Raw genomic sequence first — 121,407 nt, forward strand, 5'->3', positions numbered from 1 at the left:
GGATTTTGGGTAGGAGAGATTAAGCTAATTCAGCACAGTGGTTCTGTCATTTGTGCTTATGTTTATGTACAAAGTTAATTCTCAGTTTAACTTTTTTGCATAAATTCTGGCTTCTTTTTCTGCATATTAATTCAGAACATTAATTGGTTGTCATTTAAACAAATTCTGGGTTTTGAGATTTAGATGCCTTAGAGCATCTCCAAGCGAGATGTCAAATACCAAACATCAAATTTAAATTTGATGGTGATGTGCAATTTTACATCTTACACAACTTTACACTCCACTCGATATGTCAAATTAAATTATTATTTTATTACATTTTAGTGTTGATCCATTTTTAATTAAAAAAAGAAAAGAAAAAATAGTAATAAAAATATTCATTTGCTTCAAAAATAACATCTCATCTTCATTCCACACATATATCGATTGGAGTGATGTGAGATGTTGTTTAACTGTTAAATGTCTATGTGCATGTTTGACACATCGGTTAGAGATGCTCTTAGACTAACAATGGGAAAATATAATGGCATTGCCTCCATCCATGAGGTCTAAATATCCTAACATGGCTGGCCGAGAAAGATCTCCTGCATAAAGATTGAAGCTTTTCACCTGTTACAACTTCCAACTGGGAAAAGCTGTTTTCTTGTTCTTTTGTGTTTTTGCCCAATATATATCATCAACAAATCTAGTGGCATTAAGTTTAATTTAAGCAAACCGCTAGCAGTAAACCCTGCTGACCAATGATGCAATTATGCAGGAGTATTAGAACAAAGTATTGAGGACATAGATGAGGCAAAAGCCTAATTAACCTTCTCGTCATGTTCTTAGTAGATCACTAATCAGATCCAAAAAGTTGAAAAGCAATGGCAAGTTGCGGAGCTGCGTGATTTACCTCCATGGAAGATGGGCTTATAGTCCTATCTGGGCTGAAAGTTCTTGTTTGTGTTCTTCGGCAAATTGGCAAGTGTGGAGAGAGATGGCTCCTGCTGTGCGTTTTGAAGAGGTGTGCAATTGCTATTCAAGAAAAATAAAATAAAATGGTTTTGGGTTTGTTGGAACGTGACGTCAATTCCGATTTTATTCATATTTATGTATAAATTCTATGCACCTTCAGATTTTATTGACAAAAATTATATCATGTTGGTCGATAAACATTTGAACTTAAATTTAGTGTTATTAGCATTATTCTATGGGACGTGGATCCTCTACTTGGTTTTTCTAAATAGAACACATGAGCTTTTCAATTGTCTCAATCTTGAGTCATAAATTAGGCTAAAATAAAATAAAATAAATCATATCATATGATAGTATTTAGGGTGAGGTGGCAGCAAAATTATCTTCTTCTGAAACATTTTATAGCTGCCACTGCCAGGCCCTCTTATCTCTTTCCCTCCAACTTCCCAACTTCTGAACCTCAGCTAGAGTGGAGATGCAAGCCTCAGTCTGCATACAAACTTCACCATCCTCTCTTTCCAGTTTGAGACCTACCCACAACGCTCTTCTGGGTCACTCTCTGTCTTCAAGACCATGCTTGTCTCTCAAAAAAAGAGCGTCTTTGACCACCAGAGCACTTCTATCAACTACCAAGGAATCAGTCTTGAAGGACTTTCATGAACGCAGAGCTCTCAAGGTAAAGCAAATCCCAGTTATCATTATGTAACCTTTAGCATCACCTTGTGCTTTGTTTGGTTGTTTGATAAAACCATTGCTTCAATTTTACTTTAATGTTTTGTCATGTCTGTCCTAAAGCCTTACTCAACCAAACAGATGATTATGTTTAATGGTCTTTCTGCAATTTAATATCTGTGCCCTGAATCCTCATATCCAAGAATTTCTAATGTAGCTTTCCCTTACAGATTATTTCAGGTTTGCAGAATTTTGACAAAGAAAATGTTGCATCAGTCATTACTGCGGCAGAGCAGGTTTGATGAACTAATAATGAACTCTGCCATTAAAATATTTTGTTGTTGAGCCAAGTGATCAAAATTTGTTAGACCTGTTAGCATATCACTTTCCCTATTGCAAACTATCTTCTTTTATATGCTTTCTGGTGTTAAATTTCATTGAAGTTTCCAGCTAATGTTGAACTTTTTGGTCATTATGTCATGTGTCCTTGCACCGGTAGGGAGGAGCAACTCATGTGGATATAGCTTGCGACCCAGAGTTGGTGAAGCTTGCCATAGGTTTAACTTCTCTTCCAGTTTGCGTTTCTTCTGTCGATCCAGCGGCATTTCCAGCTGCTGTTGAAGCAGGAGCACTGATGGTTCGACCGTAAACTAATCCCTTTCAGGCCAATAATTTTATTGTGTAACCTGATTCTCTTTCAAGGGAATGCTACATATTTAGTTTGACAAAGTCACAATGTCCTTTTTCAGGTTGAGATTGGAAACTATGACTCATTTTATGAGAAGGGTGTGATTTTCACTCCAGAGCAGGTAAAACATTTGAGGGTTCACCTTGCAAATTGTGAAAAGTATAGTGAGCAAGAATTCTTATCAGCTGTCTTTAACTGTTAAAGAAGTTTGTAAATAACTCTCTTTTCTAATTCTATCAAGTGCCTTTTCAGATATTAAATCTAACAAAGGAGACAAAGAGGATTCTTCCATCTGTGACCTTATCAGTCACCGTACCTCATACACTAAGCCTCCCAGATCAGGTCACAAACAACATTGCCAAAAGTGAAAATATCCATATGCATGTAGGCACCATTTATTTAGTTTAACCAAGCTAGTTGAAACTTTGATCAACAGGTCAAGCTTGCAGAGATGCTGGAGCAGGAAGGTGTAGACATCATTCAAACAGAGGGAGGAAAATGTTCGAGTCCCTCAACATCAGGCGTTCTTGGGTTAGTCGAGAAGGTAACACAGAGTGAAACCCATAAAAATCTGTACATTGAGAAAACAGAATAAAAGGGTAACTTGCAATTAAAGGTTTTCACATTATAGCACAAGCAACTTTGACGATTTGGAAAGTTCACCTTGATAAAACTTAAGAAAGAATAAAAGCCTAGGTTCCATTCTGCATTAAGTTGATTATCATATTTCATATTCCAGGCAACGCCAACATTAGCAGCAGCATATTCGATATCACGGGCTGTCAAGATCCCCGTCATGTGTTCATCGGGACTGAGTGCAGTTACAGCACCAATGGCCATAGCAGCAGGAGCCGCCGGAGTGGTATGTACACAGTGAACCGGTTTCTGTTTCTCTAAGGAGCTCAACTTATACTAGGCATATTTCATCAATGACTGGTGTGCCTTGTTGTGCTAGTTTTTATTGTCAACATATTGAATTTTTGTATTATTCTTGAACACAGGGTGTGGGCTCTGCAGTGAACAAGCTCAATGATGTGGTTGCAATGATTGCAGAAGTCAGGAGTATCTCCAACTCATTGGGAGCACCAGCTGATAGGCGTGCTACTTCTGAAGGAAAAGTTTTGAAAATGTAATCCATAAGTATATTTTCATAGGATAGGTGACCAAAAAATAGCGAGGTCTTTAGTGCTGTATACAGAGACATTGTTGGGATTGTTTCCAAAGAAATAAGAGCAGTAGTTACCTTTCCTTATATACTTGGTCTTTCATGATCAAAATTTGTTTCGACTTCTTCTGTTTTTTAGTAGTCAGAAGAGTAGTGCTAGCATCAGTTGTGAGGCGTGATGGTGAATAAGCGCTTTCAGTTTTTGGACAAGTATTTCCCCCTTTGAGTGGGAAGTGTGTAAAATTTATAGCCAAATAATTAACCAAACCATAAAAAAGAAAGAAGAAGAAGAGAGAGAGAGATGAAAACAAAATAGTGTTCTAACCACAGCAACCTTTTTTGGGCTAGGCAGACGACCAAAGATTGTTACTAATCAAGCACATATCTAGACAATAATTGTATCCAATGCTTGCCTGGGGCCAATTAAAACTAGAAGTTCCTAATAAGTACCAATTTGACTTGTCATCTTTCACTCATTTTAAGTACATACCAACTGTTAAAATCTGCACTCACTACTAAATCCAATTGTGAACGAATATAGACAAGAATGATACATGGATTGACAGCGACCTATAAATTGTATACACTTGTTTACTTCCACCATAGGGAACGTGATTTCTTAGGGAGACCAATCTTCCTCTTCCTCATCCTCAGTTTCTTCATCCTCACCACTTTCCTGCAAATGTTTAAAATCTGCTTAGTAAATTGCAATTGACCAACAATGAGCATTGCTTGTAAGATAAGGTTCAGCTTATTAATCACAAAGATCATGCAAGTATACCTTTCTCTCTGTATATTCTGCCATGGCCTTGTCAAACTCTGCTCGTTTCTCTGTCGCTATGTCATAATATTGAACCTTTTCCTAATATAAGAAGAAGAAGAAAAACAATTAATAAAGAAATGATATCAGCTATTTCTGGCCTAAATTACCATTGTTAGGGAAACTAGTAAACAGTAAAAAAAAAAAAAAAAAAAAATCCTTTTAAATCTTCATGACATTGGATGAGTAACAAGTAAGATAAGTTCAAAACCATGGGCATTTAGGAAAGAACAGTTCCATGGTTCAGCCAGTATCACTTGGATGTAAATCTAAAGAACCTAAGGTGGATCAGTATTTAAGTCAGTTGTGACCCACTATAATAAATGGCTTGAGTGAAAAGGAAAATTACACATACATCAAACAAGTCTACATTGGTGAATGGGTCATAGTTAACCAAAACTACACGTCAGAACATTATGTTAAATCGACCCCAAGGTTTCAAGAGAGTCATATTTCATCAAGCAAGGAGTACAAAGGTACTTTAACATGCAACGCAACAATGTGCGGAGTGACACATATTTGATCAATCATCAAACATTTTTGGCAATATGCACTACAATATTGGGGTTTCTTAAACATAGATAACTGAATTGTTATTGGTAAATAACCTTTGCCAAGACAAAACCACCTATTATTGGTATTGACTTCACAGTCAATGATGAAATCAAGTCATCAATACAGAAATTTAGAGAGGGCAAAAACTAAACTAAACTATAAACTTAAATGTCAACTGAAGTATACAAAGACCACAAACCTCATATGCCATTGTTTTCCACTTTTCTCCACATGCCTTTCCAATCTGAAGATGAAATGGAATGAGCAACAGATAAGAAACAAGCAAAAAGTAAAACAGATTACTGCATGAGCTACATCTTAACTTACATCGCGCATTGACTTGACACCTGGATTTTGTTCTTGAAATTCCTTACGAAAATCCTCCCTTAAACATAAGAAAACCCAATTTAAGAAACTAAAATCTCCAGAGATTTATGGCTCTTCATATATGAGAAGGCTGCTCAGACTGAGCTTCACAAATATTGTTTTCATTGAGGCATTATAAAGTATAATAAAAAACCGACATTGTATTTGGAAATCTCCCCCTCTAAAAAATAAAGGTCTAACTGAAATTTTCTTAACTAAACACATGCATTTATAACTTGGACTTCCAAAAAGTGCATTGAATTTATCATCTATGATAACAATTCCATTAACATGGCCTCCCTGCATTCACCCACAATAACACATTGGAACATGCCCATGAATTGCATATGGTGTACTAAAGAAACTCCAGCATAGAAATGAAGACCCACTTTATTGAAACATCTGTTAACTTCCATACAAATAAACTATTAACAAATATGGTGCTGGTGCTTTCAATGGTGTCGAATACCCTACAAAACTACTGAGTTCAATTCTATATATAACATCCAAGTAGGCACCCACAATCTAAAGTCTAAAGCCCAGAACCATAATCACACCAAATGATGAATTCATATATACCCAACCAGAAACTAACACAAGCACACAATAAACATCATCATGTTGGTAATTTAAGTACCACAGACACGCATTTTGCATGGTGAAACATGTCTAATAACTATAGATGACACATGAAAAGGAACGAAAGAAGGAACATACAAGAAATAGAAGAACGCAGTTGGTGGTTTCTTGGGAATCTTGGCATCAAGTTTTGCACTTTTTTTCTTCTGCTTGGTTTTGGACTTCTGTACCGAAATGGCTCTCTTCCCCTCATTGCTGCTTAACCTTGCTGACCTCCTTGTCCCTTCACTTTGTTTGACCTTCAACACCATCTGCCTAAATTTTTCAAGAACTTCTTTCAATTATCATCGACCTCTTAGGGAGAAAATGAAGCAAAACAGCATATTCAGCCCTCAATATCACACCATGAAAACACACTAGACTCAAAAACCCTTCATGGAGTTTAGCCTCACGTGAGGACTAAACATTTAGAACAACATAAATCATAACCCTAACAAATTTATTCCCCTCCTAGTCACCTCTGTTTCTTCTTTCTTTTACATAACCCAAATTTCTCAGCAAGCAGCCAGAGAGGTACATAATAACCTAATGAAACTAAAATAAACTGAAAAAAACGGAACTCTCAATGTTCAATTTCTCACTTTTAAACTGACAAAACAAACCCCCACTACCCAACTGAGCTCAACACAACTTCTTGGCTAAGCAGAAGTGAGTTCTCCTCATTATTGAATGCACAACACAAAACCCATTGAACAAAATAACCACACACAAAATCCTATTTCTTGCTTTAGTTTTCCTTTTCCATTTATTGAGCTACCATAAAACGCATTAAACTGTGATGAACATGTGGTGAGGAAAAAGGAAATACAGATGAAGTAGAAGGAAGAAGAAGATATTACCCAGTTGACGCTTCTGTGGGTGCGCTCGGGGAGGAAGACGAGCGAGATTGCTGAGACTTTTTAGTTTCCTTTGCCATACTCGCTCCTGTGTGGTGCTGTTCTTCTTCGCGTTGGACCTCTGGTGTCGGTTGTTGCTCACTCGGGTCTGGGTAAGTGGGTTCGAATGGGCAACTGGGCACGGTGCCACGGTCTCTGCGTTTTGTCGTCTGGAAGTTTAAACCGTGCAAAGAGGTCACACCATTTGGGCCGCGAGCCCACATGCTGATGGGACCCGTCCAGCCCAACGAGGACTCGATCCTGCCTTAATCTATTCATATAGTTAAATATGTTTGATAAGGCCTTGGGTTCGAATCTTAAGATTTGTGTAGTGCGTGTGAGTATAGTATATTATCGTCTCGCTTAATAGAAATGTCTTAAAAAAATTATATTACCAAACTTTAGGTGTAACATTTGATTAATTTAAACTTAATATCTATGAGTAAATGCGGAAATACAAGAAGTTTAAGGTGGACTCTTCCTGTATGAGCGGCATCAAGACCTTTTTTTTGGCTTTTTTGGCTTTTTTGTCAACAGATCATTTAAAAGGAGAGAAGAAAGAAAAAGAAAAAAGGAATTTTGTATTTAAAATTGTGCAAATCAAGGGTCAAATATCTTTGTTGAAGACTTGAAGCTGCAGCAGCTCTTCATTTCCCACCCACAGTGACGTGGCCCCGAGGCAGCTGAAACCAAAACGCCCACTTCACACACACCGCACTTCACCCCCAAACTCTCCTCATTCCTACAAATAAAAATCAATCCAACAACACAACGCACAGCACGCAAGCCCGATATCACTCTCTCTCTCTCTCTCACTAACATCGTTGGCGTCGTCACCTCTCTCTCTCCTCCCATTATCTCAGTCAATTAGTCGAGCACCATGCAGGCCCTCCAATCCTCTTCCCTCAGACCCGCTCCGCTGGACCCGATTCGGAAACGGACCCCCCATTTCCCCATTGTCAGTCCCAGACCCACCAGCTCCAGGCGCGTCTCATTCATCTCCGCCTCCTCGGGCCCGGCCGTGTCCGCCCCGAAGCGCGAGAAGGACCCCAAGAAGCGGGTAGTCATCACCGGCATGGGCCTCGTGTCCGTCTTCGGCAACGACGTCAATGCTTACTACGACAAGCTACTCGCCGGAGAGAGTGGCGTGGGTCCCATCGACCGGTTCGATGCGTCTAAGTTCCCGACCCGGTTCGGGGGCCAGATCCATGGGTTCTCGTCAGAGGGGTACATTGATGGCAAGAACGATCGACGACTGGACGATTGCCTTCGGTACTCCATTGTTGCTGGGAAGAAAGCTCTAGAGGATGCTGATCTTGGTGGCGATAAGCGCTCAAAGGTCATTGCTTTCTTTGATTTGCATGCGTTTAATTGTTTATGTATGCTTATGAGCTTGATGGGTTTTTGGTGGAATGTACTAAATGGGTTATCTTTGAGATTGATTTGATTTTAATTTCGTGTATATAAGTAATAGGTTCTGTTAGAAACTGTGGATCTGGGGTCCTAGTGCTTTGCTAATTGTGAGTCATGCATAGAGGAATTGTTGGCATCTTTAAAGTGTTGATTTTGTTATCTGAACTCTGTACATGACTTTCTAAAATGGTTGGTTTTGCTTTGCTTACAGCTTGATAAATCACGGGCTGGGGTGCTTGTTGGATCAGGAATGGGTGGTCTTACTGTCTTTTCTGATGGTGTCCATGCACTGATAGAGAAAGGTCACAGAAAAATAACCCCATTTTTCATTCCTTATGCTATTACAAACATGGGGTCTGCGTTGCTTGGTATTGATCTGGGTTTTATGGGACCAAATTATTCGATTTCGACTGCTTGTGCTACTTCAAATTACTGTTTCTACGCTGCTGCGAATCACATTCGTCGAGGTGAGGCTGATTTGATGATTGCTGGCGGAACCGAAGCTGCCTTAATTCCTGTTGGTCTTGGAGGTTTTGTTGCGTGCAGGGCCTTATCTCAGAGAAATGATGATCCAAAAACTGCTTCAAGGCCATGGGACAAAGATAGAGATGGATTTGTTATGGGTGAAGGTGCCGGAGTATTGGTAAGCCTGGTTTCATTGTTTTAACGTAGAAGCAAAATGATTATATGATCCCCTGTAAATACTGTGTCTCTAAACAATCGTTATGCCATTGAAGTGTCCTATCAAAACAATGATGACACTTAATTTGAGCTCTTTTTCTTTGTTTAAATGATTTCAAACATAACATCTGAGATTTGATTTTTGTTGACAGGTAATGGAGAGCTTGGAACATGCAACAAAACGAGGTGCACAAATTATTGCTGAGTACTTGGGAGGGGCTATAAACTGTGATGCTTATCATATGACTGATCCAAGAGCTGATGGGCTTGGTGTATCTACATGCATAGAGAGAAGCCTTGAAGATGCTGGTGTGTCACCGGAGGAGGTGCTTTCTGCATCCTTAAACCTCTTATGTTAGTGCTTGTTTCTTGGCATTGTTTGTTGAATTACTCCCTCACCTTATCAGGTTAACTACATCAATGCGCATGCCACTTCCACTCTTGCCGGTGACTTGGCCGAGATAAATGCTATAAAGAAGGTGTTCAAGAACACTAGAGATATTAAAATCAATGCAACTAAGGCAATCTCTCTCTCTCTCTCTCTCTCTCTCTCTCTCTCTCTCTCTCATTTGTATGATGTGGCCCTCCTAACTATGTTTTTCTTGTCTGTACATTGTTTCAGTCTATGATAGGGCACTGTCTTGGTGCTTCTGGGGGCTTGGAAGCTATTGCTACAGTTAAAGCCATAACAACGGGATGGCTGCATCCTTCCATAAATCAATTTGTACGTGATACTTTTAATTTCTATGTTCAATCGTTTTTGTTTCTGAGGGTTTTGAAGAAATTGCCACAGCACGGGATTAGTTTAACTTCTCCATTTAAAACATTTTACATATAGTAATATGGTTTCTGACTGTGGCATGTTCTTTTCTAAACAGAATCCAGAGCCTTCAGTGGAGTTTGACACTGTTGCCAATGTAAAGAAGCAGCATGAAGTAAATGTTGGTATGAAGCCCACACCTTCAAACTCCCTTTTCATTTATAATTTTCAATTGCCTAATACCAATATACTTACTAAACTTTTATACTGTTTACAGCCATATCAAACTCATTTGGATTTGGTGGACATAACTCTGTCGTCGCCTTTTCTGCATTCAAGCCCTGATCATCCCAGCTTGTGTTCAAGTTTTGTACTACATCAAATGTTGCTTAGAGGAGATCTTAAATTGTTTCTGAGGCAGAGCTTCATCCTTTTACTTTTGAGGCCAATTGTAGTTTTGTAATAATTCAAAGTTACTCTCTATTTTAAAGACGCAAGTCAGTTTTAGTTACAAGGTTCCGTGAGTCTAGTAGGATAATGTTTTTTTCGTTTCACTTTTGAATGATGTGGTGGTTAGTGTGAAATTGTTGTATGTAATGGAAGGCTATTTTGATACATTCTTTGAATACTGAGTCTGGCAAGCCATTTGGCAAAACCATCATGGTAAGTAATTCATCAATTTCAAATGGTGTAGCTGTTCAAGAGGTACCTGTTATAAAGTGTGACCAAACATGTATAGAGAAAATCAGTTAAAAATACGTTAATAAAGGAGGATCAGGGTTCATCTAGTCAGATCAGGCCTCATCTAGTCGATTTCGACGGCACCTGAAACCATGCTGCATGATTCATCTCTTTGGAAATCAAATACATAACTCAAATGGTTCTGTGTAGTGTTGGTCCTCTTTTTGCAGCTTGTGTTTGAACAAAAAAAAACTCTGGTTCCTCCGGAAGAAAAATGTTCAGGGAAAGTAGGTGGTGAAAGATACTCAAATTCAATATATGACTCGCAATTTGAAATGGTTAATATAAAATAAAATAATTAAAAAATGTATTTAATTGGATTGAAAATTTTGAAGGGAACAAAAAAATAAATAAATGAAGGTTACATTATATGTCGTTTAAGTAACAGCGTGGCACGAAAAAAATTATTGGCGCCAAAGAAAGGGCAAACTTCCCCCATTTTCCCGCCAAAATAAAATACCCTAAGTCTGGAAAAAAGCAATGCGATAGCATTAGCACTAACTAAGCACTTGCTCTCTCGAATCTCCATCTCGTCCCCGGTCTTCTCTTTACTTCGTTTTTCCCGCAAAATTCAAGATTGAAGAAAAATGGACATCAGCGATGAAGTTAGGGCTGCTCACAGGCGAGAGCTACTGGCCTTCTTGGAAGATGGCGTATGTCCTCCTTCCCAATCTCAAATCCTCTCTGTCTCTCTCTTTCTCACACTCACAATTTCTCTCTCTCTCTCTCTCTCTCTCCTTGTTACTAATTTGGTAGAGAAATGAACAGATATACTTGGACGAAATCAGGGCCATCATCAACCACAACCGCCGCCGACTCATCGTGGACATCTCTCATCTCCACTCCTACGGCGACGACATTGGTGCCAGGTTTATTCACTTTTCTGAGCAACCAAACACGGAATAATCCTAACTTTGCTCAAGTTACTATAGCCCCATAAGAATTTCAGAAGAATCCTAGTTTTATTTTGCTTTACTTCTATGTCCCTTTTTCAGGATTCTGAGAAATCCAAGTGATTATCTGCATTCGTTTAACGATGCGGCTACGGAAATCGCTAACAGGATCGACCCGAGGTACCTGAAGCAAGGGGAGCAACTTCTGGTGGGGTTTCAAGGCCCTTTTGTCTCGCGCCGTGTTACGCCTAGAGATTTGCTCTCCGAGTACATTGGATCCATGGTTTGTGTCCACGGCATTGTCACCAAATGTACTATCTTCTTCCTCTGCCTTCTACTTTACTTTAATTTCATTCTCAATTCAAGTGTCAAATATGAGCATTCTTGATTAGAAAGAAAAGGGGGGGGACATTTTGTGGGTAATTCGAGGTCTGGGTGGTGTTGATTTGGGCCAGAAAACCATAAACCTCAAGCTGTTTCTTTTGCCTAATTTTCAGTACAGCTAATGAACTATGAAGCGATATTTTTGTCGGCAATATTAGGAATGTGCGAGTCTAACCTGGTAACTAACTCATTTGTAGGTTCTCTTGTGAGGCCAAAAGTTGTTAAAAGTGTTCACTTCTGCCCTACAACTGGAAACTTCACCACTCGTGAATACCGAGACATTACATCCAATATGGGTTTGCCTACAGGATCCGTTTATCCAACAAGGGTAATCTCAATTGTTTCTGCTTTAATGATATCTATTTCTGTCATCAGAGAAGGGCCTCTTATAAAAAACTATTGACACAGGATGAAAATGGTAACTTATTGGTGACTGAGTATGGATTATGCAAATACAAAGATCATCAAACTTTATCAATGCAAGAAGTTCCTGAGAATTCCGCGCCTGGTCAGCTTCCGCGAACGGTAGATGTCATAGTTGAGGACGACCTGGTTGATGCATGCAAACCTGGAGACCGTGTGGCAATTGTAGGGATATACAAAGCTCTTCCTGGTAAAAGCAAGGGAAGTGTGAATGGAGTATTCAGGTAGCTTCAACCACGACGACTTCTTAAACTATCATCTTGGTTTCTCTTATCAATAGTGTTTTCTAGTTTTAAACTTGACTTGTTGGCCTTGTTGTGTAGGACTGTTCTCATAGCGAACAATGTTTCACTGCTCAACAAAGAAGCAAATGCACCAATTTACAGCCCTGATGACATAAGTAACATAAAAAAGATAGCAGACAGAGGTGATACATTTGACCTGCTTGGTAATTCACTGGCACCTTCTATTTATGGACATTCATGGATAAAGAAAGCAGTGATATTATTAATGCTTGGTGGGATGGAAAAGAACTTAACGAATGGCACTCACCTACGAGGGTAAGTTATGATTCAACTTGACGTGTTGGATGGATATTTTACTGTCTTAATTATGCTCAACTATCTGATCCGTCCCTTTTTCTCTTTTCTATATTCTTTTCTTTTGCCTTTTGCTCTAAGGCCATGCCTAAGTGCTTCTCTAGCATAAAAATGAATCTTGATAAGGCAATGTTGTTTTTCTTTTAGAGACATTAACATGATGATGGTTGGTGATCCTTCTGTTGCCAAGTCTCAACTTCTAAGAGCAATCCTGAATATCGCTCCCTTGGCAATATCTACTACGGGCCGGGGTTCTTCTGGTGTTGGGTTGACAGCTGCTGTCACTTCAGATCAAGAGACAGGTATTGTAACATATTCATCTCCTGCAGTTGCACTTCAGCATTAAAAGATGTTATTAGCAGACATATAGTATACTAATCTCTCTGTTATCAGGAGAGAGAAGGCTAGAAGCTGGTGCAATGGTTCTTGCTGATCGTGGTGTTGTCTGTATTGATGAATTTGACAAAATGAATGATCAAGATCGTGTTGCCATACATGAAGTTATGGAGCAGCAGACTGTAACTATCGCCAAAGCTGGTATCCATGCATCCCTCAATGCACGATGCAGTGTGGTGGCTGCTGCAAATCCCATATATGGTTCTGTAAGTGGCGAAACTAATGGTCATCAACAACCATTTAAATACATATTTGCAAATTTTTTTCTTTCTTTCTGAATCTTGTGTTTTTATTTATTTATTTAGTTTTTTTTTTTCTAATGCTGGTTGTTGTATGAGTGCGCAGTATGACCGTTCATTGACACCAACAAAGAATATTGGGCTTCCAGACTCTTTGCTTTCTCGTTTTGATTTACTGTTTATTGTATTGGATCAAATGGATCCTGATATTGACCGCCAAGTCTCAGAGCATGTGTTGCGCATGCATCGGTATCGTTCTGCAACTGGAGGTAGTAAAGCAGTAATCTCTTGCTTAAGTTTTATGATTTTTAAGAAGTATAAAATAAATTTTACTTATAAGTGCAGGTGATGCAATGCTTGACGGGAGCTCAGTATATGGAAGAGAAGAAGAAAATGAAAATGACACATCTGTATTTGTTAAGTATAACCGTATGCTACATGGGAAAAAAACAGAAAGGGGTCGGAAGCGTGATACCCTCACAATCAAGTTTCTTAAAAAGTACATTCATTATGCCAAGCATAGGATTCAGCCTGATCTGACTGATGAGGTGCTAATGCTTTACTTGTATGAGATGTCTATGTTTTCCCTTTGTCTCATCATTTGGGTTGCTTATTTTCAGATCCTGTTATTGCAATCTGCCATACCAAATAATCTCTTCTTGCAGGGAGCCTTTTCAGTTAGTTATGAACTTGTCTTCCCAACCAATCATTGCATTATGAGGCTATCTGACAACTAATAGCAGCTTTTTTTTCCCAATAGGCATCTGAACAAATTGCAACAGCATATGCAGAACTCAGAAATGCCGGCTCAAATGCAAAGGTCAGCATTTGTCATCACTGTACGTATGAGACATGATCAATGCAATGTCTGTTTCTGATTATCACCTGATATTATCTCTGCTATTCAGACTGGAGGAACACTTCCAATTACTGCCAGAACTTTAGAAACTATCATTCGTCTCTCAACAGCTCATGCAAAATTGAAGTTGAGCAGAAAGGTGACTTGTCAATTTTAATTATTTTATAAGTATCTAATAGGATTAGTTCATTTGCTCTTTCATTTATCACAGAAATCAGAATTATGGTTTCTTCAGTGTTCAAAGTCAAGGTAAAGGGTAAATCTGCCTTCACAGGTTTCAAAGTCTGATGTTGATGCTGCTCTTCAAGTTTTAAATTTTGCAATATATCACAAAGAGTTGACTGACATGGAGGACCGGGAGCAAGAAAGAGAGAGAGAATTGGAGAGGAATGGCAGAGCTGCCCATCGCGCAAGTGGAAATGGTACTGCTAATGAAGAACAGTAAGTTTTTACCTTTCAGAAATGTTCTATTTGTATAAAATGATATAATCTCTGTTGTGTAACTAGACCACCGAAAATCTATAAGTTCTTTCTTCCTTTTTCCCTTAAATAACATTGCTATTGCTGTTGAATTCACAACCTTCAGCTGACCTCTTGGTTCTTGCAGAGCTGACAATTCCGCAGGTCAGAATGATGGGTCTGGCAATGGTACTGCTAATAATGAAGGGTAAGTGTTTTCGTTTTCTTCAGAAATTGCCTGTTTGTATTAACTGATGTAATCTCTGTTGTATAACTGTGTCCCCATGGTATCTGTAAGTCCTTTCTTCACTTTTCCTTATTACGCCATTAGTAGTGCTGTCAAATTCACAACATTCAGTTGACTTTTTTCCTCTTGGTTTTCCCTGTGTTAGTTCAACTGATGCCATGGAAGTCGATGACCCTCCTGCCGAATCTGCTATTGATATTTCTCCTGAAAGGTCTGCCTGGCAGCTCAAAGTTGCTCTTCTGTTTTCTTGTTAATTCCATATCTGAGTTATCTGTTTCTAATTCCAATTCACTTTCCTTTATTCCCTCTCTGCCCGCAGAATCAAAGCATTTAATGATTCTGTAAATCAACTAATGAAACAAAAGTTACAAAGTATATCCATTGAAGACTTAGAGAACGTTGTCAATTCCGGAGCAGATTTCCGTTACTCTAGGGCGGAAATAACATTGCTGTTACAGGTAAAGTTTTCAATCATTGAGTTCAGTCTTTAGGTTTATAACAACATGATTGACTTTTTTATTCTTCATTTCGTAATTTTTTGAGCTAGTATCTTGTGTATGATGATGCCTATGTCCAGTTTGCTTTAATATGAATCGTGAGTTGCCTGCTAAAGAAAAGGAAAAATAATAACAGCAACTTCAAAATTTTCAGGAACTTCAAGCCAATAACATAGTGATGGTAAGCGATGGAACAGTGTTTATGATACTATCATGAGTTCCTAAAGGATCACCTGCAACATGTGAGGCAAGGTATGTATCCAGTGGATTATTACTTCAATCGAATGTACTTCCCCCAAAATAGGATACTTTATTTGATTTTAATAAAGTAATTAAATTTCAGGGGGAGCAGAATTTCACAACACAGCAGAAACGTCACACTTTTGGAGGGGAACATATATCTTTTGTACTTCTGTTGTTGGCCGCGATGTATCTGCTTTGCCCGTGGTTCTTGAACGTGAAATTTAGAATTAGATTTTTAGTGATGTAATCCTTGGATCATCTATTTTGCCCTGTTAATCCATTTGCTCTCTCGCCCTTTGAGTTGTAACTTAAAGAACATTTCTCCATATTCGCTTTATAACATGTGCACAAATTTGTGACCTTAAAAATGTTCATCAGAACGCTTTATTGAAGGTGGAAAAAAATGAAGTAATGCTGCACTGCCGTATGGCCCATGCCATATGCATCTTTGCTTTTAAGAAATTTAAAACCAATTAGTTTGCAAAATTCCTTGAGGTGTTATTTTAGATATGAAATTTATTCATCTCCTTCATTTTTATGTAAGTGAAGACTTTTTAACTCAGAAAAACTAAAACAAAAACCGAGGATTTAGTATTGAGGTGTGGGCTTAGGACCGAACAGAAAACATGGGCTTTGGACAAGAAAGAAAACATGCTGAAAATATGTCAAGTTAGGAATTAGGGTTAATTCAATTTGATGGATTTGAAAATAATGATTATTGCCGTTCAATTAAAAGAACATATAAACCTCCAAAAATAAAAGAAAGTAGTTGCTCAATGTAGCGCAGAACTGGAACGTGATGAAGCGAAGGCAAGAGGGAAGCCATTGCAAGGAGAATGAAGTTACAGAGCCACAGCCACAGCGCAATGGCATGCAATGACAGCAGGCTGTTTAGACTTGGAGGGCAAGAAATAAGTAGGAACCCTCCTCTGCCTCTCACTCTCAGGAAACCTCCTCGCCGTCTCTGCACTGTTCACTGTTCCCACAGCAACCATAGCCTTCCCTACCCTCCTTCTCTTTCCATAATCAAATCCACAAGCAAACTCTTCTCTGCAATCTCCAACTCTCTCCCCAATATCATGTCTTTTCTCACCTCTGATTCCACCAAGGTACCTCTCTCTCTCTCTGCTGAACTCTTTTGTTTCCTTCTCTTTTCTTTAATTTGTACTAAAACTGAAGAATGCCATCAATGCCGGTGTTAGCTTATTGTGTTTATCTCCTTTTTCAGATGGAAGGGAGTGACTTTACAGAGGAAGTTACTGAAACAACTGAAATCTATATCAACACCATTGGAAAAAAGAAGATTTTTGTGGCCGGTGCCACTGGAAGTACCGGCAAAAGAATTGTTGAGCGGCTACTGGCTAAAGGTTTTCGAGTTAAAGCTGGAGTTCGAGACTTGGACAAAGCCAAAACTAGCTTTCCCCAAGACAACCCAGCTCTTCAAATTGTGAGTTTCTTGAGAATTTCAAGTGGAGACATGAATTCATGCTGGAAACTCAATTGGGTCTTTTTGGGAATGTTTAATGTATTTGATCTTGGATGACATAACGCATGTATTTGTTTGTAGGTGAAAGCTGATGTGACAGAGGGTTCTGCCAAGCTAGCAGATGCAATAAGTGACGATTCAGAAGCAGTAATTTGTGCCACCGGATGTCGCTCTGGATGGGATTTGTATGCTCCATGGAAGGTCAGTTTGATTCTGTATTTGTGCAATTAACATCTATTCCCATTTCACACATGGAGCGAAATCATTATATACTGTATCATTGATTTTGACTGATGTATGAATGCATGTTTCTAATGGATATCTTAAGATTTTCACTTTAAACATTTGTGGTATATATTAACATTCATGGAAACCTAAGGTTGCACGACCTTTTACTTGAGGTAAGCTGATAACTGCAAACATGTCTCTGCTACACAATCTTATAGCCACTTTTCAATTGATTACACCTCCCAACAATACGCGTCGACTGATGCTTAAAATTTATGTTGGTGAAACTCAAAGCCTTAGCCTTTGGCTAGCCACTTTTTCTTTGCTTCAGTGCAGTTTAACATGAGAATATCAGTAAGATTTTTTATAGTCCTAGAATTGCAAGTCTGCATTTTTCCTTTGGTGCACTTGTTCATATTGATGTTAATGTTATGCAGTCTGAAAAAAGGTTATTTCACTACAGGTTGATAATTTGGGCACCGTCAACCTTGTAGATGCGTGCCGGAAACTTGGTGTGAAAAGGTTTATCCTTGTGAGTTCCCTTTTAGTTAATGGAGCAGCAATGGGGCAGATACTCAACCCAGCTTACATCTTTCTTAATGTTTTTGGACTGACCTTAATTGCAAAGCTTCGGGCAGAGGATTATATTAGGGAGTCTGGTATGAACTATACGATTATAAGGCCTGGTGGGTTGAGAAATGAGCCTCCAACAGGAAATCTTGTGATGGAGCCAGAGGTAATCTATACAAATTTTAGGCAGACTTTATGAATTTTCCCATTTAATCTTGTGAAGTACTAAAAACTGAGTTGTTTCGATTTAATGCTCTCTCTGATCTTTCTTTGTAGGACACTCTCTACGAAGGCACAATCTCAAGAGATCAGGTTGCAGAAGTAGCTATTGAAGCATTAGTTCGTCCCCAAGCATCTTACAAGGTTGTAGAGATAGTGGCACGTGCCGATGCCCCCAAGCGTTCATATGGGGATCTTTTTAGTTCTATCACGCAACGGTGACCTCTGAGTTTGATTCCAAAACATTATGTTGGCACAGTAGTATCCCATTTTTCAGAAGCCTTTCTGATGATGGAAGATATCCCAGCAACATCCCCAAGAGCAACGGTCACTTTTGAAAGAAGCGAAATTCACACGCACAATGATGTAGAAGGTGAAAGCCATGGCCATTCTGCAACCCTGCATATCTGATTACTAGTTCTTTATGAACTTGAACTTTAGAAGTGGGTTTTGCTTTTGTTTGACGAAAATGAGAACGCAGAGAGTGAGTTTTATAGGGAGGGTCTGTGGAGTTGGCTACTGAGAAGAATCTGCCAAGCTGCTACATTATGTTGTTTTATTTAACCACAAACAAAATCATTTGAGGCTGGTGTGGCCTTTCACATAGTTTCATAGGATCATCTGCTTGTATTTTGGCTTTATCAGCTGCTACATGATGCTGCCTCCATAAAAAACGAGGTTCCTTTGGGTTTTAAGATTAAGGATTTCTGAATTTATAAAATTTTATATTTTCTATTAATTAAATGGGTTAAAGTTTAGTATTTATCATATAGCGGCAGACAAAATAGACAAAAATAAAAATAAAAAGAAGCAATGGAAAAACACTGATGTGGAAGTTTGCAGACCCACAGTTTCACACCGCAAAATGTCATGCAAAGACAGGGACCGTTTTGGTTGGAAGTTGGACTTGGGCTTGGACTTGGAGGACAAGAAAGATAAGTGAGTGTTTAAGACTAAGATAAAGCAAATGGCAGCTCCTCTGCCTCTCATTTTCAGGCACCCTCCTCTCCGTCTCTGCACTCACCATCTTCTCTACCCTCCTCTTTCCATAGCCAAAACCTCAACCAAACCCTTCTCTCTAATTTCCTACTCTCCCACCAACACCAGGTCCTTTCCCATCGTTAATTCCACTCAGGTATCTCTCTCTCTCTCTCTCTCTCTCTCTCTCTCTCTCTCTCCTGTACCCTTTTGTATTGGTCCTATAACTGAGTGTTGAAGAATGCCCTTAATGTTAGTATTACTATGTTGATCTCTGTTTTAGATGGAAGGGGATGAAATTATAGAGGAAATTACTGAGACAACTCGAACAAATGTAGTTGGGAAGAAGAAAATTTTTGTAGCTGGTGCCACTGGAAATACTGGTAAAAGAATTGTTGAGCAGCTACTGGCTAAGGGGTTTGCAGTTAAAGCTGGAGTTCGAAACGTGGAGAAAGCCAAAGCTAGCCTTCCCCAAGACAACCCAGCTCTTCAAATTGTGAGCTTCTTCAAAATTGGAAATTCTGGTATTAATTCATGCTGGAAACTTAATTGGGTCTCTTCTGTTTTGGGGAATGATTACTTTATTGGGTTTTGGATGAAATGATTTCTTGTGTTTGTTTGTATAGGTGAAAGCAGATGTGACAGAGGGTTCTGCCAAGCTAGCAGAAGCAATAAGTGATGATTCAGAAGCAGTAATTTGTGCCACAGGATTTAGCTATGGATGGGATTTGTTTGCTCCATGGAAGGTCACTTTGATTGTTTATCTGTGCAATTAGCATCTATTTCCTTCACTTTGTGGTGCAACTTTTATCTTTATGAAGTCCTTTAATTTTCGATTGAGGTAATTATGCAAAGGGGTTATTTGTTTAAGTTCAATCTTAACCAAATGTCGTGAGTCGGTAGATTTTGTTAGGAGTTAAATGCATATTGGTGTGTAATCTTATCCGAGAGCAGGTCAATAGCTAAAGTAGGTTGATTTTCATGATGTATTATTCTAGTTGTCTAATCATTATCCGAGAAAGTAACATCTAGTGGAAAACTTTTAATGAATGAGGCCTCTCTTGATGATTAACAAGGTTCATAGACTGTGCCATCAGACACTGGTTCTGGTCAGGAAAGAATTTGATTAACAGCTTCTTCATTAGAAGAGTCACCGTTCTGGGGTTTTAAGTTATTATGTGTTTGTTTTTTTAATCGGTATGTATCATAAGATTTTCACTTTAGACATTTACGGGTAGTTAAACATCAAGTTTTGCACAACCTTCTACTTGAGGCTGAGTTTATACCCGCAGAAGAAAACAGATTTGGTATACAGTCTTATAGCAATGTTGCAGTTCATTGCACCTCCCTAGGATACATTTGTTTGCATTACTTTTACGTTAGCAATTGAGTGATGCTTGAAATATATGTCTGTGGAATCCGGAGTTTAGCCTCTGGCTAGTAATTGAAGGAACATTCCTTGCTCAAACATCTGGTGGAAAACAAGCTCACACTTTGCCTTTACTTCAATACAGATTTCTATTGAAAAATGATCTGGTATGAACTATACAATAATAAGGCCTGGGGGTTGAAAAATGATCCTCCCACAGGAAACCTTGTGATGGAGCCAGAGGTAACACAATCTGTGATAATTTTTCCCCATTTTGTTTTGTTACTAAAAGCTGAATTACTTTAACTTGATGTTCTTTCTGATCTCTCTTGGTAGGACACTCTTTCTGATGGCAGTATCTCCGGAGATCTGGTTGCAGAAGTAGCTATAGAGGCATTAGTAAATCCTGAAGCATCTTACAAGGTTGTGGAGATCTGGTTGCAGAAGTAGCTATAGAGGCATTAGTAAATCCTGGGCAATTTGCTACATTCAAAGTCATTAATCTATACAGAGTCATTCCGTTTTTGCGTCATGGTACGTGCAATTGCATAGTCTTTTTACAATTATCCAATTATTATGAGTAATTACATGTAAGTTCACATTATGTCTTGAAATTTTATATGCAATTATTTACAATGGATGTGCAATTGCACAACAATTCTAGGACATGCATTAACAACTGAAACATCGACAAAGGCGTTGTCTCTTTGAAATTCCTTCCACTATTTGGAAATTGCATAGTTGTCAATACAAATGCTAACGACACAAATTACGTTCAATTACACATTACTCATATTAATGTGTAATTTGGAGAAAATATTAATTATAAAATTTAAAATATAGCATTGGATTTTAAAATTTTGTAATAAAATAAAATAAAAGAATACAACCGGTCTGGTTTGGTGTTGTGTAAAATTGAAACCTAAATCGGTTGGAACCGGTTCGGTCTGATTTGTTGACTTTTTTGGTCAACTGATTTTTTTCTTGATTTTTTTTTCATCGGTCTGGTTCGGTGTTCCGGTTTTTCGATCCCAATGCCCACCCCTAATACTATCGTTCTAATAGAGGTACGAGAACTCAATCTCTATTAGAGAGATTGTACACAAGTTGGCATCCTAGGATAGCATGACCCTTTAAATTCCTTCATGGAAACCATCACCCTCCACATGGTATTGTTTAACAAAAAACAAATTTTACAGGGCTAAAAAGTTATTTACGTTAGCCTTAGTCTTAGCCCAGCAGTTATAGGGGCGCCAGTTGGCGTGATATAGTCAAAAATAATTATTGCAGCTACGGTTTAGACTAAAAGTTGGGTCCCACGAGCCAGCTCAATTTTCAAGTTCATAATGTGATACTTCACGGAAACCCATCATTACGATTCACATGGTCCTGTTGAGGAAAAAATCAAATTTTATCCATGATCATCATCTATGGGAATGCCATCAATGTTAAAAATACTCCATGGTATGGTATGTTGGGATGAAACCCACCATATATATTTTACTTTCTCGATTTTGTGTTGATGAAAAAGCTTCATTCGCATTGGCAGTGACTGTGATTTAGCCCCAAATTAACAAAATAATTACCTTGGAATGAATTAACAGAGTCATTCAGTGAAGAGAATGGTTTCGTCATTTGCTTTTTTCAAAGGAAATTATACAATGAAGGACTCAACTCAAGTGGATGCTGGGGGTTTGAACATTCATCTTTTGGTTATTAAAAATTCATGCCATCCATGATCCATCATCTATGCCAATGTCATCATGGTAAAAATACTCCATGGTATAGTAAGTTGGTAAATTGGTAACCCACCACATGGGGTTTAACCTAGGGGTGGGCATAGGAACCGAAAAATCAGAAAATCAAATCGGACGGGACGTAAAAAAAAAGAGAAAAAAACCGAGTTGACTAAAAAGTCAACAAAATTGGACCGAATTGGGCTGGACAGGTTCAAATCGGTTCCGATTCTAGTTTTACACAAGACAGCATAGGATCGGACTGAACCGGACCGGTCCAGTATTTAATATATATTTTTAATATATTATATATAATATACAATATAAAAATATTATTTTATTAGGCCAGTTCTATTTTTTTAGAATAGAACTGGCCATATCTGATTACAACGAAACAGCCCCTTTTAGTTTACGCAAATTAGGTTTTCCTTCAGTCTCCTCTTCTCCTTCCCTCTCTCTCTTTGCTTCTCTTCTCTCAGACGCAGCAGACCACGCCGCTGCTCCTTGCTGCCGACAATGACAATCACGCAGCGCACACCTCAAGTAAGTCATGATCTTCCGCTTCTCTCTCTGTTTGCTTGCTATTTTGGTTGTGTTCGTAATTTTTTGGGATTTGGAAATCTTGTTGTCTGAGCACAAATTTGGGGGACTATTTTCCTGTGATTATGATTAGGAATATTGATCTCCAGTGCCTTGTGCGTAGCTTCTAAGGGTACGAACGATTCTTTGCTTCAAACCCCAAGTTTGCTGCTTTCACATGCAACAGACAGTCTATGGCTCTTTTGTTAGCAGCATTTTTAGATTTGCGTTATTGCTCCTTGCCTAGCTAATTACAAGCTTAATTGGTCATTAAAATATTTAATTAATCCACATTAAGTACAATGAGCTTACAGATGTTTGCTTTGTTTTGTGCAGATTTCAAATTTCAATCAAAGATGCACAAGAATGTCGAGTCAGCTTTAGCAAAGTTTTGACCAGGAGGTAGTGATGATTAATTAATATTTGAATGTGGTGGATGATTAATTAGCACTCATGACTCATGTTAAGAATTGAAGGGAAACCAAATTGAATTGTTGAATTTGTTATGCATTGAAATTTCAGGAACATATATTGTGATTGAGAGGAAGCAATGAGCAAAGGGCCTTCCTCGCATATTGACATTGAAAAAAGGCAGTGCTCGCCACATGAGAACCCGGTAGACTAAGCAAAATGTTGGTACGTACGCACTTGTGGTTAGTCTTAACCGTGTTTGATTTTCTCCGCAGTTGAGTTAGAGCGACCCGAGTTGCCGAGCAGGAGCAAGTCCACAAGGTGCTTTCCTTGCCAATTGCCGAGAGAGCAGCCGACATACTTCTTGCTAGCGAAGGTTTGTTCAGCTCAGCAGCTGTGTAATCACGGATCTGTGGTGTGGTTTGGAGTATTTTGACCTTGACGTCTTGATTTTGCCTTGGTTGTGCAGTAATGAGGCCTGACCGAAATGATCCAAACTGGCGAGCTCGTCTGATGAATCTGGCCAAGAAAGGCTCGTCAGGTGGCTCGGCCGGTCCTTCTGCATCGGCTCGGGCTGGTGGTTCTCCGCAAATGTCGGTGTCCCGGAGTCAAGCTGAAAGTGCCTCCTCGGCTGCTGCCCGTGGGAGGGAAAAGAGACGTGCCGAGGAGCAGTTACTCCGCGATACCGGGAAGAGGCGCGCTGAAGAGGAGCCGAGGAGGGATATGGGCAAGAGGCCAGCGAGTTCGTTTGCGCCAGAGGCGGGCCGAAGGACTAGTGTGGGTCCTCAGAGTGGTCCCCTGAAGCCCTGGGTGGATGCGGAATTGGTGCTCAGCTCGTATCACGAGTTAACCAAGCGACTTCTGAAGGTGGAGGTCGTAGAAGGGTTGTTTACCGAGGAGATGGGATATAGCGGCATGACCCTGTCTGCATTGGAGGACCAGATGAAGGTAGCCCATTCCGACCCTATTTTGCCCTTTGGCCTTGGCGACTTTTTTTTGTTTTTGGTTTCTTACTGAACTTCAATGCAGGCCACTGTGAAGCTGTTCATTGCTGCCCGGAACGTGGCTGCTCATCGCGAGTTTGACCGAGGAAAAAGGGATGAGCATGCCGTGACTGTGGCCGAGCTAAATCGAACCATTGGCGAGAAACCGAAGTCTGAGGACGAGCTGGAGCTCGCGGTGGTTCGGCTGGAAGCAGAGAGTAAGAAGTATGCCGAGCTGATGTCTTCGGTGAGCAAGCTTCCCGAGGAGAAGCGAAACTTGAGAGCAGATCTGTCGCATTCGCAAAAGGAATTGGCTGAGGCCAAGCAGAAGATCGAAACTCTCTCCTCTGAGCAGCGCTCGTGTTATGATGATGCTGTGAAAGACTTCGTCGAATCGGTTGAGTATGAGGAGAGGCTTGCTGGTCAGAGGGTTCAGGGATACTTTGATCTCATTGAGAAGGTAGGGGAGAAGTATCCTTCCCTGGACTGGAGCTTTCTAGACGGTGGAGCCGAGGAGGTTCCAGCAGAGCAAGGTGAGGGTGGGGACTCGACTGGCCCGTGTACCGAACCTATTGTTTCAGTTGGCGATCCTGCTAGTATATGTACCGAGCCTGTTTCTCAAGGCGCCGAGCCCATCGATCCAAGTGTTGACCAAGTTGCGTCACATGAGAACCCTTCTGCTGTGGTTATTTCCGATGAGGCTGGGGGCCACAACTCCTGAGCTAAAGACCTGCATTTATTTTTTGTAGTTTTGGACATGTATGAACAATTTGCTGACCCTTTGGTCGGCTCGGTGTAATTTGTGCTTAATACTCGTGGTTTTACTTTTGCCCATGTTTGAACATCTTTTGATTGGGTGAATGCAAAACCATTGTTGTCGTGTTGCACACTTTTCATTTTGGTGTCATTCCAAACATGCAAGACAAATCAAAGATTGGGTGAATGTCTCCTAGTGAGAGAATCTATGACATCATATGTTGAATTCATGCTGGAAACTCAATTGGGTCTCTTCTGTTTTTGGGAATGTTCAATGTATTACTATTTGGTCTTGGATGACAGAAGGCATGTATTTGTTTGTAGGTGAAAGCTGATGTGACAGGGGGTTCTGCCAAGCTAGCAGATGCAATAAGTGACGATTCAGAAGCGGTAATTTGTGCCACGGGATGTCGCTCTGGATGGGATTTGTATGCTCCATGGAAGGTCAGTTTGATTCTGTATTTGTGCAATTAACATCTATTCCCATTTCACATATGGAGCAAAATCATTATATAGTGTCATTGGTTTTGACTGATGTATGAATGCATGTTTAAGATTAACAATCATGGAAACCCAAGGCAAACAAGTCTCTGCTACACAATCTTATAGCCACTTTTCAATTGATTACACCTCCCTACAATACATGCGTCGACTGATGCTTAAAATTGGTGAAACTCAAAGTCTTAGCCTTTGGCTAGCCACTTTTTCTTTGCTTCAATGCAGTTTGACATTCGAATATCAGTAAGATTTTTTATAGTCCTAGAATTGCAAGTCTGCATTTTTCCTTTGGTGCACTTGTTGATATTGATGTTAATGTTATGCAGTCTGAAAAAAGGTTATTTCACTACAGGTTGATAATTTGGGCACCGTCAACCTTGTAGATGCATGCGTGCCCGAAACTTGGTGTGAAAAGGTTTATCCTTGTGAGTTCCCTTTTAGTCAATGGAGCAGCAATGGGGCAGATACTCAACCCAGCTTACATCTTTCTTAATGTTTTTGGACTGATCTTAATTGCAAAGCTTCGGGCAGAGGATTATATTAGGGAGTCTGGTATGAACTATACGATTATAAGGCCTGGTGGGTTGAGAAATGACCCTCCAACAGGAAATCTTGTGATGGAGCCAGAGGTAATCTATACATATTTTAGGCAGACTTTATGAATTTTCCCATTTAATCTTGTGAAGTACTAAAAACTGAGTTGTTTCGATTTAATGCTCTCTCTGATCTTTCTTTGTAGGACACTCTCTACGAAGGCACAATCTCCAGAGATCAGGTTGCAGAAGTAGCTATTGAAGCATTAGTTCGTCCCCAAGCATCTTACAGGGTTGTAGAGATAGTTGCACGTGCCGATGCCCCCAAGCGTTCATATGGGGATCTTTTTAGTTCTATCACGCAACGGTGACCGCTGAGTTTGATTCCAAAACATTATGTTGGCACAGTAGTATCCCATTTTTCAGAAGCCTTTCTGATGATGGAAGATATCCCAGCAACATCTCCAAGAGCAGCGGTCACTTTTGAAAGAAGCGAAATTCACACGCACAATGATGTAGATGGTGAAAGCCATGGCCATTCTGCAACCCTGCATATCTGATTACTAGTTCTTTATGAACTTGAACTTTAGAAGTGGGTTTTGCTTTTGTTTGACGAAAATGAGAACGCAGAGAGTGAGTTTTATAGGGAGGGTCTGTGGAGTTGGCTACTGAGAAGAATCTGCCAAGCTGCTACATTATGTTGTTTTATTTAACCACAAACAAAATCATTTGAGGCTGGTGTGGCCTTTCACATAGTTTCATAGGATCATCTGCTTGTATTTTGGCTTTATCAGCTGCTACATGATGCTGCCTCCATAAAAAACGAGGTTCCTTTGGGTTTTAAGATTAAGGATTTCTGAATTTATAAAATTTTATATTTTCTATTAATTAAATGGGTTAAAGTTTAGTATTTATCATATAGCGGCAGACAAAATAGACAAAAATAAAAATAAAAAGAAGCAATGGAAAAACACTGATGTGGAAGTTTGCAGACCCACAGTTTCACACCGCAAAATGTCATGCAAAGACAGGGACCGTTTTGGTTGGAAGTTGGACTTGGGCTTGGACTTGGAGGACAAGAAAGATAAGTGAGTGTTTAAGACTAAGATAAAGCAAATGGCAGCTCCTCTGCCTCTCATTTTCAGGCACCCTCCTCTCCGTCTCTGCACTCACCATCTTCTCTACCCTCCTCTTTCCATAGCCAAAACCTCAACCAAACCCTTCTCTCTAATTTCCTACTCTCCCACCAACACCAGGTCCTTTCCCATCGTTAATTCCACTCAGGTATCTCTCTCTCTCTCTCTCTCTCCTGTACCCTTTTGTATTGGTCCTATAACTGAGTGTTGAAGAATGCCCTTAATGTTAGTATTACTATGTTGATCTCTGTTTTAGATGGAAGGGGATGAAATTATAGAGGAAATTACTGAGACAACTCAAACAAATGTAGTTGGGAAGAAGAAAATTTTTGTAGCTGGTGCCACTGGAAATACTGGTAAAAGAATTGTTGAGCAGCTACTGGCTAAGGGGTTTGCAGTTAAAGCTGGAGTTCGAAACGTGGAGAAAGCCAAAGCTAGCCTTCCCCAAGACAACCCAGCTCTTCAAATTGTGAGTTTCTTCAAAATTGGAAATTCTGGTATTAATTCATGCTGGAAACTAAATTGGGTCTCTTCTGTTTTTGGGAATGATTACTTTATTGGGTTTTGGATGAAATTTCTTCTTGTGTTTGTTTGTATAGGTGAAAGCAGATGTGACAGAGGGTTCTGCCAAGCTAGCAGAAGCAATAAGTGATGATTCGGAAGCAGTAATTTGTGCCACAGGATTTAGCTATGGATGGGATTTGTTTGCTCCATGGAAGGTCACTTTGATTGTTTATCTGTGCAATTAGCATCTATTTCCTTCACTTTGCGGTGCAAATTTTATCTTTATGAAGTCCTTTAATTTTCGATTGAGGTAATTATGCAAAGGGGTTATTTGTTTAAGTCAGTCTTAACCAAATGTCATGAGTTGGTAGATTTTGTTAGGAGTTAAATGCATATTGGTGTGTAATCTTTATCCGAGAGCAGGTCAATAGCTAAAGTAAGTTGATTTTAATGATGTATTATTCTAGTTGTCTAATCATTATCCGAGAAGGTAACATCTAGTGGAAAACTTTTAATGAATGAGGCCTCTCTTGATGATTAACAAGGTTCATAGACTGTGCCATCAGACACTGGTTCTGGTCAGGAAAGAATTTGATTAACAGCTTCTTCATTAGAAGAGTCACCGTTCTGGGGTTTTAAGTTATTATGTGTTTGTTTTTTAATCGGTATGTATCGTAAGATTTTCACTTTAGACATTTACGGGTAGTTAAACATATAGTTTGCACAACCTTCTACTTGAGGCTGAGCAACCTGCAGAAGAAAACAGATTTGTTATACAATCTTATAGCAATGTTGCAGTTCATTGCACCTCCCTATACATTTGTTGCATTACTTTTATGTTAGCAATTGAGTGTTGCTTGAAATATATGTCTGTGGAATCCGGAGTATTAGCCTCTGGCTAGTAATTGAAGGAACATTCCTTGCTCAAACATCTAGTGGAAAACGAGCGCACACTTCACCTTTACTTCAATACAGATTTCTATTCTTATGCCACTAATATTTAATGGTTCTATATGTGCACAACTCAGATATTTGATAGTCCTAGAATTGCACATCTGCATTTGTTTTTTCTCTGGTGTACTTTGTGCTATTTGATAATATGTTGATGTCTGAAAAAGGTTATTTCAATACAGGTTGATAATTTTGGCACAGTCAACCTTGTTGAAGCGTGCCGTAAACTTGGTGTGAACAGATTTATTCTTGTCAGTTCCATCTTAGTCAACGGAGCAGCAATGGGGCAGATTCTCAATCCAGCTTACATATTCCTTAATGTTTTTGGACTGACCTTAATAGCAAAGCTTCAGGCAGAGCAATATATCAGGAAATCTGGTATAAACTATACAATAATAAGGCCTGGGGGGTTGAAAAATGATCCTCCCACAGGAGACCTTGTGATGGAGCCAGAGGTAACACAATCTGCGACAATTTTTCCCCATTTAGTTTTGTTACTAAAAGCTGAATTGCTTTAACTTAATGTTCTTTCTGATCTCTCTTGGTAGGACACTCTTTCTGATGGCAGTATCTCCAGAGATCTGGTTGCAGAAGTAGCTATAGAGGCATTAGTAAATCCTGAAGCATCTTACAAGGTTGTGGAGATTGTTTCGCGTCCTGATGCCCCGAAGCGTTCATATGAGGATCTTTTCGGCTCCATCAAGCAACGGTGAGCTTTGACTCACTGAGATTGCTTCTAGATTATTATGTTGGCATATAAGTATCCCAAATTCTAGTAGCCTTCTCATGGAAGATATATATGTGCTTGCCTATAGTGTTCCTTTTGTATTATCATTTCTTTTAGTTACTTTGGTATATATGAATCTGGCAACGCATTATTGTTCCATTGTCCTCCTTTATTAACATAGATGAAAGAATTGACATTAAATCTAACAATAATTGGCAAAAGTAGTAACATTGTGGACCTGATTTCTTGAATCAAATTTAGTTCATCATATTGAACGGCACTTCAAAAAGAAATGGACAAGCAAATAATGGAATCAAATGAACAAGTTTAAAAGAACCAAGCCAGCAGAGAAGCCATGGCACCTAGTGCAGCAGGAACACCCAGAGCTGCTGCTGTGCTTTCCATTGGTGATGGCGCAGCAGCATCTTCAGCAGCAACCGTGGCCCCGAAAGAAGCGAAGCTCACAAGAACAATCATGTAGATGGTGAAAACCATGGCCAATTTGCAACCCTCCATTTTTTTCTGATCACTAATTCTCAATTAGCAACTAGAAGTAACGAGGCAGTGCTAATGATCTGTAATAAGCAGAAGTGTAGAAGTGGGTTATGGTTTTGGTTTGATGAAAATGAGAATACTTAATTGGGTTTTATAGGGAGGGTTTTATGGAGTTAAGCCAATAAGAATCTGCCAGCTGCCACATTATGTTGCTTTAACCACAAACAAAATGATTTGAGGGTGGTGTTGTGCCCTTTCATTTAAATCCTGTACCAGCCTGTCTTCCAAATTGCAAGATTAGCGGAATCACTCTTTCCAGACAATTGCTTCGAATATTTGAATAATTTTCAGTGCCATGCATGTGACATTTTGAGCTCTGTGCTGTACACACATTATTAGGGCCTTTTGGGCCACAAATTAAAGCCCACATAGTAGCAAATGGGCCCATCCAAATTAAAGCCCATTTTCGGGAGCTTCTATGAGTTTATGTTGAGCGGCTGTGTTGGGGGCCCAATAATAACTTTGTAATTGGTCGACTGTTATTAAGGACTCCCTTTCTCATTACAATTTGTTTGTTTTGGGATACTGGAATTTGGGCCCATCATTAAAGCTTATTTACTATATTTATTTTTATACAAATTATAATTTACTTTAATTTAATTTAAAGAGGATTGGAAGGAACTCAGGTTGAGAGTAAGAATACATCTTGACTAAGCAAGTATTTACAAAGCCATTTACTATCCACAAACATGACATCTATTTGAGTGAGCTCAAACTCTACTTTCTTTTGACCGAAAAAACAACTCTCGACTTTCTCTCTCTAGAGACTAAGAAATGAGTCACTGTCAGCCGAAATATCGGCGAGTCGTGCCGGCGTCGACAACAAAGCTCCGAGAAATAGAAGTGCTGATAATCTCGGCGCAAGACCTGAAGGACGTGAAGCACGTGACGCAGGTGAGAGCCTACGCGGTGGTGTACGTGGAGAAGGAATACCACGCGGCGAGGACGGGCGTGGACGAGCAGGGCGGGACCAACCCCACGTGGAATGAGGTCGTCAAGGTGAAGTTCCGGGAGGACCTGCTGGAGAACGACGTGCTAGCGGCGCTGAACGTGGACATCTACGCGCACGGACACGTGAGGGAGAAGCCGGTGGGCAGCGCCCGGGTGCTGCTGTGCGACGTTTTGAAGGGCGGGGACGAGCGGGAGCCGGCGGATAATCCGGTGCAGTGCATGACGGTGCAAGTGTGGAGGCCGTCTGGTAGGCCCCAAGGGTTGCTGAACCTGTGGGTCCCGCCAACAGGGAGGTTCTTGGTGAGGAGGGAGTCTTTGTCGTTTAGTGTAAGGGAAGCGGTGGATGGTGAAGAGGTGGAGGTGGAAGAGGAGGCTGTGGTGAAAGGTGGCGAGGAGGCATAGGTTTTGATGTTGCGGTGGATGTGTCAGTAACGTGCATGCAGGACACGTAGAGCTATTCAGTTTCTCATGCATGCATTGCTAGTGCTTTGTTTAATTATGTTATATTATGTTTTTTTCTTGGTGGGGTTTGTTTAATTAAGTTGAATTTTGACCATTTTACTCCCTTTTTTTTTCTTCTTTTATTTATCTGCCTCATGAAAAACAAAAATGTATTAAGAAGAATAATTTTAATTCAAGGTAATTACAACTATATTAGTTCATTTAAAGATTCGATTTTTTTAAGGGTTGTGAACTAACTGGCCTTTATTCTACCTTCCTATAAATACGATTACAAAGCTAGAATACCAACAAGCGACTCTGTGGCCCAATGGATAAGGCGCTGGTCTACGGAACCAGAGATTCTGGGTTCGATCCCCAGCAGAGTCGTCGGGATTTTTGTTTTTAAATTTTTTTACTTTAATCTCTTAATACCATTGTAGTTACTTAAGTTATTTATTTTGAAGCATTATAACCATCTGTCAGGATGGCCGAGTGGTCTAAGGCGCCAGACTCAAGTTCTGGTCTTCGAAAGAGGGCGTGGGTTCAAATCCCACTTCTGACATCAAATTTTTTTTTTATCACCTCATTTATTCAACATTCAATGCTAACCCTCTGTCATGTTTCCCTCAAATTTGTTACATTTTTATATCTTTAATTTCTTTTGCTACCAAACAAATTATGTGTAACAATACTGTCCAAATCTTCTTGAGTAACTATTGTCCCAAAATTCAGAAGACACATAGGTTAAACTGATAAACTGATTGTGAATTAGCAATCTCGCTTCAGACTTGATGGTAATTTTCTTGTAATGTTAATAACTGTACAGAAGTACAAACATGAAGAAACTACAAACAGAGCCACTTTGTGGGATTAAATTGATTGATGATTTTTTCTTCCTATTAAATAGTAACCCTGAAGTGAACAACAGGACTCAGAAACTGTCATATGATTATGCTCGTTGTGAGTTCAAGATGACTGCTAGAATAATGTTGTGGAAATCGCCTCCTGCTGCCTATTATGTCTGTTCCTTGTTGGACGCCGCTTTTAGTTTCTCCAATTGTTTCCTTATATATGCCTGTTTTAACTTCTCACGACGAGCCGCTGCTTGCTCTTCCCTGCGCTGTTTGAGCTCAGATGCCTTCTCTCTCGCTACATTTGCTTCTTCGTGTACTTCCCTGAAGAAAAGGAACACAAGAGTGAAAATCATGAGATGACTGTTGCCAGGAACATAGAGATTTCAATCAAGCAATCAGCATCCGTCGCAAGGACTATAAAGGATTAGAATCAAGCAATAAGAAACATACTACATAAATGGAGAAACTCATTAATAAACAGACAAACAGTAAAATGGGAGAAAAAACCCTAAGCCAAATCATACTTTCATTTATTGATCAACCAGATTCCTAGCTTTTGTCTCTAAAGCTTAGGTCTAAAGCTATATTGTTTTATCCTTTAGCAGGATTTGTCTCAAACCCAGGTTTATTCAGCTCATTTCCTGCAGGGCATCTTTCTATCTATGGCCTGGCACTCAAGACATTGTACAGGAATAAGAGAGGTGCAAAGTATTCAGCTTAAGAAACTCATCAATATCAGTGAGATTCTAGTTCTACTACCCAAGGCTTAGATGAGTAACAGTAGCAACAACCAAATTACAGTGGCTAAATGTTAGTCTCCAGATTATTATAGAAAGTGGCATCACTGAAGAATAACAATAGCAAAAATACACTGAAGTGATGAAATCCTTTAATTATTTGATTACTTTTGGTTAACTAAACTTTCATACAGCATAGATAAGTTATACTGGAATAATTTGAAATTGTTACCTCACAAAACTCTTGTAAACATCATTGTCCATTGTTGCAGCTGCTCGCCCAAGCCCCAACGGTTTCATGCTAAACAGCATGGAAGCATCACTATCACCATCTTGATTCTCCGAAGATACTACAGCAGGCGAATCATGATGCTGAGTTTGCTGCGGTTCGTCCTGGTCAACTCTCTTGCAAAAAAAATCCACACAATACTTCTCCTTATCTTCCTCATCTGATAGCTCCCCCTTTACTAGCTTATCATACAATGCGGCCTTCCTCTCCAATGCTGCATAGCTAGCTGATCCATCATTAACTGCTTTGAGCTCAAGCTTGTCTCTGAATATAAACCAACCAAAACACAAAATTGATCTTAGCAGGAAGCCAAATTAAAGACTAGGGATACTATCATTAAAGTTCTTCATATTGTAAGAAGCACAAGAAACTGTTGGCAGCGGACGATAAAATTTAAACCTTCCAAAACAGAGAGCTCAAAAATTTCATCTTATATCTAAGCAGCACCCAAAAGACTCATAATTTATACTCAGACAACAGTAAGAACCCTAGATACCAAAATGAACCCTAACCCAGAATTACACCAATACTAGCAAATTACGCATAATTAAGGAAATGGAAATTAAACCCAGAAACAAAAATTGCGTAAAAAGAAAGAAAAATACGTACTTGTGGGCCCGGGCATCGACGCCGGAGTTCTTGGCGGACAAGGGATCGTGTGAGGTGATCTTCTTCTTGGCGCGGTGGAACTCGACTTCTGAGCCGGAGAGTTCCTTGGACTTCTTGGAGTCTTCTTGCGACTTATAGAGTTGGGCCTTGAGCTCCATTATCGAGGAGGCACCGACGCCGGCGATGGCGCGGTGCTTCTTGGGCATTATTGAAGATTCCGTTAGCCATCCCAAGGATTCCACCACCACACTTCTCTTCTTCGTCTCCTCCTCCGCCATTTCTGCAATTTCAGGATTGAGATCGTTGGCAGTGACTTAGCTTTCTTCTTCTTCTGTTTGAATTTGATTGATTGGAATATCTGAATTCGTTTCGGTTTGCGAGGGCGGGTGCTGGTGGATTCGTAATGGACTCCACCGCCACATAATGTGGGCCGGCCCATTTGGGTTCATAGTTGTTTATTATTTCTTCTTTTTTTTCCTACAGTTTGTCGGTTTTATCATTTTAATCATCATAATTTTAATTTTATCAATTTTATCCTTATAATTGGAGTAATTCAAGAACACGTTTCAACTTCTGTTAAATTCCTCCAAATTCTGTTAAGTTTTGACCAAGTGACCTTCATGTGGAGAGGTATTTCTGCATTCGAGGCATCTATCTAACCGTAAAACACAAGATGCTACTATTAGGTCCAAAATTTGCAGAAGGTTCTTGGCAAGTCCCAATGCAATTTCAAAACAGCCCTCTCCCCCTCACTAGGAGGATTAGAATTTTCGTGGTGGGTGGTGGACCGCTCCATCTGTCTTACCTTAGTGAGCAAGTTCCATCTTTCCAAAAAGTAGTCTAGCCTAGTACTGCTTTTAGAAAGGAAGTAATCTGATTCCTCCTCCCAGTCAAGAGTAAAACGGTATAAAACCAATTTGATTAATAAACTCTTAACAACAAAATCCCAAGTATTCTAAAAACAAATAATGTTACAATAGCTATTCTCACACTCTCCTTCATTCTGTCCATTTGCACTTGTCCCCTTGTTTTTATATTTTGATTTTTCTTTTGCTTACTCAATTACCAAAGTATAAAAGTAAAAGGAAATGAGTGCGAATGGATACAATGAGAACGTGAAAAATCACTATCCTTTTTTGATACCTCGTCACGTAATCTTCACATTAGGAGGAACATTTACAATGTTATTACCGCAAAGTAAGGAATCATGACATTCGTTGCTCTATATTCGTTGCAAGACACATGGAATAACTGCCATGACTAGTTTTTTTTTTTTTTTTTTTTCCCTTCTGCTAGAATTACCATGACAAGTTATTTACTCTGTGTGAGATGGACTGAAAGGCTAAGAATCTCTCACACCTCTGTCCTCTTCTCTTTTCTACATATAGTGGCTTCATGGGCCTAATCAATTTTCTTCTCACATAGCTAGCAGTTGGTGGTATCTGAGTGCTTACATTTCAAATTCAGGGTGCGACTCGTTCTCTCATTTGCATTAGCTTCTTTTTTATTCTTTTTTCTTCTTTTTTTCCTTTTAGATTTTACTTTCACTTTAGTTCTTCACAGCTATTAATTTCAATTGTTTTTCTCAGATACACAAGTTGCCATCAATTAGTCAATATGGTTAAGACAGTTGAGTTGTATGGATTTTGCTCTGTTCAGTCCCCAGAAGCAGTGACAGAGTTTGTGGAGAAACATACTGGAAAAGGCACTGTTTATGCTGTGAAGGTCTTCCACAAAGATGGAAAAACAAGAGCATCTGCCATGGTTCAATTCACACATGCAGAGTTTGCTGAAATGATACTGAAATTAGCCGGAGATCATCTTCGACAAAATGTGCCGTATGGGAAATCAAATGTGAAAGCTACAGAAATGAAGTTTGACATGGTACCTGAATCAAAAACCTTGCAACCTAGCATGGAACTTGTAAAGCTACACTTTGGATGCCAGATTTCTAAGGAACGGTTTTCTGTGCTTTGGACACTATCCGATGTTTCAGTGAAATTTGGGATGATAATTAAACATTTCTACTTCTTTTTCTCTTATGATTCTGTTGAATATAAGCTAGAAATATCCTATGACAATGTTAACCAGATTGAGCTACAGAGTCCATGTGGTCAACTTGCAAAGTTTCTTCTCATCAAGGTTTGGTTCCCCTGTTCTAGTATATATTAATCTGCCATGCATCCTTTCTATACTTGCTTTGAATGCTGTTGAAACAGGCTTTGATCTTCCTTAAACATAAAACAATTACTATATTATGCGTGGCTCTTTTTTTGGGGGGGGAAGATTTTTAACATTTTTCTCTTCCTTTCCTTCTTCCTCCTGCTAGTTACGTGGTGCGCCTCGGATTTATAAGAAAGGTGTCCCTGTTAAGAACAAGAAAAAGGAAGCTTCTGACAATTACTGGGTTCGAGAAGTTGATTTCACTCCAGCTTGCTGCATTGGGCAATCTTCTGCTGTATGTTTGGAGCTTCCACTTAGGTGGATGCTTCCAAATCTAGGCAGCACTTTTGTTCATTATAAAGAATATGAAGGACGGTTCGTTCTGGAGAGAGGCAACGGTTTCTCCAGTAGCTCAGATCTTGTTCCTATGGTGAGTCCACCCCTAAGCATTAAGTTGCCATATAAAGTCCTGTTCAAGATAAATTCCTTGGTGCAGTATGGATGTGTTCCTGGGCAAGCACTTGATGTCAAATTTTATAAGCTAGTTGATCCTAGTAGAATAACAATTGAATATATAGAGTGTGCCCTGGAGATACTATTTCACTTAAAAGTGTGCTGCTATAAACCCGTGAGTTGGCTTAGAAACCAGTACAAAAAGCACCAGGCAAGCAAGCGAATTGCCAAAACACCTGCTATTTCTTTGGATGATGGGCTGGTGTATGTACACAGGGTTCAAATAACACCATCTAAAGTATATTTCTGTGGTCCAGAGATAAATCATTCGAATCGCCTTTTCCGAAAGTATCCTGAAGATGTTGATAACTTTCTTCGTGTATCTTTCGTTGATGAGGACTTGAGCAAGATGCATTCAGAAGATTTATGTATGCGTTCAACAAAACAAGAAAGGCCAACAAGAGTCCATGAAAGGATACTTTCTATCCTAAAAAATGGCATAGTTATTGGTGAGAAGAAGTTTGAGTTTCTTGCCTTTTCATCAAGTCAATTACGAGGTCATTCTGTGTGGATGTTTGCTTCAAGAAGTGAGCTCACAGCACAAGACATCAGAAACTGGATGGGTGATTTTAAGGAGATTAGAAATGTGGCAAAACATGCTGCCAGGCTTGGTCAGTCTTTCAGCTCTTCCAAGGAGGCTTTTAGTGTTGGTGAGGATGAAGTTGAACTCATTCCGGATGTAGAAATTGAAAGGGATGGAGTTAAGTATTGCTTTTCTGATGGAATTGGGAAAATATCTGCTGACTGTGCTGCAAGGGTGGCAAGAAAGTTCGAGTTAAGTCGTACTCCATCTGTCTTCCAAATTCGATATGGTGGCTATAAAGGTGTTCTGGCAGTTGATCCAACATTGTCAAAGAACTTGTCATTGAGAAAGAGCATGTGCAAGTACCAATCCAACAACACAACACTAGATGTTCTGAAATGGAGCAAGTACCAGCCTTACTTCCTTAATCGAGAAGTGATTACCCTTCTGTCCACCCTCGGAGTTCCAGATGACGTTTTTATGGAAAAGCAAAAACAGGTTTTGAATCAATTGGATGGCGTTTTAGCTGATCCATTGAGAGAACAGAAAACGATGGAATTATTGTTTCAGGGAGAGGTCATCAACATTTTAAAGGAAATGGTTTTGTGTGGTTACACACCAGATGCAGAACCATTTCTGGCCATGATGCTACATGCATACTCCGCAGAAAAGCTCCAGAAACTGCGAAGCAAAACAAGGATATTTGTCCCAAACGGAAGATCTATGATGGGATGTCTTGATGAAACCGGCACATTGGAATATGGTCAGGTATTTGTGCAATGCTCTCACCGTGGCAGCCGACAATTCTATGATGCTTCCTCCCATATCATCAGCGGCAGCAGTTCAAGCGAAGACAGTTTTATTGTCAAGGGAAAAGTAGTAGTGGCTAAAAACCCGTGTTTACACCCGGGGGACATGCGTGTTCTTATGGCTGTCAATGTGCCTGCATTGCACCACCTGGTGGATTGTGTTGTTTTCCCGCAGAAAGGAAAGAGGTAACTTTGCATTTGATGAAATTATAAACCTGTTTCAGATTGCTTGAACTATTTACTGACTATATTTGCTTTGCCATCAAATTAGACCACATCCTAATGAATGCTCAGGAGGTGATTTGGATGGAGATTTGTACGTAGTGAGTTGGGACCCTGATCTAATTCCTCCTCGCCAAATTGAACCCATGAATTATTCCCCGGCACAAACTGTGCAATTGGATCATGATGTTACACTGGAGGTATATTATATGACTCTGAGTTTATCAAGTAAAATTATATCATGCATATATTCTAACATATTTCCTTTTACACTTGATGTTATACTGTGTTTGTTACAGGAAGTTGAGGAGTCTTTTACAAACTACATAGTCAACGACAACTTGGGGATCATTTCAACTGCTCATACTGTCTTTGCAGACACAGAGCCAGACAAGGCTATGAGTGCTCCGTGTAAAGATCTCGCCAAGCTCAACTCCATCGCTGTTGACTCTCCGAAAACTGGTCAGCTAGTCAAAATGCCGGGTCGTCTGCGTGCCAAGGAATACCCAGATTTCATGGAAAAGCTTGACAAACCCACCTACGAGTCCAAAGGAGTGATCGGGAAGCTATTCCGACAGGTGAAGGAGCATGTTGAGCTTGTATCTCATTCATGTTCAAGCTCTAATATTAAGTCCTTCACTGCGGAAGTGGCTAAGAAGTGTTATGACCCTGACATGGAGGTAGATGGATTTAAGCTCTACATCAATGAGGCCATCCGTTACAGACGTGAGTATGACTGCAAGCTGCAAAACCTGATGGAATATTACGGCATCAAAAGTGAAGCCGAAATACTAAGTGGGACTTTCGCTCAAACATCCAAATGTTTCGATACAAGAAAGGACTTGAAAGCAAATATTGGTCTCGCGGTAAGGTCATTGAAGAAGGAAGCTAGGGGATGGTTTTATGAGAAGCAGGGAAGCGAATTTCGGTTGAATGTCAGCACCGATGGCGATGATGCATGTGCAGCAAAAGCATCAGCGTGGTACTACGTTACTTATCATCCTCGTTACTTTGTTGGTTGCTACAAGGAGGGAACGGGAAGGGAGCGTTTCGTAAGCTTTCCATGGTGTGTCTTTGACAAGCTCCTCCAGATCAAGAGGGATAAAAGAAGCATCAGAAATTCTATACATATCGACTTGACAGAGTTGGCATGATGGCATCATCAGGTGTTTGAAAATTTGAAAGACGTTCTTAGCTGCTGTGTTTTTCCTTGAAAACTTATGTACGAATATGTGTTCCGTCATGTTTTTCTGTAAGCAATTATAATAAGTAAATAATTAAGTATGGTTGTGGTCGCTACTTTAGAATGCTGTGCAACTTTCTGCAGATAATTTGGAATGTGTTTCCCTCATTAACCTAAGGCATAACCGAGGGAGAAGCAAGTTGCTATGCAGCAAGTTTTTCTTGCTCCCAAGTAAATTAAAGAACACACATTAGCATGTTAAGTTTTTATTTTTATTTTTATTACAAGCGATATTAGGGAAGGGACTCGGGACTCAAGGCTCGAGAGCAGGGTAACTACTCTTAATCATTTTAAGTTTTGTAACGATCTTCTTGGCGCCGAACAATTCAATTTCAATTAGGGCTTGGTTAAGCATTTTAATGAAAACAACCTGTATTTGCTCCCACTGGACTGGACTTTGTGAGAATTAAGTATGTTTCCATGACGGGCCACTCCAAAAAGAAGTAGATATTTCTAGCAAACAACTCCAAAAAGTCCACTCCCCACTGTCCATGATGGTACTTTATCGTTTTTATGCATTTAGAATTATAGTTTACTTATCATTTTTTTGTCATGAAATTACTTTTATGTTTTTACTTTTGCGCATTTTTCATGAACATGCAAACAGAAGTCCTTATTTGGATGCACATTTGAACAAATTAGATGCCCTTTTTTTAAAATTTTCTTTGGATGTATTGATTCGGAAGTTCAATAGCTCAAATGTTTTTGTAAATGTACTTTTATCTTTTAAAAATCTAGAAAACCGATAAACAGCCCCAAAAAAAAAAAGAAAAAAAAGAAAATATATATTTTAGAACTCTAAACAACTCTTTTAAAATCTATGATAAAACTCTAACAAGCAGCATCAAAATCAATCTAGAAATTCAATCAAACTCTACGTGGAGTTGATAGAAATCAATTGAACTACATTGAACTCTACAAACTTTATAACTTCATTTATCTCTTTTAAAATCTTAATTGAATACACCCCTAAGCTTGGGAGAAGGTTTCAATGCAAGACCATACAAATTAGAAATTACAATACAAACAACATCTCCGACTCGCAGTCAGATATTGCCTCCAAACTATAAACTGAGAAGTGCAAACAGTTTTAGTTCCTCTCAAGAATTGCCATTGGAAGACTTTGTTGTAACAAGGAAAGCATGGGGTCGATTGCAAAGAAAGGGTTGCAGCAGTACTTGCTTCAGTATCAGCATCATCGTCTCAGAACTAAGGTCAAATCCCATGTCTCTGTTAATATCACTTGGATTGTTTGGTTCAGTCCAATTTTTGTCACTTGGGTTTACTTTGATTTAGACTGTTTTCCGTTTAAACTCCTGCTTAGTTTCCCAGAAAGTTGAAGGAAGCCAAAAAAAATAGAATTTCTGAAAGTTTAGGTTGTTTTCTCATTTGAGTTTTCAAAGATATTGTCTTTTAAACTCAATTATGACGGGTGCTTGTGATAATTCAGTTTCTCTGAGGTCCTAGCCATCAAATGCTGTTAATTGGGAATTTTTGGTGATACCTTCTTTTCTTATTTTCTTATTCCAACTGGCAATTACAGTGGGGTTTTGTCAGCGATCAGTGACATAGTGTCTCGGAAGCTCACCGGGGTTCAGAAACATCAGTTAAGACGTCTGTTTCTCAAAGTGGTAAGCTCCCCATTTTATTTTTTGGTTTCTTGGTTTTCCAATTACACAGAATATTCTGTATATTTGATTTGTGTATCTGTGTGCGCTCGCAACTGTGTTTTCCTTTCTTCTATTCTGTATAATTGGGTACTAAGCAGTTAAGCTAAATGAATGGGAAAATCCCAATTTCCAACTGTAGCTTACTGATGCTCTTTCTGTTAGATCATTGTCACACACACACGCACACATTTCATTTGCCTAAACTCATAGCCATTGTTCGACCTTAATTAGAATACGTTTTCAGCTAGATTTGGTCTGAATGACCAACATAACACATATGAACATGATTACACTGCAGTGCATTTCAATTAGGTGGATGCCTATAACCTCACCCTGCAAATCACACCCCTGACCTGGGTTTTGGATTAAGGCATGCAGTAAAAGAAGATAGTATCACTAACCCCTTTTACAAACTAGTGTAGCAAACATAAAATATGCCAGTAACGTGACAAAATGCAAAATATACAGCATTGTTGTCAGGCATGATGACTAAAACTCATTATGCATCATAATTACAATCATTATTGGGTGATATATACGTTTTTGTTTTTCTTAGTAGATTCTGTATCTCTAAGAAGTTTGGGCGGATCTTCAGGACTCTATTAGCTTGGCCCTGAAGTATTAATGTGCAGAAAGAAAGAAGAGACTATAATGTTTGCTATGAGCATAATTGTCTATTGCTAATATGTCAATTTTGATGTGTACAGGTAATATTACATGTGTTTTCCATTGTAACCTTGCATTTCTGCATGCAGCTTGTTGGAGCTGTTTATCTTGGACCATTTGGGCATTTCCTGCATTTACTACTTGATAATATTTTCAAGGGGAAGAAGGATTCAAAAACAGTAGCCAAGAAGGTAAGGCTACTCTACTTGCCATCACGCTCTGGTTTTTGGTTGAGAAATCCATCCTACACTTCATATTAATTACAGCCATCGTTATTTAAGTGCCATAACTTCTGATCTCTTCCTCTTCTTAAACCAAGAGGGTTGTGCTCATAAAGAAGAATTCATTGGTCGTTCTAAAATTCCTAATCAAATTACTATGGCTTGGTTGTGGAGAGTAATTATATAATGGAGAGTGCTAGCAACCTTCTCTCTAACCTTCTCTTTTGGATATTCTCTCTTTTTCTTATGACAAGTGTCAATTTCCTTAACACTTACAATGTCATTAATACATCATACAAACTAGTTTTTCTTTTCCAAGTTTACCCTTATTAAATGTATTAATTTTTTTTTAATAACAAGCTAATTTTTTTTTTTTACAACTTTCTTACCACCTTGTTAAAAAAATTAAATAAGAAAATAAAAACTAAAGTTTTTTTCCCCCTAAAGAGAACGTCTGTTTTTGTTAAAAACAAAATAAAGATGATAACATCATCTTGAAACAAACTTTATTTTTAAAGAAAAAAAAATGATGTTTTTCCTTTTTTTATTTATTATTATTTAATTTTTAATATACAAATTTATAAATAAATCCAATCTTAGACATGTATTTATAAAAAAACCCAAACACTATTTAAACATAGAAACACACCCAAAATCAACAATTGTATATTTTTTGGGTGTGTTTATAAATGGGTTTTGAGTGTGTGTAATGATGGGTTTTGAGTGTGTTTATAAAGTGTTTTAGGTGTTAGATTTTTTACAAATTTATAAATAAACCCAATTCTAGACATGTATTTATAAAAAAACCCAAGCACTATTTAAACATAGAAACACACCCAAAATCAACCCTAAAGTCAACTTTTTGGGTGTGTTTATAAATGAGTTTTGAGTGTGTAATAATGGATTTTGGGTATGTTTATAAAGTATTTTGGGTGTTGGATTTTTTTATAATTTCAACCTCCATTTTGGGTGTTTTAGTGAAACTCCCTAGATTTTTTTATAATTTCAGCCCCCATTTTGGATGTTTTAGTGAAACTCCCTTTTTAATAATGTGCTAAAGAAGTTGTAACAAAATTTGAATAAATTGAAGGAAATATAAAAGCCAATACATTTTAAGAGGGTAAACTTGAAAAACAAAAACTAACTTGTGTTATGCATTATGACATTGTTTTAAGTGTAAAGAAAATGACATTTGTCATGGGGAGCAATGAGAAGATCCAAAAGAGAATGTTAGAGAGAAGGTTGCTAGTATTCCTCTTATAATATCATAACTTGTGATCATCAATTGTTTATGTTTGACATGTTGGCATGTGAGAAATACAGTAGTTCCTATCAGCCCTTAAATTTGATTAAGATCTAAGCGTTGTATGACTTATATATCAAATTGTAATATAATTAGTCAAAACTCTGAAAGTTTCAAAGATAGTCAGCCTGCAAGAGGCATGTTAGCATGTGGACTATGCTGCTTATTGTGTGAAATGCAGGAAGACCCTGGATGCATGCGAAGAATAAAATTAAGGACTAGCTGTCAGTGCACTACACATTGTGGACGGTATGATTCTATCTCCATTGTGATTTTATTTTTTTACTAAGACAACATCAGGAAACATTACACATTTTAAACCTTGACGGATGAAAATGCAGCTCTGGACTGCTCTGGTTGGATAAATCACCAGTATGTGCCACTCCATCTACGTGTCGTCTTCCACAGCTTGGTCGCTTATGGTACAAGCTATAAGCTTACTCTCCTTTTTTCTCTATAATATACATGTTATTTTTCGGTTCCTGATATCTTATCTCGATTCATTAACAAAATGGCTGGCCTTTTCAGGGGAATTTTCCAAACTTACAAGCAATATATGTGGCATTACCAAAGGCTAAGCGACAGAAATTATTCGATTGGACTCAGATAATTTGTGCTCCCTCCAAGTTACTTCTAGTTACATAATAGTAGATATAATAAGTCCTGGATCCCTAATCTTGTGAACATAATGTAATGAAAGATTTTGAAATTATAGTAAAGCAGGATGTTCAAAGATTAAACACTAATAAGAAGGATAATTTATGAACTCGTTAAGTTGTGTAAGTTTGACTTGTTTAGAGATAATGTGGGAAGAGTTGTATACTGCAAATAAAGCAGAAGCCACCACTAATGTGGAACCAATAATACGTACTGTAACAATCCACAAAGTGCTACACGTCTCATAATAATTTCACCAAATTACGTGTTGGTTCACCAAACACAATAGGAGAATCAAACTCACTCATTAGAATCCATGGGAGCTCTCAAAGCAAGATGCAGGTCAATCATAAGTGTGTCGCGGTTTTGGTCTTGAATTCATTTCATAATCTCTAACCCAATATGCATTCAACTCTTTCAATTGCTCATATTTTGCATGAACTTGGCAAGAAAAATGCAGAGTCGCACAACAAATTTCCTATTTATCCCCAGGACAACACTTTTATGATAATCTTCAAGAAAGCCGAACAATACTCTATTCACTTTCTCATTATGCTCATAAGTGTATTCATGGTCACAATTGCACAAGAGAGAGACCAATGTATGTGGAAGATATTTAGTCATAGCATCGTAATGATCAAAAAACACTTCTAAAACCCGGTGGGAATAAATCTTAGAAAAGCCAAATGGTCTCACCTCAGTCACGCAGATAAGACCACCACTCATTGGATCAACAATTGTTGCATATAGTAAAACATGTTTCAGAAGTTCTAACAATTCTTCTCTACTCGCCTTTCGTGAGACAGATAATATTCAAAGCGAAATGTCCACCTATTCTATTTTGATGTGCTGCGAAGACATAATCTTTGTTGGTGTGGATTTGAGGTTACACTTATGGCACTAATGCATTTATCTTGTGAAAAAGCGAAAAAATTATTCAAAATCGATTACAACATAGTTGCAACAATTGCAGAGATTCGGTCAATGTAAAGCATCGATAACTTATGTGAAAGAGAATGGAAAATGCAATGGACATAAATGGGAGTAGTGGAGACATCCATCGTGCAGCAACATTAGCCCAAGAATATATCCGAACATGGAAATTAGTGTTTAGAAAGTCATTTTACATTCTTATAATTAGATGAGAAAACAATAATGAGAGCTTTCGTCCTTATATTTACCTCGTTAATATACCTCAATGTATAATAACGAGGTAATTATAAACGAAAACTCTTATTATTCTCACATCCAATTATAAGAAAGAAATGGCTTTCTAAACACGATTTCCATGTTTGGATATATTCTTGGGCTAATGTTTGCATGATGGATGTCCCAACTACTCTCATTTATGTCCATTGCATTTTCCATTATGTCTTTCACATAAATTATCGTGCTTACATTGAACTAATCTTCAATTGTTGCAACTATGTTGTCGATTTTGAATAATTTTTCGCTTTTTCGATCAAGATAAATGCATTAATGTCATAATGTACTCGAATCCACACCAACAAAGATTGTGTCTTCGCAACACACGAGAATGGAACAAGTAGACATTTCACTTTTGAATATTATCTATCTCAGGAAAGCGGCGAAAGAAGAATTGTTAGAACTTCAAACAGCTTTACTATATGCAGCAATTGTTGATCCAATGAGTGGTGGTCTTATCACGTGACTGAGGTGAGACCATTTGGTTGTACTAAGATTTATTCCCATCAGGTTCTAAAAGTGTTTTTTGATCATTACGATGTTATGGCTAAATATCTTCCACATACGTTGGTCTCTCTCTGGTACAATTGTGACCATGAATACACTTACTGAGCATAATGAGAAAGTGAATAAGTATTATTCAACTTTCTTGGAGATTATCATAAAAGTGTTGTCTAGGGATAAATAAGAAATTTGTTGCACGACTCTGCATTTTTCTTGCCCAATTCATGCAAAATATGAGCAACTGAAAGAGTTGAATGCATATTGGGTTCGAGATCATGAAATGAATTCAAGACCAAACCGCATGACACACTTATGACTGTGCCTCTTGCAGTTCGAGAGCTACCATGGATTCTAATGAGTGGGTTTGATTCTCCTATTGTATTTGGTGAACCAACACGTAATTTGGTGAAATTATTACGAGACGTGTAGCACCTGGTTTGTGAATTGTTACAATACGTATTTAAATTATGTATGTGTGTGTATATATATATACATATGTTCTTTCGAATGAAAAAGGTTTGTTTAAATTATATATTTGTTCATTATTCCTTGGATGCTATTAGATGGTTATTGGGTGCTTTATATACATATATATTAATAACATGGATTAGGAGTTTAGACGTGGCATTCTTACATTGTTTTCTTGGAGAGATATTGTTCTCTTATCTTAATTTGGAGATATATTTAAATTAGTATGTTGGAGGTGGCTTTTTCCATTAAATTAGTTGATGCATTACCATGCATTTGGACAGCTCATGCTTACAATTTGGTGACTAGGCTTTATCTTAGCTTGAGGAGGAGTTTATAAGTTCAAACCGCAAACCAACCGACTATTTGTGGTATGGTGATTTTTTTATCGATTAACAGTAAAAACCGATTCGAATGTTTGGGGAATTAGAGGCATTAGGTGTGTTAGAGTGGCTAGACTCTATCTATAACACAACACAACACAAAAGCAACAACATAAAAGCATATTAATAACATATTAAACTCAACCAAATTACAACACAACAAATTAAAGCTCAAAACAGATTACCAATTAACAGATTCCAAATTTAATTTAATAGATTCAAATTTCATTCCAAGTGCCAGATTCAAGCTCAAAACATTAACATACAAAACAGAGTTTAATTCAAGCTCAAAACATTAACATACTAAAAACAGAATTTAATTCAAGCTATGCACAGATTTACGGCTTACCTCTGCAAAACCAAATGCTCCAACCTCCAAAACGTTAATTCACTTCAGCAACAATCCCTGCAAAAATCAAATTTGACATTAGAAATTCCCAAGTACCAGATTCCAAAACAGATTACCAAGTGCCAGATTCCAAGTGCTAGGTTTAATTCAACAGATTCGAAATTAAATTCAACAGATTCGAAAATACCAATTAACAGATTCGAAATTACCAATTATCAACAAACAACAAAGAAATCCAAGGGAAATGCACCAAGCATAAATAAAATGGGAAAAAAAACAAACAAACAAAGCCTGCCCAGATGCATATTATCAACTCAAAATCAAAATTATTCATCTCCAAGAAGAAAAACCAAACCTCATATCCAAAAATAAGGCAAAATGAGTTCCTTATTTAGAATCATCTTCAGCGAAATTAGATATCCGGAAATACAGTAAATAATTCAAGTACATAATTCCAATTTTGACAAAATCCTGAGTGCCATTGCTTGACATTTAGATGAAATTGGAAGTTTGCTTTAAAAAAATTCCAAAGACGGTATGATAGATTTGTTATAGTCCATGAATATGCACTGCAAGCTCCACCTGTGATCAAATGTTTAGGAATGGACTCTTAAATATCAATGACTGAAAAATGCACAGCTCAAAATGAAATCAAGGGGAAAAAGATACCCAGATGAAGAACATAAAAATAAAAATAATAGAACAAAGATCAATCCAACACAAACAAAAATACGAATACCAGATCCACGAAGGTCAAAAAACCACAAAATCAAAGAAACCCAAAAACCCATTACAAACATAAACATTTACACGCAGATAGAGCAGAGTAAAATGAAGGGAACAAAAGAAGAGAAGGTTTAGAAATTACAACCTTTAACATGAACAGGGTCAAAAGCAATGAAAGAGAAGAGACAGAACTGAGATCGAGAGAGAGAGGAGATGAGTTCGAGTCTGTGAGAGAGAAGCCGTGTTTGAGAGTTGAGAGAGAGAGAGAGAGAGAGAGAAGCCGTATTTGAGAGAGTGAGGCCGCGTAAGGAGAGAGGAGAGTAGTTAGGTTAGGTCTGAATCTGATCGCACAAGGAGAGAGGAGAGACTTAAATAAAATGCAAATTTAATATAAAAAAATAGTCGCGGTTTGCGGTAACCACTATTTTCCAAAATCAAATACCACAACCGCAATCGTAATTGCAGTTTGGTTATTAAAACCGTAATTTTTTATCGGTTTTCAGTTATTGCAGTTCCAATGTGGTACAATGTCAATTGGTTTTTGCGGCTTTTCGGTCTAAAATGCCACTCCTAGTTTCCATGAAGGAATCTTAAAGGGTCATGCTATCCTAGGATGCCAACTTATATACAATCTCTCTAATAGAGAGATAGTACATAAATTGATCTCTAAAAATGATCTTCCTAACATATTTAAATGAAAATTGTAGCACTAAACAATAATAATAATGAGAAAGGTTACTGCTTATTAATACTGTTGAAATGATAACAATTTCTTTAATATACAAGGGGGCGTTTGGTATCCTATTCAAATATGGAACTCAAAAACTTTGATTTTTTAATAACCAAAAGATAAATGTTCAAACCCCCAGTATGATTTCCTTTGAAAAAAGTAAATGACGAAACCATTCTCTTCACTTACTGACTCTGTTAATTCATTCCAAGGTAATTATTTTGTTGATTTTGGGCTAAATCACAATCACTGCCAATGCGAACGAAGCTTCTTCATCAACACAAAATCAAGAGAGTAAAATATATGTGGTTTGCATTCCAACATACCATACCATGGAGTATTTTTAACATGGATGACATTCGCATAGATGATGATCATGGATTTTTTTTTTTAAAAAATTTCTCAACAGGACCATGTGAATCATGATGATGGGTTTCCATGAGGTATCACATTATGAACCTGAAAATTGAGCTGGATCGTAGGACCCAGCTTTCAGACCAAACCGTAGCTGCAATAATTATTTTTGACCGTATCACGCTAACTGGATAAGGCTAACGTAAATAACTTTTTAGCCCTGTACAATTTCTCATAGATGTGGAGTCCTCGCACCTCTATTAGAGAAATAGTACATAAATTAATCTCTAAAAATGATCTTCCTAACATATTTAAATGAAAATTGTAGCACTAAACAATAATAATAATGAGAAAGGTTACTGCTTATTAATACTATTGAAAGGATAATAATTTCTTTAATATATAAGTTTCGCTTGCAACTAACTAAATACTGATCATCAGGCGGGCCCTACAAAAATAAAAAATTGCACCTAGTCAAAGACCTTTTCTCTTTGACTGTCTCACGCCAATGGCGCTCTACTGCAATTGCTGGGCTAAGGTTAACTGCGCCTCATAACTTTTTCGCCACAAACTGCCATTTGGTTTGAAATTCTGTTGCAGACATTTCCGATTTTCCACGCCTTATATAATTAACAATTAATTTACGCCTTCTTTCCAAGCAATTCATTTTCAAAGCGGGAAATATTTTTGCTAATTATTTTAACTTAAGGTAAGGTATACTGTTATTACCATTCTTAACATTTAATACGTATCCATTAGCATAATAATAATTAACTATTTGTGGAATCATGTATGCAACATTCAAAATTCAAATGATGTTCATAAAGATGTGTTAGGTTATAAGTGCGTGTGACGTGTCGGCGAAAGGGGAATAGCCAGCAATTTATTTTATTTTCAGATACTTTATTTATTTATTTCTTTTTTGGTCTGATTATTCCATAGAAACTAGAATCTGTTCAAGAAGGTGGAGCAAGGCGATTCTATTCTTGAATTTCGTACATTATTGGTGGCCCCTTATTCGGATAAAAAAGAATATTGATCATACAAGATTAAAGGTTAAACGAGATAATTATATATATTAGGTTCATGACTTGAGTTGTATTAATTAGGCATACTAGACATTCTCTAGATAACGGTTTTAACCGTTATTTTGTTCTCACCTAACAAAGGCCTAAGGTAAAATTATAATGAATTTCAATTAATCCTTAATTAAAACATGCATATGAGTCATATGACCCTTAAACACCCTTTTTAATTTCATGTGGCTCTTTAATTACTCAAGACTTGGAGAGCAAATTCTTCTAGACCTCCTCAACCACATTGGCAATGGCAATAATGGCAGGTTAAACTTAAGCAAATGGGGTGAGAACAACTCAGCTTGGAAAACTGAAAAAGCTTGGAAGTGTGAAGCAACTTTTTTAAGGATGCATAGGATGGGGTGCTTAATAAGTAAAGAGCAACTTTTTTAAGGATGCATAGAATGTGTTTCTAAAGTCCATTTCATATGAGGTATTTTTATAATTTGGGCCCCTATCCCCCTTTAAAATATTAGTTTATTACTTTCATGTTACTAAATTGTGATATTTTAGAGGTGATAAAAATTTGTGATATTTTAGAATTAGTTCAATAAGGGTTTTTTCTTTTTTTGGATTTTGAATGTTGAACCTAACTTCCATTCAAAATCCCACAAATCGCTTCCTTAGTTAATCAAAATAATAAAAGAGAAGACACTTCATGAAATAAGAATAAAAATATATTAAAATTGAAATTGAAATAAATAAATAAAGAAAAGATAAATAGAGTTGATAGAACTAATGGAATTTGTTTTTTTTTTTTTTTGGGTTAATGCAAGAGATAGTTTAAATTATGCTAATTTAGAGAAGAATGGATCAAACTTGGGTGTAAGAGGGCGGACACATTGCCTCACATCAGCTAGAATTAACATTTATTTATTGGACAAACAATGCGAACCAAATTGAATTTTGAGGAGAAAAATGTGACATAGTCAAGTATACATGCTCTATGGTCCAAACCAAACCTTGCTCAGCAATCAAGGTTATGATTGGTCCAAAACTTCCAGGAGGTTCTTGGCAAATTTTGTGCTCACAGCCTTTGCAGTCACAGTCACAATAACAGATTGCCAATGCAATTTCAAGGATATAGGATGGTACCTTGGTGACGAAGTTCCATCTTTCCAAATAATATTCTAACCTAGTACTGCTTTTAGAAGGGAAATCATTCTGATTCCTCCTCACTCAGTCAAGTATGCTCTCTGGTCTAAATCTTCCTCACCAAGGGCTAAAATTCCCCACCATGAGAAGTATAGCTGCCCCACTGGGCCACAGCCCAGTATTTCCCATGTGAACTTCTAGAAGCTTCTTGGCCAAAACTTCTCCTAAGTATAAGGCCTTTTAATTGGTCCAAAACTTCCAAAGGCTGTTGGCCAGAATGTCCAATTTCAACTAAACTTAGCTCCTTGATTCACCACCCCTAGCCAAATTGAGAGTACAACGGTGTAACACCAATTTGACTTATGAACTTTGAAAAACAAAGTTAGAAGCGTTCTAAAAACAGATAATGTCATGTACACATTTATTAACAACATTGTCAACTATGTATCTCAAGTTCAACATCTACCTATCTTACTAAGTTGTGAAAAATATTGTCAGTAATCTGGTAGTGATTTTCACTCTTATTATGTTGGTTTGCACTCCTTCCCTTGTTTTTATACTTCAATTTTTCTTTTGTTTACTCAATTACCAAAGTACAAAAGTAAGAGGAAGGAGTGCAAATGGATACAATGAGTGTGAAAATCGCTACCCTTCTTCGACACCTCCTTTTTTCTCGAAATAAAAGAGGCTCATTGCCATCACATTAGGAAAAACTGTTATAATGCTATTGCTGCGAGGCAGGGAATCATGACAGTCGTTACTCCACATATGCGCCAGACACAAAAAGTGACAGAGAAAAGCCTATATGGAATAACTGCCATGACAAGTTTTTTTTTTTTTTTCCTTGATAGAACTGCAATGACAAGTTTTTTTCCCTTGCTAAAACTGCAATGACAAGTTATTTACTTGTGAAAAGGACTGAAAGATTGAGACCATGTGCACCAATCTCTCACCTCTGTGCTCTTCTTTCTCCTATATATAGTGGCTTCATGAGCTTAATAAATTCGCATCTTACATTGACAAGCTAGCTAGCAGTTGGTATTTTGAGCTTACATTTCAAATTCAGGGTGAGACTCATTTTTCTCATTTGCATTGTTTTTTTTGTTCTTTTTTAGATGTTACTTTCACTTAGTTCTTCACAGATATATTAATATCAATTATTATTTTCTGAAACAGAAGTTGTGATCAATTAGTCACCATGGTTAAGACAGTTGAGTTGTATGGATTTTGCTCTGTTCAGTCTCCAGAAGCAGTGACAGAGTTTATGGAGAAATATACTGGAAAAGGAACTGTTTATGCTGTGAAGGTCTTCCACAAAGATGGAAAAGCAAGAGCTTCTGCCATAGTTCAATTCACACATGCCGAATTTGCTGACATGATACTGACAGTTGCCGGAGATCATCTTGAAAAATGTGTGCGGTACGGGAATTCTTTTCTGAAAGCTAAAAGATTGAAGCATGACATGTTCTCCAAATCAGTAACCTTTCAACCTAGCATGGAACTTGTAAAGCTGCACTTTGGATGCCAGATTTCCAACGAACAGTTTTCAGTGCTTTGGACACTATCCGATGTTTCAGTGAAATTTGGGATGATACTTAAACATTTCTACTTCTTTTTCTCTTATGATTCTATTGAATACAGGCTAGAAATCTCCTACGACAATGTTAGCCAGATTGAGCTGCATCGTCCACATGGTCAACTTGCAAAGTTCCTTCTCATCCAGGTTTGGTTCCCCTGTTCTAGTATATATTAATCTGCCATGCATCCTCTCTATACTTACTTTGAATGCTGTTGAAACAGGCTTTTATCTTCCTTAAACATAGCATAATCACTATATTATGTGTGGCACTTTGGGGTGAAAATAGTTGACATTTTTCTCTTCCTTTGTTTACTCTTGCTAGTTACGTGGTGCCCCTCGGATTTGCAAGGAAGATGTACCTGATATGAACAATATCGAGGAAGCTTCTGCTACTTACTGGGTTCGAGAAGTAGATTTCACTCCATCATGCAGAATTGGGCAATCTTCTGCTGTATGTTTGGAGCTTCCACTTAGGTGGATTCTTCCAAATCTAGGCAGCAGTTTTGTTCATTATAAAGCAGATGAAGGACGGTTCGTTTTGGAGAGAGGTAGCATTTTCTCCTGTGACTCAGATCTTGTTCCTATTGTGCGTCCACCCCTAGGCATTAAGTTGCCATATAAAGTCCTGTTCAAGATAAATTCCTTGGTTCAGCATGGATGTGTTCCTGGACAAGCCCTTGATGCCAATTTTTATGAGCTGGTTGATCCTACTAGAATAAGAATTGAACATATAGAGTGTGCCCTGGACAAACTATTTCACTTAAAAGAGTGCTGCTATGAACCTGTGAGTTGGCTCAGAGAGCAGTACAGAAAGTACCAGACATGCAAGCAAATTCCCGAAACGCCTGCTATTTCTTTGGATGATGGGCTGGTGTATGTACACAGGGTACAAATAACACCATCTAAAGTATATTTCTGCGGTCCAGAGGTAAATCATTCGAATCACCTTTTCCGAAAGTATCCTGAAGATGTTGATAACTTTCTTCGAGTTTCTTTCGTTGATGAGGACTTGGGGAAGATGCGCTCGGCAGATTTATGTCCACGTGCTGCAGAACAGCAAAGGCGAACTAGAGTCTATGAAAGGATACTTTCTACTCTACGAAATGGCATAGTTATTGGTGAGAAGAAATTTGAGTTTCTTGCCTTTTCATCAAGTCAATTACGAGGTCATTCTGTGTGGATGTTTGCTTCAAGAAGTGAGCTCACAGCACAAGACATCAGAAACTGGATTGGTGATTTTAAGGAGATTAGAAATGTGGCAAAACATGCTGCCAGGCTTGGTCAGTCTTTCAGCTCTTCCAAGGAGACTTTTAGTGTTGGTGAGGATGAAGTTGAAGAAATTCCGGATGTAGAAATTGAAAGGGATGGAGTTGAGTATTGTTTTTCTGATGGAATTGGGAAAATATCTGCTGAATTTGCTGCAAGGGTGGCAAGAAAGTTCAAGTTAAGTTGTACTCCATCCGCCTTCCAAATTCGATATGGTGGCTATAAAGGTGTTCTGGCAGTTGATCCAACATTGTCAAAGAACTTGTCGTTGAGAAAGAGCATGTGCAAGTACCAATCCAACAACACAACACTAGATGTTCTGAAATGGAGCAAGTACCAGCCTTACTTCCTTAATCGAGAAGTGATTACCCTTCTGTCCACCCTCGGAGTTCCAGATGACGTTTTTATGGAAAAGCAAAAACAGGTTTTGAATCAATTGGATGGTGTTTTAGCTGATCCATTAAGGGCACAGGAAGCACTGGACTGGATGTTTCAAGGAGAGACCACCAACATTTTAAAGGAAATGGTTTTGTGTGGTTACACACCAGATGCAGAACCATTTCTGGCAATGATGCTACAAGCATACTGTGCATCAAAGCTTCTGGAACTGCAGAGCAAGACAAGGATATTTGTCCCCGATGGAAGATCTATGATGGGATGTCTAGATGAAACTGGAACATTGGAATACGGTCAGGTATTTGTGCAATGTTCTCCCCATGGCAGCCAGCAACTCCATGATACTTCCTCCCATATCTTCAGTGGCAGCAGTTCAAGTGACAGCAGTTTTATCGTTGAGGGAAAAGTAGTGGTTGCTAAAAACCCATGTTTACACCCCGGAGACGTGCGTGTTCTTATGGCTGTCAATGTGCCGGCATTGCACCACATGGTGGATTGTGTTGTTTTCCCGCAAAAAGGAGAGAGGTAAGTTTGCATTTGATGAAATTAGAAATATTTTCAGATAGTGTTTCTTTGCTTGAACTATTTACTGACTATATTTGCTTTTTGATCAAATCAGACCACATCCTCACGAATGCTCAGGAGGTGATTTAGATGGCGATTTTTACTGGGTCAGTTGGGACCCTGATCAAATTCCTCCTTGCCAAGTTCAACCCATGAATTATACCCCAGAACCAACTATGAATTTGGATCATGATGTTACAATGGAGGTATATATTTCCTTTTGCTCATTGTTGCCTCTGTCGTATGAGTTCAGTTCAAGACTTGATGTGCTATTGTGTTTGTTACAGGAAATTGAGGAATCTTTTGTAAACTACATAGTCCATGACAACTTGGGGATCATTTCAAGTGCTCATACTGTCTTTGCAGACAGAGAGCGAGACAAGGCTATGAGTGCTCCATGTAAAGAGCTCGCCAAGCTCAACTCCCGCGCTGTAGACTCTCCGAAAACTGGCGTGCTAGTCAAATTGCCATATCATCTACGTGCCATAGAGTACCCAGAATTCATGGAAAAGCTTGACAGACCCACCTATAAGTCGAAAGGTGTGATCGGGAAGCTTTTCCAACAGGTGAACGATCATGTTGAGCTTGTATCTCATTTATATTCAAGCTCTCTTAAATCCTTCACCATGGAAGTGGCTTGGAAGTGTTATGACCCTGACATGGAGGTAGATGGGTTTGAGGTCTACATCAATGAGGCCATCAATTACAAAAGGGAGTACGACTACAAGCTGGGAAACCTGATGGAATATTACGGCATCAAAAGTGAAGCAGAAATACTAAGTGGGAATATCACTCAAACATCCAAATACTTCGATAGAAGAAAGGACTTTAAAGAAAATATTGGTCACGCTGTAAGGTCATTGAAGACAGAAGCTAGGGGCTGGTTTCATGAGAAGCAGGGAAGTGATATTCAGTCGAATGTCAGCAGCAACAGCAATGATGCATATGCAGCAAAAGCATCAGCTTGGTACCATGTTACATATCATCCTCATTACTTCGGTTGCTACAATGAGGGAATGGCAAGGGAGCATTTCCTCAGCTTTCCATGGTGTGTCTTTGACAAGCTCATCCAGATCAAGAGGGATAAAAGAAGTCTCTAAACTTCTTTACATATGTTATCACTGACGCGCCATTCAACTTGAGAAAGTAAGCATCAGGTGTTTGTTTGGAAATTTGAAAGATACTCTTAGCTGTTGTGTTTTCCCTCATAAACTTAAGTGTGTTATGAATGTGGTTATGTTTTCTGTAAGCAACTATAGTACGTAAATAATAAATATGGGTGTGATTACTTTTTTAGAGTGATGTGTAACTGCTGCAGATCATTTAGAATGTGTTTCTCTCATTCATTCAAGGCATAAGGCATTCCTCTGCCATCCCAGAGGGATAAGCAAGCTGCCATGCATTTTGTTTTTCTTGCTTCCAAGTAAATTAAAGAACACACATTAGAATTTTAAGTTTTATAACAATCTTTTTGGTGCTGGAACAATTTAAGTTTCAATGAAGGTTTGGTTAAGTTTTTTAATGAAAACAACCTGTATTTGCTCCCACTAGACTTTGTGAGAATTAAGTACATTTCCATGACAGGCCACTCTTAGCAACAATCAAAGAAAAAGAAGTAGGCATTTCTTGCAAACAACTCCAAAGAGGAACAAATAAATAACATGTGTATATCAGCACAAACGTGTGATTAAAGAGACTGTTGATACCTAGTTTAGTCATGGCATTTTCAGCTGCTAGTGCATAGACACAGCTTCTCAGTTTTCCTCCGCTAAAACTACGTCATTGTTAGTTGAGAGTGTACTGCCACATGTATACGATAATATGAGCTCCTGTCAGGCAGGCATATAGTCATACAGTATAGCTTCAAGTCAATGGTGAAATTTATTTTGCTCAATAAAGTCAAGGTTTTAAGGCATACAACCGATACACATGGTAGCAAGGGAGCATTTCTTGTTCCATTTATAACTGGACTGAAGCATGAATGCCAAAAAGTTCCAACAGTGAGACACTAAACAGTGGAATCTAGTGTCAAACATCTACACACGTTGAGGAAAAAAGACACGACACTGAATTGAAGTCACATTTATTCCTAAATGTAGAGAGACAAAGATTTGAAACAAGATACTGAAACCAAATTCAGCACAAATGGATCAGTGGCGCTTCTTCCCTGTTGCTAGTTCCCAAGCCTGTAATATGTGGTTCACGATTTCCTCTACTCCATGACCATGCTTCACCTGCACAGGGTAGTTCACTAGCATATAACTCATGAACGTGAAAATTTCAAGAACAGACCTACAAAGACAAATCATGAAGAATTGCCTTTCTGGTACAGTTTGAAACTCAACATTCCTAACATGATGGATTGGGGAGTAGGGACAGGGTCACAGTGTCTCATTTGTGACAAGAAATGAGCAAATACAGCTTGTATCACATTTCACGTTGAGCAAATTTTACGTTAACACAATAATTTACTGTAATAGTACTACTCCAAATATGAAAGTACAAATATCAAGTTCCCATCATGTTCACAATGTTTCAACCAAAATCATGTTCACAATGTAAAAATGCTAGTGATTGAATTAATGGTATAACCAACCAACCTGAGCAAAGACAAATGGCCCTCCGTCTCGCATTCGAAGTGCATCACGTTCCATTACGGCCAAATCAGCTCCAACTGCTGGTGCAAGGTCGGTCTTGTTGATCACCTACAATCAAATGTTAAAGGCGTCATTCACATACAAATCCCTGAAATTGGTACACATGACAGATATGGTATCCACAATAGCTGTAGCAATGAATATCAGAAAGCACATACTAGTAGGTCAGCTTGGGTGATTCCAGGACCACCTTTTCGTGGAATTTTATCACCACCAGATACATCTATTATGTAAATGATATAGTCAGCCAGTTCCCGACTGAAGTTCGCAGCTAAATTATCTGCACCAGCACAAACTCAATTGGATAGTATTTCAAAAGAATAATAAGAACATGCATAAGAAAGCTCAATTCAGCCAATGGCTGATTGTTGACATACAAAACATTCCCATTCATGCAACTGTACAATAAGCATTTCTGCCCCAACTTAATCTTTTCAAAGCTTTGCATTCATCAAACGGCATTTTTCTTTCATACCTAATTCCAGATAACTCCATAAAGCCATTTTTTTCAAGTTTATTAATGCAGTTCCATTGCAACCCTCATCACCATTAGTCATTTGTAATAATCCAACTTAAATGATCAGGTCAGATCAGCTGAACATAAGCTATGACCAGTCATCTAATTGCTTCTGAAAAATACCTCCGCCTGATTCACAAAGCAGTATGTCTGTCTTGTACAAGTTAGAAAGCTCCTCGAGAGGGCCTAGATTAATGCTGATGTCTTCACGAATTGCAGCGTGCGGGCATCCCCCAGTTTCAACAGCACGTATTCTTTCTTCAGGAAGTGCCCCGTGTTTCACCAAGAACTCACCATCCTCTTTTGTGAATATATCATTTGTCACCTGCAATTGTTACACATATTATCTTTCGTCATGCAAGGTTTTACATCCTACATCAAGCTTATCTTTAGCCTTGCCTCAATCAACTTGAAACATGGGCTTTCAGGTCTTTGCATACATTAGAAAATACTATGCAAGGCTACAATATGATGTTAAAAAGATATAGCCAATTAAACCTTTGAAATTATATAAAATAGTAAATAATAAAAGTTACTCACAGCAGCAAGACTGTACTTGTCACGCAAAAGCGTACACAGAGCCAGCATCAAAGCGGTTTTCCTGTATGGCATGAAGCAGCATTCATCAACTCTCACTAAATAGTTTGATTCACACTAGCAATGCGATCTTCACGACTAAGAAAAGTAATCCAGGCACGAATTTTGAATCAGGAAATACTCAAAGCCATTCAAAATGAATCAAACTAAGATATCAATAGCTTATGCTATACAATAAGGATGTTTATATTACTTGTACACTATCCAAACAACTGAACAATTTCCAGGGGAAATCTGGGGAAAATAATAGAACCCCAATTGATGAAATTGAGAAAAGATATGCACAAAACAGATGAGTCAAAAAAAAGTGAGGAGATTGTAACAGGCACACTACTCAATCAACAAAGAGAAAATCTGAGCTACCCACTAAATAGTAGATACCTAATAACACAAAAGCTGAATTATGATAAAAGTAAAGTGTCAACATTTAAATCATTCATTTCTTACTCTTTTTAAGCTAATGATACAAATTTATGATTGTGATATTATTCTCAATAATGCAAAATAGAATACAAATTAATTAAAGGGAGACAGAGGAGATAGATACCCACTTACCCAGTACCAACTGGTCCACCAATGCCAATAGTAAAAGCCCTTTCACTGAAATTCCTGGTGAGAAGAGGTGGAGCTCTTCTGCTGAAGTAGCCAGGGGAGTATATGGGTTCGTGCGAGTGTGGCGCCAGCCCATCATGGCTATGGTACACCTTCCCATCTGGGCCTACCCATGAATTTGTTCCTGAACTCCCATGGCTATGATCATGCTCATGATCATGATGGTGGTGATGTTCATGGCCTTGGTTGTGGTGGTCATGATCATGATGGTGATCAGCCATTGACCCTACAGTCTGCAGAAGTTCTACTCTGGTTCAAGAAGAGCGCAGGAAGAAAGAGGTATCTGGTTGGGTTGATTGGCCATATGCATTATACATTATAAGATAACTGGCAATTAATTTACCAAAACGCCCTTAGTTAATAATTTAAAGGTAAATTCACTATTATATCCAATATAGGGGCTCAAATTATAAAAATACCTCATATGAAATGGATTTTAGAAACACACCCAAAACTCATTTACAACATAACAAATAGACTTTTAACTTCTTATAAATTACAAAATTGCCATCAATTTCTTAAAACAAGCCTAACCCCAAAATCTCATAAAAATACCCAAAACACTCAATAGGGCATCAAAGTAATTTAATAATCAATATTAAATTCAATAAAGTCAGTTGTCATTTTTTGGATTTTTTATTATTTATTTATAGAAATTCAATAGTGTAGGTGTTTATCTATACTATTAGTGCTAAAAATAGGGATATCACTAAATATCTATAATTTAAATTGTTAAAGAGCACTAACAACATTGTGTTCTTGCCAAAATTTGATCCTTGTTACCTTCACATTGAAAACTCTCTTCTCTCAATATCGCTTGCATCAATAATTTGATCGTTATTATAGTCACATTGAAAAATTATTTGAAGATTACTATAATTAGAACTAGCCCTTGGCACATGCTCACGCATGTGCCAATTGGTTTTATTTTTTTTATTTTTTATTTTATTTTTAGAATTAAAAAAGATAATGGGTAGTTGTGTTCCATAAAAATATAATCAATTATCTGATTTTTCTTTTAATTTTAATTTTTTTTAATATGAAAAAGTGTGAATTTACCATATTATCCTTATTTAATTAATAATTTCAATTCTTAATGTTTACATTAACCAATGATATTTTCTGATATTTTGAATGTTTCATCATTCTCTGTCTTTTGCTTTATATATATATATATATATATATATATTTATATATATATATATATCCAAAACACTTTATATATATTACTTAAATTAAACACACCCAAAAAGTCTTTGGGGTTGATTTTGGGTGTGTTTCAGTTTAAATACTTGGGTTTTTTTATAAATACACGGTTGAAACAATTCTGATAATTTATTTCGTATTGTAATATGTTTACAGAGTCTATATATTTGATATTCTCATACAAGCACTATAGATTTATATTATCTGCATAACTTCTCCATTGTCCCATCTAATATTAATGGTCCAAATGTTCACACCATAAAAATAAAAGTTTAATAAGGAGTGCCCTGTCCATCATCCACTTTTTATGCATGCACTCCATCACTGTGTCTTCTGTATAAAAAACCACCCAGTTGCATAGAGGGCATGCATAAAAAAATAAATAAATAGATAAAACAAAATGAGCACTCACAAACAAAGGGAAAGAAAGATGGACAGACAGACAGACAGACTAAAGGGTGATTTTTTTTTAAAAAGAGAGAAAAAAGAAGCCCATGTTAGTCAAACAAGTTCTTGAGTGCATTGTGTTTGCCACATGGCTGCTGAGGCAGCAGATCCTTTTGGTTTTGCCTTTGAACATTTTCTTGATCTTGAGTGATTGGTTCAAGATTGCCTAAAATCACTGCTTGCTTTTGTATGTACTCTCTTTTGTCTTGGATTAGATAATAGATAGCAATGAAAGACACTTCAGCTGTGAAAAGGAGAGTCCAAAGCCCTGAGCTTCTCTGTGTTCTCTTATGGTAGGCATTTAAACCAGTGTATATGTTGATGATCCCAACCAATGATATTAGGGTTCCAAGCATCCAATGCACCATGTACCAAAAACTTCTCTCTTTCTTTCCCCTACATATAAAAATAAAATTAAACTTTGTTTTAGTCAACCCTTCAATTGTATATTGCTAGCTAGTTGATGAACTATTTGTACCTGTGAGGCCTGAAAAATCCTATCAAGGCTTGCACCCAGATGGCACCATAAAGTGCTAGACCTAATCTTTGGTGGTTGTTGTTGAATGAGTTCTCAAAGTTTCTGAGGGACATGACAGCTCCAGCTGTGGCAAGAAGCACTGAGAGCATCTGTTTATAGATGAAAAATCAGAAGCCATCATCATATACAATAACTGATGGATTAACATGCCTAAATTATTGTGACAGTACTGTAATTATGGGGTATGTATGGTGTAGCAGAGACAAACTGTTATATAAAATAGAAATGATGGCAAGTTTAACTTGCAAACTTAATCAAGGGGGAAGTACATGAAAAAACTGATTAGTGTTGAGTTGTAGGAGATCAATTCATGAGTTTAAGTACAAAGAGAAACACTTACTATTCTTCATGTTCAAGTAATCATACATGATTATTGGCAAATATGGTTGCATTTGTTTTTCAACTTTAAAATATAATTAAAAGGGTAAGATATAAGTTAATAAAGAAAACAGACAGTGGACAGCATCATTAAAGTTAAAGTGGGCTATGATGATGATTGAGAACAAAGATTAAACCTGAAAGAGTATTGATCATGTAACTCAGAATTATGGTATTAATTCAGTGGTAATGGAAAATTAGTGTTCTTAGATAATATCCGAAACCGGTCTTAGAATAAAGAAAGAAATAAAGAAGAGATTGCCTGTAAAATAACATGGAGATAGAAGAGAACTCTGGCCCTTGTCGTCCCACGTTCTTCTCTAACAGACATTCTGATGATAAGAATTCCAACAGGCATTAAGAACCCCATTCGAAAACCATGAGAGGAGCCCATGAACTGTGACATTGGATGTCATCTGAGGACTCAACTGCAAAAGGACAACCCGAGTAGCAGAAGAAGAAATTAAGAAGAAGGTGGCCAAAAGAACAAGAAAATATTCATCCAAAAAAGGCTGAAGAGAAACAAAACTAATTTACCTTGTGAGAGTGTTCTTCTGTGCTCTTATTGTTGGGTTGGTTGCCCTCTTCATGATATGAACAGCCAACTAAGGGTAGAAGAAGAACATAACATGTAGAAATAGCCAAAGATGATAGCTTGAGAGAAGTTTGCATTCTTGTGTTTGTGAAGGTGAAACAAGGCCAAGAGAAGAAGAGAACCAAAGCCTTACTTCGATTTACTCTCTCTACACTGCTAGCTTTCAGTTTCTCATCATTATTTTGTGGCTTTTGGATGGCTTTTGGAATAATTTGGAGAGGGAAAAGGTTACATATATGTGTAGCTTTTCAAGGATTTGCTTTGTAGGAGACAATGTGGTATGATTAATTAGTGACTGCAAAAAAAGAGATTTACCATTGATGCTGTAATAGACATAAGATTGGTGGCATGGGGCACTTACATGGATGGTTGTTAGTGTGAGAGAGAAGATATAGATAAAGAATTAGAAAGAGAGAGAGAGAGAGGAAAAACAAAAACAAAAACAAAAGGTGGTCTTGGAGGGTATGATTTGAACGTTAGGTGGATAAAAGTTTCAAAAACTTTCATCAAAGTGAAAGTAGGGTTGACATCGCTGGACTTTCTGGTTTTATTTACAAATTACAAAGAAAAGGGCCAAACTTTCAATCGGTGGAGAGCTTGAAGTACTTCATGGATGCATAATAGGGAAAAGAAATGCAGCTGTTTTATGTGGCAATGTAGCTAACTCAGTTGTAGCTGTTTAGCTTCATATGTATTGTCTGATTTTGCCTCGCTTTTCCTTTGTGACATTTGGGTTTCGCGTTTAAATGTGTCTCTTAAATTTCTATACACATCCATGGGGGTTGGCTTTGGACAAAGAAAAAAACCAGTGGCAGACGAAAAGGTGATGGTGACAAAAATCACTCGCTAAGTTTCAGATATAAAATCTCACGTTCATACCAATGAAAATGATTACTTCTCGTAAAAGATGGATTTTTGGTTAATAATTCCATGGAGGAGGATAAACAAGTGACAGTTCATAATCATACCATTGCTATTGCTTTTGGGTCGTTTATAAAGAGAACAATAAGGATGGTCAATGTTTGGTAAGCAGTCATGATCAACTTTAAACAATCTGGCTATCGACTTAATCGATTTCGTTATGGTTAAACCTAAGACGCATTTGTTATCGTTAAACCTAAAACGTATGCATCTCTTATGCCTTCAAGATGCCACAAATCTCATTCAAGGATGAGTAAATTGTTATGAGGTATAATGAATTCAGCTTTGAGTGGATTGATCCTCTACTTAAATTCCTAATCCAGTTAACAAAATTACATTCTTTCAGAATACAAACGTCAACAAAGTAACCCATTGAACATTAAAATCAGGCCTAAATCGATGTATAAGCATTCAGCACCAAACAATACTCGAGAAAAAGAAACATAAAATTGAGGGTACCATTCAACGTTGAGTGCAGAAAAAGAGCAACAACCATAATTGATAGCGATTTTTGAAGTAAAAAGGGATCGTCAGAACCCCAATAGGTACTCCAACTGTTTGTTGTTCTAAGATAGTCGAATAAAATAAATATCCAAAAAACAGCAAGATTCAGAAACAGATCCAACTCTAACCCCTCCTTTAAGCTTTTTGATCAAATGACCAAGTTACACAAACAAGTTGGGCCTCGATGCCTTGTATGTAGTCTTCAACTTCCTGGAAGGTGGCCTCACTTTCCTGAACACCAATGGGAACTTGATCTTGGAGTTATGAAATTGCTTGGTGCTTTCCCTCTTGCAAAGTTTAGCCGGGATGGTAGCAGTCTTGATGATCTGGATACAAGGAAACCTGACCCTGTGGCGAGAAGCCATTTCAATGTACATCTGCTCCACAGCTCCGTTGAGGGTTGTGTCCGGTACTCCTTGTACATGTTGTGATAACCTGTCCTGCTTTGATACCGCAGCCAAATACCATAGTTCTTGATAGTAGTTGGGTTCTTCTCAAATATCTGCAAGCAATTTCAAACAAATTGTTTATCACCAAAACCCCAAAAAACAACAATCACCAAATTCTAGCATATGAAACATCATGTCAAAAATGGAACACACTACAAAAGGTGGATAATTGAATAAATAAACCAATGGGCAGGCAAAATGGCCTTGCAAAGAGCCAGGGGCGGCCCTTCTCACATTCAAATGCTAGACCATACAAAATAACAAATGAATTGAAAAGGTAATACACCAAATAACAATCAAAACGTCTGTAACCCTAAATACATGTACAAACTGCTGCACTAAACATAATGTAGACGCAGGCCGGACAATACCTAAATGAGCAAACAGCATTAACAACAACGAAAAATAGCGAAATAAACTCTCAAGCTCCTTGAATAATAATGCCCAGGACATATAATACATGAAATTGGATTTTACAAAAACAAAAGAAAGAAAATAAACACAGACATTATAACAACACAGCGAGAAAGTATATAACATATATAGTGAGCCCACATTTCACCACCGCAAAACAACATTTGCTATAGAAGAGACTGACAAATAATCAAAATAAGCACAAAATTTATTAATTACATTAAATAAAGCATAAATAGCAAAGAGAACAAACCTCATTAATGGCAAGCACTTGGCCATTGCTCTTCTTGACCTTCTTCAGCTTCCTCAGGAAATACCTAATCCAAAAAAATCAACCAACAAAATTAAGTTTAACCCAAAATCCAATGATGAACATTTGGGATCACAAAAGCTGAGCTCAGGGTAAAGCTTATACCAGAACTTGGACTTGGCGCGAACCTCATTGGTGGCCCAGAGCTTCATTCGGTAAATCTTGGGGTGCTCATCAGATGCCGTAGGGAGCTTCCTCCCAACAACCTGGTACTGGTGGAACTGCAACACAAAAGCGACACCGTTAATTGCAGCTCAAAACCCTAACCTCAAAATCTTCATTTCTGAAAAAGAGGGAGAGATCTGAGAATAACGTATGCAGGCTTACCTTGAAAGTACCCATGTCTGAGAATTAGAGAAGACGACTACGATCTCCGAGGCCTCTCTCTCTCTCTCTCTCTTTCTCTCGCGCTCTAATATGAGAAGCGCAGACTAGGGTTTTTGTTTCGTTTATATATGAGGAGGAAACCCTAGTTTATGAAAGAAGTGATTTTGGGCTTTCTTGAAGGCCTTAAAACTCGCGATCAAAGTTATTTAGGCTTCGTACGCGTAAGGCCCGTTTTGTTTGTGAGTTTTGGTTTAGGCCACGTTGCAATATCCAGACAAAACAAGTTAAAATGTGCTTCATCCGGATCCAAAGTTCTACCTCCTCATAGTAATTTCTTGATTGAAAAAACAGTTCAGAATAATTTAAAATATCGCTTTGTCAGAAAGAAAAAAAAATGATAAGTATAAACATAGAAAATTTTAGTTATAGATATATTTCGACACTGAGAAGAGAAGTACATGTTCTGTGAACGGCTAGGTATAATTATCGGCATTGTCTTTCCGAAGCCTGTTTGAAGGATGTTATATCCATAAGTCCATATTTTTCCCCCCTTTTTTTCATAAGGACAATTTGGATTTATCAAAGCATGATTTAATGAATCTGATTACAGCAGATTATTATATACAAACATTACTTCCCTTTGTATCAATTTTACTTTCTAGCTACTATAAGTATATTTACTTTAATGAATGCATTGCTTGCAAATTATGAGAGAATAGAAAACCATATGAATAGATACATACACATAATATACTCTGTCAAATACATGTACAAACAAGACAACCCAACATTGATAATTGACAATAGGCTATAGCCATCTAACTGCCCCTTTGAATGAATGCAGGGTACAAGCACAGGTTCATTGTTCGCAAGTCCATATTTAACCTCACCAGGTGCGAGCTCCCTTCGTTGCGCCAAGAGTAACAGCAATCACAGCAAGAATTGACTGAAAATGCAAAACCATAATTCCATGAGAGCACAGCCAAGCCAATGTATGAAACCTTACTTCTTAGCAACCAAAAACATAATTCTGCAGGCAGAGTTATCCAAGATTGCAGGTCTTGCTATGAGAACATACAAGTTGATGCATGAATTAATGTCGAATGAGTCAAGTTCTCTAAATCCTTTCAGGATATCCAAAAGGACAAGACCTTTTTAGCTTCAATCAGTATCATCAAATCAGAGTCTTTCACGGTTTCTATTTATCTAGTTTATTTAAAAGCATTCATGATGCCTATCAGTACAGAGCATAGAATTAATATAAACATCATGTTCTTATCCAACATTCCAACTTTCGATAATATGCCAAACTCAGAAAAGTCATGAAGCTTATCCAAGAGTTCCCACTATGTGAATAAAATATTAACAAGAACTAGATATGTATAATGCAACTGTATCATTGGTTGAAAGTTTAAGGAACATTAAGCGATCACCATTTCGTGAACATAAAAATGTTCATATGTGGAAAATGAAACAACCAAAAGAAAAGCATTAGATATTATTCTGAGAAAACAAAAAGCATAGAAAATTACATGGAAGGAGCACTTACAGCTATTGTGCATGCTACATATCCAGGTTTTTCTCTGTAGTCCACCCGAACACAAAGTAAGATGAAAGTTCCAACATACCAGGGGATGCCTCCAAGAAAGAACCCAATTATAAACCTTCAGAAAAAGTCAAAGTGTAATCTGTCAGCAGCAGCCAGCCAGAAGAATGCTCATGGAATTATATTTTCAAGTCGAGGATTGAAAATATAATAAAAGATCATCTACAAGGTTTTCTCTTGTTATGATCCTATGATGAATTTCAGAGCTAGCATAACTCAATAAATTTTAAATTTGTAACTTGTCCAAGAAATTATCATCCCATTATAAGCTGCTTGCTGTAAGCACATATTGCATCCAACTATGTAAACTACTTAGGCACCAGTGCCAAGCACCAAGCTTGCCTTAGCCAAAGCGGTACAGGTTGATGGTGTCTCAGAACTGACAACTGGAAAACCACTGATCCATAAGCAAAACTTCTGAAAAATAGAATGCAATGGTATAATTGGCAGAAAATATAGCTAATCGAAATTCTCAAGGCTTGTTTGGGAGAGGAAAGAATATCCTGTCTTATCAAAACACAAAATCAACAATTTCATAAAGGTATTATAGTTGGACTACTTCATGTTTATACGCCTGTACCTATACAATGAATCGGTGATTACCATAACTTGTACAGTACACATGATGTTCAGCCCAAAAAAACCAGCCTATTTCAGCTTCCTTTTGATCCCCTTAGCTCTCTCTTTTAATTCTTGACTAACCCTTTTCAAAATTACTATGTTTTGTACGAACTTTATGCATATCAGTATATGCAGCGGATCAAAGTTACTCAAGGTTTTCTTTACATGCCCACATGCATTATGCTATACCTACATGCTCAAGGTTTTCTTCTTAAGGTGTAGCTCAATGCCCTAAAACACAAAAACACACAAATAAATGAAGAAATAACAAAAGTAAAATAAAGATTGAATTCGATTGAATCAACTTACAATAACCAGCCGATGCCCATACCACAGCAAGGAAGGCGGCGTTCATGCACAGGTCTTCCCTCGACAACAGCATAACCTTCAAACCCCATGAACCCACATCAAAAAATAACAAAATTCAAGAATTTTAAGTGTATGTATATATATATATATATATATATATATATATATAATCATGAGCATGGAAAAGAAACGCGTTATCGAAAGTTTACCAGTGACCGTTTGGTATCCACGATGGTGATGATGATGATGATGATGCTGGTGATGGGGAGGCAAGGGAGGGCGGCCAGTCGAACCGGAAGGAGGAACCGGCTGCGGGAAACCGACGACCGGCTCAGGCGGTGGCGGAGGAACCGTAGGGTAGTAGTTGGCAACGCCTTGGAAGGTGCCATAGTACTGCTGGCTCTGGTTCTGGCTCTGCTGGTCGCCCTGCGAGTCCTCTGGTCTTAGAATCGTCGCTCATTTTCGATCCGATTTGAGTTTTTGAGGGAGGAGGGAGGAGGGAGGAGGGAGGGTTTTCAATCAGCAACAGATTGTCGGGCAGTGGTTTCAATTTCGTGGATAGCTGGCTCAGCTGCCGGCTTTGGCAGCCTGGCAGTTTTGGTAATTTTTCATTTTGCTGGACTTTGGATTTCTGTTTTCCATTTTTGGGCTCATCAATTTTGGGCCATCCAACCCACAATCTGATAAAAATCATGAGGACCAGAAAAGTCGCCATCTTGGTAAGGCTTCAACCTTAAGCAATCTCCACATGATTGTCATTTTCAGTGGCCCAAGTGAAAATCAAGGAAGTAGACCTTTGATGGGGAGATAGATGGATAACAACTTGACGTGAGTGCGAAAAAGAAAAAAAGAAAAAAAGAAAGGCAAGTACTCCTAAGGTCTGTTTGATAATCACTTTAATTTTAGTTTTTATACTGGAATATAGAGGAAAATAAGAGTAAAAATATGAGCGAGTATGAGATTGAGAGAGAGAATGAGAGGAATGAGTAATAAAAATGAAAACAAAAACTTTAAAGTCACTTCTCCCTCTCATTTTCCCTCTCAGTCCTATCTCCACTCTCATTCTTACTTCATTCTCCTTTTTTTTCTCTATATTATAGCACAAAAATTAAAAATTTAAAAATTTAAAAATGAAATTTTTATTAAACAGGCCCTTTAATTTTAAGTTGTTAAATACTCATGAGTAGCATACATGGGTTAAATCAGTTTATCAGAACGACCTGTCTCTTTACATTGAAGTTTAAATTATTACTCTGATATCATTGGTCAATTAGCCGGTTGTATTGTACTGATCGCCCGGCCACTCACATCATGCAACGAACCAACACCATTTATCCCATACCGAAGAAAACTTCATCAGTGTGCAATTACCCTTTTCGCCATAATTAATGTACACAAATGTGGTTAAAATGACATCTATCATTCATTTATGGCAACCCAAAAGTAAAAAAAAATACATGCAATTTACTTATGAGCAATCAACGATCCGCTTGTCGCTCATAGATATCTTGTAGGACTATAAAACATCATATCAATCAAAGTCAATGTATTGTCAAAATTGTGAATACAATTCCACAAGGATCCAAATTATTTGCTCCAATTTTCTGTCATGATATCTGCTTTATTTTTGTTCTTCCATATATTACCATCATTAAAATTTAATCTAAGTGATATAAATTGGACACATGGACTGTAAAATAAAAATCTAATTTAATTATAATTAAAAATGATTTAAAAACCCTAACTTGACTAACACCTAAACTTAATGTCTTCTGGAAGTTTTTTTTTTTCCTTCTTCCTCCTTTGCACATCTGCATTGCTCATCAATCTTTTCTTTCTCCAATCTTAGAACACAAAAACATTCTTACCAAGAAGAGTATGAACATAACAAGAATCCTATGACACATCGAATAAGAACCTCCAAGGGCATGGGAAAATAAATCATTAAGTTTACTCAAACAATAGAAAACTTGGAGTGAGAAAGCGCATAAGTCATGTAAAGAAAATATAGAAGTAGCAAACTCTACGTTTTCAAAGAAAAAAATATAGAAGTAACATGATAATGAAATATGCAACATTTATCGTCAAGTTTAATAAAACCAAATGTAAAATATAAATGAAATGCTAGAGAAAATTATTTTGATTTATAATATATTAAATATAATTCCATCAAATTACTTAAAATATTCATAAGTTTCTTAATGACAATTATTGAATGATCAAAATAAGCATGAAACTAACTAGATTAGATTGGATCCTCACAAGCAAATTCATCATCCAATCCAATCATGTCGGTTTTGGAAATTAGGGATCCAATACAATCCGCCAAATCATCGAAACCGATTAAAATTGATTGGATTGGATTGGATTGGATTGGATTTTGTACACCTAAGGAGGAGAGAGAGAGATATATATATATATATATATATAAACTGTATATAAAAAAACCTAACTGTTTTTGTTTTCAATAATTGGAGTGTTTTTGAGTTTTTTTATATGAATTTCTAAAAAGGGGCCTATCAAACGGATTTTTTGATCTTTGGACATAAAATATGTTTTTGAATTTGTAAAATTGAATCCAAGCCTTTAACTTTTTAAACATGCACCCAAAAAAAAAAATATTTGAAAATAACATCGACATCGTGGACAACTTGAACACAAGCATAATCTTCTTGTCCAGGAGAACAAAAAAAGAGAAAAATACAAATTTTATTTATCATCATGTAGGTCATTGCAAATGATGTTGTGACAGCAATGTTTAACTTTTGAAAATCAGATTAATCTAAATCCATGTTAGGGGCCACTTAAACATCATCATTCATCACCCAGGTTTTTATGTATTTAATTTCTCTTATAAAATCATTTTCAGTTTGTTCATTCAAATATTGTAACAGCACCTCCTCCAACTATATTAAACTAGAACTTCAAAAATTAATGCAGAATTTTTTATGTTAGCCGTCTAAGCATTAGCTAAAATGTGCTTTGCCTACTGGCTGATTAGCAGACTTTACCAGAATTTTTCATCCATCATGGCATGCCTTGAAATCTGTTAAGGAGAAGAAGACTTCCTCTGCTAATCAGCCAGTAGGCAAAGCACACCCTAAACACCGGATCTAAACCAATCAAATCTTGTCGTTACGCTGCAAAAATCAACCTAATAATATGTATGGATTATCACACGGTCAGAAACTCTGGTTGGTGAATTATAAGATGTGGTGGAGTTGGTAAACTATCATCTTTAGTTGGTAAGCTATTTAGTACCTCAATGACAGGGGTTCGAAATTCATTGAAAGCACTTTGTGAACATAGATAAGCCGAAACTCCAAACGGAGATTAATCATATCCTTCAAGTGTGAGGACATCTCGTGATATTTACTAAAATAGAAAATTCTGATTGGTGCTAAGTTGATTCATTGAAACCATGAAAAGCCCACTAGCTTAGCTTAGCGTAGGGTCTAGCTAGCTCAAGCTTGTAATAAGAGCTTAAAGTACACATGGCATTCATGCACAAATCTTTCACTGCTCTCCCTTTCTCCCATTACCCCCATACCTAAATCATAAAAGCGTTCACTTGTCGATGCAATAGGCAGCAGCTAGCCCATAGGCAGGGGGTAACTTTCAATTGCGATCTGCCCAGAGTCATAAGAAGTTTGACTTGACCTTATACCGTGACCGTGTCCAAAATAAACACGCATTATCATGTGTTTTAACTTTTTACAAAAATATAAACTACCCAACATGTTTACGGTGATGGTAAGTAGAATATGAAAACCACATTATTGAGTCAATTTAAATATTATAATATAGGTCGATGATATGGTATTAAAGTAAATACATTTTATTATGTCACGAATAAATTGAGAACAGATTTAATTAAAAGTCTTTGTTAAACTTGTCTTCCTGCACAACTTGCCAACTATCACACTTGCATCTGCATGGGCAGCCAAGCCAGCCAATCACAATTCATAACCAGAAAAACACCCATAAAATAACATTAAAAGGGATTATCTTCTTGATAAATTCCTCAAGTATCCCAACAGTACTAGTGTGGCCCTCCATCTCTTCTCATCTAAGATCTATGCACCCCCACAATCGACATCTCCAAAAAAATATTAAAATGAAAAATAAACCTAAAAACGAACAAATTAGAAAGCAACGACAACGAGGGTACTTTCGACTTTTCAATCAAGGTAATTACAGGGAAGGGAATCGTGTGCACCGTTGGGACAAGAAAACCTTGCAATCGTCTTTGGGGCAGATGGTGGGGACAAACTCGATGTCATCGCAGCCGTCCGTCCTGTGCCTCTTGAAATTGATCAACGTACAGAACATGGCGATGAAGAGGACGAGATGATTCAAAGCGTACCTCTGGCCCACACACTGGTGGGCCCCAGCCCCGAACGCCAAGTAATTCCTCTTGTAGATCCGGTCCTCCTGCCTCTCGTCGGAAAACCGGTCCGGGTCGAAGCGCTCCGGATCACTGAATCCCTGAAAGCACGACTCGTAAGCCGAAGGGAACACAATGGTGCCCTTCGGGATCGTGTACGTCTCGGTCAACGGAAAGTCAACCGCGGCAATGTGCGGGACCATAGTCGCCGGAGCTCTGTACCTCACGACCTCACGCCCCACTGCGTGCGTGTACTTCATTCGCGAGAGCTGCTCCGCCGTGATCAGACTGTCCGACTCTGGAGACCAAATTCCAGCTACCTCTTCCCGGACCTTCTCCAAAACCTCAGGGTGCGAGTCGAGCAGAGTCACCGCCCACAGTAACGAAGACGTGGAAGCGTCCTGAGCCGCGAAGAGGAAGTCGAAGAGGTGCGCCCCGATCTCGACTTCGCTGATGACTGCCGGTTCGGGGGAACCGGCCTGAGCTGCATTTCGGAGCTCCTGAACCGTTTCGTGCATCCAGAAGTCGATGAGACAAGTAGGCTCGGAATTTGCAATCTCCATTCTGGCCTTGCTCCGTTCGGCGCAAACGGAGAGCGTTTCGACCAGGCGTCTCACGGCTAGCCTCGCGTTTCGAAACGCGGTGCCGGGAAGGTCGATAGGGAGCTTCATGAGGCCGACGTTGAAAAAATTGTAGTCGGATTTGAACCGCTCGCGGGCGGCGGGGCCCAGGTAAGGCCCGACGAAGACGGTCTGAGAAGTCTCGAGGTTCATGTCGCGGACGAGAAACCGGAGGGTGATCGGGTCGGGTAGGGCCTGTGAGGAGAGTCGGAGCCAGTTTTGCAAGTGGTGGAGGATGATGATCTGCTGCAAGGCGGTGTAGGTTGAGAGGGCCTTAGGGGTGAAGTTGGGGGCGATACGACGTCGTAGGTCCTTGTGTTCTTGGCCGGTCATGTAAATGAGGTTGTGGTCGCCGAAGAGCTTCTTGCCGAAGGGGTGGCCTACGAGGGCGAAGGCGTCGGGGCGGACGTTGGCGAATATTTTGTGGGAGAGATGGGTGTCGCGGATGAAGAGGATGAATTTTCCGATGACGTAGTTAGAGGAGAAGCCGAGTGGGGATGACTTGGCTAGAGCGGATTGGCGGTCCCAGAAGCAGGTCGGGTTGCGGACCAGTAAGATTGCGTTGCCGAGGAATGGGAGGACGACGGGTGGGCCCGGCGCGGTGCCTTTTTTGGTGAGGTAAGATATTTGTTCGAGGAGGAGGAGGAAGAGGAGAAGGGAGAGGAGGTAGGGGGTGAGCGGAAGGAGTGAAGTGATCATCATCTTGTTCAAGAGGGAGCTCATTTTCTTTGCTTGAGGGCTTTTCTGTGAATGTGTGGGAGTGGATATATATATGTAGAAAGGAAGGGGAGTCTAAGAAGAAAAGGTTTGGGTACGAAGAGACAGCATTTTCTTCTTGATTATGGGACTCTGACTCATTTCTGAGAGAGAGAGAGAGAGAGAGAGAGAGAGAGGTGTGTTGTTGTTACAGTTATTAAGCTTGGACGGCGGAGTAGGGGGAAAGTGGGGGCTGATGTCCAGCTGTAACTGAGTAGCCGACGTTATCTCCAGTGATAGGGCTAAATGTAGCTTAGAGTTATAAATAAAATTTCACGAGAAATGCTATCGGGCACTCCAGCAGTTGATGCAATAAAGGTTCAACCGTTACAACTCGCTTGTGAGCTACTGATTCAAATATAACTCAATCTCAAGCTATGAATATGATTGATAACAATAAAACAACAAATTATGCAAAAGTATACAATCTGAATGATTTATTTGTTTAAGAAGGAAATTGCGAAAACTGAATAGGAAATGAATACTAGTTGAAAACGTAATTGGTTGTACACCACTTTGTTTGTATAAAATAACGAGACACCCCCATGCAGTGACAGGAGAAGAAGACAACGCAAAAACAGAAAACAAAAATGCGTGGGAAATTTAAAAAGGCAACTGTCTTTTCCCATCTACGAGAAAATTGGCCTCTCCAAAGTCAAGTGCAAACCCAAGGTCCAAAGTGGTGTGTTACAAAGTTGAATCAAAACCGAACGAAAGATCATCAACCAAAACCGGATCTGTTATCATCAGGTACATTAAAGAAGGAAGCAGAGTTATTGTAATGGGAGTTTTCCAGAGAAATGATAATGTGCTGATCATCGGTCCTCCCATCACGACACAATGCTAATAGGCCAAATGTGTCTTTCCAGCTAGCTTTGAGAGTATTGTTTCGAGATGTGATCATGCATCAAAGAATGATGTCACATCAATTTTGCAGCAAATTGAATATCATACGTATTTTAGGTACTACTCTTTCAATAGTATATTCTTTCCCTCTATTATTATTGATGATGTTGGTGATGGTGATAAGAGTGAAGAAATTGTGTTTGTAATTTATGCGTATAGGTGTAGGTATATTAATTTACCTATCTAGAGGCATAGGTTGCTAAGATAAAAATGTAGGTAAATTCATGTACCTAATTTCAAACCATAACAATTATTAAATTTGAAAATTGGTATAAATAAAAGGAAATAAATAAGCTATTGCGTTGAAATCCTTGGAATCTATACAAATTGAAACACAATTAATCGGCATTGAATTGCAGCTAATTTCTTAACCAAATCACGTTAAAAATGTAATCAAGGGTATTATAGGAATTTAAAAAATATAACATTTAACACATAAAGCTTGATTAGGAAACTTGATAAGTTGGATCCTAGTTATCGGGTTTTATTTATAGAAAAATAAAATGATGGGTTGTAGGTAAGAAATTATTAATTTGAAGGGGAATAGTCAAATTTACTATATTTAAAAAGTATAGCCTTGATGAAGCAGGGAATTTGCATGTATAGCACAATGCAAAAATTCCTAAATATGATACACTTATGAATTTTAAATAGTACAGTCGAATGACTATACTGTTAAAATATACGAATATTTAAAAATTATATCCGCGCAATTATACTCTTCAAAATATTCAATATTTTAATAATATAACCGTGCGGCTATACTCTTTAAAAGTATTCTTTAAATATATTCAAATATTTAAATCGGTGTCAATCTTTCTCTCTCTTGTCCCACAAGGACAAGATTTGTGTGTATAAGTCTGAATTAAACAAGAGAGCAAAATCAGACGCTTTCTCTCTCTTGTCCCACAAGGACAAGATTTGTGTGTATAAGTCTGAAGTAAACAAGAGAGCAAAATCGTAAGACGCTTTCTCTCTCTTGTCCCACAAGGACAAGATTTGTGTGTATAAGTCTGAATTAAAAAGACAAGATTTGTATGTATAAGTCTGAATTAAACAAGAGAGACGTTTTCTCTCTCTTGTCCCACAAGGACAAGATTTGTGTGTATAAGTCTGAATTAAACAAGAGAGCAAAATCAGACTCTCTCTCTCTTGTCCCACAAGGACAAGATTTGTGTGCTCTCTCTCTTGTCCCACAAGGACAATATTTGTATGTATAAGTCTGAATTAAACAAGAGAGCAAAATCATAAGACGCTTATAGTTGTAATAGTTAGAAGTAGTTACTCATGCATATTCCCCCATTCTCATTTTCGCTTGTGTCAAAAACAGAGAGCAAAAGAGACAATTGGAGAAATGGCACAAATCCAAGTCTCAACAATCACTTTTGATTGAATACCAAGCAAATGGCAATTTCCAAAGAGTTAACTTAAACAAAACTTTCCCGCCTAACATTTTAATGGGTAAATTGAAGAAATGATGCGAAATGAATTGTTTGGAAAAAAAGGTATGCATATTAACTAAATACCAAATTCAATTGATTGATTTCAAACATCAATTGAAGGTGATTTAGAAAGAACATTTTAGTGCAAAGATTGAACGAGCATCTACAGGTCAAGGAAATTGACTCGAAAGACAAGTCCATAAACGTGCCATAAAATAGCTCATTGTAGACCACATTAACATAGTACGGATAACAAACAAAAACTTCAAGAGTCTCATCAACTCTTTCTAAATTAATTGAAAATATAAATCTTTTGCAAACACAGTCAAAAGCTAGTCTCAAAACTGAAAGTAACAGCTCCTAGTTTCAGAGACCCATAATCCAGCAACCACCATGACATACAGGTCTGACCAGATAAGAAGTGCAGGCTTTACAGCCTCCTTCCTCTTCGGCCACCCTTTCTACGGGTGCTATCAGTAGGAATTGGAGTCACATCCTCTGAAATAAGAAATTAAAAACAGAAAAGTCAGCATTCCAAATCCATAAATAACACAAGAACAAGTCTAATAGCGGCAAAAAAATAATAATAATCATGTTACGGAAGAAATGTATACAAATTTTTTTGTAGAATTATAATAAAATCATCTTCAAACATCGGCTAGAATAAACATTCAAAAACTCGCTTCTGCATTTTTTTTTTTGGATGTTTAGGTGTGAAATATTGACAACCAGACTTCGGAATTACCCTACATACACTAAACAAAGCTCTAATTATAAAGATCATGCCACTAAGAATTTGTATGACAGAAATACTATACATTGGTAATACTTTCAGGGATGCATGCATGATATGGTACACATACTATAAGAATATGTTCAGTAGATACAAGATTTGCAAACTTACGTAATATGATAAGTTTTTCAAGAAAAAAAGTGTATACCTATACGACCAATTCTCATTCCAGAACGAGCAAGGGCACGGAGGGCAGACTGGGCACCTGGACCAGGTGTTTTGGTTTTGTTACCACCAGTAGCACGGAGCTTGATATGAAGAGCAGTAATACCTAATTCCTGCTTTATCAAAAGTTAAACTTATGAAGCAACAGCAGAAGGAAATCAAAATAATAATACTGCACTGCAGCTTGTAATAATGCACACAACATCCAAGTTCCAAGAAAATGGCAAAAATTAATTGCTTTATAAGAAATGTTTGGTTATTTATTTCAACAAAAGAAAAAAAGAAATCAAACGCAAAGAACATGCATACAAACTATATATTGAAATTAGACCAAGACCTTGCATCTCTGTGCAACATCCTGTGCTGCAAGCATAGCTGCATATGGTGAAGACTCATCTCTGTCAGCTTTCACCTTCATACCACCTGCATGAAAAGAAGGGAGATATTATGAAATCAAACATAACACTTAACATCTAAACATAGTGGATCACCTAGAACATAAGTGAATTTTGTTTTCTCCACACTATAGAATCCAGTTCATAGATGTCACATCCAGCAACCAACAGAATGACTGAGAACACTACTTACAAATAACGAACTAAAGAATTCAAAATTCGTCATGCTCCAATTAGGTATACTACGACCTTATGTGTATAAACTTATAAAACTACCAAAAACTTCCCAACATGAGCCTATGGTGTCCAAAAAAGAAAAGCAAATGTAGCAAATCTTAATTCTAGAAAACCAAAATTCCTTACCAGTGATGCGCACCAAGGTTTCTCGTCCTGACAGATCTGTCACATGCTGAAAATCAAACAAGAAACCAACATTACAAATAAAAGTAAAAGCGGAATAAATTATACACATCATACCTAGCGAAAGATAAGTTCACTTACAATGAATGTATCATTAAATGACGCAAAAATGTGTGCCACACCAAAGGCATATTCTCCATCCTTGAGGGTAGGACCAAGAGTAACGTTTTCTTCCTTTGGTTCCCTAACCTTCCTCCTCGACTGTAGCAATCATAAATTTACAAAAAAAAAGTCAAAATCAGGAAGAACTAGCTCTACCATTGATTAAAAAAACAAAAACAAAAACTTGAACCATCCACTACCCATAACAACATTTTTCGAAACTGAAACAAGAACACTCTAGCAGCAGAAACAACTCAAACAAGTTTAATTTCCCAATAACTATTCCTATTATCCGACCAAAAAATCTATTCCTACTACTGAAAAACGAATTCTGCACAGCTAGCTGTTTCATGAACTTAATCAAAATATGAATTCTTCATACTTCTCAAGTGCTACAGGTGAAACAAAACCAAGTTCTTTTTTCACACAAGTGCTTTTTTCACACAAAAATGTCATAACTTGAAAAAATCATGCTAAATCCACTAACATGAAATAATCATACTAAATTCTCTGCATCATAACAAACGCTTAGAAATTGACACAAAGCTAAGTAAGCACACATATTGACTCTAACTCAAGTAAAATACCACATTACGGTAATAAAACAAATTTGGATAATTTATTCACCAATTGGGTATATGACCCTCAGACTGTGACTAATCTGAATTTGGCACAAGGGCTTTCTTTCCGATAAGAGCAGTGACCAGATAATCATATTTTTAAGAACGAAAATAAAAAAGAAATGCAATTTTCCATTTGCAAAGTTAGCGAAAAGGTGATGCATTTCAAAGGCAAGTTAAATCTCAATTTCCACACAAAATGATACCAAAATATACAAGGTTTCTGGATCTGAAACCCTAGCAGCTAAACGATGGAAGTCTGGGGTCTTACACACACCACAAAGGCTCACAAAATGAATTGGGTACACACAGACAGATCAATCTGAGACATACTACATGAAAGAGCATAGGTTGGATTTCAGATTTGCTTACCATGGCTGCGAAGTGATGAGATTGGGTGCTAGGTTTTCGAGGAGGCTCTTGGTGCGCTTTTGTCAGCTATAAAAACCCTAAGCAGAGGACTGAGGCGTTTGTGCCTGCTTCGCTTTTATATCAGAGAACAATTTTTAGGGTTTTGTGTGATGGCGTAAAGACTTGGGAATTTACAGTAATGGCCCTTTGATTTATGCTATATTGTAATAATTCACCTTTTGTTTTGGATATTCCAGTTTTCCTCCTAGTAGGCTGCCCCACTGGCGCCCGTATAATTTCACTTATATTTAATTTTTTTCCCGAAGGATAATATTATGCATGACAACTAATTATTTCTTCTTAATCCAGTGGTGCTTGCAAAACAATAAGTGAAACTACCATATACTAATAGACAGTATAAATTTTTTTAGTGTTAAGGTTTGAAAAGGCAAATAAAAAAGTGTAAAGGTTCTTTAAAAAAATTCCGAAGTGTAAAATAGATGTTTAGTGACCTCAGATGCAAGAATAATTACTTTTAATCACATCTGATAATAGGCTATATTGAAGAAAATTGGCATCCGAATCATTCGAATGGTCTTTCACATTTGAACTTGAAGATATAATTTTCGAAAAATTGATTCTATAAAAGGTTTGAAAAAAACAATTACGAATTGTCAAATATACTTGTGATCAACGTATCGAACTACAACTGGTATTCAGTCTTCTAAGCAAAAAATTGGCATACAGGGTTTGACTTGTAAATATACTCTATTTTCCGAGCAAGCTGTTGATTTTACAAATAAATAAACCTTACATCATATAAGAAATACTTTTAGTGATCCTAACTACAAAGAATGGTAACAACGAAGAGTCCATCGTCCATCATCCAAATGCTATGCAGAAATCAGACCCAGATAGCCAGCGCATAACGCCAATGTGGATGAAATAACGTATGCACCACCAACAATGACTGGTTCTTTCAACCCACATAGTTCAAGGTGATGATGAAACGGCGCCATTCGAAAGAGACGATGACCAGCTCCGTGCATGCGCTTGGTTGTCTTGAAGTACAATACCTATAAGCACACCAGTATATCAGTCCAGAAATAAGCTGCACTGCACCTTAAAATAATCTATGAATGTGAAAGGTTATAGTTGAATGTGATCGGTAACAAACCTGCAGAATAACCGATAAGGCTTCCACGATGAAGATGCCAGATGAAACAAATAATGGAAAGAACATCCCTGTGCAACAAGCCATTGCAGCTAACCCTCCGCCTAGTGCCAAAGATCCCGTATCACCCATGAATACGGATGCTTTGTATCGATTGTGCAAAAGAAAACCAACACAAGCTCCTGCCATTGATGCTCCAAATATAGCAAGGTCTGTTTCATATGGCATGCAATACTTAGCACTCTAGAATTATACAGAAAAGAGAATTCCATTGCTTAATCATTGACAAGTTTACAATGTTGAGTTAATAATCCAACCCTTGGTGGGATTGTGCTAGTGATGATGCAACCAAATTGCAAAAGATAATCTTCTATTTAACACATAACATATACAATTGCAGTAGCAATGATTGAGAATGCAAACCATTGCGCTCTCACTCTGAATAATAATCTACAAAACATTGAGGACTTATCTCCACTAAACGAAAAGCAAGTTTACAAGTAAATTAGCTGCCAAATTGTTGAGCAAATTGGCGACTTCACATGCTGATTTAGAGGATAGAAATCAAAAATCAATCCATAAAGTGATTTTATATCAAAGTCGGCCACATTATAATCCTGTTCTGCATGCCGTTTAGATATTTTTCATTGATTAAAAAACACCATTATCCTATCACATGCAACATATAAACTGCATTGCAAACAAATTAAACATATCATAATGACTACTACACTGACCAGAACATACTGGAAGCACTGCGATCGACATTCCTATAAAAGCCAACGCAGCAGTCCCTCCAGCCAGCCCATCAAGACCATCTGTTAAGTTAACCCCATTTCCCATAGAAACAAAACAGAATGAGGCCAACGCCAGATAGCATTTACCCAGACACACAAGGCCCAGTGCAGGTAGAGGAACCAACATTTTCCTGCATTAAGAAACAGAAGATCAACTTGAGCAAAAGTACCATGTCTAAAGCATTTGTCAAAATGTTTTGTCTTTTCTCAATCAATGGCAGTGCTGTATAAAGAAATATTGATTTTATTTATAAATATACCCAGTAGTACGAGATTCCCAAAATAATTGCACATTCTCCATTAGGCTTTTTATCTTATGACCATGTGTATTGTATTTTACATCTATGAAACTTTCTAATAAATACTAGGATGTTACGATCTCACACAGTGTTTAGGTTAACATAATAGTTATTAAATCTTGCTTCTAGTTCAGTATCTTATAGTGTGCCCAAACACATAAGCTACAGTTATAAAAGTCTCATCACTTGGAAAACGAATTATCTTATGTATTTAAAAAATAAACACAATATCTCACACTTGAAAATTCTTCTATGCACATCCTGTTGCAGATTGTTTCTCACTTAAATCTCATGATTTTTAGGCCAATCCATGTATTTAATTTGGCATAACAGCAACTATAATTCACATTCTACGCCCTACTTTGTCAGACTGATAATTATCGCCAAACACAAGTTGATATTTTCTTGTAAACTCATCATCATAAGAATAGAAATGTGAGTTACCATCAGAAAAATAGTTAGAAGAAGATATACATGCCATAGGGTGATGATATTTTTGTTGTATGCAACCAATATGAAAACCAGATTCCAACAGCTACCTGTAAAATTAGCATAACTTAAATATTGCTCAAAAGTTTGATAGAACTTAGAATCAATTCTATTTTTTTTTTAAAGCAATATGCAAAAAGTTTGAGAAAGAAAAACTTGATGAAAAATTTACCTCCATAATAATTTTTGTCCATGCAGATAAACCAGTGTTATGGTTCTTGATGAGGCTTAATGTATCATCAAGTAACCCAATTGCAGCAAATGCAAGAGTTGCTAGAGCTACTCCAGAAACTTCGACAGAAGAAAAACCGGCAATGAATTTCGCAACAATTACACCAACTGGTACAAAAAATAGTCCACCCATCGTGGGAGTTCTTTTCTTTAAGGAGTGCCTTACAGGCCCTTCTATCCTGATAATTTGACGAATCTTCAAGACATAGAGAAATGGTACACAAACATATCCCGCACATGCAGCTAAAGCGGCTGATATGAAAAAGGGGCAGGTCAAGTGAAACGGTGACAAAGGTAGTCTTACAATCCGCCATGCACACCAATCCACATATAGAAGCACCACCACTAAGAAAATTATCAGTCCAGTGTTGAGTAATACTCCATTCCTGATCCTGCAAATGTAGAGTGTAAACGACCATCAAACTAAGAAGGCTGCAGACACCTCACTAATCTAACAACCTGAGTAGATTCCCATACAGTAAAAGATTTAGACTACCTTTTGTACCCAAAAAAAAAAAGGAGAGGACATTCCCTAGGATTCATTATTTTATTAGCTAGGCTCCATTGACTTTAGACTTTTAATTTTTAAATAAGCACAATCACAAAATCAAACACTGACACATAAACTACAATTACATCATTGACTTTTGCTCAAACAACTTTAAAATACCATAGCTTTATCCAGTTCTTGCTTTTCATTGGAATTCTATTTCTTGAAATCCGCATCCAATGAGCAATAATCAGAACCACAATAAAGCAAAAAGACCAATTCCTAAGGTTGACCTACTTGCCTGTGCTTCTTACGCTGTTTCCCAAGCAATGCAAACCGATGAGCAGTCACTGTTAGAGACTCATTAGTTGATACAGTGATGGCAGGCAAATCAATATCGGCCACGGGAGTTACAACGAACTCTGCATCACTATCTTCACCACCGCTGGAATAAATCATGTATCCTGTAGACTCTTCATGGTTTCCCCAATCACCAAGTGGTGTTACATCAGCTGCATCCTACAGATCGATTTAATCTTTAAGTACAAATTAATGGTGTCACCCCAATCACAATAATGGTTTGCATTTTTGTATTGGAGAAACCAACGTAGGTTTCTGTTAAAATTGAGAATTCATTGAAAACCTTCCAAAAAGAAAGAAACTTGATAGTTTATTCTAAATGTAAACAGAATAAGTCACCCAATATGAACAAACAAGAAAAAGAAGTCATCATTGTCAGTTAGCATATGGGCCATGAATAGCTCACCGCATCAAAGGCCCCGAAATCAACATCACTATAACGATAGCGGCGCCCATGCCTTCGGAAACTTGGTCCAATCAACTGCAATACAAATTTATTAAATGAGCACCAGTTAAAAAATTTCCACAATGGAAAATCCTCAAAGTTGACTTTCTCAGCAACCAAACGGAAATTAAATTCCTAATTGAACCGAAGAAATCAAAAAAGAAATGAATCGGCGATGCCAAAAAATTAACAGACCTTAAGATCGTAACTCTGGAGCGAAAAGGCCGAAACGGATCCAAGACGAGGGACCGTACAGAGTGAGCAGTTGTTGTGCGAGCGAGAGAGTTGGAGAGGAGAGAGATGGCGGAAAGTCAGAGAATAAGAAGATGTCATGGCTCTGAAGAAGAAGAAGAAGCTGGTGAGAATGAGAATGGGAGGAGGAGAGATGGTTCAGATCTTGAAGAGGTTGGTAAGGCCATTAAAAACTAGAGAGTCAGGGATATTCGAGTTTTCAGGCATTTTATACCAAAAGAAAAGAAACTATTTGTAGCTTTAGGCCGGAGGGAAAGCAAAAGTGAAAATACAGACTTTGAAATTCTCGCAACGTTTTTTCTGTTTTTAATCAGACTGTTCTGACGCGCCAAATCGAGCGTGGGAACTGGGACTGCGTATCAGATATTGGCCAGGTGGCACCTGAGAGAGAATTTGTGAATGTCTCTTTCTAGTTGATTTAATTTTTTTTATACTGCCGATCATTTAAATTACTCTAATACTGGATGAGGTGAATTCAAACTTGAGTACAAGAAAATCAACTTGAGTGTTTTTTTTTCTGCTAAAGCTAGGAAGACGGAAGAGGTTTTGTCATAAATACCATCAAGTGTCATAAGGACTAAAATTAGGAAAATGAAAGAGGTTTTATCGCAAATACTACCAAAATGTCACAAGGACTCAAACTGTTGTCCAACTTGAGTTAATTTATTTTGTCGTGAAGAAAAGAAATTCAATTATTGTAGGTGTAATTTCCTTTCCATTTGGCCAGTTGTCAATCCATGCGTCATGGTGTTAGTTTCAGTCTCACCCAATTTACCAGTGGATTAGGTAAACGTTTGATTCGAACATATGATGTCATAGATTCTCTCACTAGGAGACATTCACCCAATCTTTGATTTGTTTTGCATGTTTGGAATGGCTCCAAAATGAAAAGTGTGGAACACGACAATGATGGTTTTGCATTTACCCACCTTAACACTTGCTTCATTCACAAACCCAACTAAAATTCAACAGAAATTCGTGTACCGATTGATGAAATATTCACATAGCCCGCCAGCACCAGTAGCACACATACCACACATACATCAGAAAATGTTGTCAAACACAAAATCGCTCAAAGATCCGGTAATCGAATCACTTGCTAACTCTGATTGGAGTTGGCGCTTTGAGTCCGACCACGCCCCATTGTGAATCCCCTGGTTCCATCAGGCATTCTCGGGCCAGGTGGTGGCTTCGAAGGTTCAATCCCATGATTAGCCGAACTGGTTCCGTGACCTAGGAAGGAACAAAATATCAAACGTTTAAGTTAGATTAGCCCAAGGAAAGGAACCAATTCAAAAAAGTAGCTCAGCAACATACCAAATCCATTGGTGACACGGTATTTTTGCCTTCCTGATTGGCCCCGATTTCGACCTCTATGCCCAGTTTTCTCCTTGGGGACTCTCTCACCATCCTAGAATGGCAAAAGCAAAAAGAACTTTAGAACTGAAAATCACATGTTCATAATTCAATCAAGAACTCCAGTAGTTTGAAAAATATAAAATAAAATCAAGGACTCCAGTAGAAAGTAAATATGAACAACTGCTCATGAGAGAATTCAACACCACTTTACCTCATCGTCAGGTGTCCGAGTATCATTATGATGCTCACTTGCATTATGATTCTCCTCACCTCCTGCTTGATCAGAAGTTCTGTTACCACTACTCTTATCAGAGTCAAAACCCCTCCAGGCTTGTTTTCTCTGTCCGTACTTTCCCTGATGCAAATAAAACAAACATTAATTCCTCTTCTTGCCCTGAACGAAATGTTAAAAATAAAAAAAAAATAAAAAAAAAATAAATGAATAACAGAATCATTTACCATTTGCTTAAGATGCTTCACCCGCATGCCATTTCTCCAGTCCTCCTCATTATTTAAGGTTGTGACCTAATGCAAATCACCAGGAAAGAAACTGTAATGTAAAGACTAAATACCCAAGCCATAAAGCCCAATGCAAATGGATGATGGTGATGGAAAGAACAAGATACTTACAGCTTTGTCAGCAGCCTCCACAGTATCATACTCCACTAGAGCATGCAACTGCATTAAAGAATCAGACACATTACAAAAGGATGCCAAGAAATCTCATGATGTGTTCAGAAAAAAAGACCTCAATCAAAGTATAAAGACAGTGGTAGGTTTAACCATCCCATTAGACCTAAACAGTTAGGTGTAACTATCCCACACATTCAACATAAGGCATTCACCACCCGATCACAAACACCCAAAACATTCATCGATTCCTCATTTCTCCAGATTTCATAACTAGCATGCACATATGTTTTAAAAACCATACCTTATTACTGATCAGCTTCTCAGCCTTGCCGCCTTTTGTTGATGCTTCTATGGCATGGGGGTCAAGTATGCATACATCTTTTATACTGGAAATTTGAAAAGTACGCTTAATCATATATTGAAGAGAACGGTAATCTGACAGCACGAAAAGAAAAGGGAAAAAAAATAGAACATACTTTCCAGCTTCACCAAATATTCTTTTAAGGTTCTCCACCGAATGATCCTCAGGTAGGTTCTCTACCAAAACAGTGCACTATAATGCCCAAAATCAGATGCTTAAAGATTTCTAAAAACAATACATCCAAATTCAAAAAAACATATACATATATACAAACGAAATTCCGCAGAATACCTTTGCATCCCTGTTTTCAGGTAATGGAAGAGGATGAAGACGTTTTAGCTTCTTCCCATTCGAACTCACAACCTACAATAAGGCAAATTAATGCTTATATGTTAGCATGTTCATCATCCCACAGGCACTTACATTGTTACAAGAGAACAACAGAAGAAATATTACAAGGAGGGAAGACTCCCTTAATGCAGCCGCTATTAGTGAATTGTTTCGAATGAGCTTTTTCATTTTTCTAAAAGAAGCAATAACTGAAATAGGAACTGCAAGAAGATATGTTCAAAAGTTAGCGCATTGTTACAAAACAAAATAAATATTACTAGATAGAGGAAAGGAGACAACCAAGTTTTGTTGTTAAAATTAAGATTTTTGAACACCACATAACAAACAAATTGATCAATACAAAACACCAGTGCAACACACAGGTTTGCAGCTAGTTGTATTAAAAAGATTTCTCACACACAAACAAACATGGAGGAACGAGATAAGGAAGTCTGAAAGAGAAGAGGGCCAGTTCTCATATTGCTGCCACTAGAGGAGCAATCACCCCCTATCTCAGAAAAGATAAATCAACAAGATTACACTAAATTGAAAAAAAAGGAATAACCAATGGAATGAATCAGTTTCTAATTCCGAAAACTGCTCTCGCAATATAATTTGATGAATAGAGAAGGAATCAGTCAGCAGTAAGTTGCATAGTCATTCAAAACCAACCACAGATGCTCGGCACAGCTAAATCTAGCTGCACCAGGAAAACACCAAGGCAAGGCAACATGTCAGAAGTACCTGCTTTACTCATCACCTTCATCTTCTCTACTCTACTATTGCCAGATAATATTAACACAATTGACACTACAATTTAAGCACCCCACAAAACTAATAAACTAGCAATAACAATTAAAACGCATAGGGAAAGATTAGTTAAAAATTAAGAAGCCACTTGTGGGACACGGGAAAGACTGGTATAATGTAAGGGGGATATCAGATCAGACGAAAAGATATGCAAGTTTCAGTTCTGTACAAAACATCATACTCCTAAAAACTACGTTGAATAAAAACACCAACTACTCACCAAAACCTTCTTTGTTCTTCTTAATCAAACTTAACATATGCTTGTCAGAGGGCAAATTTTCATCACTGAAATAATATTCCACCTGCAAAACCACAAAGAACATTAAATAAATAAAAAAGAATTACATGACAATTTTGATTTAATACAGCATTAATTAGTTACAATGTCAATGACAAATAATTCATTTTTGTTCTCCCTTCACTTTTAATTCAAATAGTCTCTTATCTTTACTTACTAATCAAACTTTAACCTCCCCATTTGATTAAAGCTTGGCATGAGTCAAACTTCAGACTCAGCTCGAGAGCAACAACACTGAAAGTACTCGTTATTCTCTCCCCTGCGGTCCCAAGCTTCTAATCTAACCCCTCTCTTAGGTTTTCATAAGTGCAACGGTTGGTTAACAATGTGAGTAAATAAAGTAGCACATTACTTTCTTTACCAGAAAATTAGCACATAAAATTGCTTTAAAAAGTGCATTCAAATAACCACTGAATTCAAATTCACTTATCGCATGCATAACCACATAAAAGCAACTTGTCTCCGAAATAACTTTGCTAATTTCTATTACCATTGTTAGACGGGTTCTCGAATACAGATGAAAACAAAAACAAATTTGGAACATGATTTCAAAAAATCCTAAAGCTACTCAACCATTCGGGAGGGAGCATGCGATTCTAGGGTTCATAATCAATAAAACACAGAATACAAATTTCTTCGAACCTCAGAATATCAGCTCCAAATCATATATCCTTTTAAATGCAAACAGATATTAAGCTCCTAGGGTTCATTATCCACATTTTCAGAGACAGAGACAGAGAGATCTTACCTGCTTAATAATTTTCTGTTTCAGGTCATCGGAGAGACCGCCGGTCCCAGACGATTGATCAGGGTCATCGTCGGAAGGCTGTGGTTGAATCTCGGGGGAGGCGCGATCGGGAGATCCAACGGGTGAGACATCAGAACCGTCCGTCGGAGAAGGCGGGGGCGAGTCGGTGCTTCTGATGACGACGGTGGCGGTGGGGGCGGCGACGGTTACGGTGGACCCCTCTTCGCCTTCCATTGTATGAAAGAACAAAGAGGAGGAGAGGAGAGAACCTTCAAAGGTTTCAAAAGCGAAGGCAGGTCCCCGCTCTTTCTTTCTTCTCCTAATTTCTGGTTGCTTCTCCTTTCCGTTAAATAGAATTGCAAGAGCAAGACGTCCGCCGAGGACATTGAGGTCATTTCGGGCACTTCAATATTTTCATTAGGTAAATTACAAAAATAGCTCATGTAGCAGGGGAGGAGGCTACTCTATTCCAAAACCAGGGCATGCCAAGGTTCCTTTGAGAATTTACGAAGGGGATCTTAGTCCATTTATTTGGTTTTTATAGATAACCCATTAAAATGGATTCTCATCTTGAATAATAAAGGTGAGCTTTAGATGCATATCACCCCTCATGTTCAAACGAATCCCTGTGAAATGCGATTATGAAAAGTGGTAAAAGGTTCATTAACTCATTATTATGAATATACACGTAGGCACCTCGTGTAGGGCAAGAACCATAACTCTATTAGCGGATCTTGGCATAAATGTTGTACCGCTAAAGCTTTGCTTTTAGAAGCCCATGCGTGTCTTCACCATTACAAATATTGAATAAAGGAAAAGACATTCACATTCTTATGGCAAAATTATAAAAGCAAAAGACAACATACAACTTATGGTACTTGGGACTATTGTTTGCAACAATCCCATGCTAGACGTACTAAAACCAAAACGTTACATATGATAAGCTCTCTAGCCAAACAAACAAACAAACCCCTAACCCTAAGCCAAAACCCAAACAAGCACCCAAAAAGCAAGCCCAAATGTCATGCTTCTCAATCCTCCAAACCCATTTCTCCAAGACCCAGAAAACCAAACCCTGACATCATCCACCACGGGCCCACATAGCGAGCTCATGTCATCAGTCCTTGTGTTATAATACACACTGTAGAATGCAATCCTTGTCCTCTCAGCTCTGGCCGTGAAATTCACATTGGCACTTTGGAATGTGCTGTTGGAATTAGGGGTATAATGGACATTTTGGGCTTGGTCACCAGCAAAGGCCATGACAGCAAGAGGCTGCTTGCATTTGTCATTAGCATGGCCTAAAGAGAAGGTGAGGGTGTATGGCTTGTTTGGGGAGGTTTCAACCATTTGGGAAATAATGCCTTCCTTCCCAGATAGCAATTCGATGGCTCGCTTGCCTTGCGGCACAGTGAAATGGTAGGAGTCGATGTACCGAACAGCACGGTTCGACTCGACGATCCAACCGGGTAACGAGGATGTTTCTTCGTCCAGGTTGGTGGGAAGCAGCACCCCTAGCGAGATGTTTGCGAACATCCATGGACCTTCCTCAAAATCACCATTGATCACTGCGTTGTCTGCACAAAATATGGCAAATACTCACTTTTTTGTAACATGAAATCGTATAGCATTTTTTGTGTACCTTCGACCGAGTTTCAAAACCCAATATTGATTGATGTATGTAGCATAATTAGACTGTGAATCTAAATCATACATTTATACAATAATTTAATTATTCAATAATGAAATTGAGAAGGCCCCATGCCCTAAACTTGAAGGCCATAAATAGTAACTCTTTAGGTGGGACAATTTATAAATCCTCATTTCTTTGATTAGGTGGTCAAAGGTCAAAAGCGTCAAATAATTTTACCCACTCATAGAAAGTTAGTACTTCACCAAATTAGCTAATGGGCCCATACGGTTTGAATTGAAGAAGTCAAGACAAGTGAGAGGAAAATAATTTTTACCTTTGGGCCTATCAGGGGTAAAGAGCTTCTTGATAGCAACATCATCAATGATGGGCCCACAGGTGGGGTCATCTTCCATACCGGGATTCCTGAAGACTAACATCGCATCATCCTCCTCAGCCGCGAAAGCCCACGCGTAAGGGTCCCACCCTTGCACGTTGTACAAGGTCTGCAGGTCTATCGTCTGCGATGCAGGTGGCACTGACACGTTCAACGACTCCAGCTGTGCGCACGTACGAGCCGCACTGAACGTGACGGAGTAGATGGAGCCTTTCTCCACCTTCACTTGCTGGCTTATTTCGGCGTCGTTTCCCAGCCTCACTGCGTGTTTACCTTGAGGTACGATGAGGATCATCCCACCCTGTTTCTGCCCCGACTCCACAAGCTCAACGGTGCCGTTTGATTTCCAGTTGGGGATCCCCGCGGGCCCATCTGCTGCCTCGTTTGAAAAGCCGCCAGATGGGGTCAATTCAAAATCACCATTTGGCACTGGCCCTGCCCCATCATAAAATTGTAAGGATTAGTGTTTACCTAATTAAATTGAGTAATGATACACTTATCATAATTTTTATTCTACATTTCTATATCACGTTACGTGATATTTTCATATCATATGACATATCAATTAACAAATATTAAAATAAACTATTAAAAAAAAAGTTAAATAATTTTAATGGATGTGGCAGTTCACTTCAACTATCATATAATATGATATACAAATGTGATAAGAATAGCATTATTCAATTAATAGTATATTTTTTGTGTGCACAATTATTATTATGAGCGTACCGCTAAAGTGGTTTAAGAGTAGCTATTTTACACTTAAAATTCGGTGTTTGAATTATTGTATTTTTTACACAAGCAATATATTAGAAAGAGGAATTCGAACACATAATCTCAAATACAAAGGTAACTGTTCTTAATCAGTTAGATAATTCTTTTGCCTGAAATGGGCTAGTGTGTCATGGTCATACAAAGGCTGAAAATTCTTTTGCCTTGGCTTTTCTCCTATCTCAAAAGAGGGCCAGGCCATGAATTATTAAGATTTAGCCGTTCATGCTCTATGGTCAAGAAATGGTCCTCCAGATCTCACAAAGCAACGCTACAACAAAACAGTCAGATATGTTATATCATGACGTGACAGTGGGGAAAAAACTGGCCACTCAATGACAAAATTGAGTCGGCTAGTGATATTTTTCCCCTTTAGAAATTAATAATATCAAACAAGTTGAGAAAAAATTGTCAATCTCAAGGTGTTGTTTTCAATTCCAAAAATATTAAAATGCTTTTGTTTTTGTTTTTCGGAAATAAATCGACCATTTGATCTTCTGTTTTTTTGTCTTCAATTTTGTGTTGCTCCAGTTTCCCAAAATTACCAGAGAGCGAGCAAAAAGATCTATCCAATCCAAGTTCCAATCTTGGATAACCTTATCCATACATGGGCCTCAAATGTTTGTAAGCCCATAATCATATCAAATCAAGAATAATAAAATTTATTTTTAAAAAAACCAAGTAGAGAAAAAAGCAATAAAAATAAAAAAAAGTGAAAAATAAAAAACCTAATATGAACGCGTGGACCCTACGGCTCCGTATTTTTACGTGCACCAAACACCGTGTGGCCGGCGAATGGGGTGGTGGTGATCTAAAGGACAAAGTGTAAACTATGTCATAGGGTCAGTCAACTTTACGGAAAGGGACTTTGTCCTTTTGTATGTTGGGAGAAAAAGAGCCAGGCATTTGGCGCGAAGATTTGTGTCCACTTAGGTCATTTTGACATTTTTACCCCACTATTAGGACGGACCAAAGGGTACCTAGCTTTGGGGGGCCCCTTGAGCTTCACTTTTTTTTACGCACCTATAGTTTTTCTTCACAGTAATTATATTTATTTATTAATTTACCAAAAGTTTTATTCTTCATTTTGGGTTTAGAATTTACCAAAAATTCACGGTGGCAAGTGGTGAAATTTACATCAAGACAGAGAATACATGTTTTGATGGGAAATTGTCAAACGGACCCATGAATGTCAGAGCAAAAAAAGGATGAAAACCAAGAGCCTTGGCAAATAGTGTGATTGAAATGCTCGGAATTAGCAAAATACCATAAATTTTAATACATTACCACATTTAAAATGGAAGCTTTGAATGACAGAAAGCTTCAAGAAGAAAATTGCAGGCAAAAAGCTTCAAGAAACTGAGAAAATGCAGAAAAACAAAGCAAGAAATTGCAAATCAAATCCGAACCCATGAAAGCTAATAGCCTAACTACTAAGCAAGAACTAATCTTTCATTACCAGTTTGGGACTGGAGTATTATTAATCAGATCTCACCTCAGCAGTTGGACAGAAAAACAAACATACTGAGAAACGCACCAACAAAGAAAGAAGTAATCTTCTTGGCGAAAATAAAGTAATTTTGAAACGCAAACAGAAAGAGAGAGCAGCAAATGTTTTCAAACACTGAGAAAGAAAATGAGAGACAAAGAACCCAGAAAGCGTACCATCTTCTGCTGAGATTTTAGTAGCCAAACAGCCAAGAAGAAGCATAATCGGTAAGACCCATTTGGGGAATGCGGAGCTCCGAGCCATTTTCTTAGCCAAATACTCTCTCACTAACTCTCTCTCTCTCTCTCTCACTCTCTCTACTGAGTTTATAGGGACAGAGGAGAGAGGGGAGTGAGAGTGTCCTTTTATCCAAAAGATTCCAGTTCAATCGTCTTTATTCTTTAGCTAATAAGAAGGATTTACTTTATTTAATCAAAGTTTTACTTTGAAATGATTAATTTGACATAAAGAGCAGGGCAGGGCTCCAACTTTCTTTATTTTTGGAATTACAGAAGAGAAAAGAAAATAGAAAAAAAGTCGTCCTACCGTTCCCACCTGGATATGTTTTTAAATTATTGAGGATATAATTATTATATTAATCGTAATGCCGTGTTTTGAGAATCGCGGTCTTGCGGCGGGCCCCTGACGTTCCGCCATTTCATGGTACTTTGACAGTCTTCAAGCACTCGTGAGTTTATTTACTTGGCCCAAAAAGAAGAAGAAAGTAGGTTGTTTTTAGTCTTCCTTCGCAAGCTTAAGTTCCGAGTATTTTGAATATAAGGTAGGTTGTTTTGTTTGATAAACTTGTGTTTTGGATATAAAGGTAAGTTCCTTTGTTTGTTTGATTGTGAATTTAGGCTACATATTTATATATTATTTAACATTTTATCTTGATAATAATTGTATATACCTAAATTTTTCCACCTAGCTTCACAAGGAGAAATGAAGTGGCAAGGGCCCATTGAGCCAAGATTTTGGGCCTATAAACTAAAGCCTAAAGTAAAAAGACAATGGGCCAGACCTACGAGGCCCATGACTGTGAAAACAACGGACTAGCCCAGGTCTAACCCAGGCCCAAGTCTACGGCCCAGATTCAATGTAGCATCATCATCATCATTGTTGTTGCCAAATTTTATGTGCAACAACAATGACTCAATGAGGACGAAAATTAAAATGATACGGGGAGATTGCCCTTACACCTCTCCGTGGATGCTCTCATATGTATCGGAAAGGCTATAATGAGAGTTTAAAGTGAGGAGGTTATTTGAGGAGGTCAAATCTCACCATCAACAAATATAAAGAAATCATGGGACTTAAATATTTTAAATGTTTTGACGGTCGGATCGGTCTCCTCAAATAACCTCTCACTTTAACTCCTCATTATAAAAGCTCCCTATATGTGTATATATATATGTATTTCAAGTGGGCCTAATGTTAACCAACAATTTTAAAGGAGGCAAGCCAAAGATCTGGACCTAAAGAACTTAAGAAATTGAATTAAGGCCCAACAGAAAGAGACCAAGGAAAAGGGAGACAGACCTAAGCTGCAACTGATCCGAAGACGAAGGAATACAAGTAACAACAGCAGCAAAAGCAATGGCGTCGTCGTCAGCTCTTCGGGAGCTTCAGCGCGAATTGGAGGCCAAAGCTAACGATCTCAGCAAAATCCAAAAAGGCAAGCCGTAGCTGTATGTATATACACTCATACTTGAATATGTTAAAAACCCTAACACGGCATTTGCTCTTTCAGATATTTCAAAGAATCATCAAGTGAGAAAGAAGTACACTATTCAGCTGGGCGAGAACGAGCTTGTTCTCAAGGTCACCTTTTGTCTCGATTGTGCTTTCTCTATTTTCTGTTTGGTTACCGGGAAAACAAAGTCAGCTCTTGTTATGAATTTTACATAAGCTGAGACGCTAAATTTCAATTAAATAGCTTTTTTCCTTTTTTCAGAATACTTGAATGCTTTTCTGCTAAATTGACTACCTGATATCTGATATATATGCAAAATTTTCATTTAGTTGGAAGCTAGTGGGCTTTTTTGTAGTGTTAATAATCTCATGGTTATTTGGTTAGTTATTTACTATTTGATCGAATACAAATATTATTGCTTGTGTTTGTAGGAATTGGATCTCCTCAGCGAAGACGCCAATGTTTTCAAATTGATCGGTCCGGTTCTTGTGAAGCAGGATTTGGCAGAGGCTAGGGCCAACGTGCGCAAGAGAATCGAATACATCTCTGCCGAACTGTATGCTTCTGTTTCATTTGTTTATATATGTACTCTGCACCAGTTTAGTTTATCATTTCAAAATTTAATTTTATGGATTATTGTTGTTAGGTTTCTTAACTTCAATAATGCGGTTCAGTATCGGAGTTATAAAAAAATTGTACGATAGATCAAATTTACAGAAGTTATTTAACCTAGATTGTGGGAACAGTTTCAGAATGTTGTGAGAAAAGTGGGAGTTTAGATCGAATGTTGAAATTGGTAAAACCAATTTGATTATTTTTTGGTAAATTTAAAATTGTAACTAATCTATGTTAAATGATAGGCCTTGATCATTGATCTTAATGCTGGAAAGTGAAAATTTTAAATGGAACGTAATGAATCTAACTAAAGCTTTTTCTTTTCTGAAACTGCATATGGTACACTGTTTCCGTATCAAATATATACGATTTATGATATGTTGTATAAATGCCAGACCATCAACAAACTTCTTTGAGGGCAAATTTCTCCCCACCAGATGGGGAAGGACCAAGGGTGCAATAGCATAAAGAAAAATGAAGCTCTGCATTCTCAAAAACCAATTCTTTAGAACAAAGTTTTTGTAATTGTAGCTAATAGCTATCAATTTCATGGATGTTGAATTGCTTAAGCAAGACGTACTAGTTCTGAGTTTTCACAAAATGATGTGTAGGGGTCTCTGTTCTTTGGAATGAGTTATGTTCACATTTCTGTGAAGGATGTCCATTATTTCATAAGAGGATGTTCAATGTATTCATGTGCCCTATTACCGTCATATATGTGATTGTGGGCCTAAGAAATATCTAAAGAAACAGGATTGTTTGGTTAAATCCCAAAAAAGTGGAGAGGAATGAATAAATTGGGTATTGAGTCCAATTATAACCAGGTTTTGGTGTGTCTTTCTCTGAAGCTGTGTATTCTGTGCATAAGCTTATCTTGAGAAACCTTTATCGTGGGAATTGTTAGATGGATCTCATACCAGTTATATGCTTTTCTAGACCATAGATATCTCAAATTTTTTTCCCCATCTTTTTCTTGATCATCATAATCATATTCATGCGAAACTTGTCGCATATGTTTGACACTGAAACTGGTATTTATTCTGTGCAACAGGAAGCGGCTTGATACTACTCTTCAAGATTTGGACGAGAAGCAAAATAGCAAGAAAGAAACGGTTTGTATTCTTCCTTGTTTCTGTGTATCTTAAATGCTCTCGTATAATGCCATAGCCGTTTCGTACAGCCTCGACTTTGATTGGGTTGTGGCAATATATCTATAGTATTTAGTATTTGAAGAATTAATTTCAGAAAGTGTACAATTAAATTGTTGCATTGGTTTTGTGCCTCTTCTTTCACCTTCTCGTATTGAAGTTGACTAGGGTGTACTCTGCAGAGGGTCATAACTACAAGTTAACACCATTCTTAACCAATGTAGACATATATTTCAATATTAATTGCTTCCATTGGATATGTTGTCGTGCAGATGTTAAAATTACAACAGAGGGCTCAATCTCTCCAGGCTGGAAAAGCAAAGGCATAATCTGTTTTCGTAGTTGTGCTCTCTTTGTCAGAAGCAATGTATTCTATGAGTTTCTGTTGACGCTTGGATGTAGTTTCCGTTTTTTTTTTCCTTGTTTGTTCAATATGATTTGTAAACCTACGAAGACACGAAAAAAATACAAGAGTTACTTATTGATAAAGTCAGTGTTGAGAAATGCAGCCAGGTTTATTCTCCATTCGGGTTTTTAACGAATAGATGCTGAATGTATTTTGTATTGTGAAACAACAGTGGTTGTCCAAACCTCATATCTGGGAAATAGTCTTTCAGCACAGCACTAGCAGAGCAGCTGATAGCATTGATGCAATTTGTCCCGCACAACTTTTAAATGAAAATATCAGGGCGAGTCATGTCTGTCTCCATAAATGATTCAATAAGACAAGGCTAGCTACACTATATGGCACTCAAATTAATGTGTTGATTGCCTCACCCCGGATGTTTTAGATTTCTAACTTCTTCAAAAAGCATGCTGAGAAGAAAAGCACCCAAATTTTTTTAGAACAATTCTCTCAAACTTTGTCTCCAAGGGGACGAAACTATATACTTAGAACTTAAGCTAGATGGCTTGAGAGCATCAAAAGTTGGACCAAAAGAAGGAAAATGAGTTTGAATTAGAATTAATCAAAAGTTCAATCTCTTTTAGAGCATCGCCAGCGCCATACCCAAACTGGGGGAAAGGCTGCCCTGGCGAGCCAAGACACCTCCAGCAGCAGATGCAGCTGGTTTCATGGTGGGTTCCACCAGGGCAGGCCCAAGGGCAAATTCAGCCCGAGCTGCTGGCAAGTGATGTAATGCCGACGTCATAATGACGTCAAGAACCCAAAAAAAAAATAAATAAATAAATAAAAAACCAAAAATTTCAGAATTTTTTTAAATAAATACCTAGGCATATTCTTTACTTCCCACACAAAAAACTATATACAAATTCATCTCCTCATATCTCATATGAATAGTATTTGCCTTAGACTTGCCCTAGACTTAGCTCTCATGGGTGGAACCACAAATGCAAAGGCTGACACTATTCACGTGAATAGTGACAGCCTTTGCTTGCCCTTGCCTTAGACTTAGCCCTTGTGGGTGGAGGTGCTCTTAGGGTAACCCCAAAGCACATGTGATTTTTTTTTTCTTTTTCGGAGTGCCAATAACATCACCCAAACAGAAAAGCAGATAAGAAGGGAGGCAATCTTTCCAGTTCCATAGCTTCAATGATCAAATTCAAGATAACCAAGCTCCACTTTGTGTCATGCTCATGTTTAATATCAATCTACAGGGTTTAGCTCCCTCCCACATGTTCATCATGCACATTGTCCCGAGTGTAAACAAATTAGGATGATGCTAGTTAGTTGTTGATCATAACCAACATTGGACTTTGTACATCCTGTGGGAGTTTGAGGGAAAATCAAAAGATATGATTTCAAATATTGGTTCCACCAATTACCCATATGACTTTTATGTCAATATCTATGGTTTTAGGGTTTGTTTGATAGGAAGGACTACACTTGACTAGCAAAATGCCTACATTTTATGTGCATTCAAGGCATAATATGGATACGTTGTTTAACTTGGAGGAAAAATGAGGACAATTTATAAGAGGTTAATGACTAAAACTTATCCCTCCTAATCCCCTTGAAAATGGTGGGATTATGAGGTATAAGTTTTAGTCATTAACCTCTTAAGATTAGTCCTCCTTCATCCTTCAAGTTAGACAACAATATTCATATTATGCCTTGCTTGCACATGAAATATAGCCACGTTGCTAGTCTAGTCTAATCCTCCCTAATAAACGAGGCCTAGTATAAACTCCAGAATCCCTTGCATTCACTTCGGATGTTCTGTATATTGATGTATGCTGAAAGTTTAAGCTTTTGAAGTCAGTGGTTGTATAACATGATATGAGAGCATTTTTTACAAGAGTCTTGAAAGTTCGAACACCCCATTCCCACTTCCTCGTTGGATTGCAGGGTTCGGGGTAGGGAAAAGATGGATGCAGAGTTAGTGATGTTGCATGTTATTGCATTTGCATTATAGTCATGAGTAGTGTCCAAGAATATGCAGGGAATATGAGATATTTGGCAAACAAAATACACGTGATTCGATTTTCAGCAATTATCAATATTGTTATCCTGATTCCTGAAGGACCCTTCTGAAAACTTTGATGTCTGTTTCTGACTTACATATCTGAGTGTTTGATGTTATTTTAGTCAGACCATATAGCATGCGTGTGTATATATATATATATATATATATATACTCTCGGCCACCATCGCGTAGGGCACGCATGCTTGGCAATGGCATACATGACAAGACTCTGTTTTTGTAAAACACGATGGAAACCCACTACCCCAAACTTCCAGTACAGAGTTTGCCTTCGAAAACCACCAAGGAAATGTCCTAACTTGGCATGCATATATGTTCAGATACATCAAAAGAATGCGACTGAAGATTTGCTAGATGGTGAAATTGAAAATAAGGTAGCAAAGGCTGATATGACAGATTGCTGGAGGCACATGTGACATGAGGGAATGAATGAGGGAGGGGCACTACCAAAGGTGCCAGTTTTTTCCCAACCAACTGCGATATAAAGATTGGTGTGTATCAATGAAATTGTATCGAGATTTTTTGAGATAAAACTTGATATCATGAAGGAAGTTGAGGTTTCATCCCAAAACCAATTGGAAATGGGGGAGTAGCCCAACTTCTTATAAGTCCTTGCTAGGTTTCTCAACTTTCCAATGTGTGATTTTTTACCTTCACATTCTCACATGCCCCTGCGCGTGTGGCGAATTTTCAAGCATAACACGTGGACAACACATTTTGGGTGACGTGGAGCACGTGTGGCCATGGGTCCATTTGCATATGAATATATCAGTGAAATTCACCAACACATACTGCATAATATGGTGCTGGTGCAGCACCACTTCCTTTTTCTTTAACTGCAATATTTTTCTTTAAAATTATAGTGTAATCACATATGTGTCTATCTTTCTCGTCACATGATAAGTCATGTGATGAGAGATAGATATATAATTGTATATATAATCGGTTGTAAATCGCGTACAATATCTGCAAACAAACACACAAAATGAAAAGATCATATTGTTAAGCTCCATAGTTTTTTTTTGGGTCCAATATTACTAATCTCCATATTGATAACTAACGAGATTTTTGTGAAGAAAATGTATATGGGGCCCATATTGGGTTTAATTTTAATCTTAAAAGTGCATATAATAAGTTATATATAATTGAGTAAAAAGGACCACATGGCATTTGGCTTTTGCTGCAGCGGGTGAGTGAGACCCCTCAACTTTCCCCCAGACCAAAGATTTGGTGAAGATATCATATATGCATATGTAATGTAGTTTAATTGTTACTTTGTCTTGGTGTACATGTTGGCAAGAGCATCTTCAATTTAATTCATCACTTAATTAGAAATTAATAAGCATGCATGTATATATGAGGATATTTTAACTCACCACTTTAATTCAAGGTGTACTTTCATCATTCTTCTCAATATTTAACACGTGTTCATAAGAGCATCCACAACGGAAGAGTGTATAAGGGGGTGTATGTTAAATATACACCCTTTGTCGCCGGAATCATCTCCAATGGGAAGATGTAAATGGTTGTAAAAATACATCTCAATCATGGAGATGTAAAATTAAATGCACATTTACATCTTTTTTTACATCATTTGTAGGTGGGATCCACAAAAGAAAAAGGGAAAGAGAATGATTGTAATTCAAAGTGGAAGGCCCAAATTTCATACAATTTGTATTGTACTTGCAATGGCCCAGTTTTCTGCATAGATATTTTTATGTTAGTTTGTAGGTAAAATCATATGTTCTCCAAATTTAAATTTTTTAAGGTCCATTTATTTGGAAAAATAAAATAAATCTAACACACACAAAATTAATTTTAAAAGTTAAAACATACAAAAAAAACACACACAAAAGAATTATCACAAACAAATCGAATATGCATATTTGGATTTACATCGTTTCCCATTGAAGCAAAAAACGTATTTACACCCCCTGGATGTGTAAAAGGGCTGCAAAACGGCTTTACACCCCCGAAAATACACCCCACACAGTGGATGCTCTAAGTATAATCATGGTTCCAGAAAATCAAAATAAAAAATTAACTATCGTTAGACCCATGAACACGTGTCAAGTGTTAAAAAAGGTGGTAAGGATTAAAGTGGTGAGAAAAATATTTCCATATATATATATATATATATATATATACATGGTTTCAAAGTCAAAAAAAAGCCCAAATTTCCCTTTTCATCAATTCAAACTAAAATTGCCATCTCCAATATTCCCCAGCTGCCAAAAACATTCCGTTTCGTGCATGTACATGAATCTCATAAAAACAACAACAAAACGCCATTTTCTGTAATCATCCACATTTGGCCTTATGTGATTGGGGTTTAGGGGATCTAATTTCATATTATATTCTGCTATATCCCTTTCTAATGTTGGTCCATTTATAATTGATGATCAAATATCTATATCACCTTATAACTCTCTTAGGGATAAGTAGATAAGTACGAACTCCCAGCCATTAACCTAAAATATTTGTGGACCATGAAACAATTCTTCACATGGGAGAATTGATGAGAAGACGGCCTTGCACCAAATTTTTGGAAGAAACTTTGTGCATCAAAATGAAATGGAAGCATCATTCGTATCTTCAAGGCAATGTGGTCATCAGTTTTCTTGGGTGTGCCTCTTTTTAAACCAAGTAATGGGTCGAGCTGGCTCATCACTTTAAGTGGTTTGGAACATGTTCTACATCATTTTCACAATAAAAACAGGCAAAGTAGCTCCGAACAAGTTCTGAAACTCTTTTCCATGCATACATACATGATACCTACACCGGTCAAACCCACCAAGACGTCAACGTCATCAACGGATGCTTTACGCACAATGGTTAACCGGGCGTGATCAAACTAATTAAGTCAACATGATCAACGACACCTTAGATTAGCGGTGGAGCTATTTGTTTAAGATAAATTGGGAGTGGGAGAAGAGGTATCATGAAGCTTTGAGGGAGTGATATCTGACCCGCATTTGGAAAGGCATCCATTAAGGAACTTGGCAATTTGGCAATGCGACCCTACGAATTACGGACCTCTCTTTTTACTTGAAAATATAAGACATGTAAAGCAAAAGCTATGCTCTTTTCCTTTGTGTCTTTGTCCATAATCATAGCAATCTGAAGAGTATCATGTCTAGAGGAAATGAATTTGATCAAGGCATCTGACCTAATTAATACCGCCGTACCCTACAACTCCATGCAATGCATACTAAACGAGACCAATTATGCCCTTCAAAGAAATCTTTCATTCCAAGCATTTGGGCATTTGGTCAACGTTACCATATTCATCAAGACCCACGATATTCAAGAGTTAAAAGACTTCTGTTCACTTTTAATTCATGTGCATGATAATGATGGCTAGCTTAGCTGCACTTTTATTCAAATATGAATGAAACCTTAGCAATGTTCATAGTCTGATAACATACGATACATGACGATGCAAGACAAGTCTGGAAAAACAACATTTCCCCACGGATAAACATCCTAATCACCATTCAGCACCATTAGTTATAAATATATTAGCTAGGCACCTAATCGGGTATAATGCTGGAAAGTTGAAGAACACTAGTTTCCAAGGCGGCCTGAAACACAGTTAAGGACCACATGATGTACAAGTATTGATTATAGCAATCTTATGAGATGAACCATCATTTTACATAGATGCTGGACCACCTTTAACTTGCCCACAAAATTGGCTATTGCCCCTGACCTCCCAACCCAACCAAACCAACCATCACGGGAACTAACTTCTTTCTCTCCTTTTTTGCATAATTTAAATTTGTTTACTTCTTCGATTTTTCAACCCTAAGATATATGCATCATGGGCCATGAAGCATGTGTGGCACCAAAAAAGTTCAAACTTGTTAATTATATGTGATATGGTCACATGAAACTTTTGGTTTGAATGCTATATATGCTGGCCACGTTACGTTCACGATTTTTCTTCTTCATTTCGCATGCATTACCGCCAAATATTGCCTAATTAATTTAGTTAATTACTCTTATTTGTGTGAGAATTGTCTTCCTTAATTCTAATATGCCTCAAATGGTGTTTTGGTAAACTGATGTTTGGTTTATGTGGTACATGTTCATCAGAAACCTTGAATAGGATTGGCATGTAAACCCTAAAAACAATTGCTTTATTTTCTTCACAATTTTCACGATCGACCCAATACACCTTTTCCGCGTGAGAGAGAGAGAGAGAGAGAGAGGCGAAGGAAGTATACAAAGCCACATAGTCCTTGTCATTGAGAGGCTCCCCAGAAATAAGGAGGTCCAATGAGGAGAGAGAGTCCCTATAATTACACAAATTGCTATAGACATAGTCACTAACAATGGAAGAGTGGTGGGGTTTCTGCCTAATCAAACCCAAACACGCAAACGTCGCTCACGTGGCTTTAATTTAAGCTTAAAGAGACAACTATATATTGTGGAGAAATATTTTGATCCGATTGATCGACCGTGATTATCCGTCCGGCCACACACAGATAAAGAGAACCTTCCTACATTTGGATTCCACAAAGTGCTATCCAAATATAGGAAGTTACCTTTGGTCAAGTGTATAGCCGGAGGAGTGAAGTGGTACACCCACGGGACCCAAGAACTTGTCACATGTTACCCTCTGCAAGGTTGGCTTATTACTGCAAGCACCAAGTGGGCTTCAAGCCAATAATCGCATCATCATTAATTCAATGACACGGATTAGTCCTTGAGAGATGGAGGGGTTACTTGTCTAAACCTTGATTATCTTCTAAAACTTATGATAAAAGGTTATTGTAGGGAATTAAAAAACAATCAGAACAAGGAATTAGTATCTGCAGCCAATTAAATCAGAGGGGGATAATACTGAGTGAAGACATGCATAATATGTTGTCTCTTCAACTTTTTGTTGACAGCCAGTCATGCTTTTCCAGGATAAATACAAAGCCAACATCCCATATGCCACATTAGCCATCAAAATTTCATGCACTCAAAAGGATTTCATGGAGCCAGCAAATCTGCATTACATTTACATGATGAGTTGGAGGTTGCAGATGGGAGATTACCATTCGAACTCAAAAAGATTACCTCATCCTGACCGTCCGATGAAATCCTTGATTATTTAATTAATTAAACTAGATCAGACGCATGTTAAATCAAAACAACATGCAGTGCAGCCACACACAAAAAAAAAACCAGTCGGTGAGAACCCTGTAGAGCTAAAACCAAATTAGGAGGAAAAAGATATAGAGGAATTTGGATATATGGCACCAATCCATCTCACACTTTTATGGCTCTGATTGAGTTCCGTATACAAACAACCTCAGCAGCAAGCAAGTCTGCTCTTGGCCTCTTAATATGAATATGAAGGGAGCTAAATAATCATGAGTTTAAAATAAATAAAAACTTGGGTTTTGTTTGTTGGCGGATTTTTGCAAAAGTGTGTCACCACCTCTTGAACAACTTCTGATTGGTTCACGTGGCATCCATGAAGTGAACTGCACCAGATCAGCCTCTGGTCCATTCTCTCACATTTTGAAATGAATGCTTGAAAAAAAAAAATTTGACACACCAATCAGGGGAATTGCCAAAATGCTTAAAACCAAGTGAAATCTGTCCTTGCTGAGCATCCGCTTGTTGGAGCAAAAACTCCACATGTATATCAATGATGGCGCACCCGCCACCCCCACCTTTACACAACAAAAACCACCATTATCATCTTCCTTGTTGTTGCTCTATCACTAGCAAGAGCTTATCTACAGCTGCTGCTGTTTCTGCTGCTGCATTACAGAAATTAAGCTACTCATGTCTGCCACTTCCCCTGCTTCTTCTCACTCTCTCTACAACTTGTTCTTTTCGTGTTCGTATTTCCTTACCTTTCTTGCTCAAACAAGATGGAAAGTCTTCTTTCATCTTTTTGCTTCTAGCTTTCCCATCCGTAACCAGCACTACTAGCCCACCTGCACAATTAAGCTTCCAGCATATTCGTTTCAAAAGCAAATATGTCACAGGTGTGGTACCGAAAAGGTACCGAAAAAGGCTACAGGGGAAGGAGGGGAAGTAGGAGATGTGTCACCGAAGCCAAGTGGCCTTACTATTAATACCCCACAAATCTTATAGCTAGCTAGCAAGTTAGCAACCAACCCTTTTACTTTACAAGTCTTGAAGAGTTAAGCAAAGACCAGAAAAACCAAAAAAAAAAAAAAAAATAGAGAAAAATATGTCACTTTCCTGCACAAAAAACTTCTTCAAGAGGTTCTGTATTGATGAATATCAAATAGGTAGTGTTGCTCAGAGCAGCTTCTTCTCTAGTGATCTTCTGCCCTCCCTTGGAGCCAGAATCAACCAGTCAACTAAGCTCAGGAAATACATTATATCCCCATACAATCCTCGCTATAGGTGATGATCGTTTATTCATTTCTTTGTCACATTACTTCTTCTTCAATGTTATTTGTTTCTTTCTACTCTGCTGCTGCTGCTGCTCATCAAATTCATGCCCTCTCTCTAAATATGATCCTCATTTTTCAGGGCTTGGGAGATGCTACTTGTTCTTCTAGTCATTTACTCCTCCTGGATTTGCCCGTTCGAGTTTGCATTTCTGCCTTACAAGCAAGATGCTCTTTTCGTCATTGACAACATTGTCAATGGCTTCTTTGCCATTGACATCTTCCTGACTTTCTTTGTTGCCTATCTCGACAGCCGCTCTTATCTTCTCGTTGACAATCCCAAGCAAATCGCAATGAGGTGCGTTAGTACTTCATTCTGAGTTATTACAACCAGGAGATGTGTTTTAGTTTCTTTACAAGAATAAATAATCCTCTTTCTTTTGTTCTTTCACACAACCAACAGGTACATCTCAACCTGGTTCATTTTCGATGTGTGCTCCACTGCACCATTTCAGTCAATTAGCCTCCTCTTCACAAATCATGGCAGCGAACTTGGCTTCAAACTACTCAACATGCTCAGGCTCTGGCGCCTCAGACGTGTCAGCTTCTTGTTTGCAAGGTTCATCACCATACTCTTCCATCCTAATCCTATGGCTTTGCCTTTGGTTTTCTTCAAATTTTCCAATTGTTCTGATGCAAGTATTGACACACAACACTCACTGGCCGGTTTGCTTTCCCTTCAGACTTGAGAAGGACATTCGGTTCAATTACTTCTGGATTCGGTGCACAAAGCTCATATCTGTAAGCCCCTAAAACCCCAACGCATGCACCATAACTCTTCTCTAGTCATTTTGGCCGTTCACCATTTCTGAATTTCTGTGGCATCCAAATTGCAGGTAACCCTTTTTGCAGTACACTGTGCTGGATGCTTCAACTATCTGATCGCAGACCGATATCCTGACCCGAAACGAACCTGGATTGGTGCAGTGTACCCAAATTTCAAAGAGGACAGTCTCTGGAACAGATATGTGACTGCAATATACTGGTCTATAACAACACTAACAACAACTGGCTATGGGGACTTGCATGCTGAGAACCCCAGGGAGATGCTGTTTGACATTTTCTACATGCTCTTCAACTTGGGATTGACATCTTACCTCATTGGAAACATGACAAACCTTGTGGTTCATTGGACCAGCAGAACCAGAATCTTTGTAAGTAAAAGTCCCTTTTCTAGCGAACAACTACAGCTCAAAGTAATGAACCAGCTCCTAAGAGAGTCCCAAAGGTTAGGCACTAGGCAGGTTGTAAATGGACCAAAATAATCCCCAAGTCACAATCAAAGTTTTAGAAAAAGGTCCAAATATCTGTTCCTTTGTAAGCTCTCTTGTCTACCCCACATTTTGAGAGTATTTCTTCGAGTCGAAACCCAACTCAAAAATATATTTAATTTTTTTATAATTTTTTTAATCCAAAATAAAATATTAGATGAAGAAGCTTTGCTTTTGGTGTTTTATAGAGGGACACAGTGAGAGCTGCTACGGAATTTGCAGCAAGAAATGACTTGCCCCAACGCATTCAGGATCAAATGTTGTCACATATATGCCTCAAGTTCAAGACAGAAGGATTGAAGCAGCAAGAGACCTTAAATGGTTTGCCAAAAGCCATTCGTTCAAGCATTGCACAACATCTCTTCTTCCCCATTGTTCAAAAAGTCAATCTCTTTCAAGGAGTTTCTCATGACTTCCTCTTTCAGTTGGTAAATTTTTATTTTATTTTTTCACCTCCACCTTCATTTTTATTTTAGTACAAGTGATAGTCTAAACTCACACACACAACTAAGATGCCATAGTACAAGTCAAGGTTCTTTTCCACTGGATTAGACCCCGTTCGCCCTTCATCTTCTCTTTTAAATTTCTCACGAGATTGCTAAAAACCATGCATTCTTTTATTAAGGTATCAGAAATAGATGCAGAGTATTTTCCACCCAGGGAAGATGTAATTCTACAAAATGAGGCTCCAACGGATCTTTACATACTGGTCTCAGGTGCAGTGGTGCGCCAGCTTAACTCTTATCTCTTACATGATCTTCGTATATTATTCTTACAAAAGCTTTCTGACCTAAATTTCAATTGGGAAAATCCCATCGTTGCAGGATTTGATATGCAATATTGATGGGCATGAGCAAGTAAGTCACAGATACAAATATGATTGTTGACATTTCAAAATACTCTCTGTGGATTGGAGAACATAGAGATAACATCTGACTTCACATGCTCCAAACAGGTTGTAGGAAAGGCAACTGCTGATGATACTTTGGGAGAAATAGGAGTATTATGTAATATGCCACAGCCTTTCACCGTTCGGACCACCGAACTTTCTCAGATTTTACGACTCCGCAGCAGTTCCCTGATGGCCACTCTACAGGCAAATAAGGAAGATGAGCAAATTATCATGAACAACATTTTTATGGTACTAAAACAATATTGTTTTTCAAAAAGAAAAAAGGTACGTGCAGTCATGCACACCACCCCTTCTCTTCCAAAGACTGATAGTTTGTACTCTACTTTACAGAAACAGAAGGGGCAAGAAGGGTTGGGCTGTGAATATCCACATACAGATCCAATAGAAGGATGCTGTTCTCAAGCACAATGCAAAGACAATTCACATCAAGATCCATTGTTTACAGGTCCAGAGGCTACAGAGAAGAGTGAGATATGCAAGGCTGATATTTTAACTAGATGTGCAATGGATGTCAACATCGCTGCTGAGGACGGCCAAATGGCTCTTCATTCTGCTGCTTGCCAGGGACATAAGGAAATGGTTAAAATTTTGCTTGAAGGAGGAACCAATGTAAACAAACCGGATACTAGAGGTTGGACGCCAAAAGCTCTGGCACAACAGCAGGGAAACAAGAGCATAAATGACCTCTTACGAAGTTATGAGAATAGGAGAATAGATGAACATAGAATAGAGTTTAGTGAGCCAGAAACATCTGAAAGCACCAGGAATTGTAAAGGAAATTCCAAAAGACACGAGGGCACCCAGTTTCTCCACGCTCACTTGAGAAAGGAACCCATGAAGTCCTACTCAGCCACTTCTAGCCCTGCAAGAGATAAAGAAGGGATGAGATCAATCAACAAGAGAGTAACTATCCACATGCATTTTCAAAATGGAAGTGTATCAGAGACGCAGCTTGCAAAGTTAATAATCCTACCTGATTCGATGGAAGAGCTGCTCAGAGTTGCCAGTAAGCTTTCCTTTTTAACTCAAAAAGTAGATTAGGAACAAACCTGAACTATAAATTCTTATAAATTAGAAAATATTCGACAACACAAAGCTTAACAGGATCCGCATACAGTTTCCATAACAGCACAGTTTTGTCCTCACACTTTATGACATTGCAGGTGAGAAGTTTGGAGGCTACAAACTTACAAAAGTCATTAATGCAGAGAATGCAGAAATAGATGACATAAGTGTTGTTCGAGATGGTGATCACCTGTTTCTTCTTCATCATGACAGTGATAATATGAATTCTGATGTGACTTAATATTTATTTAGATACAACTACGTAGAGGTGAAGATAGCTTGTAACTTTTAGGCAATGTAAAATAAGATGTTAACAGAAATTTTGATGTGACTACACCAGTTGAAGATTTTGGATCCCCAAATCCAGTAATACTACCAGCGAAGTGGAAAAGAGTTGATTACCGAATATGGCACTTTCATACTTTTGATGGGCAAAACCCCATTAGGTAATTAATCAAAATTGTCAAATAGCGATTAGTACATAATACAATCTTTTCATTATCCGGTGCACCCCCAAGTACAGGGGTGTCTGGAAAAACTCTCCGTCCTGTAGGTTTGTCATGTAATGAATTGCACAAGAAGAGAAACAAATTAAGCCGCCTCTAACTTTAACCAGGGTATTTACTGTCTTCTGGAATCAGATATACTCTATAAATATGTATGAAACACCAGCCAGTCCGGAAGGAGCATTCAAGTTCACATATGCTACCGTATAATTTGTCCAAACTTGCTTTGCTTCCTTTTCCTTTGAATTGATGCTTTAGTGCAACAAAATTTTATCCCCTCTTGGTAGTGCCTTCTACCGGAATAGGATGAGCTTCTGTGTTAAAAACAAATTTATCCAATGGAAGGACGGAACTATCTCCAAACAGCAAGTACAAATACTTCAGTGTCTCGCCCAAAAAGAACGTCTCCATTTTGTCTCTTTTATGAGGAGGAATTGAAGTTACATCATCCAAAGAACTGTATCCGCCAGTATCAATTCTCGTATATTTCTCAAATGCTTCAAAAATCTGCCAACCCCATTCACGATATCTGCAAGTACCAAGTATAAGTGAAAGTGCTCCAAAAGGGGATATGACTTATCCTCTACTCGTGTGTTATTTATGGGGCAATAAAACTGATGGACGCATAACGAGGAAATTAAAAGCTTACTTTGGATCCTCTGTGATGCGGTACAAGACAAACAATGATTCCACAGTTTCAGGACGCAAGAGATTATGACGATCAGCAGGTTTGATGATTATGTCATTCACATATTCAGAACTCTTGTTACCACCATCAAGACCTCCTTCAGAAAATTCCTGCTTCAATCAGAGAAATTGTCAAGTTACCAGGTACAATATAGACAATAGAAAGTTCGGAATGACGACAAAAAATGTTACTTTAATGACCATTGTGAAAATTTGGCGGATTTTTTCCCAAATAATATAGCTCATGTAGATCAAAAACTAACCTCTGTATGGAAGTAAGCAATTTCTGGAGCAAGACCGGTAGAGGTTACTGAATACATCTCAAAGCATGTTTTAGCCAGATCTTCTGCAAGTTTCAAATTTTTTAGGTCCTCAAAGTTAATTACACTATCTGTCATTGCTTTTTTCTTGGTAATGCCTTTCGTGGCACCAAGTGCAAGAGTACCAGGCAAAAAACATACCTGCAAAAGGCAGTTCAAAATGTCACACTAAGAATCATTTCCAAAAGAGCAAGTATGAGCTTGGCGCAGTGACAGGTAAATACATCTTATCAAGGATACCACAAAAAGTTAAGCATACATGTACATTGTGGTTGTGCAAAATACAAGCCAATTAATAAATTTAGACTTTAAAACTTTGATTAAGCATATCCAATGCCACCTACACTTCACCGCCCTATGTGGAGCAACATGATGTCCACCTAGTTGGCCTTTTCCTTCTGACTTTGAAGAACTTATAGCAAGCAATAGCATAGACAAGTAATTTATAAGTTATCTAAATGCCAAAGATTTTGTGGAGTGTAACTTACCAGGTGATCCATTTTGGGGCTAAAAGAACCCTCAGATCCATAAGGCAATTCCCCTACAAAAACCAATCCATTTGGGATTGATTTCCGAACAAGACGGTGCCTAACACCCTTCATTGCTTCCTCATACATATCATAGAGGTATGTAACATTACTTTCTCGATTCTTCTGAAGCCAAACTTTCAGTAGGTACTCATAGTAGCTGTCACCGCGAGACCCCAGTCTTATATTTTCTCCACTAAATTCACCAGTGCTGGGGCTGCATACAGTATAAACAACATCAACAAAGAGAAAATAAAAAGGCACATGTGAGACGCTGCCTACTGAATACATTTTTAAAAAATTGAAACATAAAGATAAACACACACACACTCACTCACAAGAACAAATAAATACATTTGTGCAAGTACAGTTTTAGAAATGAGCAACAATCAAAATATCCACCAATAATTGTATCCAAGTGACCAAGGGAGGGAACTCCTAGAATCAGGAACCTTTCAGCACCACCCTCAATAAGAATACTCGTATTATAAGAGTTTATCACATAGACTTGTAGAAAAAAGGGAAACAGAAAAGATTATTTAAGAAATTCTTCTACGGAAGTTATTATGGTGGAATTATATCAAGGCCACATGGAATTCAACCAGTTAAGTTGAACATTTCTCATAGAAGAACAAAGAGGTATTCTCCCCCACCTTTGAGAGCAAACATTTTTTTGGTCCCAAACCCATATATTTTGTTCTTAGATAAGCACAAGGGGGTCCTTTTCATATTCCCAACTCTATGTTTTTATTTATAAGACCCAACATATCATAATGGAGTATAATGTATGTAATCAAATCATAATCATACAAGTATAGTATAAGTCATTTTCTGTAGACCTAATGAGGGCTGCTAGGTACAAGGAAAATGTCAACAAGATGCTAGACTGATAAGCAAGAATTAAGAAGTTGAATAGAATAATGATGTAAGTATTAATAAAATATTTGAGATGTAAGGCTCATACTTTATAAAGATAGGAACCAGTCCTTCCACCTTTGGTAGAGTCTTCATGTGTTCCAAGACCTTCATAGCTTCCACACTGTACTTTGGATCACCAGAAACTGAACTTAGATAATTGAATTCAAGCTGTAAAGAAGAAACTTCTGAAGTACTACTACGACCATCAGGAGCTGGATGCGCTGAAGGGTCGCGAAGAACAACATCACCAAAGGGAATAGCAGTTGGACTGGAAGTAAAACCAGATAGTAGACGATCAGCTAAGTTTTTAGCAGTTTCCAGATAAACAACTGGTTTAGGTCCTTTATGTGTTGAGTCCATCCCTTTTTCCACAGAACTAAGATGATATGCACTTAAAAGACCACCTAAAACACGTATTGTAGTTTCAAATAAATTAACTTGTCCCGTCTGATTAATCCTATTTGAAAGGTGTGCTTCAATCCATAAGCCTGCTTCGGAAACAACTTCATCAGCACCCATTATCATGGCAGTATCAAGGGCATCCACAACAGTTGCACCTAGACCACCTAACCCATCAACTCCACGCTTGCTCACGGGCATCAGCTCATCATAACCCATTGCATACTTTTTATAACCAGACCATGCATGAATAAAAGCCTTCTTAACATCCTGTTGCCTAGCTATCCATTTTGGGTCAGAATTTAACTTCCTACGCTCATGACCAAGGTTACCGGTGCTACCTTTTTCACCAGGCGGTAATTGAGGAGGAAGCCTTGGTGGTTTTCTGAAAATATTTCCAAATCTAATGCCACCGCCTGTAATGTGCTCAACTGAATTGTTCTTACTACCCTTCACAAATCCGCCAGTAACAGAATTCGTGGGACTTGTGTGTGTCAGCATAAGATATGCTACACCAAATATCATTATTAAAAATAGAAACTTTCCTGTACTACAACTCATACAGTGATGCTTTACGTTACTGGTGTGTAAGGACTGAGATATCATCTGGGAAACAAGACATATAAACTTATGTCACTTAAATAAGACAAGGTGCTAAATCAAATTAATAGAGAAAAACTACTAATTAGGATGTAAAAAAATTACATTTTTTAAATCGCATCTTTGATCTATCCTATCCATACAATCTTACAATATGATAATTAATTACTAGAGCATCATCATCTAATTAATTAATCTCCACAGTGTAAGAAAACTGAAATTCAGCTATATGAAAAAACAATAAATTTAATCAATTTTCAGAATTAAGCGCAATCTGAACAGTGAATCCAACTGACTAGAACTAGAAGCGCAGAAACGAGAGAGATCTAAGAAATGCAGGACCTTGACGAAGGAGCGATGGCGGAACTTGGCGTTGTCGTAGTAGACATCTTTCTTGGAGTAAGGTAGAGACTTGGACGACATGCTCGATCCGATCACCGTCGCCGCAGCGGCCTTAGGGTTCCGCTCTCACTGCTCAGCTCCGCCTCTACAGTCGGAGGCTGAGATGCACCGTGCGCCGAGTTGGATGAGATTTTCCCGAGAAAGTGATGGAAAATTTTGATTGGGTTATTGTGTTTTGAGCGCGGAATTGGATTCGCGGGGACGTTGAATGGCGATCAATACCACCGATCGTTTAGGAGCTTCACTCCTTTCTCCTGTATTTCTTTGTCTGTAAATTTGAGAGAGAGCTTTTGTTGACCATTCGACAAACACGACTCACGACGAGGAGAAATACACGAAGAAACACGTCATCGACAGAATTTCCATTTAAGGCCTTGGACTTGCACGGAAAATTATGATAGAGTTGGGTCAGGGGGAAGTCCACGAGCTTTTTATTTTTTTTGTTGACGACTTGATTTTCCAAAAATAAAAAATAAAGAAAAAAAAATCCTCACATCAATTTTAGAGTCCAATTCGAAAATGGCCCAAATCAATTGGGTTTAGATTTGTGCAAACCAAAACCAACCAATGAAATTCAATTCAACACTTGGGGTGTCTAAATAAAGTTTATGAAATTACTATTTACCCCAACGAAAAGTTGATGAATTTACTAAATACACCAAATACCTAAAATAAATAGCTTCACATTCTGATCAAAACCCCATAATCTGATTAATTCCAAATTTCATTTCAACTTTTGTTCTTCAAAATTCCATTTTTTCCATTTTTATATAAATGCAAGAGCAACCCAAAACCTCTCAACTCTCATGGGTTTCATGCTCTGCACATTTATCCTCCTCCTCCTCCACAGCCCCTCCTCTTCTGCTCTCATCTCCTCCTTCTCCTCCTCCTCCTCCTCCTCATCATCATCATCCCATGAAATCCAACACAAACCCCCCTCAGACTCATCCACCGCCACCGCCGCCCAATACCGAGTGTTCTACCTCAAGAACACGACGCCGTTTCCCTTGGACAAACAAGATCAACTGAGCAAGAAGCACAGAAAGATGAGGCACAAGCAGAAGAAGAGGAGAAAGAAAACCAACAAGAACTTCAAAAGCAGGCCTTTCTCCGTAATGCTGCCCAAGGGTTTTGTCCCTCCTTCAGGCTCCTCCCCTTGCCACAATGGTTACCCCAACTCCGTCGTCTTCTTCTGCGACCTTGCCCCCACCACTGCAAAACCCTAGCTAGCCTACACCAGAAGGATCCTGCAGTCCAAATGCTCATTGTTCTCTTGGACGTGCGCGTCTCGTGATAATGAAAACAGATGATCAAGATCGATGGGTTACTATATTTTTTGTTTTCTTTTTGTTTTTGTACTTTCTTGGTGAATTTTGTTTCAGATCTTTCATTTCACCCACCTTTCTTGAAGCTTATGGGTCGTATGAAAAAGGTGGCACAAGATCAACTGTAAACACTATTTGTTAGCCATGTAATAAAGGACAGATATATATATATATATATATATATATATAGATATGATCAAAACCCATTTGATGATGATAAGTTTCAATATAGCTTCTCTCTGAATTTTTATGTTATTTCGATGCATACATATCAAAACCCATTTAGGGAAATGCTTCAGAATTTTCTTTTTCTTCCGTAATGAATTAAATAATTAAATTGTGTTGTGCATGTTGAGACATGATGTTAATGAGATGTGTGTTAATGCTTTGACATTTGCAGATTTGGATATGTTTCATTTCTCCTCATACATACAGAAAGTCAATGTGTGTGTGTGTGTGTGTTAGTAGGTGTGATTTCAAGCCGGAAAATAGGAAGAGAGGCATGTGATGATGTATAATAAATTCTACTTGTATGAGGGGGCACTGCATTTGCACTTATTTTCTTGGGTTATTCAAGTTTTCGTAGCGTGCACTCCAGGCATGGAATGGTAGTATGGGCTCTCTTTGCGATGTGTGTGCAAATCTATACATAGATTGCATAAAATAACTAGCCTTTCCTATTGTATGTATCTTATGGTAATTTGGGTTCAAATGTTGGCCTTGTCTCCCTCTGCTTTTTTCCTTTTGGTGCTTGCAAGTAGTCGGAGTTTGCTTTAAACTCTTATGGAGGATGGGGAAACGAACCATTTAGGTTTTTCTAGTTACCTACTGTACATAATTTATAGGAAAGAATGTAGAAAAACTTATTTACATTGGAGATGCCATTGTGGCGGTATCTCAAATCAATCTCACACCATCATGCCTTTAAACTCTCCACATGACAATGTGTTATTAGCTTAGAATATTGCCACAATGGCATCCTGGTGCATGGAAGTTCTTCTCCTTTATAAGCCTAGGCTAATCTGACCACATTCATTTTACGGTCCTACTGGATTCAATTAAGTACACTCTAGATGAAGAAAAAGAATTGACCCAACCTAACAGGTCAGGTTCAAGGCCCAGCCCAAATCCAAGACCAACTCCCTCCAATCTCAAAAGCGCGAAGACAAAGCCTCAATAGCAAAACTACCCACGGTCCAAAACCAGCCAAAATTGAAGGGGAGAAGAGGGTTGCGGACTCTCTGTCCCTCAACATTCGTCTTCAACCCAACAAAAATGTCAGTGAGAACAACCATCAAACACCTTCAGTGCCACCACTTCCCTTACCGCAAAACCCTCACTCGCAGTCTCTCTTGGTCCCTCTCCACACCACCGTCGCCAAAGCGACCGCCTTCAAAGCAAGACCAGCAAGACCCATACTCGCTCCTCAAACAAGACCCAATTGAAATTTGCTCAGCTCTGTGGGTCAAGGCCTTCTCTTCCCCACCCACCTTCGCCTTCTCCAACCTCACCGGCTTCCTCTCCAAATTCGACCTCTGGGTCCTGGCCTATCAACGCTCCTGCGCTCACGTGACCGGCACGTTCCCTCCCCGCAACGCCATCCACCCCCACGTCCTCCATGACCTCCTCTCCCTCCGAAATGCCGTCGTTCGCGGGAATTTCTACTGGAACAAGAAGACCCAGCAATTCATTCGGAGCCCCAACGACAAGACCAGTATCGAGCTCCTCTCCAAGCGTAAGCTCCAGGCTATGCTCGAGTCCGACGAGCCCTGCTTTCAGGACCGGGTCGTTCAGGAGGTCTTGTTGATGATACTGGAGCCTGTTTTCGAGGCCCGGTTCTCGCCCAAGTCCCACGCTTTTCGACCCGGCAGGAACGCCCACACGGTTATTCGGACTATTCGGAGCAACTTCGCTGGTTACTTGTGGTTTCTGAGAGGCGATATCAGTGAAATTTTTGACAATGTGGATAGGAATATGGTGATGGGTTGCTTAGAGCAGGCCGTGAGGGACAAGAAAATACTGGGTTTGATCCAATGCGCGGTTAGAGCGCCGAATCGAAAACAGAGTGATGGTTATGAAGAATGGCCAAAGAACAAAAAGAAGAAGAAAGCGCCTAAGAAGAAGAAGATTTTGAACGATAAGGAGCCGAAGCCAGACCCGTATTGGTTGAGAACGTTCTTCAATTTTGCACCTGAAGAGGCTGCTAAGGTACCTTCTTATGGTCATTGTGGAATTTTAAGTCCTTTACTTGCTAATGTTTGTCTTAATGAATTGGATAAATTTATGGAAGATAAGATGGTTGAGTTTTTTAGGCCATCTTGTCTTGATTCAATTTGGAAGAATTCGATAAACGATGGCTGTCATAACCCGGCTTGGCCGGAGTTTGTTCCTTCTAGTGGCAATGAGAAAACTAGAAAAATGGATTATATTAGATATGGGGGTCATTTCTTGATTGGGATCCGAGGGCCTAGAGAGGATGCAGTCGACATTCGTAAGCAAATAATTGAGTTTTGTGAGAGAAGATTTGGGATAAGGTTGGATAACTCCAAGGTGGATATTGAACACATAACTAGGGGAATTCAGTTCTTAGACCATATAATTTGCCGCAGGGTTATACACCCTACCCTTAGGTACACGGCGACCGGAGGTAATGTGGTTAGCCAAAAAGGTGTAGGGACTCTGCTTTCTGTTACTGCTAGCTTACAACAATGTATTCGCCAATTCAGGCGGCTTGCATTTGTTAAGGGTGATAAAGATCCTGAGCCACTGCCCTGCACTCCTATGCTTTACTCTGGTCAAGCTCATACCAATTCCCAGATGAATAAGTTGTTGGAGACCATGGCTGATTGGTACAAATATGCTGATAATCGCAAGAAAGTTGTTGGTTTTTGTGCCTATGTGATTCGTAGCTCTTTGGCTAAACTGTATGCTGCAAGGTATAGACTGAAATCGCGAGCCAAGGTTTATGGAATAGCTTCACGCAATCTCAGTCGTCCACTGAGGGAGAGCAGTAACAACTCTGCACCTGAATATTCTGATCTATTGAGGGTGGGTCTTGTTGATGCAATCGAAGGCATTCGGTTCTCACACATGTCTATGATTCCATCTTGTGATTACTCCCCATTTCCTAGAAATTGGATCCCGGATCATGAGCAGCTCTTACGTGACTACATCAGACTTGAAGACCCAAAATATTTCTGTGACTTGCATAGATCAATTAAGCGAGATGGTTTGAGTTTGCCTCAAGATGAGATATCTGAAATTCTGTGGGATTTCAAAACCCTTGGGGTTTGGAATTATAAGCATAGGGAAGAAAAAGAAACAAAGAAAGATTGATTGGAAGTGCCTGGCACATGATGAATTCTATCATGCAATGGAAAATGGAACTTCATCGATTGCTGACCGGGGTAGGACACCTGCTTGAAATTCTTATGGGCATTGTCAATTTTCATGAAAGGTTTGTCAACTAACCATTATGGTACTTTCTGATGCGTTGGTTTTAGTTGTTGCTGGACTGCTTAATCGAGGGGGAAGGGAATACGCATGCCCATGTATTTAGAGTGACTGAAATTTGGAATATGACAGTGAGAATAGCAAGAAAAGGACTTAATTTGGGCATGGTGATTTGGGACAATGATGTGGATAATGTTTTGTCCAATGATCTGCCCTTAAGTGGAGCAAGAAATGTCTCCTGGAATTAAATCCAGTTGTCCGGTTTGAAGTGGTATAAATAAAAGACTCAAGTGAAGCTCCTTTGGACGATTCTATGGACCCCGGATTCATTGTAGAACTAGTATATATAATAAAATCAAATGGATCAAGAAAGGAATATTTATGAACTGGCCTCAGCAGAAAATGAAGAAAGTTGGAGCAAGCTTTTGCTGTTGATGGTTGGCGTTCTTGGGGAAGAACAATGGTCAAATATGGAACACAAATGGGGTATTGTGGAGTATAGTTGATGTTTTGTTCCATGAACATCTAAGTATAGCAGACTGCTTAGATCTGTCATGCATGGTGGTAAATTGATGATGTTTTTCCATACGAACCAACGGTATGCGATTTATTCTTTCATGCTGACCCTCATTATATTTATGCTAAATGCTTAGACTTTTCTAAAGCCCTGAGTGGTAAAAGCAAAGACTTCAGTGCTTGTCTTTCTGATCACCGCCATCCTTATCATCTTCGTCCTCAAATGCTGAAGCTGGGAATGTTCCACCTGGCCGGTGGGTGTTTTAAGGGTAAGCTTGTTTGAAGAGAGATCTTTGAAGTAGATTTAGCAAACGCCGATCCTGTGGAACATTTCCTTATTGGCACAACCAGTGAGCGTCTTAATCGTACCGTTCTCAACAAGCATTGTGAGCTCAGCATCTTAGACGATGGTCCTGCCGGTGATCTTTAACCTTGCGCTCCTTCTTCTGCTTCAGCCACACAAAGCCTGAGGTTCAGAGGTGCCCCAATCCTTGTAAAGATTAACAATTAGGGTAAATTACTCAAATGGTCCTCAAACTTGTACCCAATTTACATTTTGGTCCTTCAATTAAATTATTAGTCCAAATGGTACATAAACTATATTTAAATCGACCATTTGATCCAACCGTCTAATTTTCCGTTAGATTTAACCAAATTTTAGGGTAAATATGACTTTTCATAATTAACAAATAAAATAAGATGAAAATAAATACAAAATTAGAAAGAAAAAAAAATGAAGAATCGGAAGAAGAAGAAGAAAAAGATGGCCCAGAAAAGCTTAACCAAAAAATGAATCATCGATGATACTCAACAACCTCCACAACAACCACCGCCACCACCAGTCATCAGCTCATCGTCGTCGCCATCACCAAGTTCTCATCTCCGACTTGATCTGAAGCTTTGCAATGACGACTCTGCTCATGGGTTAGGGCGTCGTCCTCGAGGCTTGAACTCAACCTGTTCAACCCTTCGAACCTAGGTGCTTCCAACCCTGGCTCATCAAACTCAGTCTCTGAATCCGATTCAAAATCTGGGCATTCGTGCATTAAATTAATAAGATTAAGAAAAGTATGTCTCATCCTCCTTGATGGGTCCCAATTTAATGTTACCTTGGTTTTGATATTGAAGGAACCATTTTCCCTCAAAAAGATGAATGAAGGTTCCCCCATGGATATTCTTGCGGAAACAGGAGCCGCACATGATAAATCCCACCCTCGAGGTCGGTTCCAGTAGGGCCTTTGAGTGCACCGTGCCATTCATATGGGTTCTAATAGAGCTTGTGGAACAAGAAAACTTTGAAGGGATAGGATTTAATCTCCTCATACTCATCTCGAAACCGCTGCTTCGTTGGGTTCTCCATGTTGCACGTGTCCTCCGCTATCAACTCTGATCCAAATCCATTTGATTTTGTTCGATCTATGTCAATCCGACTCAATCCACAATCGAGACCCGCCGAATTTCCCAACCCGAGGCGGATCCGTCTTGGTGCCGACATCACATCGATGCCGGGCCCATTTACTAAGAGTCCAAGACATCCTACCAAAAATTTGGCAGAGTCTCCCCTGTAAAATGCCCAAACCAACAATAAACAACCTGCAATAATTTACATCAATAAACAACCCAACTGCCAGCATGCTTTTAACATACTACAATCCAACACAAAATGGCCTCCGGCCTCAAGTAATAGCCTAACATGGGCAATAACAGAGCGTCTACAGAATTTGTTTACAACAAACAGGGGAGTAGAAAGAATTTATACCGACCCTATCAACAGACGACAAGTTCGGAGCTCGTGACTTGCTCGAATGCCTTCAGGAGCAACTCACTGGGGGCGCAAAACAGAAAGATGTGAGTGGACAGAAATAAAGTTTCGCTTTAAATCAACATAGTAACCCCACCATGTAAAAATAATGCTCTAGCATGCAGTTTCACAATTCAGAAACCAAAACTCAAACACAAAAATCCCAAGTCCGAAACATCTCCACAACTCAAACTCACAACTCATTTCCCAAAATATATGCAACTCTCAACAACCCGTAAATACCCATATATAAATATACATATATAAAGCTAGGACTCTAATATAATATATACTCCTCTTCATACTAATGTACCGGGGAGACAATCCAACCGGGATTGTTAGCTGGTACGCAGGATTTCCGAACACTAACTCGCGTCCAGGATGAGTAGTCCAACCGGGGGACGGAACTTCATAGCTCACACGCCGGCACTGCCAACGACACGTGTAGCTCACAAATCTCATAACAAGTCCTACGCGCGCAGACAGTATCATCACCCCACCGCACGCCAACGACGTGTGTGATGATACTCAAGCAATATACATACTCTCCCCATACGCCGGCACGCCAACGACACGTATGGAAAGTGTCTCACACACCGCATCGCCAACGCCATGTGTGAGACCCAGTAATCTCATGGCCTTCCCACCCCACCGGCACTGCCAACGACGTGTGTGGGAAGCCTAGTAACTAGGGAATGGTACTCACCTACCATACTCATACATCTCACAACCATCCATCAAACTCCTATCTTTCCACAATCTCACCACAACAACCTCTCATACTCTATACATAGACAATATAGATAGCCATCCCAAAATCCATATCAACATAATCATCGTACTCAAATATATATGTCTATACTCAAAATATATAGCCAAGATATATAAACATATTCAAATCCATCAGCCAAAGGCTTATTAAATCAAAGTCACCATCATTTAAAGGATATGCACAAAACTTTCATAATTAAAAACCATGCATATGCTTAAAACAAAGTCCACTCACAAGTAATCCCAAGCTGCCCGGCCCCGTGAGGGCCCCTCTGCGAGTGATCAACCAAGTACCTATTCCAAGATACAAATCCTTGATTAACAGCACGTACTTCCAAAACGGAAATTCACGAAAGGAAATACTTAAATCCCCAAGTTCCCGGTGCGCTCACGTCCAAAGGAACATCCTAAGGTCCGGTTACTGATTGGAATTCGCTTCCCAAACGCACGGTGATCGCGATTTTCCTAAACTTCACATTATTGAATCGGAGCATCCGGGGCTCCAATTCACGATCCGCGAATTCCTACAGGTTTCTAAGAGTTCCTAGATCAACATACTTCAATTTGGAAACGATCCAACGGTCAGAACTTATCGAACCCGGATAATGCACAATATGCGAAATCCGTTCGATAGTCAAACGATATCCAAATTGAGATCCGCGAAATCCTACGCACTCGTGACAACCTAAGGATCTCAACAGGACGAAAAACAACTTCACCCACCTTGCCCACGCGCCGCCACACGCGCCGGCAGCGCGCGGGTGTGTAGAGAAATTTCCGGCGACGGAAAATCTCCACACCAACGCTCACCCTTCTAATCCTAGATACTACTCGAAGAAAGGAGCAACTTTTTCAACTACGGCAACGTCCAATTCGGACGGCAAGTGGCCGGAATTTCAAATTGAAATCCGGCCAAAACCTAGGTTTCCAATTCGAGAATTAACCTGCAAATCTATCAAAACCTATCCCACAGCCAGCTAGAACACATAAAAAGGATGAGAAACCTCACCTTACCCGTCAAAAATGGTGGTGGAGGAGAGAGATCGAGCGGTGGAAGTTCCAACAATTCCGCCACGTTTCGCATTTTCCGCGGATTGCGCGGTTCCCAGAGTCTTGGCCGGGAAGAGAGAGGGAGAGGTCTGCGGTTCGAACGGACCGGTCTCGTCGGACGGGGTGGTCGGAGGTGGCGGCTGTGTGGTGGTTTCCGATCGGTGAACAGTGACGGGAAGGAGGAAAATCGCAAGGAGAAGAAGAAGACGCGGGAGGAAGAGAGAGAAAGTGAGGGGTAAATGTGAAAATCTGATTTTTACCCCAAACTTACTTCGAAATAATTACGGTTCTGCCACCGAACAAGTTTTGATCGCCAAAACTTCGTTAAATCTCCGATTCAGGCCTACCACCTGTCTACGGTTTCGTCTCAGTACCACCTACGCAGCCACACCACTCACGGTCCCAAAATCTTTCCGAATAAGAAAGTGACCAAAATCACCCTTAACCCAGGAGTAATTTAATATTTTCCCTTAATTAAATTAAATAGGAAAATAAACGGAGTCGGGGTGTTACAACAACTCTTTCGTCCGGTCAACAAAAGGCAGGGCTCGTCATGCCCAGTAAATACTATTAGATTGTCTTTTTGTTACAGCTGAATATCCTTCCTCCCTGTCTTTCTGAACTATTAATTTCGTTTGGCGGATTTTTCTGTGAATTTCATGCACCTTTTAGTGTGCTTTGTCAACTAAGGAGCTGGATTGTGGGAAAAAAAGAAGCAAAAGAAGAAGAAACCAGGAAGAAGAAGAAGAAACCTAGAAGCAAAAGAAGAAGAAACCCAGAAGAAGAAGAGAGAGAGTGTTGGTGGATGAAATGACCAATTTGCCCTCATATTTAACGGAAATATTGACTGAACCTAACGGTTGGATCAAATGG

The 121,407-nt window shown here is 38.4% G+C and overlaps 24 protein-coding genes, 1 long non-coding RNA gene, 2 other non-coding genes and 1 pseudogene across 37 annotated transcripts; 15 read left to right on the forward strand and 13 right to left on the reverse strand.

Annotated features, from left to right (window-relative positions):
- The first annotated feature begins 1,344 nt into the window (after positions 1-1,344).
- LOC107880747 (uncharacterized protein ycf23-like) lies at positions 1,345-3,568 on the forward strand. Its single transcript, XM_016792966.2, has 8 exons — positions 1,345-1,630; positions 1,857-1,922; positions 2,126-2,263; positions 2,376-2,435; positions 2,567-2,656; positions 2,751-2,858; positions 3,054-3,176; positions 3,316-3,568. Exons 1-8 carry the CDS (start codon positions 1,430-1,432, stop codon positions 3,445-3,447), a joined length of 918 nt encoding a protein of 305 aa, XP_016648452.2. The 5' UTR covers positions 1,345-1,429; the 3' UTR covers positions 3,448-3,568.
- Positions 3,569-3,781: 213 nt separating this feature from the next.
- On the reverse strand, positions 3,782-6,882 carry LOC103325099 (HMG-box (high mobility group) DNA-binding family protein). 2 transcript variants are annotated; one of them, XM_008227230.2, is made up of 6 exons: positions 6,699-6,882; positions 5,938-6,114; positions 5,182-5,239; positions 5,054-5,098; positions 4,261-4,341; positions 3,782-4,155 (listed from the first exon to the last, which is right to left on the reverse strand). In XM_008227230.2, exons 1-6 carry the CDS (start codon positions 6,773-6,775, stop codon positions 4,099-4,101), a joined length of 495 nt encoding a protein of 164 aa, XP_008225452.1. In that variant the 5' UTR covers positions 6,776-6,882; the 3' UTR covers positions 3,782-4,098. The 2 variants fall into 2 exon arrangements, with proteins under 2 accessions (XP_008225452.1, XP_088905312.1); XM_089049186.1 differs by having other exon boundaries at positions 5,938-6,110; positions 6,699-6,840.
- A 465-nt stretch (positions 6,883-7,347) lies between these two features.
- Positions 7,348-10,243, forward strand: KASI (3-ketoacyl-acyl carrier protein synthase I). Its single transcript, XM_008227231.2, has 7 exons — positions 7,348-8,073; positions 8,359-8,790; positions 8,981-9,154; positions 9,236-9,349; positions 9,451-9,552; positions 9,707-9,773; positions 9,866-10,243. Exons 1-7 carry the CDS (start codon positions 7,615-7,617, stop codon positions 9,931-9,933), a joined length of 1,416 nt encoding a protein of 471 aa, XP_008225453.2. The 5' UTR covers positions 7,348-7,614; the 3' UTR covers positions 9,934-10,243.
- Positions 10,244-10,816: 573 nt separating this feature from the next.
- On the forward strand, positions 10,817-16,054 carry MCM3 (Minichromosome maintenance (MCM2/3/5) family protein). 2 transcript variants are annotated; one of them, XM_089049185.1, is made up of 18 exons: positions 10,817-10,982; positions 11,098-11,198; positions 11,325-11,533; positions 11,804-11,934; positions 12,015-12,253; positions 12,353-12,589; positions 12,776-12,930; positions 13,022-13,230; positions 13,370-13,532; positions 13,609-13,811; positions 14,024-14,083; positions 14,172-14,261; positions 14,397-14,563; positions 14,730-14,789; positions 14,974-15,039; positions 15,148-15,286; positions 15,480-15,577; positions 15,655-16,054. In XM_089049185.1, the coding sequence occupies exons 1-17, from the start codon at positions 10,917-10,919 to the stop codon at positions 15,540-15,542; spliced, it is 2,358 nt and encodes a 785-aa protein (XP_088905311.1). In that variant the 5' UTR covers positions 10,817-10,916; the 3' UTR covers positions 15,543-15,577; positions 15,655-16,054. The 2 variants fall into 2 exon arrangements, with proteins under 2 accessions (XP_088905311.1, XP_008225454.1); XM_008227232.3 differs by having other exon boundaries at positions 15,669-16,054.
- Positions 16,055-16,315: 261 nt separating this feature from the next.
- On the forward strand, positions 16,316-18,815 carry LOC103325104 (uncharacterized protein At2g34460, chloroplastic). Its single transcript, XM_008227237.2, has 5 exons — positions 16,316-16,677; positions 16,797-17,015; positions 17,136-17,255; positions 17,746-18,018; positions 18,129-18,815. Exons 1-5 carry the CDS (start codon positions 16,405-16,407, stop codon positions 18,291-18,293), a joined length of 1,050 nt encoding a protein of 349 aa, XP_008225459.1. The 5' UTR covers positions 16,316-16,404; the 3' UTR covers positions 18,294-18,815.
- A 149-nt stretch (positions 18,816-18,964) lies between these two features.
- LOC103325108 (uncharacterized protein At2g34460, chloroplastic-like) lies at positions 18,965-26,807 on the forward strand (annotated as a pseudogene). Its single transcript, XR_016125061.1, has 5 exons — positions 18,965-19,206; positions 19,333-19,545; positions 19,676-19,795; positions 25,734-26,010; positions 26,121-26,807. The product of XR_016125061.1 is annotated as an uncharacterized protein At2g34460, chloroplastic-like (transcript).
- LOC103325102 (uncharacterized) lies at positions 22,539-25,070 on the forward strand. 3 transcript variants are annotated; one of them, XM_008227234.3, is made up of 6 exons: positions 22,539-22,697; positions 23,070-23,135; positions 23,256-23,349; positions 23,420-23,520; positions 23,614-24,092; positions 24,174-25,070. In XM_008227234.3, the coding sequence occupies exons 5-6, from the start codon at positions 23,616-23,618 to the stop codon at positions 24,846-24,848; spliced, it is 1,152 nt and encodes a 383-aa protein (XP_008225456.2). In that variant the 5' UTR covers positions 22,539-22,697; positions 23,070-23,135; positions 23,256-23,349; positions 23,420-23,520; positions 23,614-23,615; the 3' UTR covers positions 24,849-25,070. The 3 variants fall into 3 exon arrangements, with proteins under 3 accessions (XP_008225456.2, XP_088904045.1, XP_088904046.1); XM_089047919.1 differs by having other exon boundaries at positions 23,256-23,324; XM_089047920.1 differs by adding an exon at positions 22,828-22,866 and having other exon boundaries at positions 22,596-22,697; positions 23,256-23,520.
- A 179-nt stretch (positions 26,808-26,986) lies between the features above and the next one.
- On the forward strand, positions 26,987-29,391 carry LOC107880802 (NAD(P)-binding Rossmann-fold superfamily protein). The gene is made up of 5 exons (XM_089047921.1): positions 26,987-27,198; positions 27,307-27,519; positions 27,650-27,769; positions 28,688-28,960; positions 29,054-29,391. The coding sequence occupies exons 1-5, from the start codon at positions 27,031-27,033 to the stop codon at positions 29,216-29,218; spliced, it is 939 nt and encodes a 312-aa protein (XP_088904047.1). The 5' UTR covers positions 26,987-27,030; the 3' UTR covers positions 29,219-29,391.
- A 1,170-nt stretch (positions 29,392-30,561) lies between these two features.
- On the forward strand, positions 30,562-31,140 carry LOC103325105 (protein SRC2-like). Its single transcript, XM_008227238.2, has one exon. It carries the CDS (start codon positions 30,562-30,564, stop codon positions 31,138-31,140), a length of 579 nt encoding a protein of 192 aa, XP_008225460.2.
- Positions 31,141-31,493: 353 nt separating this feature from the next.
- On the forward strand, positions 31,494-31,566 carry TRNAR-ACG (transfer RNA arginine (anticodon ACG)). Its single transcript has one exon. It is a non-coding gene; the product is annotated as a tRNA-Arg (tRNA).
- Positions 31,567-31,657: 91 nt separating this feature from the next.
- Positions 31,658-31,741, forward strand: TRNAL-CAA (transfer RNA leucine (anticodon CAA)). The gene has a single exon. It is a non-coding gene; the product is annotated as a tRNA-Leu (tRNA).
- A 182-nt stretch (positions 31,742-31,923) lies between these two features.
- On the reverse strand, positions 31,924-34,331 carry LOC103325106 (uncharacterized protein At4g18257). Its single transcript, XM_008227239.2, has 3 exons — positions 33,669-34,331; positions 33,003-33,323; positions 31,924-32,354 (listed from the first exon to the last, which is right to left on the reverse strand). Exons 1-3 carry the CDS (start codon positions 33,944-33,946, stop codon positions 32,195-32,197), a joined length of 759 nt encoding a protein of 252 aa, XP_008225461.1. The 5' UTR covers positions 33,947-34,331; the 3' UTR covers positions 31,924-32,194.
- Positions 34,332-35,003: 672 nt separating this feature from the next.
- LOC103344344 (putative RNA-dependent RNA polymerase 1) lies at positions 35,004-39,253 on the forward strand. Of its 2 annotated transcripts, XM_089047922.1 has the most exons (5): positions 35,004-35,136; positions 35,258-35,810; positions 35,998-37,862; positions 37,948-38,098; positions 38,198-39,253. In XM_089047922.1, the coding sequence occupies exons 2-5, from the start codon at positions 35,286-35,288 to the stop codon at positions 39,050-39,052; spliced, it is 3,396 nt and encodes a 1,131-aa protein (XP_088904048.1). In that variant the 5' UTR covers positions 35,004-35,136; positions 35,258-35,285; the 3' UTR covers positions 39,053-39,253. The 2 variants fall into 2 exon arrangements, with proteins under 2 accessions (XP_088904048.1, XP_088904050.1); XM_089047924.1 differs by having other exon boundaries at positions 35,039-35,810.
- Positions 39,254-40,049: 796 nt separating this feature from the next.
- LOC103325109 (uncharacterized) lies at positions 40,050-47,640 on the reverse strand. 2 transcript variants are annotated; one of them, XR_016125063.1, is made up of 3 exons: positions 47,440-47,640; positions 46,569-46,625; positions 40,050-43,631 (listed from the first exon to the last, which is right to left on the reverse strand). It is a non-coding gene; the product is annotated as an uncharacterized LOC103325109 (long non-coding RNA). The 2 variants fall into 2 exon arrangements; XR_016125062.1 differs by having other exon boundaries at positions 40,050-43,634.
- A 3,934-nt stretch (positions 47,641-51,574) lies between these two features.
- LOC103325194 (putative RNA-dependent RNA polymerase 1) lies at positions 51,575-55,657 on the forward strand. Of its 2 annotated transcripts, XM_016793091.2 has the most exons (5): positions 51,575-51,616; positions 51,726-52,272; positions 52,451-54,315; positions 54,410-54,560; positions 54,642-55,657. In XM_016793091.2, the coding sequence occupies exons 2-5, from the start codon at positions 51,748-51,750 to the stop codon at positions 55,452-55,454; spliced, it is 3,354 nt and encodes a 1,117-aa protein (XP_016648577.2). In that variant the 5' UTR covers positions 51,575-51,616; positions 51,726-51,747; the 3' UTR covers positions 55,455-55,657. The 2 variants fall into 2 exon arrangements, with proteins under 2 accessions (XP_016648577.2, XP_088904424.1); XM_089048298.1 differs by having other exon boundaries at positions 54,410-55,657.
- A 555-nt stretch (positions 55,658-56,212) lies between these two features.
- On the reverse strand, positions 56,213-59,034 carry UREG (urease accessory protein G). Its single transcript, XM_008227243.3, has 6 exons — positions 58,681-59,034; positions 58,069-58,129; positions 57,652-57,853; positions 57,170-57,291; positions 56,955-57,059; positions 56,213-56,588 (listed from the first exon to the last, which is right to left on the reverse strand). The coding sequence occupies exons 1-6, from the start codon at positions 58,956-58,958 to the stop codon at positions 56,505-56,507; spliced, it is 852 nt and encodes a 283-aa protein (XP_008225465.1). The 5' UTR covers positions 58,959-59,034; the 3' UTR covers positions 56,213-56,504.
- A 1,019-nt stretch (positions 59,035-60,053) lies between these two features.
- Positions 60,054-62,138, reverse strand: LOC103325111 (Cytochrome b561/ferric reductase transmembrane protein family). Its single transcript, XM_008227244.2, is given in 5 exon segments — positions 60,054-60,786; positions 60,869-61,017; positions 61,569-61,676; positions 61,678-61,734; positions 61,844-62,138. Coding segments are annotated over 5 exon segments (795 nt in total). The 5' UTR covers positions 61,979-62,138; the 3' UTR covers positions 60,054-60,440.
- A 1,122-nt stretch (positions 62,139-63,260) lies between these two features.
- LOC103325113 (large ribosomal subunit protein eL20y) lies at positions 63,261-64,986 on the reverse strand. Its single transcript, XM_008227245.3, is given in 5 exon segments — positions 63,261-63,735; positions 63,738-63,828; positions 64,443-64,506; positions 64,605-64,720; positions 64,827-64,986. Coding segments are annotated over 5 exon segments (534 nt in total). The 5' UTR covers positions 64,842-64,986; the 3' UTR covers positions 63,261-63,487.
- Positions 64,987-65,539: 553 nt separating this feature from the next.
- Positions 65,540-67,992, reverse strand: LOC107880803 (large ribosomal subunit protein eL20z-like). The gene is given in 5 exon segments (XM_016793135.2): positions 65,540-65,772; positions 66,376-66,490; positions 67,363-67,438; positions 67,572-67,788; positions 67,790-67,992. Coding segments are annotated over 5 exon segments (501 nt in total). The 5' UTR covers positions 67,823-67,992; the 3' UTR covers positions 65,540-65,712.
- A 3,302-nt stretch (positions 67,993-71,294) lies between these two features.
- Positions 71,295-73,462, reverse strand: LOC103325114 (cytochrome P450 710A11-like). The gene has a single exon (XM_089049444.1). It carries the CDS (start codon positions 73,090-73,092, stop codon positions 71,557-71,559), a length of 1,536 nt encoding a protein of 511 aa, XP_088905570.1. The 5' UTR covers positions 73,093-73,462; the 3' UTR covers positions 71,295-71,556.
- Positions 73,463-75,652: 2,190 nt separating this feature from the next.
- Positions 75,653-78,483, reverse strand: LOC107880067 (small ribosomal subunit protein uS11z). The gene is made up of 6 exons (XM_008227248.2): positions 78,341-78,483; positions 77,328-77,447; positions 77,190-77,235; positions 76,769-76,854; positions 76,415-76,544; positions 75,653-75,971 (listed from the first exon to the last, which is right to left on the reverse strand). The coding sequence occupies exons 1-6, from the start codon at positions 78,341-78,343 to the stop codon at positions 75,904-75,906; spliced, it is 453 nt and encodes a 150-aa protein (XP_008225470.1). The 5' UTR covers positions 78,344-78,483; the 3' UTR covers positions 75,653-75,903.
- A 486-nt stretch (positions 78,484-78,969) lies between these two features.
- Positions 78,970-83,079, reverse strand: TRANS11 (translocase 11). Of its 2 annotated transcripts, none has more exons than XM_016792863.2 (8): positions 82,800-83,079; positions 82,566-82,640; positions 82,101-82,318; positions 81,251-81,701; positions 81,064-81,128; positions 80,231-80,421; positions 79,497-79,705; positions 78,970-79,395 (listed from the first exon to the last, which is right to left on the reverse strand). In XM_016792863.2, the coding sequence occupies exons 1-8, from the start codon at positions 82,935-82,937 to the stop codon at positions 79,213-79,215; spliced, it is 1,530 nt and encodes a 509-aa protein (XP_016648349.2). In that variant the 5' UTR covers positions 82,938-83,079; the 3' UTR covers positions 78,970-79,212. The 2 variants fall into 2 exon arrangements, with proteins under 2 accessions (XP_016648349.2, XP_088905033.1); XM_089048907.1 differs by having other exon boundaries at positions 82,101-82,311; positions 82,800-82,837.
- A 690-nt stretch (positions 83,080-83,769) lies between these two features.
- On the reverse strand, positions 83,770-87,946 carry LARP6A (RNA-binding protein). The gene is made up of 11 exons (XM_008227251.3): positions 87,396-87,946; positions 86,570-86,651; positions 85,666-85,760; positions 85,501-85,572; positions 85,325-85,401; positions 85,150-85,234; positions 84,846-84,893; positions 84,675-84,740; positions 84,427-84,570; positions 84,174-84,267; positions 83,770-84,089 (listed from the first exon to the last, which is right to left on the reverse strand). Exons 1-11 carry the CDS (start codon positions 87,627-87,629, stop codon positions 83,956-83,958), a joined length of 1,131 nt encoding a protein of 376 aa, XP_008225473.2. The 5' UTR covers positions 87,630-87,946; the 3' UTR covers positions 83,770-83,955.
- Positions 87,947-88,203: 257 nt separating this feature from the next.
- Positions 88,204-92,074, reverse strand: LOC103325117 (protein BIIDXI-like). The gene is made up of 3 exons (XM_008227252.3): positions 91,859-92,074; positions 89,363-89,857; positions 88,204-88,972 (listed from the first exon to the last, which is right to left on the reverse strand). Exons 1-3 carry the CDS (start codon positions 91,944-91,946, stop codon positions 88,374-88,376), a joined length of 1,182 nt encoding a protein of 393 aa, XP_008225474.2. The 5' UTR covers positions 91,947-92,074; the 3' UTR covers positions 88,204-88,373.
- Positions 92,075-93,198: 1,124 nt separating this feature from the next.
- Positions 93,199-95,663, forward strand: PFD6 (prefoldin 6). Its single transcript, XM_008227253.3, has 5 exons — positions 93,199-93,357; positions 93,433-93,503; positions 93,807-93,931; positions 95,042-95,102; positions 95,411-95,663. The coding sequence occupies exons 1-5, from the start codon at positions 93,279-93,281 to the stop codon at positions 95,465-95,467; spliced, it is 393 nt and encodes a 130-aa protein (XP_008225475.2). The 5' UTR covers positions 93,199-93,278; the 3' UTR covers positions 95,468-95,663.
- Positions 95,664-103,544: 7,881 nt separating this feature from the next.
- Positions 103,545-107,665, forward strand: LOC103325120 (potassium channel KAT3-like). Of its 2 annotated transcripts, XM_008227256.2 has the most exons (11): positions 103,545-103,963; positions 104,093-104,308; positions 104,414-104,569; positions 104,694-104,751; positions 104,847-105,164; positions 105,470-105,709; positions 105,907-106,005; positions 106,106-106,138; positions 106,237-106,422; positions 106,525-107,200; positions 107,358-107,665. In XM_008227256.2, exons 1-11 carry the CDS (start codon positions 103,785-103,787, stop codon positions 107,498-107,500), a joined length of 2,304 nt encoding a protein of 767 aa, XP_008225478.2. In that variant the 5' UTR covers positions 103,545-103,784; the 3' UTR covers positions 107,501-107,665. The 2 variants fall into 2 exon arrangements, with proteins under 2 accessions (XP_008225478.2, XP_088905035.1); XM_089048909.1 differs by having other exon boundaries at positions 106,237-107,200.
- MNS3 (alpha-mannosidase 3) lies at positions 107,658-111,955 on the reverse strand. The gene is made up of 6 exons (XM_008227255.3): positions 111,559-111,955; positions 110,264-111,222; positions 109,261-109,516; positions 108,716-108,913; positions 108,415-108,563; positions 107,658-108,294 (listed from the first exon to the last, which is right to left on the reverse strand). Exons 1-6 carry the CDS (start codon positions 111,637-111,639, stop codon positions 108,036-108,038), a joined length of 1,902 nt encoding a protein of 633 aa, XP_008225477.2. The 5' UTR covers positions 111,640-111,955; the 3' UTR covers positions 107,658-108,035.
- A 2,168-nt stretch (positions 111,956-114,123) lies between these two features.
- Positions 114,124-117,524, forward strand: NMAT1 (Intron maturase, type II family protein). Its single transcript, XM_008227257.2, has one exon. It carries the CDS (start codon positions 114,219-114,221, stop codon positions 116,277-116,279), a length of 2,061 nt encoding a protein of 686 aa, XP_008225479.2. The 5' UTR covers positions 114,124-114,218; the 3' UTR covers positions 116,280-117,524.
- The last annotated feature ends 3,883 nt before the right edge of the window (positions 117,525-121,407 follow it).

Source organism: Prunus mume, linkage group LG3, assembly GCF_029339155.1.
Source record: "Prunus mume cultivar Tortuosa linkage group LG3, ASM2933915v1, whole genome shotgun sequence".
Taxonomy (NCBI): domain Eukaryota; kingdom Viridiplantae; phylum Streptophyta; class Magnoliopsida; order Rosales; family Rosaceae; genus Prunus; species Prunus mume.

Coding starts and splice junctions, on each gene's coding strand:
- LOC107880747 (XM_016792966.2), top strand. CDS start 1,430: ATGCAAGCCTCAGTCTGCATACAAACTTCACCATCCTCTCTTTCCAGT. Junction 1,631..1,856: donor ATGAACGCAGAGCTCTCAAG/GTAAAGCAAATC, acceptor TTTCCCTTACAG/ATTATTTCAGGTTTGCAGAA. Junction 2,436..2,566: donor TGATTTTCACTCCAGAGCAG/GTAAAACATTTG, acceptor GTGCCTTTTCAG/ATATTAAATCTAACAAAGGA.
- LOC103325099 (XM_008227230.2), bottom strand. CDS start 6,775: ATGGCAAAGGAAACTAAAAAGTCTCAGCAATCTCGCTCGTCTTCCTCC. Junction 6,115..6,698: donor CCCACAGAAGCGTCAACTGG/GTAATATCTTCT, acceptor TGAAAAATTTAG/GCAGATGGTGTTGAAGGTCA. Junction 4,156..4,260: donor CAGAATATACAGAGAGAAAG/GTATACTTGCAT, acceptor AAACATTTGCAG/GAAAGTGGTGAGGATGAAGA.
- KASI (XM_008227231.2), top strand. CDS start 7,615: ATGCAGGCCCTCCAATCCTCTTCCCTCAGACCCGCTCCGCTGGACCCG. Junction 8,074..8,358: donor GTGGCGATAAGCGCTCAAAG/GTCATTGCTTTC, acceptor CTTTGCTTACAG/CTTGATAAATCACGGGCTGG. Junction 9,350..9,450: donor TTAAAATCAATGCAACTAAG/GCAATCTCTCTC, acceptor ACATTGTTTCAG/TCTATGATAGGGCACTGTCT.
- MCM3 (XM_089049185.1), top strand. CDS start 10,917: ATGGACATCAGCGATGAAGTTAGGGCTGCTCACAGGCGAGAGCTACTG. Junction 13,812..14,023: donor AGCCTGATCTGACTGATGAG/GTGCTAATGCTT, acceptor TTTTCCCAATAG/GCATCTGAACAAATTGCAAC. Junction 14,564..14,729: donor GGTACTGCTAATGAAGAACA/GTAAGTTTTTAC, acceptor TGGTTCTTGCAG/AGCTGACAATTCCGCAGGTC.
- LOC103325104 (XM_008227237.2), top strand. CDS start 16,405: ATGAAGTTACAGAGCCACAGCCACAGCGCAATGGCATGCAATGACAGC. Junction 17,016..17,135: donor ACAACCCAGCTCTTCAAATT/GTGAGTTTCTTG, acceptor ATTTGTTTGTAG/GTGAAAGCTGATGTGACAGA. Junction 17,256..17,745: donor ATTTGTATGCTCCATGGAAG/GTCAGTTTGATT, acceptor ATTTCACTACAG/GTTGATAATTTGGGCACCGT.
- LOC103325102 (XM_008227234.3), top strand. CDS start 23,616: ATGAGGCCTGACCGAAATGATCCAAACTGGCGAGCTCGTCTGATGAAT. Junction 24,093..24,173: donor CATTGGAGGACCAGATGAAG/GTAGCCCATTCC, acceptor ACTTCAATGCAG/GCCACTGTGAAGCTGTTCAT.
- LOC107880802 (XM_089047921.1), top strand. CDS start 27,031: ATGGCAGCTCCTCTGCCTCTCATTTTCAGGCACCCTCCTCTCCGTCTC. Junction 27,520..27,649: donor ACAACCCAGCTCTTCAAATT/GTGAGTTTCTTC, acceptor TTGTTTGTATAG/GTGAAAGCAGATGTGACAGA. Junction 27,770..28,687: donor ATTTGTTTGCTCCATGGAAG/GTCACTTTGATT, acceptor ATTTCAATACAG/GTTGATAATTTTGGCACAGT.
- LOC103325105 (XM_008227238.2), top strand. CDS start 30,562: ATGAGTCACTGTCAGCCGAAATATCGGCGAGTCGTGCCGGCGTCGACA.
- LOC103325106 (XM_008227239.2), bottom strand. CDS start 33,946: ATGGCGGAGGAGGAGACGAAGAAGAGAAGTGTGGTGGTGGAATCCTTG. Junction 33,324..33,668: donor GTCGATGCCCGGGCCCACAA/GTACGTATTTTT, acceptor GTTTATATTCAG/AGACAAGCTTGAGCTCAAAG. Junction 32,355..33,002: donor GTTTACAAGAGTTTTGTGAG/GTAACAATTTCA, acceptor CCTTTTCTTCAG/GGAAGTACACGAAGAAGCAA.
- LOC103344344 (XM_089047922.1), top strand. CDS start 35,286: ATGGTTAAGACAGTTGAGTTGTATGGATTTTGCTCTGTTCAGTCCCCA. Junction 37,863..37,947: donor TTCCCGCAGAAAGGAAAGAG/GTAACTTTGCAT, acceptor CCATCAAATTAG/ACCACATCCTAATGAATGCT. Junction 38,099..38,197: donor ATCATGATGTTACACTGGAG/GTATATTATATG, acceptor TGTTTGTTACAG/GAAGTTGAGGAGTCTTTTAC.
- LOC103325194 (XM_089048298.1), top strand. CDS start 51,748: ATGGTTAAGACAGTTGAGTTGTATGGATTTTGCTCTGTTCAGTCTCCA. Junction 52,273..52,450: donor CAAAGTTCCTTCTCATCCAG/GTTTGGTTCCCC, acceptor TACTCTTGCTAG/TTACGTGGTGCCCCTCGGAT. Junction 54,316..54,409: donor TTCCCGCAAAAAGGAGAGAG/GTAAGTTTGCAT, acceptor TGATCAAATCAG/ACCACATCCTCACGAATGCT.
- UREG (XM_008227243.3), bottom strand. CDS start 58,958: ATGGCTGATCACCATCATGATCATGACCACCACAACCAAGGCCATGAA. Junction 57,060..57,169: donor TCACCCAAGCTGACCTACTA/GTATGTGCTTTC, acceptor ATTTGATTGTAG/GTGATCAACAAGACCGACCT. Junction 56,589..56,954: donor GGCCATTTGTCTTTGCTCAG/GTTGGTTGGTTA, acceptor TACCCTGTGCAG/GTGAAGCATGGTCATGGAGT.
- LOC103325114 (XM_089049444.1), bottom strand. CDS start 73,092: ATGAGCTCCCTCTTGAACAAGATGATGATCACTTCACTCCTTCCGCTC.
- LOC107880067 (XM_008227248.2), bottom strand. Junction 76,855..77,189: donor AACCTTGGTGCGCATCACTG/GTAAGGAATTTT, acceptor CTTTTCATGCAG/GTGGTATGAAGGTGAAAGCT. Junction 75,972..76,414: donor AATGAGAATTGGTCGTATAG/GTATACACTTTT, acceptor TTCTTATTTCAG/AGGATGTGACTCCAATTCCT.
- TRANS11 (XM_016792863.2), bottom strand. CDS start 82,937: ATGACATCTTCTTATTCTCTGACTTTCCGCCATCTCTCTCCTCTCCAA. Junction 82,319..82,565: donor ATTTCGGGGCCTTTGATGCG/GTGAGCTATTCA, acceptor ATCGATCTGTAG/GATGCAGCTGATGTAACACC. Junction 80,422..81,063: donor ATATCATCACCCTATGGCAT/GTATATCTTCTT, acceptor TTCTTAATGCAG/GAAAATGTTGGTTCCTCTAC.
- LARP6A (XM_008227251.3), bottom strand. CDS start 87,629: ATGGAAGGCGAAGAGGGGTCCACCGTAACCGTCGCCGCCCCCACCGCC. Junction 85,402..85,500: donor CTGAAAACAGGGATGCAAAG/GTATTCTGCGGA, acceptor TGGGCATTATAG/TGCACTGTTTTGGTAGAGAA. Junction 84,571..84,674: donor TGAAGCATCTTAAGCAAATG/GTAAATGATTCT, acceptor TATTTGCATCAG/GGAAAGTACGGACAGAGAAA.
- LOC103325117 (XM_008227252.3), bottom strand. CDS start 91,946: ATGGCTCGGAGCTCCGCATTCCCCAAATGGGTCTTACCGATTATGCTT. Junction 89,858..91,858: donor TAAAATCTCAGCAGAAGATG/GTACGCTTTCTG, acceptor ATGATGGGGCAG/GGCCAGTGCCAAATGGTGAT. Junction 88,973..89,362: donor TACCCCTGATAGGCCCAAAG/GTAAAAATTATT, acceptor TATTTTGTGCAG/ACAACGCAGTGATCAATGGT.
- PFD6 (XM_008227253.3), top strand. CDS start 93,279: ATGGCGTCGTCGTCAGCTCTTCGGGAGCTTCAGCGCGAATTGGAGGCC. Junction 93,358..93,432: donor TCTCAGCAAAATCCAAAAAG/GCAAGCCGTAGC, acceptor TTGCTCTTTCAG/ATATTTCAAAGAATCATCAA. Junction 95,103..95,410: donor AAAATAGCAAGAAAGAAACG/GTTTGTATTCTT, acceptor GTTGTCGTGCAG/ATGTTAAAATTACAACAGAG.
- LOC103325120 (XM_089048909.1), top strand. CDS start 103,785: ATGTCACTTTCCTGCACAAAAAACTTCTTCAAGAGGTTCTGTATTGAT. Junction 105,710..105,906: donor ATGACTTCCTCTTTCAGTTG/GTAAATTTTTAT, acceptor TCTTTTATTAAG/GTATCAGAAATAGATGCAGA. Junction 107,201..107,357: donor AGAGCTGCTCAGAGTTGCCA/GTAAGCTTTCCT, acceptor ATGACATTGCAG/GTGAGAAGTTTGGAGGCTAC.
- MNS3 (XM_008227255.3), bottom strand. CDS start 111,639: ATGTCGTCCAAGTCTCTACCTTACTCCAAGAAAGATGTCTACTACGAC. Junction 111,223..111,558: donor GCCATCGCTCCTTCGTCAAG/GTCCTGCATTTC, acceptor CTTGTTTCCCAG/ATGATATCTCAGTCCTTACA. Junction 108,564..108,715: donor TTGCTTACTTCCATACAGAG/GTTAGTTTTTGA, acceptor TGATTGAAGCAG/GAATTTTCTGAAGGAGGTCT.
- NMAT1 (XM_008227257.2), top strand. CDS start 114,219: ATGTCAGTGAGAACAACCATCAAACACCTTCAGTGCCACCACTTCCCT.